Source organism: Ceratotherium simum, chromosome 16, assembly GCF_057802395.1.
Source record: "Ceratotherium simum simum isolate JZ-2026a chromosome 16, ASM5780239v1, whole genome shotgun sequence".
In the NCBI taxonomy this organism is placed as follows: Eukaryota; Metazoa; Chordata; class Mammalia; order Perissodactyla; family Rhinocerotidae; genus Ceratotherium; species Ceratotherium simum.
In genome coordinates, this window is record NC_141915.1 from 37,431,584 (window position 1) to 37,568,387 (window position 136,804).

Below are 136,804 nucleotides of genomic sequence, written 5' to 3' on the forward strand. Positions count from 1 at the left end.
CTTCTCCCCCTCGTCTCCCCACCAAGAGCGAGGGCATTTGCGAAGGGAAAACGGATCCTGAAACTTTTGGTTCTTTTCTGGTATGGACCAACTCAGGGCAAGGCAGCAAATGGCTGGAGAAGATCCAGGCTCCAGTGGAGAAAAGCTCTGTATCATTTTGATTAGAGACACAGAGACCTTGCACACTCCTTCTCTATGCGGGCAAGGGTGCAGGAGGTCGGCATTGGGCGTCCTTGTCTCAGTCCTGAACCCGTGAGCAGGTGCCTATTGTTGGGGGGAAGGCCGGGCCACAGTATCCAGCCACCCTGTGATACACACAACTGTTTGTCCTCTTTTAATTTGTCTTGTCAGGTCCTGGGTCTATTTCACTGCCTCCGTCTGCATCACATTTGGGGTATTTATACGTGAATGGTGGATGAAAGGTTCTTAATATTTTTTGTGTCACTCACTGATACTTTAAAATCTGATGAAAGCTATTGATTCTGTCCTCCCCAGAAAAAAATGCATTTATGTAGTACTCACCAAATCCCACAATTTCAGAGGGCTTTGGACCCCTTGGACCCAGGTTAAGAACTCTTATTTGGATTGATCAAAGGAGCTGGTGTTTGGAAAATGGTCAGTAAATGTAGGTCTTGACTGTTTTTCCTGTGGCTGATATCCGGTGTTTGCCAGGTCAACTTTCACCTTTAACAACATCCATGCGGCAGAGTTCCTCTCCCCATCACTCCAGCGGGGTCTGGGTTCCTAGTGGGAGTCAGTCTTTCCTCCATCCCAAGGACCAGGGGGCTGCAGAAAGGGGAAGAGCTTTGCTGGGGAAAGCTGATCTTGGAAGGGCCAGGGGTGGGACCAGCTGCTGGAGGGAAGTTGGGCTTGGGCAGCCCCCCAGGGAATAAAAAACCTACTGGAACTCCTAGGAAGGGAAGGCTGTCCAGCAACACCCCCTTAGATAATGCTGTCTGTGAGCCAAGCAAATGGGGATCAGGCAATAGAAAGTTCTTTTGTGTCTCTTATTGATCTACCTATTCAGTTTCCTCGGAGACTCCAACTCTTTGTGGGGCTGAGGGTTTAACCAAGGTTAGAGGCTGGGAAATAATGAACTCTGGGCTAGAAGGGGAAGGATTTGCTCCCAAACATTTTTGTGATCTTAGTAGGAGCCAAACAGCAGGTGGCCCCTAACAAGCCTGGGGGACCTCCTGGTTTCACCCAGTCTCATGTGTGGCTTGTTTAGACTTAACTCTTCCTCCACAGCCTTCTCCCCACTCCTGTGTATTGACCAAGCTGGGTGTCCCAGGAGAAAAGTCAGGTTTCTTTGGGGTCCAGGAAGTGAACAAACTTTATTCTTTTAGTACTATGTTCAGACAAATTAGGAAAACTGTAAATTATCTGGCTTATTGCACCCTCCTCCTGCACACACACACACTTCAAACCCAACCCCTCCTGGCTGGTCTTCAGTTGCCTACACATTCCAAGCAAATGTGACTTGGGGAAGGAAAGACCCCAACCCATTCCTGGCTGCTCATCTCTGAGCTGGGACAACCACCACCTACTAGCCCCAGCAGTTCTGGGCTGGAACAAGAAGCCAATGGTTGTCTAATGGTATTCAGACCCCTGCCTGAAAAGAAAAAGAAGAAAAATAAACAGTTTTCTGCTTGGGACAACTTAAACTGAATAATTCTGGCTGTGAACACCTGACCTAAATGCTTTTAATCAGAGCAGAAGAAATATATGCCCATTTCTTCCCTACTTTACTAATTAAAAAAGCTAATTGGTGTTCTCAGGAACTTCCGACTGAGGGTCAGGAGCCTCTAGTCATCTCTTCGCCCCTCCTCGCTCCGCTAAGCTCCACCCCTCCCCCCACAAAGGCGTCTCCACCGTGGAGTTGGCCTCTTTCTGACAGACAATGGGAGGGGGGTGCCCTCAGACCATCTGGCTCCACCCCTGCACCAGGACTTTGGCCCTGAAAAGGCAATGCTGCCATTGGCCAGAAGTTCTTGCCCAGCAGGGTCCTCCCTCTTTCCAGGTTTGTGGACTGGTTTCTGGGAGCAGAGACCTCTCACTGGCTGCAAGTCAGGGCCGCTAACTGCGAGGACGCAGCTCTGCTGGAGCCCCAGAGCTCAGCCCAGTGCTGGGCACACAGTAGGCGCTCAGGAAATGTTTGTTGAAGGTAGAATGAAAGTTCCCACCAGGGAAGGTCTGCGACTTGTTCCGGGGAGTCTCTGAGGCCGGTGCATGTGGAGTTCCAAGGCCTCCTGGCTGCCCAGGAAATGAGCAAGACCTGGTTTTCCCAAGCATTTCTCAGATGTTCTGTTTTAATTTCAGCTTTCTGGGCCCCCTATTTCTATTATACCCATTCTCTAAGGCGGGACCTTGCTCACTCCAGTGAAGGGAAAAGGCTCATTGAGAAGCCAAATGAGAATCTGCCACCACTCCCCAGACCTTTCCCCCACCAGATCCAGATACTTCAGGCTAAAGAGAGTTTGAACCTGAAATGAGCCAGATAATTGCCCCAATTCTCTGTTCCTTATTGAAGAGGTAGTTAAAAGCTAAGGGGTTCAAGAGGCCTCACTTTTATGGACATTGCTCTAAGTCAAAAGAATATATTATACATATGCACGCTGAGACACACACCCTCCAACCTAGACTGGTTCTCTGAGAACAAAGCAGGCTCCCTCCTCCTCCTCCTCCACTTCCTCCTCCTCCCCCTCTCCCTCCTCCTTCTCCTCCTTATTAATAGTTACTATTTACTAAATGCTCCCTGTTCACCAGGCATTGTGCTAAACCCTAGACCTGTTTTACCTTAATTAATCCTTACAACAACCCTAAGAGATAAGACATCCAGATTCTGCAGATGTAGAAACTAAGTTACTTTCCGGGGCACGAAGCCTCTGTGTGTGTCTGTGTGTGTGTGATAATGTTGATGTGATACTGGCAGATCTGAATGCTCAAGTGGTATAACAGGGATGGAAATAAAGAAAATTGACAATGAAAAGATCTTAAAGTTTTTGAAATATGGAATGCTTTAATAGAACGAGGATAGTTTCTCCTGCCCTGAAGTGAACAAAGAAGTGAGGCAATTAACCGGCTAATTCCGAGCCCCAAATGCTTTCCCTGGAAATGGGCGGATAATGAGGCCGACAGTATGTTCGCAGTCGGATTCGCCTGATGTCGCTCCATTTTCCCCCTAACTTTTGCGAATCGATTGGGCAATCGCAGTGAGGCGCCCAGACGCCGCCCGGACGCGCACATATCCACACGCACACACTCGCGCACGCAGGAATGCTGACACACACAGACCCGACTTTATCCTGCCGCAAGAGTCTTTTATGACTCAGCCTCGGGAATGAAAATAGGGTTTGGAGCGGAATAATGTGCCCGAGGCCGGGTTGCGCGCAGCTGCTGCAGATGCGCGCTTGGCAATTAGGAGTCCGCGCGAGCCCCTGCCCGCTGGGAAAGGCGCGTCTCCAGGGGCTCAGATCTGGGCGGTTCCTGCGCCCCAGTCTCTCCCAAGGTAGGCGCGTGCCCTCTGCTGCCCCGGCCCTAGTGGCCCCCTCGCCCCTCTTCTTCCCTTCGCCGCAGGAGATTCTCCCAGACCTCTGTCCTAAGAATAACTTGGGAGAAATGTCTTGCAGAGGGCTCCGCAGTATAAAATGGCGTCTCTGCCTTGGGGGGAGGGGAAGAGGGACCCCAGTTTCCCCTACCCCATGCCTCTCAGCTTCTGGAAGTCTTTGAGGACAGATTCAGAGCGGCTGGGTCCCGAACAAGGCTTCTTTTTCCTTACCCTATCCTATAACTCAGCAGGCCGCATTTGGGGCCGAGGACTGCCTGCCCTAACCGGCCCTCTTTTGGGTATAAGGAACAGTCGTGTATTTGACACCTCTCAGTCATCAGGGCCTCTTTTACCAAGTATTCAAACCTCACAACATACCCGTCCAGTAGGCCATTTTCGTCGGAGCCTTTGAGGGCCTAAGGCACTTGCCCACGAACACAGCTAGGACGTATCCTGAAGGGAGGGGGCCGGACTCGGCCCTAATCCTAGATGAGCTACTCCTATATCCGCCTCCAATTCCTTCGTGTGCTCCCCCAAATCTTAAATCCTGAAACAGCCAAACTTCCAACATAGACAACTCCCAACGGCTGCCTTTTGGGAAATGAATTTTGCTTACAAGAAAGACGCTTTTGCTGGCGTGGATGGTGGTCGTAATTTGGAGTAAAAACATTCCATTCTGAATAGAGAACACGTCCCCCTGTCCTACTTCACCACTTTTAATAGGTACTCTGATCGTGGGCTAACCACTTAATTTCTTCGGGCCTCAGTGTCTTCTTTTGCAAGTTGGGGGTGGGGGTTAGAGATTCTGGCGCTGCCCTTGAGCAGGCTTCTGGGGGAGCTCAAAGGAAATTCGGGCTGTGGAAGGCTCCCTAGAGTCAGGGTGGGGGTAGGGGGTGGGGAGCGGATGGAGCCGTGATTAGCTGTCTGTCCTTTCCCAGCCCTCACTCGTTTAATCGTGTTTCTCTCGCTTGGCAGAGGACGCCAAAGGCGACGCGCCGGCGGCCGGCTCCAGGCCAAGCCCTGTGCGTCTGAAGGAACCCGGCCCCTCCACCGGCGCGAGAGACAGAGCTGCAAGAGGATCTTGTTCAGCGCGGACTCAACGCCAGGGCGCCGCCTAGAGGCCGGCCGCGGCCTCAGCCTCACACGCCGGCGACCACGAGCTGCTTCCCCAGCAGGGGCCAGAAATTGCAAAAAAAAAAAAAAAAAATCCAGCTCCGGTCTCTGGGACGCGGCTTCTGGCACCTCTGACGTCTCTGAGATCCCCCCCCCACCCAATAATGAACCCTAGGAAAGGAGATGCGCCAGGAAGGCTCAGAAATATTTATTCTTGTGACTCTTACTAGATGAAAGGGGGTCTCAATTTCAGGGTTTTTTGAGGATCCTGTGTTCTCCATCTGTGTCTACATTGCCTCCTCTCACTATCCAAATTGTCCAGCCCCCTCCAATTATGCTAGAACTCTGCCTTATCTTCAAGGAGGGAGGGGAGTAGGGAAAAGTTGCCCCTACATCTTACAGCTTGGTCATCTACATTTTCAATTTTCTCAATCATTTGGAGATCGACGTGCTTTTGGAAACGTATCCGGAAAACTTTTGAGCGTGTAAAGAAACGTTACCTAAATGGCTTTTACTCACTGAGTGATCATCAGCTCAACTAGTGTTTGAGTGACTTTCAGGAGGGTGCTTGTTGGCACCAGTGCCCCTGTCGGTGGGTGTCTGCGCTGAGCATTTGAAAGTTGACTCCTCTGGGGCCAGGCGACCTCAGAATGAGAAGGCTGGCTGGCATCTATGGGAATGGGTTTGAGGTGTTTGGCCCCATGAAGATAGTTTTATTTTTTAAACTAGGATCCATGGCCTGGGTTCTGGGGATGTGGGCAAAGGGAAGCCACAAAGTCCTTGAAAAGTGTATGCAAAACTTGTGTGTGCACAGGTACGTCATTCTAAGGCTGTGGCCTCTTCAGATTTTTCAGAATCTAAAACTCTAAAACGGTTCAATCCCCTTTCCTCTGTCCAGGGAGCCTCGGAGACCTGGGTCAGCAATGGGCAGGGAGCCAGCACACTGACCTGCCCCCACTGCAGGCCCCAGGGTGGGGCAGGGGGTAGGTAATAACAGTCTTGAATGGTGTGGAAACTGTTGGCCTCTCAGTCCTGCCCTCCACCCATGGCAAACAGCTCCCAGAGGCAAATCCTGATAGGAGGGGTGATGGCTGGTGGCTGCCATCACAGTTTTTTTTTAATAAAAGTATAGCATGATAAAGAGTGAAATGAGGGAGTTTGGGGCACATAATGAGGAGGAAAGCTGGAGGGGCCTCCCCATGCATATCCTGGAATACAAGTGTTGGATGGAATGATGGAAATAAGCTGCTTCCTGTCCTCCAGCTGTTAATGAGCTCCCCCTTCCTCCTTCTAGGTGCAAGGAAGGGGCCAGAGGTGCCCCCACCCCAATCGGCTGGGGCACAGTGGGACTGCCTGCAGCAGAGTTAGCCTTTCAGAAAATTCGGGAACTGTAGATCACAGCCTAGTGTTTTCCCCCACCATTCCATTTTTTATCCATTTAAAAACATCCCAGGCAGAGCTTTGGCACCGTTTCTTCGACGAGGGGGTGGAGTTGGCCAGTTACAGAGAGCCGCACCTGTGTGTGTCTGTGGGAGGAAGGTGCCCTCAGTGCACCAAATGCCCACCTGGGTCTGCAGCTGGGCCTCAACCCTGTGCCCAGACCAGCCTGAGCTGGAGCCCATCTTGGCCTCCAGTGCCTCTTAGACCTGAATCTTTGGTATTTCGGGGTGCGTAACTGTGAGGCACGATCGAATTCCTTTGCTCTCCCACCAAGAAGCACACCTAAACCAGGCCCCTCCAGCAAGTTCACTCCCAGTTATCTGGAGCCCCAGGAGAAAAGGGATTTTTCTTACCTTTGGTTCACAATGACCTAATTGCGATTTCAAATCCGGATTCCACAAAGTTTTGTTAAAAACCAAAGAGCAGAAAAGAACTATGGAGAGGGTAGTGGAGTTCAGGTGTAGTGGTTGTTTTTGTTTGATTTAGAGGCGTTTGAAGAGCCGGAGAGGAGACGGCGGCAGAGCTCTCGGCAGAGGCCAGTGTGGACACCACCCAGGGCCGGCCGTCACCGTCACTTCCACTCCGGGGAAGACCGGCCGCTCGGTTTCTCCTGCGGGAGCCTCGGCCCCGCACAACTCGCTCAGGCCTTCTGATCCCCTCTCCCTTTCCAGCAAGTGCCTGGCAATAAACGGGCGGGGCAGAGCAAAGGTCTGGCTGCTGGAGAAGAAAAAGAAAAAAAAAAAAACCCGCTTTGTGCGGAAAGATGCAAAGCACGGAGGCCACAGGGCGTGGCTGGCAGAGCCGGGGCTTTAGCAAGCAGGGAGCAGGGCCCTAACTCTGCTTCGGCGAAGAGCTGGGAGCCTGGCCCGGGTGAGCTGAGCCCGAGGACGCGCGGGGCCCGGGAGTTCTCCGTGGGGGCGGTGACTCCCGTCCCGGCCGAGGCCGCTTCTCTGCACGCGGGCCCCGGCGCCGCGCCGGCGAAGAAAGGGGCCGAGGCGGGGGCTGCCGCGGCTCGTAAATTTGTTTCCCCTGCCTTTTAACCCGCCCCCCCCATCCCCGGCCGTCTTTCTTTTCAGGACATGAGGGGATGTAAACCGTTTGAAGTTCATCAACACGGTGAAGTTTTATTGTATTTCCGGTCCCCAAGATTTATACCCGGGAGGGGGCGCGGGCGGCCGGGCAGACTCCTTCGCTCCCTCGGACTTCCCCGCGGGACACGTGGCCACTCGGACCGCCGCCGCCGGGGCGAGGGCGAGGGAGCCGGCCGGCCGGACGGGAGGGCTCGCTCCGCACCTTCCGACGGCCGCTCCAGCCCGGCCCGGCGCCGCCGCCGCCCAGGTAAGTCCGCCGCCGGGTGCCGGTGTGCCCGTGAGCACCTGTGGGGCTGCGGCTGTGGGAGGTGGCAGTGGGGGACATGAGTGCGGGGCGGGGAGCGAAGGGCCCAGGCTGAAGGTCAGGAAAGAGGAAGCAAATTTGTTCTCAGCCTCCCGGTTTCAATGGTGAATTCAGAATGGATTGTCTTACCTGGGACCGCTCAGCCTCTGCGGAGCCGGGTCCCGGACATTTCGGGCGGAGGGACTTCACAGCGACTGTTCAGGTCAACCCACTTTCCTTCCAATCATGTTCTTCCGTTTGCTCCCTAGTCTTCCTGATACTTTCTCACATTGTCTGTTTCTCCGACTGTCACCTTCTCGGCCCTCCTCTCCTCTCTCCTGTCTGTATCCTGGCCTCAAAGCCGGGGTGGTGTAGGGCTTGAAGATGTGGCCTCTCAGAGCTACCCTGGGTGACCCTGGACTATAGGCACTAAACAGAAGTGAGTGTAGACCACCTTGATAACAGTCTGAAGTGAAGAAGTCTTTTTATCTGTGGAGACCTCCAGCTGCAGAGACAGCAGCTGAGAGGAGGTGACCAAGCAGGTATATCCACAAGGCCCTGCCCAGACCCGCAGGATCCCCTCCAGCCAGGGCTTCTGGAAGAGAGCAAAAGTTTTTGGGATCAGAGCTGCCAGGACCAGTTCCAGAATGGTTTTGCCTGGAGTCCTGCCTCCAGTTCTTCGGATATGTTGTTGGCTAGCAACTGGGTTCTGTTGGGGAAGAGGTGGAGGAAAATGAAGTTAGCTGGCCAGCCGTTTTGGCCCACAAAATGGCTGCAGGGGCCTGCCCTCAGTGAACCCTTGACCTGGAGCGTGAACTGGAACTGCTGAGTGAATTAGGTAGTTTCATGTTGTTGGGCCTGGATTTCTGAACACAACGACATTAAACCACCCGACTCACGGCAGTTACTGCTCCTCGCTTAGCTGGAGGAGTGGGGGGGGGGTAGTGAAGCAGAGTCACGACTAGTGTATCACCCTTGCAAAATGGTGAAGAGATTGGAGGTCCCTCGCCCAGGAGCAGTAAGGATGTTCCCCAGAGAAGAGATCTGGGAAGTTCTTGGTGTCTTCCCACTTCTGTTTTTTTTAGTGTGTGTTGGGAGGGAAAGGGGGAAAGGGGGGCATTCCACTCTCCAAAGGCACCTTGCTGGGCTGTTCTGCGCAGCCAACGGATGGTAGTTGGGGCTTCAAGCTTCCTGCACTGGGGTCTTGGGCCCCTGTCTACATTCAGACTTTCCAAAGAAAGTCTCCTCAACTTGGCAAATGCTCGATTTCAAGAGACAGGGGATCCTTGAGGTCTTTGTAACCCTTTGGGGGACAGGGCTCCACCTCAATGGGAAGCTTCAGGTCCTTGAAGAGGGCTCAGTACATCCCATTCTGAAAGAGAAACATCAGGATCCCTTGAAGTCTCAGCCTACAGGCCCCCAGGGTCCTTTCTGGGGCCCCCTAGTGGGATAGAGGTGAGTCAAAAAAAGTCCTCCTTTTCCCAGTCCCTCAGTTGGCTCCTTCCCCACCGAGTGGCCAAGGCTTCCCCATAGACCCTTGGGCTGGGCTGCAGGTTTACACAGGTCTTCCAGGGCCATCCCCTGGGAGAAGGGCCTGACTTGCAGGCTAGTGGGGAGCCCAGGCTGTTGGGCAGCTCAGTCCAGACTGATGGAGTGAAAGGAGATGAATCTGGGGGGTGGGGCAGGGGCAAAGCTGTGATACCCTCTTTGACCCCAGCCCTCTCCAGGCTGCTGGCTCTCTGCCCAGGAAAGGAATAACTAGAAGTGCTGGCGGAAGGAGGGGGACGTCCAAAGCATAAGCTAACTTTTGTTCCCAAACTTTTTCCCCCTGCTTGAGGCAGAGGAAATATGGAAAGGGGCCGGGGAAAGAGGCCTGACCAGATGGGGCTCCGGCGCCAGGCTGACTTGGAGGGTGAGGGGGCTCTCTGAACAAGGGGCCTCTACTAGGGTGGAGGGGCCCTTGGGAGACCCACCCCCCAACGCAGAGGAAATGCAGCCTTCAACCCACTGTCCTGGTGAGCAAAGGCCACAACAGCTGCCCCTTGACATTTTCTTGTCCTCTGGTCTGGGTGAAGATGGCCTGGAGTATCCTGCTGCCTTACCTTACTTCTCCCCGGGCCTCTCACAAACCTGCCCAGCCACTTGGAGCCTGCCTGTGCCTTGGCCACCCCCTCCCAGGAACAGTGCTGTAAAAAGAAAAAAGGGGGATGTTAGAAAGGAGGAAATAAAGTCTTTGGAAAACAGAGAGTTTTACAACAGCCACAGTTTTATGGAAGCAATTCCGCAATAACCTTCTACCTGCTTAGCTCCTTTCCGCCCCGCCTGCTGCCCACCCCGTTTGGCCTCCTGGATGCCCCCTCCCAAAGAGTCAGCCGCCCCCTCCGTCTTCCGTATCCCTGATGGCTGAGAGCTGGTAAGAAGATTCCCGGGGTCTGCTTGGGCCGCTGACCTCTCCGTCCTTCCTTTCACCTCTGACATCCTGGGAGGGAGGTTTGGCAGAAGATTTCGTTACTTTGTAATTAAAATCCCCACATGGAGGGTGTGGAAGCGCTCAGGTTTGAACCCATGTGTGCAGATTCGATGTGATGCATTTTGGAGGCCATTTTGCATAAAGGGTGAAGGTTCTGGGGACCTTGATTTCTTCCCCTCTGGAACAAGTGTCCCCATGCCTCATTCTTTCCCAGAGTGGGTCTGGACTCTGATCCTGGGTCAGAAGAAATGGCTCTGGGTGCTTGATGACATAGACTTGGGGACTTCGCTAATTTCGTTGTATGCAGCTGTGTGTTTGTGTGACCTCCAGAGTTACCTGAGGGCTTGCGCATTCAACTCATCTCTGTCCACTGGTCAGATTCACACTTGCGTGGGGCACACTTGTGCACATGTACGCACTTGTGCACTCCCACGACATAAGCATCGTAAGATGCACACTGTCTCTGCAGTTTTGGGTAAGACACACAGGAAAGGATTTCATGATCCGACAAAAAAGTCACAAAATTTCATGACCTTCATGGGCCAATTTGAGACATTTCCTTCACCTTCCAGAGAAATATTTTAGAAGGAAATTGTAAAAGAATCCAGATTTAAGTCACATGCGTTCGTTTGAGGTTTCGGTGTATATTTTGCTTGAATATCAAGTCAACAGGCAGATTTTTAAGTGAAGCTTCCGAATCAGCTGATGTTTTATAGCCACAATTCAAGTACACAAATACTTAAGTTTTTGCCCTTTCCATAGGTATGTGATGGTTATAAAAATGTACACACAAGCTTTTGGGTCATACGTCTTCTTATATGAGCAGAATTGTAAACCCACATCACTCACAGCGGTTATACACGCATCTACGTATGCACCATTAAAGATCTTATATATGAACGCCCAAGTACATCAGTATTATAGCTGGGCAGATTTTTTTATTACATATTCTATACACAGCATAGAGCGCAGCCCATTTGCACAGTGGGCTCCCCATAAAGAAATATTGATTTGAAATATCCATATAGGATACACACATCTATTCAAATACACCATGAGTAAATTTCAGCTTAGCTTATCAATTAAAAACAAACTTTTTCCCTTTTCCCATTTATTGTTTTTCTTTTTTTTCTTCTCTCTTTCATTTCCTTCCCTCCATCTAGATTTTCTTTCTTTTCTTAACAGGACCCTTCCAAAAGCCATTCCTTCCCTCCATCTAGATTTTCTTTCTTTTCTTAACAGGACCCTTCCAAAAGCCACCCCTGAAGCACAGGGACTCACCGGCTGGTCCTGGCCAGGGTCGGCCTCTGCTCTCCCCACCTCGGCCTCATTCTTGGCTGCTCTGGGGCCCAGTGTGGCCAGGGGCTGCAGTTCTTCCCTGCTTTCCCTTCCCCGAGCTACCAGCTCCCCGCCCCAGCTGTGTTCAGGCTGGGCTCCTGTGCAGGGAATAGGAAGAAGCTGCGAGGGAAGGCAGGGTTTGTCCTTCTTTCTCTTTAGGATTGGGGGTGGGGTGGGGAGCAGTTTTGCTTTTTCAGGACAAAGTGACCCCCACTGAAAGAAGCCCTCTATTAAGTATCTCTAGAAGCTGGGCTCCAGGGTTCGACATGCTGTTTGCCTCTCTCTGTTGTGGTGGGTACCATTGTCGAGGAGAGAAAACAAGGATTTTGGAGGGTCCATAGGCCCTCAGAGCACCCAAACAAGGGGCTCTCTCTCTCTCAGTCGACCCTTTAATCATTTGCCTGAGCTGGAGTTGAGCTCCAATTTGGGGCAGCAATGCTTTCTAGAAAGCCTAGTTGTGGTGGCACTCATTGCTTGGTGCATCCACGTCCCCACCTGGAGGGAGATAGGCTGGGGTGCAGACTCCAGGGCTAGGGGGCTAGTTCATTCTCTTCCCTTCAGAGTCACCTCTTCTGAGAAGACTGAGACCTCTAAAACCTGGCATGTTGAAATTGTTCCCACCCTACAGCTTCCTTCTGAGCAAAGGCTGAGCTCTGCTCTCAGAAAAGAGGCTTGAGTCCCTGCCTCACCCAGCACCCAGGAGCCACCAGAGGCAACTCAGACAGACAGATAGCAACTCACAAACCTGAACCCTGTTTGCTGGGTGTCTGCTGTTATAGGGCACAAGCCATGAACCCAAATAAATGTTCTTCCTCCTCTAACTTCTTCCCTCAACTAAGTGGCCCTCCTGACTTCTCTCTTGTTGCAAAGAGAAGCAGCCGCAAAGCCAGGGCCAGGAGTGGGAACCAGAAGGGCTACAGTCAGAGCCCAGCACCCGCACAGCCTGGGTCTTAAGAACAGCCCAGCACTGTGACTTTTTTATAAATAAAAAAGTCCCTGCCCACAGTCCCCATGTCCTTTTGAGCCCTAATTTATATACTACAGAAAGTCATATGCTCAGCGCGCCATGCTTCATAACACCATTATTTATGGCAGGAGAGGTTTTTTTTTCCTGAACGATATATTTATTATAGGTAAAGCCAACAGCAGACTCCATGCGTCTGGCAAATCAAGAACAGGTGCCTTGCCTTAACTGTGATTCATTCGCTCTGCGCCCAGCTTTCTCGCTGGCGAGTCCGGGGAGCTCCCTCGATTTTCCCAAGCGTCCAACTGCTACTTAGAAGAATTTGCATCAGACTTTTGTTTCTCTACTTGGGTCCCAGGGAAAAAGCAGATCTTCACGCTGTTTGGTTCCGGATCTGCCGGGCTGTCGCCCTCGGAGAGCTGGGATGGAAGAGGAGGGGGCCGGCTGGGCGCCGGCATTGATCTTTAAAAAATCATTTTGAAATCGCCATAATGTGAAGAAATATGGCGCATCGCCCTCGTATTTCACACGTAATGACATGAGATGGCTTCATTTGGGAAGAAAAGCGGGCGGGAGTGTGTCTGTGCGTGTGCGGAGGTGATCCGCAGCCTTCTGCACGGCAGAGGGGTACATGGCCCAAAAGATAAAACCCCTAAATAGAATGGCCCCGCTTTTGTTAAAAGGACCAGGCTGGGGGCAGCCTATCTTATCAGGGCTCAGAGTCGGAGAATGCCGAGAAAATGCGCCCCATCCTGCCCCTAAACCCAACCCAAGGAGAATCGGGTCTGTGCAGAGGCCGCGCCTCCGTGAGCGCCCACAACACGCAAAGCCGCTGCACCCAGGACAGGAGCTGGAGGAGCCGCGGCTGGGAGATGAGCCAGGAAGCCAGCCGGTGGTCCCGGGGGAGTCCCAGCAGGGCCGAGTAGTAGATACTAATAAAACCGGCTATTTGGAAGCTCCAAGGAGAGAGTCTGCAGGAGGAGAGGCGGCAGGAGGCCAGGAGACTGACCCCGCAGGCTCTCCATCTGCGCTGGTGCCCAATACCGGTATTTGGAAATCTTTCTGAACGGCAATGCCGGGTGATAGGAGCCGGACAGGAGAGGCGAAATCTCGGACGTGGCTCCTTCCTCACTGGGTGGAAGGGAGATAACTCGGGGCCTCCTCTCTGCTGACACCTCAGGGAAGTTCCCTTAACCTTTTCCCACGTTCAGCTCCCCGATCTGGGCACTTTTAAGGGCCTGGCCTGTTATTCAATGGAGGAAAGGAGAAATGGCTGTGCCCCTCGCCCCATACTTCCTCTGGCCAGGACCAGAGAGAGGCCCAAGAAATTTAAAGGAGCTTTGGCTAGTCGTACTAAACTCAGAGGCTCGGCTTTCCAGGGCCTGCTGAATCTCTTTAATCTCATGCAGGCTCCAATTCTGGGACAGCTAAATTTTAGGATAGGATCCCTGGACACTCACTCCCTTTTATCCTGTTCTCTCTTCCCTCAGCTGCTGAGGTATCAGGAGAAGCTCTCATGCCTGTAAACCACCCCAAATAGTTACAGAGAGCCCCCTCCAAAGGGATAACGTCCTATAAAACCTCCACTTCTCCCCCATCGCCTTTACTTCATCTCCAGTGGATTGCTGCTGCCCTGTTGTTTAATAAACATCTTGTGTCAAGGGGACAGAGAAGAGGAAACCAGGGCCTACAGGGTGGAGCGGAGGTGTTTGTGGGGGGGACAGGACCACCTCCTCTTTAATTATGCTGTGGGCCTCTCTGGCTGCTACCCAGACTGGGCTCTCTCCCTCCCTCTGCCCTGCTCTCCCTTTCTCCCTCCCGGACCTGCCTGGGGAGAGGGCTCCACAGCCTGCGTCCCTCCCGAGGCAGCCCGCTGCTTTCCCTCCGCCTCTCCTCCGCCCCCGCCGCCCCATGTCGAGAACTCCCCCCCTTCCTGCAAAAGAGGCGGGGGACCGGGCGGTCGGCAGCTCAGGCTGAGGTTACGTGGCCACCGGAGCCCTGACGTGATAGCACATTGCATCAGCATAAAACAATCCATCCTCGATATGGAATGCGGTGCGGACGGATGACAGCGAGAGCGCAGCCCCCTCGCCCGATTGATTTATGTCGGAGCTGACGCTTTATCAGGCAGTCGGAAAAACTTTGACCAATCATTTTGCAAGGAGCGTTGAGCCGGGCTGCTCCACTGTACTTTGTTGGCTGAGAAGTTGAGCAGGGGGTGGGGGTGGGAGGGTGGGGGGCTGGGGGGGTCGCGTCCGAAAGCCCTCACACGGGTCTGGGTGCCACCTCTCCCTGCTTGGGCGCCGCCGCGCGAGAGCTTCCCTTCCCCCTGCGAGCGCCCGGATAATGTCTGAGAATGTCCATTTCTGGGACGCTTAGCAGCTATTATGTCGACTCGATCATAAGTCACGAGAGTGAGGACGCGCCTCCAGCCAAGTTTCCTTCCGGCCAGTACGCGAGCCCCCGGCAGCCGGGCCACGCGGAGCACCTGGAGTTCCCCTCGTGCAGCTTCCAGCCCAAAGCGCCGGTGTTCGGCGCCTCCTGGGCGCCGCTGAGCCCGCACGCGTCCGGAAGCCTGCCGTCCGTCTACCACCCCTACATCCAGCCCCAGGGCGTCCCGCCGGCCGAGAGCAGGTACCTCCGCACCTGGCTGGAGCCGGCGCCGCGCGGCGAAGCTGCTCCGGGGCAGGGCCAGGCGGCGGTGAAGGCGGAGCCGCTGCTGGGCGCGCCTGGGGAGCTGCTCAAGCAGGGCACGCCCGAGTACAGTTTGGAAACTTCGGCGGGCAGGGAGGCCGTCCTGTCTAATCAAAGACCCGGCTACGGGGACAATAAAATTTGCGAAGGAAGCGAGGACAAAGAGAGGCCGGATCAAAGTAAGTTATAAAAAGTGAGGAAATACCCAGGCCGAAGGCCAGGCGAGGGGGAGGGGAGAGGAGAGGCAATAAACTGCGGACAATGTGAAGGGAAACCGCGGCGGTGGCCGGAGAGCGAGCGGGGGAGGAGGGAAGAGGAGGAAGGAAGGGAGGACGCTGGGTGTCTCAGAAGGGGAGACTGATGCCACTGGAGGAGCGCCGCCCCCACTACCAGTCCAGGGGGGAATTGGGGCGCAGGGACCAACGCGCTGCTCTCTCGGCCTCCCTTGCCCCGCTCTCCCGGAGGCCAGGGCTGAAAGCCCGGAGAGGGGCTGACGATGGCCGGCCGGGAGAGGACTGGCGGGGTCGGGGCAGGCTGCCAGGGAGGCCGAGAGTCTGCGCGGGCAACGGCGGAAGCGCACGGGGCTGCCCGGGACCGCGCGGCTGGCAGAGCTCCCCGCGCCACGCGCAGACCGTAAAAGCCGGCCAAGGGGAAGTGGGAGGGGGCTCATTAGGATTTTATTTGCGATGCAACAGCTTGGCGGAGGATCCTTCCTAGCAGATCTCGCGCAGTAGCCGCTCAGGGTCCGCAACCGGCGCCGGGAGGGGCGGGGGAAGCCCAAGACCCGGTGCCTGAGCCCCCTCCCCGGATGCGCCAGCCCCTCCCCGGGAGTCTTCCCTCCGGCCGCCCCCTCCCCTCCCTGGCATCCTCGCCCGGGTTGCCGCTAGCTCTTCTGCGGCCCCTCGCTGCTCGCCGCGGGGCTCCTTAGCCCCAGCCAGAGCAGTCCGCCTCGCGGGGAGTCGGGGAATCGCTTCCGAACTTTCGGGCCGACCGCCGGGGTGGAAAAGGAGAGATCCCGAAGGGACCCTGGGGAGAGGAAGAGTGGGAGAAGAGAGGCTGCTGAGAGGCGGAGAACTTTACCCTCCGACCACAGTTTCTCATCACCTCCACTCCTCCAAAAGCACCCCCGCCAGGAGCCCAAGTCTGGCTAATTTCCAGGAGGTGCTGCTCACTGGGGGAGTGGTCTCATATTTTTCGTTTTTAAGGTTGAGAAGGGCAAATTGGTTGGGGGCTCTTAGCCCCAAACAATAACTCTCTGGCTCGAGGAGACAAATCCTCACTTCTTACTCTTTTGGGGGAGTGAAGTTCTGATTTTTCAGTCTCTGCCTGCCCTGCCAGATTTCCCACCAACAGAGTGGCCCACAGTCCCTGTGGGGTGTCCTTGCCTGCCAGAGGCTAGAGAGCTGCCCCACTCCCCAGAGGTCCCTGCAGGGTCCCACCACCTCCAGCCTACCAGGTTGAATCACAAGAGCTGGGTTTGGGTAACAGGGGCTCTTCCAAACCCTCCCTGCTCACACCCAAACAGACTCCCCACCCCAAACCCCCAAACTCTGCCTGGAAAGCCCATTATTGCCAGGCAGCGGTTTGGCTAGGATCAATTATTAACAGATTTTTTCCTCTTTCATATTTAATGCGGCTGCGGGTCCCATCCCAAGCAATCACATTCAGGAAATAGCGCTCCAAGTTGGTAAGGCACAGTACTTAGTGTAGGATGAACCAGATTATTTAAAAAAAAAAATGTTCAGTGCTTTTCATCTGATGAGAAAGAATCTAGCAGAAGATGGCTATTATTTTTAATTGGCTCTGCTTTATTTGGCAACTTTTCTGAGTTCCAGGGTAGGGAGAGAGATGGTAAGGAGAAGAGAAGCCTGTATGCATTTTTGTTTCCTCTTTTTTTCTCCCCTTCCACTCAATTACCCCTTTCTCTGTTCCCCCTCACCACATGGAGCCAGTTGGAGTTCTGGCTGTGTTGTGAAGGGCTTTCCCCCCACATCATCCGTGGCTCCCCACCTTGGGACTGGAGCAATCTTGCTTCCCAATTTCCCTGAACTTGCTTTAACAAAACTGCGAGCTGAGCAGGAGCGGAAAAGAAGAGACTATTGCAACCATAAGTTATCTGTGAGCCCCCGGCGCTCTCTTGTCCACGGGCTGGAGTTGACAAATGGTTGCAATTGGGTTGCATGTGAATTGGAGTGTGCTGGATGTTTGCGTCTCTAAGTGCAGACCCATATTTGCGGTGTTTGTGTGGGGGGGCGAGATATCTACACAGACACACATGCCTGGTGCCATGTGGCCAAGAGACACAAGTTTGTGGTCAAGGCAGGGTGTACTCGGACTGGACTGGAGGGCCAGGAGGTCTCTTGGCTGTGGCTGATCGGAAGCCGCTCTCCCCCAGCCCAACCCTTCTCTCAGCTCCCAGAGCTAGAGCCTGGACCGGTCAGGTCAGCCACCCCTCATCAGTCTGGTGGTGCTGGTGGGGGGGGGTGCTTTAGCCATGCTGGGCTCTGACCTGAGTCCTAATCAGTTTGGACCCAAGTGGAGAAAATGAATGAGAGGAGCCCTGAGGCAGGCAAAGCCCTGGAAGTGCTGAGAAGCATGGGATGTGCTTGACTCCATCCTGTCCAAATAGCCTCTCACCTGGAGGTGTCTTTAGCAACTCCTGGCCCATTTCTGGGACCCTTTCTGGGAACTTGAAGGCCCAGGTGCCCCTTTCTCCAATGCAAGATGGGGAGTGGAGACCAGGGATGTGCCCTCTTGGAAGGAGAACACAGGGGCCTCCATCCCCCCTTCCCTTCTTTGATTCTATGCTGCTTCTCTTTCAGCCAACCCCTCCGCCAACTGGCTGCACGCTCGTTCTTCCCGGAAAAAGCGCTGTCCCTACACCAAATACCAGACGCTGGAGCTAGAGAAGGAGTTTCTGTTCAATATGTACCTCACCAGGGACCGTAGGCACGAAGTGGCCAGACTCCTCAATCTGAGTGAGAGACAAGTCAAAATCTGGTTTCAGAACCGGCGGATGAAAATGAAGAAAATGAATAAGGAACAGGGCAAAGAGTGAAGATTCCCCCCAGCCCTCCCCCCTTCCCCATCTCACACTTATTTATCAGTGATGGCTGCAGAGCCAGTGCTGTCTGGGATGGATTCAAGTGAATGGGGAAGGGGGTCTTTCTCTTCCAGGTCCTTTTCTGCACCTAGAGCTGCTCCTTCCCTCTGCCCTTACCTGCCCTTCTCTTCACCCTGGGCCTCAGGAGGAAGTTTTGTTGATTTAGAAGGTAGACGTAGTTGGTTCTAAGAAGGTGATGGGCCACAAGGAAAGAGAGACCCTAGTTGAGCCCCTAGCAACCCCTCTAATTTTTCTGGGAAGCCCCAGCCCCTTACTTCCAGCCTGCCTGTTCCTTCCCCTACGTCTATCCCAGAGTCATCCCGGGATGCCCCAACTGCACACAGCCCAGCAGACGCCGCATGCATAGAGCCTGGAGCCCACAGTAATAATGGGGAAAGCTCACAGCCAACACTCAAATGAGGTGACACCCCAAATGCAGACCATAGCACCCCAAATCTGGCAGAACAGCCCACCATCAGGCAAGCCCAGGTTCTACACCTGATGCAAATACATGGCAAGAAGATGTCTAGAGACACACTCCTGAATGAGGCGCTGAGCCCAAGGGGCTCAGCATCACAGTACTATCCCCATGAGTCCCCAACTATCAGGGGGCAGGGACTCAGGGGAAAGTGGGGTACACTCAGCCCCAAGCTGGTGGGTAGAGAGGGCAAGGAAAGGCAGCGGTGGTCCTCTGATGGTATCTTAGGATTTATGAAGGTATTCCACATACACATTTTGTTGCAGGAAATATTTAATTCTGCATGTTGTTTTCCTCTCCTTCCAACAAAAGGAGGTCAAATCGTGGGTCGTAAGCTCTGATCATGTCCTCCTCCGGCTCATCTGTGTCCCCCTTGACAGAGACTGTAGCTTCTCCTGCTCTACACTGGCCCTGCATTCTTCCGCATCCTCCCCAGCTCTGAAATCAACTCAGTTCAGCCAAATCCACCTTGCACCAGCGAGTCAAGCCGCCCCTCGTAGAAAAACCCCTCCACCCTCCATCCCCTGCTAGTTCAACCCGACTACAGGCAAGAAAGCCAGGTCAGGAGAGTCCGATTGAGAGTTTATTGTGAATTGATTCCGAGCTCCCTTCCGGGGTAAGTTGTGGAAGACAGGGAGGAGCAAAGGCTCTAGCGCGCCGCGCTTGGCGCCTTCCGCCCTATCCTGCCCAGTCCCGACCCAGGCGGAGGAGCCCCCGGCTCGGCGGCTGCCCGCCCCAGCGCAGAACCAGACCGGCCCCAGCGCCCGGCCTTGCCTCCCGCGACTCGGGCCTGGATGGCGATATGCGCGGCTGCTGCGCGCACGCTTCTGGGGAACAGTCCCGCGTGCAAAGGAAAGACTGGAGAAATCGCACCTAAGCATCGGTCCGCAGCTTACTCTCTGCTTGCCTTCCTCCCTCTGCTCCCCTACCTCTCCAGTCCCCTTCAATCCCAAGGACTCTTGCTCCTGCTTCTCCTGACCCTGCAAGGGGGCATTCCATTAGAACTTTTTTGCTTTGTCGGTGGCTGTCGTGAAATTGTGCTGTGTTTTGTGATTTCTTTTGGGGTGATTGTCTCGCCTGTTTTCAGTTGTCGCTTCTATGGGAGGGCAGTGGGTGGGAGTAGGGAGGGCAAGGGACCTAGAGCTCTGATTGTTTTGGAAGAAAAAAACAAGAAAAAGAACAAAAAATATATATCACTCTAGAAAATAAATCTCTTTTTGTGTCTTATTCTGTGTTGACTCTTCTCACCTGGCCAGAGGTAGAGATCCTAGTTCCAAGAGGGCGGCTTGGGAAAAAGAGAGACTTCTGTGCCCAGGAGTTTTCTCCTCAGACCTTGCAGAGCAGGCTTCCTGGTGGAGCTGAGAGCTGGTTGGGACCCAAGGTCCCAAGACCACTGCTTAAACGGAGCAAAACCCTCCAGCCGGAGAGCTGGGCCACTGGAGAGGGAGGAAGGGAAAGATGAGCGGTTTGGAGAGGGGTCTGGGTTTGCAGGGAGCAATGAGATTTCCCTCCAAATAAAGTTGCCCTGGAGACTTCCTCACCAACTGCAGAGCCGGAGGGAAGGCAGGGCCTGTCCAGCAGCTCCTGGGAGCAGTTTCTCTCTTAGAGGGCTAAGAACATCACCTTGGTTTGGCCACTTTAAAATATCATGCAAGCGAGGAAGGCAGTCACTTCCTTTCGCTATTCCCTGCAGCAGGACGACTGGGTGGTAGACCAGGGCCTGGGAAGGCCAGGCTCTCCTTTCTTCCACTCAAAGGAGCGAATCCATTAGGGTTCTTGGTCCCCATCTGGAATTTGAGGCTTTGATTTGAGCCACAGTGTAGCAGCCTTGATGGGAGGTGGAAGGCAGGTGGAGTTTGGTGAGGGTGGAGGCCTGGGGAGGCAGCTCCCAAAGGCCAGGAGAGGGGATTGACTGTGGAACGTTTCAGGAGAAAAACAATCCCCTTCCCAATCGGACCCCAGAACTAAATTTGGCTTGGAGAGGCACCTTTCTGTCTCTTTCAGGCTGGAGTGTCCCGGCCAGAGCCTCTTATGAGGACCGTTGCTCTCGGCAGCCCTGCCTTTCTCACCGAGGCTTTGGGATTCTGCTTGTGCCTGGCTGGCGCTTGGGAACCAGCCTCTCGCCGGAGCCTCCCACCCGGCCACCCCAGCAGCGCTGCAGCCCCCGGAGACCCTGAGGGTTGTGATAGAGGTGGGGACAAAGCAGGGCCTGAGTGAAAGGAGCCTAGAAATGAAAAGGCCGGGCCTACCCCTCTCCGGCGAAGGAAAGGATGAACTAATCGGAGAGAGAACAGGAGGCAGGAGAAAGCCAAGCTCCTGGGTATGGCAGGGCCCAGAACCCGCACCCTCCAAGGAGGGTTCCATTCGGCATATAAAATTAATCTGTCTTTAGAGCTTGTGTAGACTAGGCTCCCTCCTCGTCCTGGGCTCCCTCGATTCCGGAGTCCGCTAAGAGGAAAAGCAAAAAGCGAGGCTGGAACCGGACGAGTGCGGCGGAGCAGGGGGCGATGGCGCCCGGGGAAGCCTCCGGCGGCGTCTGCATCCAGAGTCCGGGTGGCTTTTTAAAGACAAACAAAGGCGAAGATGCGGAGGCTCGGAAGCCGGAGATGGGGAAATCTGTTGCCATAAAAGAGAGAGAGATTCAGAGAGGGAGACCGCGAGAGTGCGAGACAGAGAGAAGCCGGGAGAAGAATTCAATGCCGTGTGCGCAGCAATAAAAGAATATGACCGCTATAAAAGTTTATAGCGTATAAATTTCTGAAGGTTAAGAAACTAAACAGCAGCAAAGCAAACAGTGAGGGGAAACTTTCCGGAGCTGAGAGAGCCGCAGCTGGGCCTGGGCTCCGGGCCTGGCGGGGCGAATGGGTGGGCCTGGCTCCGGCAGCCCCCACCCTCACCGGGCCAGGACTCGGGGCCTGGGGTTTCCGGGGCCCCAGGGGGCAAAGAGGGGCGAAGAGGGAAGGGGGGAGGGAAGAACACTTTGTTGTCACAAATGCTTCAGAGAATGCAATTCGGACTTTAGTCTTTGTTCCTCACACCCCCTCCAGAATGGGGCGTCATAAGAGAGAGAAGCCTCCTGCACACACGCGCGCGCGCGCGCGCACACACACACACACACACACACAGGTCCAGCCGGGCCAGACGTCTGGGCGCGGGCAGCCTCTTGATCCTTTTACAGTCCCATCCCACCCTCTCAGGCCTCCTCTCCCCCCACATAAAGCCTAATTGTTTCTCCTCAGAATTCGAAGCAATCGTGTTGGGTTTGAAAAGTGCTCGGCTCCCCCTTTTACTGGCGATAAACGGCGCAGTACTTGGCGGTCTCAGCCAGAAATTAGGGGCTTGAGGTGGGGGGGCGGGTGTAAGTAGGAGACAAAAAAGCTTACGGCTTATTTTTTTCCTTCCCCCCTTATCCCCCCCCCTTTTTTTTAAGCTTATCTGCACAATTTCATGAACCATTTCCCGATTTCCGATGCTTTTCCTCTCGTCCGCTCTCGTTTCCCTGCCCCTCTTTTGCTAATAATGAAAGTTTCTCCTGCTTGTCGCCTCGGTGGCTGGCTCTGCGAGAAACTGGCCGAGCTGGTGGCGGCGGCGCCTTTCTCAGAATGGCCGCTAGATGGCACCCTTGCTCCACGTGAAAATCCCCGGTGGGGCGGCTGCGGACGCTGGCGGCTGTATATCGCACCTTGATCCGCCCTGAATTTACGAACTGAGTGCTACCAAAAGTCATGAATAATTTCCCGTAATAAAAATATAGGGTTCCTTATGGCCGTTCCCCCCATTTTATAGATTCCAGATATAATGGTGCTGCCCCCCTCTCCTCAAATGGTCAATTTCCTGAATTTCCCCCAGGAGGAGAGCTCAGTGCTTCTCACCCAGTTTCTATGTTCGGTGGGGTAACTAATGCATGAAAACGGGGAATAATAATAATAATAGAAATAATGGGTCAAAATAAAAGAGAACTGATTCTGAAAAATGGGATTTTCCGGGGAGGGGGGCAAGAGAAACGTCTGCGGATGCGGTGAGTAGGTCAGGGGAGAGGGGCGCGCGGGCAGAAGGTCGGATGGAGAGGAAGCTGCCCGAAAGCTGCTACCGGGACCGGCAGGAGAGGGAAGGGGGTGAGCTAACCCGGAGGTGGGGGGTTGGGGGGACAACCCGGGGGGGAATGGATCCGTGGCTTTGGTGGGGACTGGAGGTGCGCACAGCCGGCGGGGCGGCTAGGCTCCAGAGCCTTTGTGCGTGTCCGGGTGTGGGCTGGACGCGCTCCGGGCCAGCCAGGCGCCGGACAGCGGCTCCCCAGAACGGCGAGGTGCGCGAAGACTCAGATGTTTCCTCGGGTTGCTCCGCACGCCCCAAGTTGGGCCGCCAAAAATACGCGCGTTTTCCAGATGGCTGTGGGGGCAGGCAGGGCGGCCGGGCGCAGGAACTCGTTTCTCTCCGCATTCCGCGGCTTCCAGGTGAGAGCTGCGGCTCCCTACGCCGCGGGCCCGGCCCCAGGCAAATCTGGGGGACACGGGTCCTTTTGTAATTTAGCAACTGGAGGCCTAGACTCCAGGCATTTTTCGTTCGAGACCCGCGCGCCGTCTGCCCGTAACCCCTGCCATTCCAAATCTCCACTTTCCTCCTGGCCCAGCCCGATCCGTATCCCCCATCCAGACAAACCTGCGCGAGAAATAGATACTCCCTCTTTAAAATTAGCCCCTCCGCAGCCTCTCCTCTCTCCACCCAGGGCCGGGTGCGAAGAGGCAAGCGGAGTTTCTCCTCAACTGGAGTTTCTCTAATAAATCTGCGCTCCGTTGGGTGTTTATAAATTATCTCCTCGCTCTTTCTTGTTTTTTCTTATAATAGAAACATTTTCCTTCCATCAGGAATTTCTGGCACGGTGTAGGGATGATTTAGAACAAGCCATTGAATTTCTACCTCACCGGTGAGTCCTCAAATCATGACCATAAAATCCCCCGCACTTGATAAAAATGTTTGCTTCGGCAACAACTTGTCCGCCTTCCGCCGCCTCGCCGCCCCCTCAGCCTCGCGCTGAAAATTCAAGACCTGTTCTCTCCTTTTCCCTTTTCTCCTATCTCTCCCCCTCCCTTTCAGCCCCTCTCCCATTCTCCGGATTCACTTTTGAAGGATCAGGTGGCCCCACTGGTAACTTTCCCTTGGAAAGGGTGATGGTTTCATTTTTACAAAGGTTGGGGTGAATGGGATCCCCAAAAGTACCCTTCCCAAAGCAAACCACTCTGCGGCGAATAAGCAACGGACTGAGTATTTGTAAAGCCTCCACCTTTGTTGCCAGAAATTTCCTTTCTCTTTCCCTTCTTTCCTTTCCTTGGCCAGTGAACTGCTTCAGGAGGCCATTGGTTCCGACCCTCAGACTGGGGCCTTCTAATGCCTGGCCACCATGGTCACTAGGCCTGAAAGGCTGGAAAAGGCAACCGGCAAGAGTGTGGCATCGGGTCAGCTGGGTCCTGCAGCCTCTGTTTCAAGTCCCAGGTCCTCAGGACTGCAGGGAGAGCCGGGTTTAACTAGAGGCTCCCCAAGGGGAGAAGGGATAAAATGGGGACTCAGCGGCCTTGCTGCATCCCAATCCCCTTTACCCCAAGGTCAGTTCAGGTAATGACAGTGGCTCAAAGGACGCTGAAAGCGAAAAGGTGCCCCACCCCCAAACATACACTTTGCAACCATTGCCTAGGGCAGAGGAGGGCACAGGACAGGGGGCACTAAGGCCAGGTGCCTGGGCCTCCATGCCCTTCCCTCCCTTTGATGTGCTGGTGGGTTTGGCGGTGCCCACTCACCCAAGGGTGCTGCCGAAGGTGTGGAGGACTGGCCTGGGAAGGCTGGGAGCCAAATTGGGCTTGGTTACTGGGTCCCGAGGCCTGGGTGCAGGCTTGGGGCAGCCCAACTGAGTGTCAGACTGCTGGTCGCATCAGACCCCTGTCCCCCTCACACAAAGTTGGTTCCCAGAAGCGCTGACTGGGCCCTAGTGCCTTCTGGAGACACCCGCTCCCACCCAGCACTCCCCCCAGACAAGAGAGGTTGTGCAAAACTGCAGAATCGGCAGTCGCACGATGAACTTTGCTCCCTGCCTCGCCACTGCCCATTAACCAGAAAGTTCCTTCTCCTGCCTGGTCCCTCCTCACGCCCTCCCGGACCCCTTCTCCACAAAAAAATCCTTGCTTGTTTGTTTAATGAGGGAAAGTTGGTGAGTGGCTGGGGTGGAGCAGAGAGGGGGCGGTTTGGGGGCTCCGGAGAGGGGGTGGGGGCAGGTGCTCGCGACTGCTGAAGGAGACGAAAATCTCGGAAAAGTCACCGTTTGCGCCGAAAAAACCCATAATCGTTCTCATTTCAGCTTCGTCACCCCCACCGTGCTGCAGTCGGGCGGCGGGGGCGATCGAAGCTGCAGTTTTATAGCTGTAGAGGAAAGAACTCGTAAAATGCTAACAGCTTTTATGCGCTGCGGCATAAACAACAACAGACTCCGGCTTTATTGCGTTTTATAGTTTGTTAAAGAGTTTACAGCCGTTTTTTGGGGGCCGGTTACCCAGCCAATTCCCTCCACACGATAGTTAAACCTTTATCAATAATAAGGAAATTGATCATTAAAGCTTTAAATATGACTACCTCGTTTGTTTGAAAATATGTTTAGGAGAAGAAGCTGTATGATTTGATAACTTGTATTAAAATACCAATTACATTTATAGGACCTTTTAAAACTCGGCGCAATTAAACCGTGTTCTTTTACATTTTTCCGAAGCGACCCTGACATTTAAAAAGACTCCAACTGCCTCGTTAAAATCGCGAAATTAACAGCGTGCCTACGCCTGGCGCGTTGTGTATGCGTGTGTGCGTGTTTGTATCCGAGACTCCCCCACATCAGTCTTTGGGGGTGGTCTGCGAAGGTATTTGATTTGTTGTGAGGCGAGAGATATCTCATTAATGTAGGTAGTTAAACAGATTTAATCCGTATTCATTCTCTCTCTCACCCCCTCTCCCTCTCCCCCCCCTCCCCCCCTCTCTCTCCCTGGGTGTTTTTTTTCTTCCCCTCCTTTTTTTTTTTTTTTTTTTTCCGCTCTCTCCTCACTCCCTGGCGCTCGCTCGCTCTAGCTCTCTCGCTCGCTCGCTCGCTCGCTCTCGCTCTCACCCTCGCTCTGCGTTCTGTCCGGGAGGAGTACGGAGAAGCCAATAGGATGCGGGGTCTCTAATGGATGCAAATGATCATGAAAAGACAGTGCAAAATATGAAACAACTCATTTGCAGGGAAGTAAATCACCGAAAACTGTTTATGAACTGGCATCCCTTCTTCGAAATGTAAAGCAAGGACCTCTCTAAGTGGCGGTATATTTTTGGGTGGGGGGTGGGGGGTGGGGGGAGGGCGAGCGAGCCGCGGCTGCCGTGCAAGCTTAGACTTTCGGAGGCTTCTCTGTCCTTTTCTGTTCCTGGAAATCACAAAAAGTGTGGTGGCTTCGAGATCTTCGCCTTTTCTTTCTTTTCCTTTTTTTCCTCCTCCCTTTCCCTCTCCTTTCCTGGCGAGGGTAACTAGGAGCCGGCGAATCCGCGTTTTTTTTCTCTCTCTCTCTCCCTCCCTTTCCCCCTCCCCACCCCCTCCCCAACAGCCCCCAACTACAGCCGCCGCCGCCGCCGCCGCCTCAAAATTCAATAAAATGAGCTCTTATTTCGTCAACTCACTGTTCTCCAAATACAAAACCGGGGAGTCCCTGCGCCCCAATTATTATGACTGCGGCTTCGCCCAGGACCTGGGCGGCCGACCCACCGTGGTGTACGGTCCCAGCAGCGGCGGCAGCTTCCAGCACCCGTCGCAAATCCAGGAGTTCTACCACGGGCCGTCGTCTCTGCCCACCGCTCCCTACCAGCAGAACCCGTGCGCCGTGGCGTGCCACGGGGACCCGGGCAACTTCTACGGCTACGACCCGCTGCAGCGGCAGAGCCTGTTCGGTGCGCAGGATCCAGACCTGGTGCAGTACGCCGACTGCAAGCTCGCCGCCGCCAGCGGCCTGGGCGAGGAGGCCGAGGGCTCAGAGCAGAGCCCGTCGCCCACCCAGCTCTTCCCCTGGATGCGCCCGCAAGGTGAGCTCGCGTCGGGGCCGGCCGGGGCGGAAGGGAGAGCGGAGGGCCCGAGGCCGGGCAGGCCAGGGCGCATTTCCTCCAGCTCCTGGAAGACGTGCCTGCTCCGCTCAGGTCGCCTCCCACTTCTTTCCTTCCTTCCTTCTTTCTTTCCCTTCTTCCTTCCTTCCTTTCTTTTTTTCTCTTTCTCTCTTTTTTGTTTCCCTTGAAGGGGGGTCGCTAAGCGACATTTCCTGAATCCATAAACCCCTCACCCTGCCTTACTCTATTCTCTTCCCCTCCTTTTTTTTTTAATTCCTTTTACTGTTTTATGGGGGGTAGTAGAGAGAGAGTGGTGGGAATGGGGGCGCTCAACTTTTGCACTTCTCAATTGCTTTATAGTTTAATTACCCTGAAGAAACTTTTCTTCTGGGGCAGAGGCTGTGGGGGCTTTTCAAGGTGGGTCCATTCGTCCCCATCCCGGCTTTTTTATTCTTATTTTTACCCCTCCTTCACATCCTTCCTTCTAAAGTTTATGGCACTTTTAATAGATTTGAACCACCCCCACCCAACTCTCTGGTGCTGGTTACCAGGGGAGGGGGCTCCCCCTCTCTGGCTCCCTTAGATTCAGTGGTGTCTGATCCCCTCCCCCCCTCTGCTGACCGCGGCCTCCCAGCGCCCCCGCCCCCGCGCGGGGTAGAAGGTCCCCTGCCCTTATTATACTGGTCTCCTAGGCTGGTTCACGAATCTTCCAACCTTCTCCGTCTCTGCCCCCTCCCCCACCCCCCCCTCCCCTCTGTCTCGCCCTTTCCCCCATTCCCAGCAGCCGCCGGACGCAGGCGAGGCCGACAGACCTACAGCCGCTACCAGACCCTGGAGCTGGAGAAGGAGTTCCTATTTAATCCCTATCTGACTCGAAAGCGGCGGATCGAGGTATCGCATGCGCTGGGACTGACAGAAAGACAGGTCAAAATCTGGTTCCAGAACCGGAGGATGAAGTGGAAAAAAGAGAACAACAAAGACAAGTTCCCCAGCAGCAAATGCGAGCAGGAGGAGCTGGAGAAACAGAAGCTGGAGCGGGCCCCGGAGGCGGCGGACGAGGGCGACGCGCAGAAGGGCGACAAGAAGTAGGCTCCAGCTGGGACTGCCAGGGCCGCGGCCGCCCTCCGTCCGCGGGTCCCCTACCGCGCCGCCGTCGCCTGCCCCCGCCCGAGAGAGCTCTGGCCCCGCGAGCGGGGCCGGGAGCCTGGCCTCCCGCCGCAGCGTCCCCCGCCGCGCCAGTCCCTGCTAGTGGTAGTATCTCGTAATAGCTTCTGTGTGTGAGCTACCGTGGATCTCCTTCCCTTCTCCTGGGGGCCGGGGGAAAGAAAAGGATTTTAAGCAAGGACTCCCTCGCCCAGCGAGGGTGAGCGGCCGCGGCCTGGCTGAGCACCCCCGCCCATGCCCCCGCCCCGTGTAAAAAGCCTCCTTGTGCAATGGTCTTTTTTCCTTTGAACGTGCTTCTTTGTAACGACCGAGGTACCAATTTCTGCTAAGTTCTCCCAACAACATGAAACTGCCTATTCACGCCGTAATTCTTTCTGTCTCCCTCTCCTCTCTCTCTCTCTCTCTCTCTCTCTCTCTCGCCGCGTCCTCATTTCCCCCTCCCAAACCCTCTCTCCCCGCTGCCCTCCCTAGCTCGCTGGCTTTCTCTCTTGCTTCTCTCTTTTCCTCCAACCCCCACCCCCTTTGGTTTGACAATTTCGTCTTAAGTGTTTCTCAAAAGAGGTTACTTTAGTTAGCATGCGCGCTGTGGGCAATTGTTAAAAGTGTTCTTAGGTTTACTGTGAAGAGAATGTATCCTGTATCCGTGAATTGCTTTATTGGGGGGAGGGAGGGCTAATTATATATTTTGTTGTTCCTCTATACTTTGTTCTGTTGTCTGCGCCTGAAAAGGGCGGAAGAGTTACAATAAAGTTTACAAGCGAGAACCCGAGACTGGCCAGGCCCGCGCTCCTCATTTGCTCCTGGCGGCTTGCAGAGCTGGGGGAGCCGGTCACCGGGCTCCTGCGCCCGCCAGGCCAGGCCGCGGAGAGGAGGGGGCGGGGGCTGGAGGCAGGTGGTGCGAGTCCCTTGGCCCAGGGGCGCAGGGGGTGAGGGAGGCGGCTGCGCGTGATTGGAGGAGAGAGGAACGAGGGAGGGGAGCCAAGAGAAACCCCCCCCCCTTCGCGTTCCTAGGCTCTCGGGCCCCGGAGACCCGGGCGCCCAGGCCACGCTGCAGTGATGCGCCTGGGCTGGTGTCTCTATCCCCCGCTTTGTTTCTGTGTGCCCTCTTCTGTGTGTGTGTGGGGGGGGCGGGTAAAGGTGGAGTGCAGGGCTGCTGAACAAGCTTATATTTTTATTTTTCCCCGGACTCTGGTGGGGGGAGAAAGAGGAGAAGGGAGATGCTCTTCCCAGCCTCTCCCTCTCTGGGACTTGGCCACCTTCACCCAGCGCCCAGCTCCGAGGTCGTGGCTCCCAGCCTCCCTTCCTTGGCTTGCTCTGCTGCTCCGCAGCCAAGCTTGACTGAGGCATCCGCCTCCCGGAACCAGGAGAGCAGCTTACCCGGGCCGCCCTCCTCCCTTCCTTTCTCTTCCCACCCACCACACCCCTTTCCTTTTTTTTTTTATTTTCAAACCTTTTTTTTAGCCGCCAGAAGCCGCAGCATCCAACGCCCCGGGGCTAGACCCCACGCCTCTAGGAGCACCCACGCAGCCTGGCTCCATCCCTGCCCGTATGCCTGGGGCACCAGGAGAGAGCTGTGAGGCCAGGCTCACCTTGTTCCTCACCTCGGGAGAACCCGACCAAGTTCACCCAAAGGCCCAGCCAAGCTGAACTGGTCCGGATTAATAAAGACCTGACCCCCCCACCCCCAGCTGCGTGCAATCCCTGCGTTTGTTTCTCGCTGGGTAACGGGCTGGGGAGGCTGGCTGGGGGGGTGACAACACAGATCGCTCGGAGGTTATTTATTTTCCCTTCTACTCAATCCCTTCCTCCCCAAATCTCGCCTGCAAGCTGCCTCCAGCCCACGGGGGTCGACAGCAGCCCTTGAGCCCCCAGACCCAATCCACGGGGCTTGGCTTTCCCATTCATTATTGATCATATTTTATAAATCCAACGCCACACAATTTTTTCCACATTACCGGGAGCCGTGGGGAGGCTGCCCGGCCATTGGCGGAGGGGACGTCACGTGGGCGGGGTCACGTGGTCCGGAGAGGAAAAAGGGGGTCCTTTTTGGTGTAAATCTGGACTCTAATTCTGTAATATATCAAGGAATCTCGTAAAACCGACACTAAAACGTCCCTGCCTACAAATCATCCGGCCAAATTATGAGTTCATTGTATTATGCGAATGCTTTATTTTCTAAATATCCAGCCGCAAGTTCGGTTTTCGCTACCGGAGCCTTCCCCGAACAAACTTCTTGTGCGTTTGCTTCCAACCCCCAGCGCCCGGGCTATGGAGCGGGTTCGGGTGCTTCCTTCGCCGCCTCGATGCAGGGCTTGTACCCCGGCGGGGGGGGCATGGCGGGCCAGAGTGCAGCCGGCGTCTACGCGGCCGGCTACGGGCTCGAGCCGAGTTCCTTCAACATGCACTGCGCGCCCTTTGAGCAGAACCTCTCCGGGGTGTGTCCCGGCGACTCCGCCAAGGCGGCGGGCGCCAAGGAGCAGAGGGATTCGGACTTGGCGGCCGAGAGTAACTTCCGGATCTACCCCTGGATGCGAAGCTCAGGTAACGCCGCGCACCCAACCGTCCCGAGCCGCAGTGGCCCGGGCACATTTCCCGAAATACGCCCCCTTCCTGGCCAAGTGCCCCTTTCCGCGTCCAGAGTGCTCCCGGCAGGAGGTCGGCCCTGGGGACGCGGCACCCCCTGGGCCGCGACCCGGCGCGCCGCCCCCACCCCCATTTTTGCTTGGTGCTCTCAGGCTCCCTCTGCCTCCCTGGCGGATCTCTCTCCGCCGACGCCGTGGCGATCCGAGCCCCCAGCCCGCCCCCTACCCTTCCTCCCGGCCTTTTAGCTTTAAATATTTATCAGCCGCGCCGGCACGGGCTGGAGACGAGGCCGTTTGTCTTGCGGAGGAAGGCTGGGGTTTGCAGAGAATAGCCATTAGGGTCTCCCCCCTCCCTTCTCCCTTCCCCCGCCGGGGATCTCAGCTCTGGGTGTGTCCCCCAGCCCTAGCTTGGAGAAGGTCTGGGGGAGGGGGCCGCGGCGCTGAGCAATTCTCCCCTCCCCTTCCTTCCCAGCCAACCCAGCTCCCCCATTATTCCCTTTTGGACAATTAGAGGTGGGCTCTAGAGGCCTGGCGGGAGGAGGGGGTATGAAAGGAGATGAAGATCCAGCCAGGGACACAGAGGCAGGTGGAGAGAGGGGGGCTGAGGCCAAGAGAGATGAGGCTCCTGACCCCCCAGTGAACTTGGGAAGCAGGAGGCAGGAGAAGTAGAGAAAGGGGCAAAGGCCTCACGGGAGTACAGCTGCCTTCTTTGGGTGCCCTTCCTAGGGCTCCTAAGTGTCCCTGGAGAACTGGCCAACAAGTTTGCAGGTATCATTCCAGAAGGGTGAATGTCCTCCTTGGGGAGGGACTAGGGCTCCATGGAGCCAAATCAAGAGTTAGCGCAGGCCATGGAGCCAGCTACTGCAGGAAACCCAAGAGACCAGGGGCTCCATGGGGTCTCCTGACAAGCTTGTCCCAGACATCCTTCTTAATGCTGCCTTGGACCCGGGGCCAGCCCCAAGGTCCAGAAGGCCCAAGACTTGTGGTCAGAGTCTCCCAGTCCAGCCAGGGTTGAGAGCCAGGAGAAGCCTAGCTCTTACACCATCAGCATTGATGGTCATGGTCCCCATTACCTGCTCCATAATTCAACTGCCTTTCCAGTTGATTTATCAAAGCCCAAATTCTTCTGCTCCTAAACATTTCAGCTTGGCTTTTATCTGACTTGAAATTAGGGCCACTAGCCCCTCCTCCCACTGTCTCCTTCCCAGGAGGGCTGGCACCAGCACCTCCCCCAGCACAACCTCCCCCAAGCCTCCTTAGTGTTCTGGGCCCAACCTGGGAAGCTCTCCTCTACCCTTCAGCGCCCACCACCCAGATCCTTCATGTTCCACCCCAACCCAGGCTGCTGTCTCTCCTCTCTCCCTGTGCCTTCCTGGAGACCCAAAGATTTCTGTGGAGAGCTGGGCTGTCTGGGCAGGTGGGCAGGCAGGGCAGCCTGGCCCTGTCTGAACCTCAGCCACTCACTGGAAAATAGTCATCAGAGGGCAGCTGCTCTCAGACCAACTCCAGGCTCCAAGGAAATCTGCAAATTCTCACCTCCTCCTCATTCCACGGTGGTGGTGGGGTGGTGGTGGTGACAACTGGACATGTGAGGATCCTTTGTCTCCTGTTCTTTTTGGGAAAAGCACTCCGGCCAGGCCTAGAGCCCCACCCCAGGGTCACTTGCATGGTTTCCAGTACTCCAAAGACCCATCAGAGTCAGCATCCAAAATGAGAGGCTGGGGGTCCCTGGTGCCCAGGGTAATGGGAAGATTAACCTCCCTTCGTTCCACACCCTCCCCTTAGGTGTAGGGCCTTCAAGAGCCCTGTGCTGGAAGACTTCCTGGATGGAAAACGGGAATGTTTGCCTCATGAGGCCTGTAGGAAGGTCTGCCCATTGAGGGAAGAGGGCAGGCATAGGCTGGGGTATGGAAAGTGAGAATTTGGTTTAATGGGAAAATGGGCTCTTCTAACCACCGACTCTAAATCACACACAGGATCTAAGAGGGAGGTGGGCACTCTAACGGCTTTTTCTGCACGCACTGATTTTTCTTCCCTAAATTCTGTGCGCAGGGACTGACCGCAAGCGAGGCCGCCAGACCTACACCCGCTACCAGACCCTGGAGCTGGAGAAGGAGTTTCACTACAATCGCTACCTGACGCGGCGGCGACGCATCGAGATCGCGCACGCGCTCTGCCTCACCGAAAGACAGATCAAGATCTGGTTCCAGAACCGGCGCATGAAGTGGAAAAAAGAAAACAAGACCGCGGGCCCCGGAGCCACCGGCCAGGACAAGGCCGAGGCGGAGGAGGACGAGGAAGAGTGAAGGACGGAAAAAGGGCAGAGGAAGAGAGAGAAGAGAGAGGGAGAAGCGCAGCTCTGGGAACTGAACCAGAAAACAAATCCAACAGGGGGGAAAAAACTATTTAAATGGAAAGCAGTTAAATTTTTAAGGAGAGAAGGTGAAATTTTGGTTTCTTAACACTGAAAAAAAAATACTACCTATAGGAAAGTCCGTCGGCTTTGTTTTGTACAATATGGGAAGGACGTCTTCTACCTGTTCTGTAGCTTTCTGGAATTTGCCTGCCCTTTTCTATGTTGCTGTTGTAAGGCCTTTGTAAAATCTTGCTGTTTTGTAAGCCCCCTTCTTTGAGGCTGTCTTTGTGGTCTGTGGGTCTGGATAACGTGTGTGGTTCCCCACCCTCCTGAGTCCCTGACTCCCCAGTAGCAGCACTGAAGGGCCTTAGGGAGCCCCAGGGACCCACCGACTAGCTTGAGTGTCCGCTCTGTGCACCTGGCCTGCCCAATGCTCCTTTTGCGTCTGCCAGCCCCTGTGATCCTGTTTACATTCTATGTGTATTTGAAGGATGAAGAAATAAAACACAATTAAAAAATAAACAGATGTGCTATTTTCTGTGTCTCCGTAAGGCTGGGAGGGCGTCAGAGTTAGGGGTGCAGCCGGGTGCCCCTCTGCTCCAATGCTGCTGGCCCATTTCTTCCTGTGCTGGGGTCTGCTCTTTTTCCTGGTGCCCCCCTGCTCTGGAGGCTGCCAACTAGTGAACCCTGATATCACACGACATGCATTCCCTTTACACTGTTTTACACCCATTGACATACACAAATGCATACAATCACACATATTTACAAGCTGACATCACACATAAACATATGCACTGTCACATACAGTCACAAATAAACACCCATATTCATGTATTCACAAATAAACATACAGGCATTCACACATCCCAACTCCACACCCAGAACACATGCACCTTCACACACACTCACAAGTAAGCATGCATTCACACTCACTCACAGACATTTATACATACCAATGCACATTCACACATTGGCTTATAAACACACAGATTCATATCTGCCCCCATGTAAACATATCCATGAGCCCACATGCTCAGTCACACACATTCGCAAAACAAAACAAAACAAAAACAGGCACAGTTCCCTATACTCGTCTTCATCCAGGCCTTCCCACCCAGCTGCAGCGGGGCAGGGCTGCTGGGGCACAAATGCAGAGCTGAGATCCAACATGCTAGGCCGCATACGAAGGAAGAGGGGAAGGAAAGGGAAGTTGACCACCCGGATCCACTCCTGCTTCTTGGGCGGCATCAGGCAGAGGCCAGGTGGGTGAGCAGAGGCCTCATGTCGGCTCAGAGAGGCCTCCGACGCCAGGGCGCTCCCGGCGTCCCGCTCACTCGGCAAACGTTTTCTGCAAGAGCTATTCGGTTGTTTTACTGCAATTTATTTTACTTTCATCTATTTTAATTTATCTCGTTCTAAATTAACACAGCGACCCAAATAAAACTTAAAAATGGGGCGAGGGGAAAATGAGCCTGGAGATCGAGAGCCTGAGCGGCGAGTTTACCGGCTGCTGTGGCCGCATCCCGGCTGCTCTGCGCCTGCCGCCCGCCAGCCCGGGCTCCGCCGGCTCTTCCGCGCCTTTCTGCCCGCTCTTCGCGCTGCCCGCAACCTGGAATCTTCTCCGGAGTAAGAGAAAGAGAGAAAAAAAGAAAAACATTTTGGGGGGAGGTTATTTCGTTTCCTGCATTTGGGCACTGGTAGCTCCATTCAAAATACGGGAGTATTTCAGGGGACCTGGGAAACACGGGGTGAATTTTGTTGTTTGTTGTTTTTGCTCCAAAACACCCCCTGATCAGGGGATAAAAACCTGGAGGAGGCGTCTACGTAGCTAGACCTACAGAGCTGGGTTTTAGTACTTATTCGATTATGAGCCCTGGATTATTTAAATTTAAGGCATCCGACCAGAAAGGGGTAGAGGGTTGGAAGGGAAGCGCGTTCTAGGAGAATCTGTTGAATTTGAATTTGTAAGTAAAAGGCCCCTAAACCTACAATTTCCCCCATTAATGACCGCAGAACCCCCCGGAGAGCACATGGAGTTGTCACAGGGAACCCAGGCATTCGGGCATTTGGGCGGGAGAGGCCAGGATCCGGCTTTACCCTCCTCCAAATTCTGGGGTGCAGAGGTGAGAATCCGGTTGCTAGACTGTTCGCCTTGGCCTCCATCCGGGCCACCGTTCCTCCCCAGGGGCGAAAACTAGGCCCCAGGGGATCTAGGGCCCCCTCACCCGCAATGCTACACGCCTCACGGGTAGGGGTCCCACCATCCATAGGGCTGGGAACGGAAGGAGGCGTTCAGAGGGGGAGAGGGGGCACTGAACCTTTCCTTTTGCCCGGATGCAAGTGGCAACTCTGGACACCGCGTGCTGCTTCCCACTCACCCCCACATTGCCTTAGAATGGTCCCTGTGTGGAGGATTTGGGGTGAATTTTTACTAGAAGAGCGGGGAGAGCTCCTTCGAGAACAGGGAGGTTCCGAAAAGAACCCCTTTCCCAGCTGAACCCTTGTGGCTCCTCCGCCTGATTGCCTGCACCCCAAATCGCACCCCTTCTCAGACTGGGGTTTCCCCAAAAAGCGAGAAGGAGAAGAAAAGAAGATGGCGACTGAGAAAAGGGTTGCTGGTGGAGCAGCCATGAAGAAATGCAATAAATTCCTTGTTGTTTTATGAAAATTTACAACTTTGTGATAGAAGTTTATGAGTGGTTGAATCCAGCGATTGGCCGGCGCCGGTCATGTGGCCTGGTGATCGTGAACATGAACTTTTTATCATTTCCCTGGTGGTTATAATGCAGCATTCTTTTGGACACCACACCTAGGTCGGAGCACTGTCGTCCTTCAGGGCTCCAGCCTCTTGATATTTTTATACTTCAGTATCAGCTCGATAAAGCAAAAGAGAGAGAGGGGGAGAGGAAAAAAGAGAGAGAGAAAGAGAGGAGGGAAGGAGGGGTGAGAATTACACAAAAGAGAGAACCAAAAATAATTTTAATTTCTAAGTTAATTTGCTTGCTGATCTGGGATTTTAGTCATCATGGAGGGTAAATGGACAATCTGCCCAGGACCGCAGCCTGATACCATTTTTCAAAGCCAGAACTTACTCCATTTTCTATTCAAATATCAGAAAATCGAAACACCCTTTCTCCCAAGTCAGAGAAGGGGAAGCGACGGCTCTCAGGTTGGGACAATATTATCTGGAAGATGAAGCCGAAACCGAACGCTCTTTTTTTTTTCCCCCCTTCCTCCCCACTCCTTTCAACCGGAGGAAAAAAATCCCAAGGTCTGCAAAGGTAAGGGAGATTCTACAATTCTTTTCTTATTCTTTTGCATCGATTTTGTAGGGGGTGGGGCTTGGGTTTGTCTCCCTCCTCCCCGCCTCCAAGACGGGGCTGAACCCCACCTCTGGGCGCTGCAGGGAGAGGCTTCCCAGGAAATTCGGTGACTGAAAAAGGGTGGCTGCTTCCTGGAAGGGGAGCCAAGGCAGGGAAGACGGGAGTAGGAACCGAAAGGGGCCACAGTGGCGAGCTCTAAGTCGCCTTTTTAAGCTGGGAGGAGAGGCTCAAGCTAGGGGGCTATGAAAGAGAGGATGGGGGTGTCTGGGCTTCAGGGCGCCCCGCAGAAGCCGGTTGCTATGGCCTCTGTGGTTTGCGCCCCCTCCCCCCATTCCTCCCTTATCCCGGCCGCCCCCAGTTGCCCCGCGCAGTTCTCTTGCCGGGTGAGGGTATCGGCGATTTCCCGGCAGCACTGGCACGAGGGGCGGTGGCGCTGAGGGAGTCCTGGTCTCTGGAGGGCCTAGAATCTCTGCAGAGGCTGGTGAGGGCGAGGAGGCAGCTAGAGAGACACAGAAACAACAATTCACAGAGAAATGCTCATTATCTCCCTTCGGAGGAGACATTTCTGAAATTAAAGGGCTGTGGGTGGAGGCACCCAAATCGAGGAAGACCCCCCGGGAAGCCTGCCTGAGAATGCTCAGGTCTCTCACCACTTGCGCCTGAGGAAGCTCCGCTCTGCAGGGAGACAATTTTGTGGTTTTAACGCGGTAGGTTACAACGTGTTGGTTTCTGTGCAATATTGATTGTTACTTGCGTTTTATTGGTATGGGGTGTGTGGATTTCGGTGGAGGAGAAAATGCCGTGTGTGTGTCTGATGTGAAATCGTTTCAAACTTTCCTGGATCCAAATGTGGTGATTGTGAAGAAGCTGTTTAGAATGTTGTTGTTTTAGGCTTGTAAACAAAAACAAAAACAAAAAGAAATTTTAAAAAACCCAGTTAAGGGACCTGATGGTGTCCGGACTGGAAAGCTGCCTGGCGCTGGGCTCAGACAGCTAGTCCTGTCCCTCCGGCGCCTGATTTCATTCCCCAGCCAGACCTCCTGGGGGGGAGGAGGAGAAGAACCGTTTTGGGAGGGAGACAGATTCCTAAAGTAACTGATGGGGTGGAAGGAGGCGCAAGCCGCTAGGTGAAGACTTAAAAATAGAGTGAGAGGGCTTCTGGGGAAGCTTCCAGCCGAGAAATCAGCGACCTTGGGCGCGGAGGGCAGGAGAGACTGATTTAGTTTGGGTTAGGCCAATAGATGATTGCTTTTCTCTTTTTGAAGACCGGATGTAGAGCATTCAGCCTCGGGCTTCTGGTTGCCCAGGGATTGCGGGGTCTGGGGTGTGTTTGGGGATGTTGGCTCTCTCAGTCCTGAGCTGGGAAGAGAGGGACGCAGCCACTTGTGGCGCGGGAGGGGGCTCTTGGAGGCACAGGTAGATGCCCTCCAAGCAGGCCCGAACTGGGTGCCTGGAGGGACCCCTTGGCTGCGTAGCAAGAGAACTTCTCGGCCAGCACCCACGGCACTCGGAGCCTATTCTCAAAGGGAAAATTCCCCAAACCCACCCAGACTAAAGGTCTTTTTCTCCTGTAGTCTTGGCGGGGTATAAATCATCCCTTAGTTTGCTCTGACCCAAATTATGCGGTTTGCTGCCATCTACCGTCCGTTCGGAGACATGCGGCTTCGGCGCCGCGAGCCCCACGACGCTGCCCGAACCGTGCCCGACGCCTGGCGCCCGGGCCGGTCAGGTTTGGCCGGCTATTCTAGGGATTTCAGGCCCAGATGGTCGCTTTCCGCTGGATCTTGGTTCCCGACCGCCCGTGTGTGGATTAGAGAACAAGTGTCCCCTCTCCCTCGGCCTCCTCATCCCTGCTCCCAACCTGGCGGCTGGCTGAGGAAGCGGCTTTTTCCAGGGCGTATTTAAAGAGGACTAAGACTGCATCCCGCGGGCAGGGGGCCCTGAATCAAAGGGATGGGGGATCAGAGCCGTGAGCCCTTCCTCCCCCGCACCCCAGGCGCGAGAGAGGATCATCCGGGCCGCTGGGGAGATCCGAGGCCAAGGCTGTTCAAGGTTTATTTGGTTTTCTTCTCGGCCATGGGAGGGGGCCAGTAGGGGAGGCGCCGGCCTCAGCAGTTCCACTCGGTTGTCAAAAGACAAACCGGGTCTGTGTTCTCCGGGTTGGCTGGTGGGTCTTGCCAGTTCCTTGGCCGGTGAGTCCGCGATGAAGGAATCGAGCCGAGCTTTCTGGAAACTGTGGGTGTCTGCAAGTGAGTGTGGATCCCATCCCCCATTCCCGATCGTTTCAAGCAAAATCGACACAAATATGCTTTGGGAAAAAATTGGGAGTAGGAGTGGAGATCAATCATTAGGAAACCAAACCATTGTTATTTCAGTTCCTGCCGGACCCCTCACACCAGCTTAACCCGACCGCTTTCCCAGAAGGGGGTGGCGAGGGCGGGGTGCGCGCCTCTGCCGCCGCGTTTGAATATTGGCCCCTGTCTCACGGGTTACTGATTAGCTCGGGCTTTCAAGCCACAGGAGGAAGCTCTGGCCGCTCCTTTCAAGGTGCTGTGGCCCCGGTTCCTGGGCGGGGGCTCCAGGAAATTGCCTGCGGTGCCAGGCAAGCCGAGGTGTTACTAGGATCTGGCCCGGAGCTGGAGGAGCTGCGGAGGTCGAGGGGCCCGGCGGTGCTGGGGGCAAATGCGGCGGCGTCTGCCCCCGCGCCTTCGGCGCCTCCTGAGTCTGGGCCGCAGAAGCAGCCCTTTCAGCTTTTCGGCAGCGAGTGACTTTCTGGCGGCTTGAAAGCCCGGCCCAGTGCGGGAGGTCCCCAGGGAGCGCGCCCCGAAAGTCTTGGGCCCCTCGGAGATTTTTTTCTTGTGGTCAATCCGAAGGACAGGTAGGGAGGGGAAGGCGGCTGGTAGAAAGGGTTGAAATACTTCAGGGCGCTTAGGGTGCCCGTGGACCTGGGGGAGGGAACCGGGAGAGGAAGCCGCGCCACCGGCCACTCCCCCCTCAAGATCAGAGACTATGCCATTCATTTGCATAATGGAAATGAGGTCTTTGTGAGGAGCTTTGGACCGGACAATTTCAAGCCAATGTCCCACCTAAACAGCTCCCAAAGGTTGGGAGCGGCCACACTGCTCCCTCTGGGAATATTATGTTCCCCAAACCCAGAGAATCACAGAGTCCAGGGGAAGAATTAGGTTGAGATGTTTTAATTTGCCCCACCCCAGTCAGAGTTGGGAGTGAGGAAGGGGAAGTTGCCCTTAACCCAAAGAGCTGGGGGTGGGGGGAGCTTTGTAGCTGGGAGGAAATGGGATGCCTGGAAAATGTCTCAATCCCTCTCCCCTCCATAAACATACAGGGAGAGATCCCTCCTTGAGGTTAGCCGCACAGGAAAGTTCTACTCCTGAGCTGATACAACTTGGACATTTCCCTGGGAGCTGGGATGTGTGTACATCACAGGACCGCAGACCCGAAGTACAGAAAATTACAATTATAAATCCTGCCTGTGGGGTTTCTGTACAATCCTTCTCTTGTGTACTCAAGACTCAGCACACATTTATATCCACCTCTCCATACACACTTCCTCATTGAGGCAGGGAGAGAGCCCCCAGACCGACAGACGGCTGTGCCTGCTGTGTATTTACATATTCCCCCCTGGAGACAGACAGACGGCAGTGGACGGAACCACAGACAGATTCGTAGAGATCTGGCTCCAGAAACCAGGCGGCCTCTGTCCGGGCCCCGCCTGCCTGCTCTTTCTCCCAAACAAACGGATCAGACGAATAAACGCTCATAAATACCTCTGGGCTTAGATAAGAGCGATGAGGCGCTATTTCCTTTCATGCCGGACTCCAGGCGCCCAGGCCCTGCCTTTTTGGCTCTGTCTTAAGACAGGCAACCTGCAGAGGTGAGGTTAATTTGGTGTGGTGACTCTAAGGATAAGGTGAGTATTTTTGTCCTTCTATCACAGAGGAAGGCTCCCTCCCTCACCGCATCTTACTTCATCTAGACTCCACAGCAAAGCCCACATGGTCCAGTCCTAGGATGGGGACACTGTGGCCAGGGAGGAGGCAAGGAGGGCTGAGGCCCGAGGCTCATCCTCAGTGGCAGAGAGAAGGGAGGTGCACATAGGCACTCTCCCCACCTTACTCCCCTGCCCAAATATTCCCCATTCCTCTATAGGAGTGAGCCCAATCTGTTAGATTGGAGCATTCATGATTTTCCATCATTAGGAGTCTCGAGGTTTATTTTCCTAAATCTTGATTAAAACCCCCCATAGAATCAGGCTAGGAAGTGGTCGATGGGATATCCAGGGATCGCCACCTGGCCATGAAGTTGCAGCCTAGAAGTTGTCCTGAGTTCAGCGAGCCTTGTAGGCCACTTTGCAAGTTTCCACCCTTGGTCACCAGTCTCAGCCCTCCACCACTTTCCCTAGTGTCTTGTGCTGTGTTCAGTGGACAGAGGTGGCCCACAAAAAGGAGCCCAAAGACAGAGAGTCAGCCTAACCCTTTCATCATCAGACTTTGTCCCACACCCTGGACCATTCCTGGCTCCAAGTCCGAAGGTTGTCACTCTTTACTGCCTGGCCTCAACGTGCATATGAGAATGTTGAATACACATTGTGGGTCAGTCTTCCAGCCGGGCTTCAATACTCGATTTCCTTAGATGAGAGAGAGTCAGTGCTGGAGAGAGAGCTCCAGAGACATACACTCTCACACCCAAGCTTGTACCGAAGCAAAGCTGGTGATACAAACAAGGGGTGTGGGAGGGATTGTAGAGATGCTGAGAGACAGCCAGAAGGGTGGTGAGCATCTGGAGAGGGGATGCAGGCTGATAGGGGATGCTGCCTGCTGAGTCCCCAGGAGGACCCAAACATCCCTCCCTCCTTATAAGACTAAACCAACATCAAATCGTGGAAAATTAATTCTAAAAACTGCCAGCTTCTGGAGAGACCTGGAAAAGGAGTGCGAACACCTCTCTTTTCGGTGGTCTCTCATTGCCTCAAATATCAGGAGGGTTTGAGGACCCCAAATTGGAGGAACAATTTCTTCCCTGGACCCACTTACTGAGACAACCTTGATTTCTGTGAATCTGTAGCCCAGGATACTCATGTCTTTTGGGGTAGGAGGCGGGGGGTCGAGTGGGGGTTGCAGACAGGATAGGGATGAGACAAACCTAGGCTGGGGGATGCCCCTCACTCCTCCTTTCCATATCCCCCAGTGAGGAGACAGTTAGTCCCTTTCCCCAGTGCCCCTTCCCGTGCCAGAAGCAAGCGGTACATACTAGAGCCAGGCAGGGTGTCTCGGGCAGCGGCAGCCTTAGTCTTCCAGGAAGCTCCTAGCCTAGCTGCAGAGCCAGAGGGAGAAGCTGGGGCTCAGACCTTCTTTTCATTTCCGGGCCTTGGGTCCTCTGGGCAGCAGGCTCTGGCCTGCCCCTCAGACCCTAAGAGTTGTGGAGAAGCAGGAATAATAAACCCCAGCTTGGAGGAGACAGAGCAGGTCTGACAATCAAGAAAAACGGTTTTCAAAACCTGAGAAAGAGTGTTTCTTCTTTGGCTTTCTCTTTCTGAAAACGATGCCAATTAGCGGAGAACTCTTCTTCCCTCTACCAACACAAAACCGGAGAAATAAACCTTCTCCTTTAGTCCTCTCTTAATGAGACTGAGATTCGAGATTCGGTGACATTTACTCACCCTTCCTTTGAGGGAATGGGGCTCAAGCAACGCAGGGGTTAACTTTTCTGAAAACACAATTAACTTTTTCCTATCCTGCGTGGGGAGGGGAGGGATATATTTATTTAATCACTGGGGGATGGGGTGGTCTCCATCCAAATGCTTCCTCCTCCCTCAAAGGCACAGACGCCTCTTTCGCAGATCCTACGTAGGTGGAACAGGAAGCGTCGTGTTGTTGGGGAGAAAGAGAAAGGAGAAGGAGAAGAAGGAGGAAAAAAAAGGTTGATAGGTTTGTGCGCGGGTCCCTCGTGCGGGCTGCGCTCCTCCTGGGTGCTATTTGACAATTCCTGCCTCTGCCATTGGTCAGTGTTGGATCAGATGGTTGTATTTCCTTCTGGCCCTCACTGGCACCTCGCCATCCCCCCTCAGCTAAAACCCAATCTCAGATATACTACTAATAGGCGCGGCGCTCGGACTATAAAACACAACAAATCATAAACCCGGCGGAGCAGCAGCGGCCGTGCGCGCCTCCCCTCCCAATGAGTTCCTATTTCGTGAACTCCACCTTCCCCGTCACTCTGGCCAGCGGGCAGGAGTCCTTCCTGGGCCAGCTACCGCTCTACTCGTCGGGCTATGCGGACCCGCTGAGGCACTACCCCGCGCCCTACGGGCCCGGGCCCGGCCAGGACAAGGGCTTTGCCGCTTCCTCCTATTACCCGCCGGCTGGCGGCGGCTACGGCCGAGCGGCGCCCTGCGACTACGGGCCGGCGCCGGCCTTCTACCGCGAGAAGGAGTCGGCCTGCGCGCTCTCGGGCGCCGACGAGCCGCCCCCGTTCCACCCCGAGCCGCGGAAGTCCGACTGTGCGCAGGACAAGAGCGTGTTCGGCGAGACCGAGGAGCAGAAGTGCTCCACTCCGGTCTACCCGTGGATGCAGCGGATGAATTCGTGCAACAGTGAGTGAGACTTCCCGCCGTCGCCCAGACCCCCGCGGGTCTCCACCTCCGGGAGACAGGGCTAGGGATGTCCCTCGCCCCGCCTTCTCCCCCAGGGTGCTGGGTGGGCATCTCAGTTAGGAGCCAAGCGAAGACTGGGTGCCTGCACAGGGTCTCCTGCTCTGTCCTCTCGCCTTCAGGAGTTACAAAGTTTGCAAAGTCCTAGCTGCACTCGGAGCCAGGGGGAGCGAGTGGGCTCTCTGGGAGCGTCAGACCAGAGCGGGATTCCGGGTCAGGGAAGGGGGCAGGGGCTGCCGTCACGGGCTTGGCTTTCCCTTGCGCCCCCAGCCCTAGTCGGGTCCCCCACCCAAAGACTGTTCCATTAAAACCGGAGTGCGTCATGGGAAGGGGGCGGCGTGACGCTGGCGAGGGAGAGTTGAGTCTGTCCCGGACTGTGTTTCCCTGGGGGTCGGGGGCTGGGGAAAGATGAGGCACCAGGAAAAGGGTGGTAGTCAGAGGAGGGAGGCAGAATAAGGGGAAGAAAGAGAGAGGGAGCAGGCGGAGGGGGAGAGAGGAAGCAGCAGGCGCCTGAGTCTCAAGTTGGATTATTTGTCGGCCTGAAGTCCCAAATTGATGTCCATTAGAGGGACACCAAAGTGAAGAGCCGTTAATGCCGACTACGGATCGATCCACGTCATTACGGATTAAGGGCCGGAATCTATCACAGGGTAGTGGGGGAGCCAGATGGATGGAAAAAAAGGATGCGGCTGGGAAGAGACACACCTGGCCAGTACTTCCCCAGCCCCTCCCCCAGGCTCAGGTGGGATTTTAAACTGCTCCTCCCATCCCCCCATCGAGAGCCTAGACTGGATGCGCAGGCCTAGGAGACCCGGAGGGAATCTGGAGGGGGCGCTGGAGGAGTGAGGACGGGGGGCAGGGAACCAGACAGTGGAGGGCATCCCGAGACAGGCTAGCGTCCGTGTTTGAGGGTTGAGTGCGGGTGGGGGGCTCTGGCCCTGGTGACCCCAGGCCTCAGCATCTCCTCTCTGCGTAACAGGTTCCTCCTTTGGGCCCAGCGGCCGGCGTGGCCGCCAGACCTACACGCGCTACCAGACGCTGGAGCTGGAGAAAGAGTTTCACTACAATCGCTACCTGACGCGGCGGCGGCGCATCGAGATCGCGCACGCCCTGTGCCTGACTGAGCGGCAGATCAAGATCTGGTTCCAGAACCGGCGCATGAAGTGGAAAAAGGAGAGCAAACTGCTCAGCGCATCTCAGCTCAGTGCCGAGGAGGAGGAAGAAAAACCAGCCGAGTGAAGGCGCTGGAAAGGGAGGGGGGACGCGAAAGGGAGAGGCCTGTGGGGAGCCGAGGGCATCGGAGAGCCCGGAGAAGGCTCTGCGGGTGGGGGAGCCCGGGGACCTGCTCTCCAGCGCATGTCAGGCGGGGCCCAGCGCTCTCCTGGACGCCCCCGCCCGCAGAGCTCTCGCTGGGGGCTGGGAGGCGGTGCGCCTGAGCCCACCCAGCACCCGGCTCACCCCCTCCATCCCCGCGGAACCCGCCTCCGCCCGATCAGACTCCCCGTGAGAACTGAGGACCGAACTCACTTGATGTTTCCTGGAAGCAGAGCAAAATACTCTTGTCCGTGTCGCGTCTCATTTCGTCCATGTACCCCGTGCACGGTTCAATGGTAGATTCACAGTCCCCTCAGCGGGGGCCTCGAAGACTCCCTGACCCCAGACCTCTCTCCCACCCCCTCCCCAAAGCCACTGGAAGGAGCACATACTACCTAGAAGTAAGAAGAGGAGCCTCAGAAGAAAACAAAGTTCTATTTTATTAATTTTCTATGTGTTGTGTTTGTAGTCTTGTCTTAGCTCTGGACGTGAAATACTTCGGTAATAATATTAATATTATTAATAATGATAATAATAATAAAGACGTAAAAACTCGCGGCTCAGTCACCTCTGCTCCTCCCCCACCACTCCCCCGCCCCCACACCACCCCATCGTCCCCGTGCCGGAAACTCTGCAGCAAAGGCAGGAGCCCTGGTCGGCCCAGCGGTCCCGACACGACTCGGAAGCTACAGTTGAGATAAAGGCTGGAGCGGTCCGGCCAGGGCCCCAGCGCCGCGCCTCGCCCCGGTGCTTCGGCTCAGACTGGCCTCTCCTGGTGCAGACTTGGGGGACGGAGAAGGGCCATTCCCTCTTATTCTCTAGCTTTTCCTCGTTTGTCCGTGGCACGAGGGCCACCACCTAGGCCCCCTAGCCCGGAGCCCCTGCAGAGACTGAGCCAGGCGGGTATTCGCCTCAGCAGCGCTTTTCTGTCCTCATGCTCACCAAGGCCCACGGCCTTTGGCCTGCTCACATGGCCTCATCTCCGCCGGCCGTGGCCCTCGGCTCCGGGCCTGTGGCTCCGGAGACTCAAGTGGGGCCACCGGGTATCTCTTTGCCTGCAGCTGGAGGCTCCAGGCGCCCCTTCCCGCCTCTAGCAGGAGCTCAGCGACAAGTAGGGGAATGCGAAGCCTCCGGCGGGCGCAGGGCGAAGGGCACGACTTTCTCCTGCTCCTTGGAGACCTGAAGGCAGGAGGCCAGGTGATGAGGCGGTTTGGTCATCCCCTCAACCAAAAACGACCCATTCTCTCCCCACCCCCACCCTCACGCAGGCGGCGTGCTGCGGACACTGTTTTCCTTTCTTCCTCCTCCCTCTCTCCCTTTTTTATTTTTAAAGAAAATAGCTGCCCGGCAGAAGGGGCCCAGCTGCAGCGGTCTCTGGCCGCCCAGCGCGCTCAGCAAGGCGCCGCCGGTCTTCGGAACCCCTTCCCTGGAAGGCGTGGGCCGCCGGGAAAATCCTGAAACTACCCAGCCGCCAGCGAGGGGTCTCGAGTGGGGCCTCCCAATGCAATAGAAGGCATCTGGCGAGGAGGGGAAAGGGTCCTGCCTTGATCTCAACCCTCAGAACCACGTTTCCATCCAAACCCCAGCCGCCGACGCGGTCGCCGCCGCCGTTTTTCCCTGAACTAGGCCGCTTAGCCGCAGCGCTGCTTATCCTCTGGGGTCCTTGTCCTGCTCTGTCATTCCCGGGGCCTGGCTAAGGACGGGGAGGAGGTCAGGAAGAGGATTCCAAACTTCTATGGGGCCCAGAAGTGAAAGCTTCTCCTTCCAACCTCGGCCCAGCCGTGCCAGCTCGGCCTGGACGCCGTGGATGGGCCACTGCAGCCCCGTCAGGAAGCCAGCCAGGCCAAGCTCGCGGGGGAACCCCGTTGCCATAATTGTTTTTCACACACATCTTCCAACCCTCCCCCTCATTTCCGCCCCCAACTCGGAGACTTACAAAGCCCGAGTAAGGGAAAAGCAACTCAATCTTTGATCATCTCATCCAGAGTTAAAATAATGACAAGGAGAAGGACACAAATAGACTAACTCCACTCCAAAGAAAGTGGGTAAAGGCTCAAGCGGGTCCCTCCTCTAAAAGGCTCAACCCTGCGTGTGAGCCTAGGCCGGGTTTCTTTCTCGCCCGGCGGTTGCAGAGAGCTAACAGGGAGGCAGCCGTCGCCGCCATGGCGGTCTGCGGCCCGCGCTCCCGCCAATCGCCGGGAGGTGGCGCGCTCTGCTCAGAGGCCGCCGCCAACCTTCTCCCTGTTTCTCCCCCTTCTCCTTTTTTCCCCCTCTCTCGGAGGCTCGCATTGAATCGGCCCTAACGATTCTCGGATCGTCATTATTTGTAACCATAGAGCATGAATTACCTCTTGAGGTCATCAGCGAGAATTTACGACTGGTCAACAAAAGCACGTGATTCCCTAACGCCCCCCCACCCCCCTTCCAACACCCCCCCCATATTTGGCCGCATACATAGCAAAACGAAGTACAGTGCATCGCTATAATTCATTAATACATCATAAATCGTGAAGCACAGGGTTATAACGACCACGATCCACAAATCAAGCCCTCCAAAATCACCCAAATGAGCTCGTACTTTGTAAACTCCTTCTCGGGGCGTTATCCAAATGGCCCGGACTATCAGTTGCTAAATTATGGCAGTGGCAGCTCTCTGAGCGGCTCTTACAGGGATCCCGCTGCCATGCACACCGGCTCTTACGGCTACAATTACAATGGGATGGACCTCAGCGTCAACCGCTCCTCGGCCTCTTCCAGCCACTTTGGGGCGGTGGGCGAGAGCTCGCGCGCCTTCCCCGCGCCTGCCCAGGAGCCCCGCTTCAGGCAAGCGGCGTCGAGCTGCTCCCTGTCCTCGCCCGAGTCCTTGCCCTGCACCAACGGCGACAGCCACGGCGCCAAACCCTCTGCTTCGTCCCCCTCCGACCAGGCGACCCCGGCCAGCTCCAGCGCCAATTTCACCGAAATAGACGAGGCCAGCGCGTCCTCGGAGCCTGAGGAAGCGGCGAGCCAGCTAAGCAGCCCGAGCCTAGCTCGGGCACAGCCAGAGCCCATGGCCACCTCCACAGCCGCGCCCGAGGGGCAGACTCCGCAGATATTCCCCTGGATGAGGAAGCTTCACATCAGCCATGGTAATTCTCGCCTCTGGCTCCCTTTTTTTGTCTTCTGGGCTTGCCTTCTCTGCGTTTGGGGTGGGGGGGTGGGGGGGGCGAGGAGAGTTTGGCTTTTCCTCAAATACAGATTTATTTTTTCCAGAGAGGGAGAAGTCTCTAAGAGGGTCCTCACAGCCCGGGGGACAGAGCCAGAGGTCTTTAGCTGGGGGGTTGGGGAGGAGTATTTTCAATAATTTTTTCCCAGATTCCGCTTAGCTTTTATTCGCCCAGCTGTCCTAGCTTTAGGATGAAGGATGGGGTTTATGTAACGTGGGGAAGGTTCCTGCTTACCCCCGAAATTTTTAGACTGCCGGTAGCAAAAGGAGGAGCGAGCAGTAAAACGAGCTTTCCAGGGCAAAAGTGCAGCCACTCTCCTCCCTCTCGGGGCGAGCGGCCGCCTGAGCCCAGCGAAGGGTGAGGCACAGGGAGGGCGCACGAGACAAAGCCGGGCGCATTCGCTGCCGGCAGAAGTGGGGGCTGCAGGAGAAGGGGGTGCAGAAAGCGAGCTTGAATGCGGGCGTCTGGAGTGGGGAGGATTGGAGCTGCGGTGAGCTGGGTGCTGGGGACGCCTGGGTCCTGCTCCACGCCCCCCTCCCACCCAGTGCCCCCTCCCTTAACCGAAATAACGTTGCCTCGCGGCTCTGCTCTGTCTGCTCCAGATATGACCGGGCCCGATGGGAAAAGGGCCCGGACCGCGTACACCCGCTACCAGACCCTGGAGCTGGAGAAGGAGTTCCACTTCAACCGCTACCTGACGCGGCGGCGGCGCATCGAGATCGCCCACGCGCTCTGCCTGTCCGAGCGCCAGATCAAGATCTGGTTCCAGAACCGGCGCATGAAGTGGAAGAAAGACAACAAACTGAAAAGTATGAGCCTGGCTACAGCCGGCAGCGCCTTCCAGCCATGAGCCTGCCGGGAGGAGCCCTGGGCGGCCCAAGAGCCCGTGCCGCCCCCCAGCCCGGCCCCTCCAATCCTCCCTGCGCTGCCGCTGCCCGCTGGGGACCGGTTCCCACGAGCCTGCCTCACCCCGGCCTTGTGTTAAGATTTTTCGTTTGGTCTTAGGTCCTCCTGTGGCTCCCTCTCTCCTGGACTGGTTAATCTTGTTATTATTGTTAATAATAATGATAATTATTTTCCCTCCATGCTCCCCACTCCCCTCCGCTCACCCCAAATCCGCCAGTGTTTCTGAATGTGCGTGTCTGTGGTTGCACTCCTTCCCCCAGGAAAAAAAGAAACTCGCATGTTTAATGTGAACTTCCTCCTCCCCATCTGTGTTCTAACTTATTTATAAAAGGATGATCGCTGTATTTTGAGTTTCAGCTCGAAACTTCTCTAAGGGGCCGCAATTGAGGCGGGGTAGTACCGCAGAGCCGGGGCCAGCTGAGCTGGCCTCGGAGGTGGAGTCCATGACTGTGTCTCTTTCCACCCTCCTCTTCCTCCTCCCTCCATGCTCTCCAGGCCCAAGTCTCCCGGTGGCTTGGTTCCGGAGTGGAAAGGGGCCAGGGAGGACCAAAGGAGTGATGCTGAGAAGAGGGAAGGTAAAATAGTGAGATTTAAGTTCCTGCTGCCTGGGTAGGCCCCACAAGGCCTGGTCTGGGAGTGTACGGAAACAAAAATAATCCTCAGTGTAAAATGTCTTGTGTATTTCTCTGTGAATCCATGGGTCTGGCGTAGAGGGCCCAAAGCTTGTACATATGGGGATGGTCTGGGTCAGACCCATCCTCTCCCCCCTACCCATTTCGCTTCCAAGACCATTTGTAGTGAGCGAGTGGATGCTGTGCTCCGTGTGAAATCTGTCTTTGCCGGGCCTGTCTCAGTGATTCGCTTTTGGTATTTGTTTGTAGCTTTCCTTGAAGTCAAATAAATGTCTCCCCTACTCCACTGCCCTTCCACTCGTCTTTTCTCTGGGGGCCTGCCTCTCCCATCACCGGGCACACCCTAGACCATTCTTGATAGATCTGGGGTGTAGGGAAGGGAAAGCAGGATGCTCACCAGCAGCCCCTCTCAGCCACCCAAGTCCCCACTTGGTCAGCGGTGCTTGGGCCAGGGGACAGGCTTTGATGCCTGGGGGACTGAGAGACCCAGAAACCCCATGTGGGGCTGGGGCTGGGGCCAGGGAAAGGTTGAGCTGGATGCCACCCTGGCCTTCCACCAGCCAGCCAGAAAAGCCTCTGGAAACCTCTTTAGGGAAAGTAATTTGGGCCTAAGTCCTGAGTGGGAGGCCCTGGCCTTTTGCGAGTGGTATAGGCCTGCCCAGCCCCGCTGTCCCATGCTCCAAATCCCAATTCAGCTCTGCCACCCACTAAGGCCAACAAATAAAAAAAATCAACTCAATTTCAAAGGTTTCCTCTCATATTTAGTCTTCTCTACACTTATCAGGGGCTCCCTCTCTCCAGGGGCCCAACTGACCTTCCCTCTTAATAAGGAATTGTGGTCCCTCCTAGAAGACCCCTGGTTCTCCCTCCAGCCAGACTGGCCCAGGGCCAGGGCCCAGTCCTTCTCCATCCAAGTCAGCCTCCACCCTGAGCGCAAGAGTCAAGTCTGGACACTTACCCGGTCAATTCCTTCCAGCTTGGCCCAACTTCTTACAGGACTTGGGGGGAGGGGGAGCTGGTGAGGAGGCAGCCGAGGGTCTTGGAGGTTCTACTGGGCCCTACCCCTTGACTTTGTCCCCCTTTGTCCATAGCAAACTATCCCAAAAGTCGCTATGACATTTAGATGTCAAATGGATAGGGGTTTTATCTCGAAGTTAGATCGTAAAAATCGCCGAGAAGTCAGACAGATACCCCTCACTGGCTCGAGAAAGTCACGTGAGGTCCATAAAGTTAGTTTTATGGTTTTGGGGAGTTGACACCGCGCAGTATATTTCACATTCTCCAGAATGTTAAGTGACACTTTAACTGCTCGCTGTGGTGGGGAAGGGGGCAGAGGTAGGTGAGCGCTCTCCCAGCCCAGAAGGCGGTGGCGGCAGCCCAGGCCCAGCACGCCCGCAGTAAGTCGCTTCCAGCTTTCTCGCTTTTTCCCCTTGCAATTTTGGGGCTTGGAACTGGGGAAGGAAATCTTGCCTCCGGCAGGGCTGTAGGGTAATAAGTGGGGGAAATTCAGTCTGTTTTTGGAACCAAGTTCTGACAAGCTGGGTGTCTGAAGAGGGGGCACTCAGTTTGATAAGGCCTTAGCGGTTAGGGTGCCTGGTTTTTATTTGCAGGAGCGTCTGATTCTTTGTGGGGAAAAGGGCTTGTGTGGGTTCCTTCAGCGCCCTTGGAAATTTAGGGGGCAAGAAGGAGGGGCGTGTACTGCTGAAAGAAGGGCCCATTGTGGGGGGCCACTTCACTGCTGGATATCTTCAGACGGACATCTCCCACCCCCAGGAAAGAAACTTTATGACATTCATTTGTCAGGGCTGTGTGGGGGCATGCCGCCGGGCACTTTTATCTGGATACATCTGAGCTGAGAAAAAGCACCGGGAAGGCTAAGGCAGCTGCTGGGCGTCGCCTCGCACTGGGGCACTCTCTGGCTTTCAGATCTTTGGACCTCATGAAAGGGGGTACCTCCAATTCTCCATGGCCTCATCATGGTTATCCAGGGTGGGGAGTGCGGCGCCTCTGCACCCAGCTTCAGCCTGTCGGTCCCAAGCCAACTCCTCTGCTTGGCTCTAAGCAGGGTCCTGAGGTCAGAGTGGGTTGCCGAGAGAGGGGGGCAGCCCCCTCAAATCCAAAACCTAATCCCTGGCCATGAGTAGGGGGAAGAGGAGAACTTCTTCCCTTGTCTAGAGGAGTTAGGTGTTTAGGTAGATCCCTGGCAATCCCTTCATAAATAAAACTTGCTCAGGAACACAGACTCCCAACTGTTGGGAGGGAAAAAAAGGGACTCAGGAGCTGGGAGAGAAAATTAGGAAGGTGCTCTCTTTCTTCTCCTCTCCTTTCCTCTTCTTCTCTCCCCACCAGACCCTTAAAAGCCCCTTTGTTGTGTGGTGCTACAAACCAGAGGGATTTCATTATTTGACCCCCAGGGGGCCTCTTATTTTCTAAGGATGTCACCCTTCTTCTAAAAACCAGAGGCCTCTTCTCCACCAAATTGACCCCCCAGTCTTAAGACCCACGGGGTCAACCGCTCTGTCACTCCTGCGTTTGCCAGCTCACGGTCTCTTGATTCAGCTTACCAACTCCTGTGGATAGTCCCTGGGATTGGACATGTGGCACCTTAAGGGGCTTCTGATCTTGGAACAAGGAGAGAGTCACAAGATTCCCTCCATTTCCCACTAAAGGACTTCTCAGCACTCTCTCCTGGAGCTGCTCTCTGTTCCCTGAGCTCTTCAAACCCTGCCCAGGCCTGACCTACAGGAGGCCCTTCACAGGCTTTGAGAGCAAAGAGGAGAGAAAGCTTGCCATCCTCACCCTGGATTTGAAGACACATCTCCTGAAGAATGATAGGGCATTTGTATCCCTTGGAAAGGAGACTCTGGTCAGATCCCAAAGGATTCCCAGCACCATTTGAGATACTAATAAATTTTGGAGGCATAGCTTCCACAGGCTTCCACTCTGGACAAGGCAAACGAGTTGAGTGAAGTGCAGAGGAAGAGTGCCCCAGCGGCAGAATCGGGAGCTGAGACCTCCTGGGAAACCCCATTCCTATTGTGACCCTGGCTTCCCTCTCTCAGAAACCCCAGACTGCCAGGCCCGCCCTTGAAGATTTTTTTGCCCCCTCTCATGTCAATTCTGCAAACTCTGATAGTGTGTGGGGCCGGCGACCCAGGGACATCTGCTGGACATACCTAGACAGATTTTCCGGAATGGTGAAGGGCAGCCCCGGATGGGGGTGCCCACTTCCGCCGCGGAGGCCAAAACCCTTGCAGGGTCTCCTCCTGCTCTAAGTGGATCCCGGAGAAGACGCCCTAGCTGGGCTTTCATCTTCACTTCTGTTTCTCTGGGTGAAGGTCTCCCTTGAACCCCAACAAGGACGCATTAGGTGAGGGGATGAGAGGTGCGAAGGGGTTTCTGGTGCAAAGGAACTCTCTCCTCTGCCCCAGACCCGTGCTCTCCCCTCCCGTCTCCCTTAAGACTTTCTCTCAGACTCCAGGCTGGGTCCAGGCCTCGGTCCTCTGAGCGACAGGTGAGCACCCTGGGGCCAGATCACTACGCCCATCCACCCATCCTGGCACCCTCAACCCTGGGCAGGGACAAGGAGGCAGGCAGCAGCTGGAGATTCAGGCTGCCCTTTCCCTTTTCCCTCTGAGGCCAGCCTGACCACCACTCAGTGGACAATTTGATTTTGATTTTTTAATTTTATTTGGTTATTTTTTGTTGTGTTTTGTTTTGTTTCTGCGCGGCGGGGTGGGAGGAAGTATAAAGAAGTGTAAACAGGAAAGCCAGCCGGGCCTGGAGTTCCGAGCGTCCATATTTCATCGGCTTCCTCTCCATAACTGCAGCGGGGACACTTAACCCTTCCCTGGCTGTGAGAATGTATTCACTGGGGGCTATCGGGCAGGCTGTGGGGGCAGGATGCAAGTGGAAGCTCCTTTCCAGGCCTGGTTCCTTTATCCCTGGGGTCTGGATGCTGGGGCAGGAGCCAAGGATTCAGAGGAAGGGAGAAGACAGACCAGTCCGCTCAGCACAATCCCCTAAACTCAGTCCCTTCCAGGACAGAGAGGAGAAAGCTCTTGCCTGCATGGGCTTCCCAGCTTGGGGACCAAGCCAGCCAGCCAAGGAGGAGAGGGCTAGCAGGAACTCCTCCCCTCTTTCAGGGAGAGCCCACTGACCACTCTCTCCATTTTTGGAGTTTCTCAGAGTAATCGGATTTCGAGGCTGGGATCTGCCCACAGCGGGATTTATCGATTGCTGCAGCGCTGTTACACATCCATATTAATTAACCCAGACACCGCCTGGAAACTGAGCTGTTTGGGGTAGGGGAGGGGAGAAATGGGGGGCCCCTTAAGGAAAATGGACATTTCTCCCTAAGCGCCCCAGGGGTGCAGGTTGGAGAGTTGCTCCCCAGAAGAATCATGTAGCCCTCCCCAGCTCGAAGTCCCTCGATTGCTCAGCAGGGATAAGCATGACTTACTCTCCACAGTGGGACTGCACTCATGTCTCCTAGGAGGTGGAATTAAACACCTCCAGGACCGACTCTTCCTTGTCAGAGTTAGGTTACCCCAGCCCTTCGATGGATGGATCCTCTGGTGGGTGTTCCCAGCACGACCTTTCCAGAGGGGTTAACGCCTCCTCCCCACCTTCCTTTCAACTTCCCCAAGGTGGATTTTCGGGCTTGTTTTGTTTTAGCGTTTGTTGGTGGTTGTAGTGATGGCCTTCCTCTTTCTTCTACCCCTCCCTTGAAAAAGTGATTAAAATCTGTTAAAGGATTTAATTAAGAGAGTTAAATGAAAAGGAAGGAGGCACAAATGAGTTGGGGGAAAAAACCCACACCAAAGCTATTCTCAACGATTAAATCGCCATTTTAACAATATAATGGAGTTTGCATCCTGAAAGGGGAAATCAACGCTCATATCTCATCAATAATTCATAGAGTCCGGGATCACACAGAGGTCAGCAGACTGGGGCCTGAGCGTCGGCCTGGTTGGGGCTCCAAGCCGCTGCCGCATACATTACTCGCCTCCGGCCGCGCGCCTCCACCTTCGCCGCTCCCGGCCAGGGCCCGGGGCAGGCCGACAGGTTTAGGCGGATTTTTCGTTCTTGGGAGAATTTACTGAGACCCAGTTTGCGGGCTCCAAGAGGAAGTGGGGGATTTAGGAGACTGGAGAGGATTGGACTTCAGGCAATTCGAGACCTGTCGGACCTGAATATCATCACCTTCCCAAGTTTCAATCTCTCTCCCCTTTCTTTCTTTTCTTTATGTTTTAGGCATCTTCTGTTCTCTTTTCTCCCTAAATTTCCTCTTGGAGAGGAAAATGCCCTCTCTGAAGCATCCTTTAGCTTCTCCTCCCTGGAAAAGGCTCCCAGGCTGCCCAGCCGCCCTCTGGCCTTGCTCTCCGAGTGGATTCGGGCTGAGCCCCCATAGCTGCGGCCTCAGCGCGGCGTCTGGCTTTGGTTGCAAGGATCCCTGACCTCGTAGCCCTGTGGAGTAGGGATAAATGCATCTAGGGAGGAAAGGGACCTCGCAGGCCACAGTCCTGCTTGCCTAGCCGAGAGATGACCCGGGCCAGGTGGAAAGGAGGGGATTCAGCCTGGAAAGCAGCATTTAGGGGAACAGTGGAGGGAAAGTCCCAGCATGTGGGAACGTCTCGGCTTCTAGGTTTGGAGGCACAATAAAGGATAATCCCTACAGATCGGAGCTTCTGCGGGCTTGTTCCATTCTCTGTGTGTGTCTCTCTAATTCGCTCTGTTTTCTGCTTTCCGACTCCCAAGGGCCCCTAGGAGAGAAGAACGAAACCCTTCCCTGTGAGAGGTGGGGGCCTAGGAAGCGATATTTGGGCGCAGGGGAAACCGAAAGAGCGCAGGTCTCCAGCGCGGCCGCTGCGCTGGCCGAGCGGCAGAGGCTGTAACATCCCGGAGCTGCCAGTAGAGTCCGCCTTAGACCAAGTTCACAGCCAGGCTGGGGCCTCCGAGGCGCCAGCGAGCGGCCGCGCAAGGTGGCCCCGGGTCCGCTGGGCCACGCATGGTCTGGACACTGAGCGCTCTCCCCAGCCTTAGGGGGTCTGTGGCCCCCTCCGCTCCCAAGGGACCCTTGCTCCAAGCTCTCTCCACTCCTCACCACAGAAACACCCTTCTCCAGAGCAGCCCATTCTACCGCTCCCCATACGTCCCCTCGCCCAGCAACCGCGGCCCCACTCTGGGGGACAAGAATGGAGAGGAGAGGGCGGTCAAAAGCTCTTCCAGGCATCCTAACATGACAAACTGGTGAAAATGCGGGAAGTGGGGTCCATGCAAGAAGTGGGGTTGGCTTCTTTTTCCAAGGAGTGATTTAATAATCAAAAGACCCCTCTTCCCCAGGTCTAAGGCCCTTAGTTGGGGGAGAGGGGACGGTTTGAGGGGGGAGGGGCAGGGAAGGCGTTTTGCGCTTGGGTTTCTGCAGCCGGCGCAGCGGAATGAGACTCTGGGCGGTAAGGCCAGTGTTATTGCCGGAGGGGTCGCAAAGTTGGAGGGTCAAAAGTTTACAGCGTGCGTGAGCGTCTAGCGGTAGGGGCGGGGTGGCAGAGAGGAGGAGGCTGTGTGCGCGATGAGAGGAGAGCCAGCAAGGGATGCTCGAGGTAAGGAAGACTTGTGGGCTGGGGGAGTGAGGGAGCAGAACTGGGGCGAGGGAGAGGCAGATATCTGGGGAAGGAGAAACTGAGGGAGAAAGAAACCTTTCTCCAAAAAACAGCGCTGGTGGGGTGGGGAGCTGCACAAAAGAGAGCGCTCCGGGCATGGCGAATCTTCTGCGCAATTTTCTCTCCCAAAGATACCCTTTGAGTCACCACATAAAATTTAATTAAAACCTACCCAGCCGCACACATTTGAAAATTCCAATTACCCACACGTCCTTGCAGGACGTTTGGTGGGGCCAAAGAAGGCTTCCAAGGTGAAGGCCTGATTCTCACCAACGTCAGCCCCACCCTGCTTCCCCTAAGGGGGCCAAACTGCTGGATCCCCCATCCCCCCTTCCCCCAGGCAGGGCTGTTTTTCAGGGATTCCTAACCCCCAGGCTGGATCCAGGCAGCTGGAGTCCATGACCATGGGCCCAGACTGGAGGGTTTCTAAACTTCCAGCCCTCTTTCCAAATTGCTTGGGTTTAAGAACTTGGATATTGAAAGAAGGTAGGTTTGTTCATTCTCTCACTCTTTCCCAAACCTCCACTTATATGTTCATCCAGAATCCCTCTGTTCCTGTTAGAGGAGGGATGGGAAATGAGAAGGAAAAATACGGAATGGCCCTCATAGAGATCTTTTTAACTGGAGTTGAAACAGGCAACCTGAAATGAACCTTGAATCCATGCATTGAGCTTGGCTCTTAAGTAAAATGCTTAGAGACTCTGTAATTATAACACCAGGGCATATGCTTATTTTGGGTCTTTAAATGACTGTTGCATTATGAGATGTCATCATATTCTCTTCCAAGCACTTAATAAAGAGGTGTGCTGTGGGTGTTTGTCCTGCTGGAATAGAGATAACCTGAGAGTTTTCATAAAGATGTCTTTTGAAATATGGCCAGAAGAGACAATGGTTTAATGTCAAATTTCAAATCAATATGACCCCAGTTTTTGACTAAACCAGCTGGATGTAGGTCCCCATTTCCACTCAACCTTCAGGCAAATTTCTCTGGAGAGTCAGGCAAGGAAGGAATTCCTGGGGTCCAGAGGAGGTAGAAGTGAAAGCCTGAACTGGAGAAATCTGTCTCCTTCTGTTCCCCTCAGTCTCTTTTTCCTCCATTCCAGGACGGAATGTTAGCAAATTTACGGTTCTGTGGGATAGACTGGAGCAGCCCAAGGTCCTGGGCTGGAGAGGCCTCAGGATGAGGAAGGAGAGCCCTCTCCGGACACTCTCTCCCCACCTCTCTGTGCTAGGGGAATACCACCCTGCTGACACTCCCCCTAGACTTGAACTGGGTGGCAGAGGAGTCACCTACCCTACTCTGCTGGTCCCTTGGAGGCTGGAGAAAGGGGGAAATGTGTTGTTGGTAGTCTACCAGATTCTAATCCTGCAGGGACAAACCAAAAAAAAATCTCTGAGTATTTTCAACATCTCCCTGATTTGCTCCTGAACCTCCTTGTGGTGGTGATAGGGGTAGGAAGATAAGTTACGGTATAGATGAGAAGTGGTTTTAAACAAAAATTGGGGGGAGCATATTGTTTTGTTTTTAAAGGAGAATTAGAGCCTTTGAAAGCCACGTCCCCAGCTTTGACCAGAGCAGCCCAGCCCCTCTCTCAGGGTTTTCTATGTCTTCCCCAAATACTGGCCTATGGACCAAATCTCAGCAGGGAGGTGGAGAGGTCATTCTTGGGGCTCTGGAGCCTCCAAAGTTTTCGCAGAAATGGGGGTGTCTCTGGCACTGGGGAGGGAATAAAGCAGATGGAGTGTGAAATGGGGTCAGGATACAGGCCCTGCAAATGCGCCCATTTATAGGGAAGGCAGGAGGGAAGGGGTTTCTGGCTCAGGCCTGCTCTCTGGGACCCAGATACCCAAGGCCACATTGCCACTTCTCCAGGTGCCAGCTTCCTTCACAGGCCGAAAAGGGAACCCCCGTGGAATCCTACCCTCTCCCTCTTTGCCTGGGAACCAGAGCTGACAAAAAGATAGGAATGATGGAATATCAAAGGAGAGGTGGGGTGGGCTGAGTCCTATCCGAATGGAATTTTGGGGGGATTGGAGTTGGGTGAAGGGAAGAGAAGGTTCTGGCAAAAAGTCAAGCTGGAGAGGATGAGCTGAATCAAATTCCTGCTCTGTCGTTTTTCTCCCAAGTAATGACCTGCGCAAAATTCAATATGACCGAGCGAACTGCGCGAGCGTATTATAGTAACTGCCTGCTCGTGGGGGAGGCCCGAAGAGGGGTGAACCACAGGTCACGGCGTCTAAAAATTATTAAAATGTTCGAGAGCCTCGTGACGCGCCTAGCTGTTTAACAAAGACTGCCAAAGTATGAGATTAATACGAAAACTTGCGCTTCAAAAACAAAAACACATCGAAAAAAAAAAGTCTTGTTCCGGCTTCCAAGGGGGCCCGTAGCTCCTCTGCCCGCAGCTGCGGTTCGGTTTTCCGGACACACAATAGTGGACAAGAGGGAACTCATCTGTTGCCCAGCGGGTCCGCGGGCGGGTCGGCGGCCGGGAGGGCGCGGGGAGCGACCGGGTGAGTACTCTCGCCGGCTCCCCCTCTGGGCCTTCCACTCCTCCGAGCGGCTGCCAGGGCGCCGGCCGCTCGCCTCCTCGGCCGGCCGTTCGGTGTCCCTCCCTACCCGCCCACAAAAGGTATATGATTCCCCAGGGGCTGGGCACGCCTGGGATGGCGGAGGGGGGCTGAGCAGCGAGAGGTCACGCTAGCAACCTGTGGCTGCCGGAGAAGGCGGCTGGCGAGCCAGCGAACGATCCGGAGCGCAGAGGAGGTGGCTCCGGCGCGCGCGGAGCCCTTGCTCTTTATTTTTATTATGCATATTGATGTTAGTATTCTTCTGGGCGTGAAAGTGAGAAGCAGCCTCCTGCTCTGGTGAAACCCGTCTTAGGAGTCCCTGATAAACCTTGTCCTCCACCCATCTCGGCTGGGGTGGGGGTGCGGTGCCTCGGTGGGATGGGCAGGTGGCGGCTCCCAGCGCGCAGAGGAGAAAATCTCCGTGCTCTGTCCCTAGGATCAGCCATACCCAGCCCCGCAGTGGCTCTGCCTCCCATCTCTCTCTGTCTCTCTCTCCCCCCCCCCAATCTCGGGGTGCTCGGGGCAGCTGGGCCACATCCCTTGTGAAGTGTAGAGCAGCAGAGAGGCCCGGTGGCCACCCCAGCGGCCCTCCCAAAATTCTGAAAAGCCGACGAGTTGGACGGGTTTCAAAGAGCGGGCAAGTTGAGAAGGACAGGAGGTGGACGGTGGGGGAGGGGGCCTAGCCTGTTGGAATGGGTCGTGGAGCTCCTGACTAAGTGGCCTTTGACAAGACTGGGAAAGGTCCCTGCTTGACGCTTCGGGGCTGGTGGGGGTCCTACCCACACATTTTGTCTATGAGCCCAGGGCCAGACTCCAGTCTCCCTGGGTGCCCAGATGGAGGTCTGAGATTACCTATTGGACTCTCTCTTGGCAAAGATAACAGCAAAATAATTGTGTTTGTGTGTGTGTGATTTTTGAAATATTTGTGAGTCCAGCCTGGCTGGGAGAGTGGTGGTGTTAGAAATCATGCCTGGAGGCCCATATTGGCAGTCTAGAGACTTGGGATAGACCGTCTCTGGACCTAGTTGCTGGCAGGTGGGAGTTCTCCTGTGCACCTGCAAGGGTCCCAGGACTGGGGATGGGCAGAGATTTCTGGAGTGTAGTGGTTAGAGGGTTGTTTTTTTGTGTTGTTGCTGTATTTGTTAATGAAATTGTTATTCTTCTGACTTGCTCACTAGGGATGCAAGTATTTCTCGGACCTAGAGAGATGGGTAGGGAGTCGGGTGGGGAGGAGGCCTCTTCTGTGCACATTTCCCCTCACCCTGTGAAGGCCCTCAGCCTTCACATTCTAGGACTCAGTTCCCTCCAGCCCAGTCCTCTCTCCCAGCTTAGTAAATTGGGTGGCTACTGGGAGCCTCAGGAAGTTCGTTAGGAACCCCTAGATCTCCCAGATTTCCCAGATCCCCATTTTGGTCCCACTGCTAGCAACCCTCGAAGGTGGCCAGGTGAGAAACTTCAGACAGAAAGAACCTGCCTGGGGCTAGGGAGGTGGGGAAAACAGGGTTCCTCCCCACAATTTGGGGATTATCCCCCTTTTCTGGCCCCAGGAGGTATGGGAGGTTGGGAGGGGCCGAAATATCATCTGGCTGCATCTTTTATGGTTCCTCATCGCCCTTCATTCGGAAATGAATCGCCTTTGATCTTTCTTTTTCTCAGGTTGTAAACGGAATTGCCCATCATTAAATATCCGGGGCCCCATCTGCTTGGTCTCCTAGCATTTTTCTTTACAGCTGTTTCTCTCTTTTTACCATTGAATTTTTCCAAAAGGACTTTTATGACACCCCCTTCACACTCAGCTGCCTCTCCCTCCTCCCTTTGCTGAGAGGCGCCTTGGAAAATATCTAGATATTCGTTTGATCGCAAACTAAAGCCTGCGAGAGGCACGGAGGAGCAGATTGGGGTTTTGTTTTTCTTTAAAAAAAAATAAAAGTCCTGGGGTGGAGGGGAGGGGCGCGAGGGCACCCAGAAGGGCCTGATTCTGACTTCGCGGCAGCCTCAGGATGACCCTTCCTCCTTTTGTGCTTAGCTAATGTTTACATCTCATAATTCATGCGCCGCCGAGAGTTTCGCGGCGGCCGCGAGGTTCGCCTCCTTTGCGGACTGCTTGCTTCTATTTCTCTTTAATAGAAGAGAAAGAGAGTTGAAAACCTTGTAATCCCAAGAATGGACCCGCAGTGTCTTTTCCTGTTCCCAGAGCTCAAAACTAGAACAAAACGAAATAAATTCCAAGCACTCAAACCACACCCCAAACGAAGAACGCGCAGAAAGTAGGAGAACTGGAAAATTTCTGGGCCAAGAAGATCTGTCTGTCTTCTGTATATACCCTGTAGATCCGAATTTGTGTAAGGAATTTTGTGGTCACAAATTCGTATCTAGGGGAATATGTAGTTGACATAAACACTCCGCTCATTTTTTTTCCCCGAAGAAAATTTTTTTTTCTAAATGAGGACCATCCGGTGACTGACCACGCGAAGACTCCTTCCTCTTTCTTTCTTCCTCTTTCTTTTCCTCCTTCAACTGGTTAGAGATGGAGGAATCATCTACCTGAAATCTCCCCACGCCTGCACCCTGGAAGCCTTAATCCTTTTTCACTTCTCTTAATAGGTTAATGTTGTTGATGTTTTCATTTTATCCTCTCTCTCAAGCCTACCTATTCTCTGTTCTGGGCTCAGGGAGGTTTTACTGAAAATTCGGAAAAAAATGACTGTTGTCTTCAGTGTGCGAAGGCAAAGGAAATTCGCTTTTCAAACGGATGCTGAGGTTGCCTTTCCGTTTGGGTTCAGAACAAGACGCCCTGGAAATACGCGATTACCAAGGGGTGTTATTGTGTGTGTGGGGGGGTCACCTCTAGGGCTCCTATCCCCAGCGTCACAAGGATGTGAGATTTCTCTTTGCTGCGCAGGCGGCTGCATTAGCGGCAATTAGAACGTCTGGACGCGGTGGTTAGTATTGCTCCGGTGGTTCTGGAATTAGCAAATTGCTATTCAATGCGCTCTCAAAAGTTGCAGATTTTTTACTCCAGCGCTCATGTTCAGTGTGGGAAACCAAGTCGTTTCTCCAGGTTGGGCCGCGTGGGGTAAGAGGAGGAATGGATAGGAGAGGGGAACGGACGGACTGACTGACACAGCCAAACTAATAGCGCAGCTAAATGCGATTTGGAAGGCGAGGTCTCCCCGAATTAGTGCATGAATTTCCTATCGATCCGCCCGCGGTTCCATTCATCTCTGACAAGTCCCTCCGTGCACCCGCCTGCTTGCGCCCGACGCCTCCTCTCTCACTCCCTACCCCTCCCCATGCGACTGCAGAGAAAAGCCCCGTGTTCAGTGCCTCTCGCCCCCATGTGGGTTCCCCTGTATAGGCGGAGCCCCCAGTCCGCCCCTCACTTAACTCCCCACAAAGACGCCGCGTCCATGGGCTCCCTCCCGTTGTGAGGAGGGGATGGGGGCCTATGGAAGGCCGAGAATGCTGAGCGGAGGTGAGACAGGGCAGGAGGGGCTATGCCGGGAGCCCCAACTTCTGAGGGGATCCAGGGATTGCGCTCTGCCCAGCGCCCCAGCAGGCCCTCCGGTGACAACCTGATCGCTCGCTCTTGCTCTCTCTCTCTCTCCCTCTCCCTGATTCCGGAGAGAGGCAGGCGAGGAGGCGGTCGCCCCGCAGGAGCCCTATGTAAATCCTGGTGCTGGGTGGGTGGGGAGGGGGGGAGAGAAGAAGGGGAAATAAACCTCTTTGGCTGGAGTAGGGTCTGGGTGAGCAGATTTCCTTATCCGGGAATCGCAGGCGGGGCGGCCATTGGCTCCGAGGATCACGTGGGCCCCTAACTTTGTTCACTTGACAGTAAGTAGGAGGGCTTTCGGAAACAGGAAAACGAGTCAGGGGTCGGAATAAATTTTAGTATATTTTGTGGGCAATTCTCAGAAATTAATGGCTATGAGTTCTTTTTTGATCAACTCAAACTATGTCGACCCCAAGTTCCCTCCGTGCGAGGAATATTCACAGAGCGATTACCTACCCAGCGACCACTCGCCTGGGTACTACGCCGGCGGCCAGAGGCGAGAGAGCAGCTTCCAGCCGGAGGCGGGCTTCGGGCGGCGCGCGGCGTGCACTGTGCAGCGCTACGCGGCCTGCCGGGACCCCGGGCCCCCGCCGCCTCCGCCACCACCCCCGCCGCCCCCGCCACCGCCCGGGCTGTCCCCTCGGGCTCCTGCGCCGCCGCCCTCCGGGGCCCTCCTCCCGGAGCCCGGCCAGCGCTGCGAGGCGGTCAGCAGCAGCCCCCCGCCGCCTCCCTGCGCCCAGAACCCCCTGCACCCCAGCCCGTCCCACTCCGCGTGCAAAGAGCCCGTCGTCTACCCCTGGATGCGCAAAGTTCACGTGAGCACGGGTGAGTGCGTGGGCACCCCTTCCCCCTCCCGCCCTCGGCGCTTTACACCGAAGGGACCAGGAGGCATGGGGCGGGGGGTAAGCTGGGGGAAGCCAATTGTCCCCGCTATAAACTCGCCATTGCCGGAGATTTACGGTCGCCTGTTTTCAGAGCCACATAATTACATCCCCCATAAATTTTTATGGCCCGGTGGGCCCCGCGCCTTTGAAGTCGGTTCCCCATCCTCTTTGCCATTCTCACCAGCGACTTTTTCGTCAGGGAGATGCAGTCTCAGTGAAGTTGGAAGTTGGGGAGGGGTGTGGGAAGTGGGGGAGGAGAAGGAGGAGGAGGTAATCTGTATTTAAGCGGAGAGTTGAGTCAACTCCCAGTATTTATTTTTCCCTTTCTTTCCTCTAGTCTGGCTCTTTGGCTCGAGAAGTAGGCAAAAGTTTTTGCTGGGGGCAGGCACAGCTTTGGAATCTGAGCAGCGAGGGTGGGAACTAACGTAAGAAAGGTTTAGGGAAGCCCCCCTCCCTCTTTCACCCCTCATTCTCCCATCCAGGGCCCCAGGCCAAGGGGGGAGAGAGGAGTGATGAAAACCTTGTGAAGATTTCTCATTCCCCCCTAACTCCCCTCCAGACATCCAAACAACAACATTGAGACAACACGACCCCCCAAAACTTTGAGGTCTCTTTCTCTTCCTGGGGTCCCGTTTTCTTCCCCTTTCGTCCCCACCCCCCTCTGGAAGAAGAAGAGGTGGCGGGAGTGGGAGGGAGGGAGACACTGTGCTAGCTGGAAGAAAGAGCTCTCCCTCCTCCCTTTCGGGGCAATAAAACTTTCTCTTTCTCCTTCTCTCTGTGTGTGTCCAGTAAACCCCAATTACACCGGCGGGGAGCCCAAGCGCTCTCGGACCGCCTACACTCGCCAGCAGGTCTTGGAGCTGGAGAAGGAATTTCACTACAACCGCTACCTGACGCGGCGCCGGAGGGTGGAGATCGCCCACGCGCTCTGCCTCTCTGAGCGCCAGATCAAGATTTGGTTCCAGAACCGGCGCATGAAATGGAAAAAAGACCACAAGTTGCCCAACACCAAGATCCGCTCGGGTGGCACCGCAGGCGCAGCCGGAGGGCCCCCCAGCCGGCCCAGCGGAGGCACCCCGGCGCTCTAGTGCCCCCCGCGCCGGAACCGCGAACCTCGGGGCGGGGGTGGGTTGCAAGTGCTGGGGGTTTGGGGGGCAGATGCGGGAGGGGACCCTGGGGCCTGGGCCCGGAAAAGCCTACCTACCCTCCCCCCCACTTTATCTATTTACAAGAATAAACGCAGAGGAGGGGGAGGGGAAGCTTTATTTATAAAAATGACAATAGGGAACCTGGCGTGGCCCCCCAGAAGCAAGGTTCAAGTCTCTTGCTTTCTTCCTTAAAAAAAAAAAAAAAAGAAGAAGGAGGAAGAAAGAAAAAGACAGAAAGAGAAATAGGAGGAGGCTGCACTCCTCATTTTCAGCTTTGGCGAAGATGGATCCACGTTTCATCTTTAATCACGCCAGGCCCAGGCCCATCTGTCTTGTTTACTCTGCCGAGGAGAGGACGGGCCTCGGTGGCGACCATTACCTCGACACCCGGCTAACAAATGAGGCCCGGCTCGGCCGCCGCTGCCTCTGCTACTGCCGCTGCGGGAAGACAGCCTGGATTTTCTTTCTTTGTCCCCCATTCCTGACACCCAGCGAAACCACCCTCTGACTGCCAGATAGCGCAGTGTTTTGGCCACGGTAACACACACACAACCTCCTCCTCCTCCTCCTTGCCCCTTCTTGGGAACACTGACTGCTCACCCTCTTCCATCGCGGGGCCGGGGTGGGGGGTCAGCAGGAAGGGGGTACGGGGAGGTGGGGGCAGCCTTGGCAACGCAGGAGAGGGCAGGGAAATTGAATCCAAGAAAGAAAGAGAGGCCCGGAGACCCAGGAGGGCCTTCCTCTGCAAGGTGAAGCCATCCTGGCAGGGTTAGGGGCCAGTTGAGTTCTGATAGCTGGGCACAGTCCTCTGGCCCATCTAGAGTTGTACAGCGGGGGCCTTCTTTCCTAGACTGAAAATGAATGTGAAATTAAGAAATAAAAGGTCACGCCCCTCCTGGTCTGGGAAATGATGTTACAGAGACCTCTCCCATAGTTAATCATTGTTGCATTGATTATTATTATTATTAATTATTATTATTATTTTATGTCATGTGCGTCCTCTCTCCTGTTCTCTTTCTGACATTCCAAACCAGGCTCCTTCCTAGTAGTGGGGCTGCCTGAGTCTAGAACCCTTTGTTGGCGTGAAAATTTGTGTCCTGTACAGAGTGACTATAGAAATAAATGTTTGGTTTCTTGTGACCAGCACGGCGTGTTTTTGTTGAAACCTTGCTGTAAAGATACAGAAGAATGCCACCCAGCGTATATCTTAAGCACCCCAGTCCATTCAGCCTCACATTGTATGTGGTTGAGGATTTTTTTCAAAGGGTCTGATGGGAATTTCTGTCTCAGAGGACTCCAAATTGTGGTAGCTGGTTTGTTTTCCTTTTGGGGTGGGTGTGTTTTGTTTGGGGCTTTTAATTTTTTCCTTCCAGTCCAAAAATGGATTGAGAGGGCTGACTCCAATCCCTAATGGGGAGAAAATGTTTCATTGTAGGACACAAGAGGCTTAAGTATGGCAAAGCCTTTCATATTGTGATTTATTTGTCATAAGCAAATAAAATGCGGTTAAGCTGTCTCCTTCTAGACAGACGGCTCTTTGCTTATTAAAGTTCGAGAGAGAGAATTCCGCGAGGCCGGCCTCTTTCCTCCCGCGGAAGAAGGTACCGTTTCCTCTGAGGTGTTTAAGGCTTTAATGAGTCTAATTTTTTGCACAGATGTTTCTGGGTGTTTGCAGGTTTTCAGAGTATTTTTATATTACAAAGGAGCTAGCTGATGCTATAGCTCAAACTCTGACAAGCAAACAGATAATCAAGAAGACAAATGGCCTCTTTTGTGAAGCCCTGCTCCTGTATTAATTTTCATTTTCTTTCTCATAGAAAGTATCGAAAATACGACTGGGGACCAAATAGCTTTCTGTCTCTGAGGTCCCAGTCACCCCTAGAATGGAATGGGGGAAGGGAAGGGAGTGCGGGTGACCCTCAGAAGCTCTGTCAGGCTTGGGCCGCTTGTGTGCAGTGCCCAAGAGAAGTTCTAAGGTCTGGGGGCTCCAGCCGCGGGGGCTCTGGCCCTGTGGTGGTCCAGGGTACAGCCACCCCGCCTCCAAAAAGCTGGGAGCTCTGGAGAGCATATGTGATTAAAAGTCGTTTTTCGGTCCCATCTCCCTTCAGAGAATAAAAATAGCCAATTCCCTCTGCACATTTTATTGTTATTTCTTTTGTGTTCCTCTGGTTTGCAGCGCCTGGGAGTTTGAGGCTGGGTAGGGCCCAGGGACAGACGGGGCCCGGTGTCCACGGCTCGGGAAAGGGCAGCTGAACCGCCCGTTTAAATGCTGCCGGGAGACTCATAAAAAATCGCCCCGGACCTGGAGGATGGAGCGGCAGCTTTGTTTCGGTGGAATCGCGGTGTGATGTTTAGCTGCCAGGGGATGCGGCCGCTCTTAGGAGAGGGGGGAAAATGTTCTTAAAAAGCATATGCCCCCCAAGGAATGCCTCTATAGAACCAAATCAAAGCTGCTCCTTGGAAGGTATGAATAGAATAAAAAAGATTTCTATGGACCTTAAAGTTCACAGCCATTCTGTGTAGACAAGAGCTAAGAAAAATGTGAGAATTATACAGAAAACCATTAATCACTTCTTTTCTTTAAATACGTATCCTCTCTCCTTTGTTATTATTCAACAGCAAATCTCCGCAGACCGGCTGTTGGGGGAAAAAAGTGTTAGCCGTCTCTCCCGGATCTTCGAGGGGGAAAAAATTTGGAACCATAAAGTTGAAAACTTTTTTCTCTCAGTTTGGAAGAAGCCCTTCGTCATGAATGGGACCCGTGGAGTTCGGGCAAGAGGAGGGGAGAGGCGCAAAGGTAACAAAGCCCCTGCCTGGGCTGGCATTTTTTTTTTTTTAATCGTTTTATGAGCTCTTTTTACAAGGGAAAGAAGAAACTCCTCCTTTTTCTTTTTCAACTATCTTCACGGAGGTTTTTATGGTGGATGCTTGGTCAGGTTTGCTGCCTTTTATGATGACTGATGCTTGGGTCAGAGGGAGAGAGAGGGGCCTGACACCTGGATAGTGTTTGAACTGGTTGGGATGGAGGTGTCAGGGCCCCTGAAAAATCCCAGAGAAGGTTGTTCGTGAGGCAGCTCAAAAGTGCTTTTCTGGTTTTGGAAAATGCAGGCAGGCCTGAGAAGCCCAGCATGTGTATGTGAGTGTATATAGCAATGTGCACATGTGGCCGGTATGTTCCGTGACTCTGCTTGTCTGCACTGGGGGCTGTGTCTCATATGTCTGTTTACCGGTGAGATGTTGTCACTGCCGCCTCCTGGAAAAATGGAATGCAGTTCTTGGATGGAATGCCCCAGCCTTGGAGCAGGGTATAGGTGGATGTCTTCGTTTTGTTTTTTCTTTTTGTATCTAGCTTGGGATTCTATACAAATATTTGCAACTCTCTGGAGCAGGAAACTGCTCTGTTCACAGGCAAGGTTCGTTGACCGGAATCTTCCTCCTTGACTCTTTCCCCCTCCCTTCTTCCTGGAGGCTCAGTTTGGTTTTGCTCTCTTGGTTTGGGAGCTGTTCCCCTCTCTGGGGCCCTGCTTCTGAGGGTGAGGGAGCGAGGGGGCTCTGCCTCAGACCTGAATGTGCTGGCCCTTTTTCCCCCAGGGCTCACTGAGGGTTTGGAGGCAGGAGGCTGGCAGGAGAGAGAGTTCATGGAGAGGCCACGTTTTCTAGGCGATTAGCTCAGTATTAGAACCACAAAATGACCTCGGAAGCCCCTTGACCTCTCTGAGACTGGACATTGTGCTGGCTTTTGCCTCCTGCCCAGGACGGAAAGTCACACCTCCACAGGGAGGGGTCCTTGGGCTGTTGTGTGTCCCATCTTCTCCAGCCCCCTCTAGCCCCCAACCCCTTCTTTGCTAGCTGGAATTTCTGAGTTGTTTTTCTATTACTGTCCATTGAGGAGAAAAGGAGCAAAAATTTTAGCCGAGGGGTACAGCTGGGGAAGGGAAGTAGGGTGCTGGTCTGTCTCTGTGCAGAGCTCCTTCTCTCCCTCTGCCAGGCTCCAACCACCCGCCCCGTGTCCAGTTCATCCCTCCTTCTTTCCTGTTTCTCTTGGAGGGGGCTGAGGGAAGAAAGACAAAGGGAGGCAGTATGAGAGGTCCACAGGGCTTCAGAAGGGTAGGGGAACAAGCCCCTGGGTCCTAAGGAGAGAGAGGGCCCCCCCTAAGAACAGTCCCTTGGAGGCTACTATCTCTCAAGGTCTGATACCCGAATCCACAGCCTCTCAGCCCATTTTTCTGAAGTTCCTTTGTTTGGGAAGCTAGTCCTATAATCACTCTTGCCCCCTTCCTATAATCCCCAATCCCACCCCAGCTTCTCACAGAGCCAAGGGAGTACTGCCCCGCCAGAGGAGCAAGAGAAAGGTGAGAGGGGGCAGTGCAGGCTGTTTTGATCATTTCTGGGGGACAGTCTGCCACATTAACCGAAGTTTCCAGCAACTTTTAATTTAAGAGATGGGTGGAGGTTTTGCTAAGAAGTGAACTCCGAACATAGAGCCTTTCCAAATCTGTACTCTACTGGCTGTATCTTAAAAGTCCACACCAGCAGCCATCCTCTTAAGAGGAGATAGAGACAAAGAGACAGAGACAGACAGACAGACAGACTCCAGCTGGGAAGAGGAAATGCTTCCTTCTGGTTAAGACTAGGAGAGACAGAACCTTGCTGGGATGTGTGTGGGGTATTGGTTTGCAATTTGTAAATTGTCTCCCGTAACTTGGGGACTCTGTCTGAGACAAGAAATAACTGGCATTTGTTGGTATCCTCTCCTTTGTCCCTGGGTGGCATATCAATGCGGGGGGTGGGGGGTGGGGGTGAGGGGCAGCGGCGGCCGCAGGCCTCAGGAAGGGAAGGGAGTGAGGAGAAAGGTGAGCTGGGCTTCTCCTGCACTGAAAATATTTGGGGCTCAGAGGAGATGTGCACCTATTATTTATAAGGGCAGATAACCAGTTGTGGGCCCTCTATAGGCCCAGGTGACAAAGATTTAGTTATGTGAGACTTCACAGGCTGCTGCCTGCAACGTGAAGATTAGGGGGCCAGAAAAAGGAAAGAGGAGAGAAACAATGGAAAGGGAATGTTGGGGTTCATTCAAGGGGTTCAGCCCCCTAGGTGGGAATTGCGAGATCCCCCCTTTCTCTCACTCCCAGACTCCAACCTTTGCAAAGCCGAGCGCTGCCCGAAGGCTCATCAGCTCGTCAGCACGTTGGGTTCACCTCCTACAATTCCAGCGGCCACCCCAAGTCCTCCTAATCTTTTGACCTCTTTCCCCTCCAGGTTCCTCAGCAGACCTCCCCACTCTCCCTCCTACTTCCACTTGCCTGGGCAGCCCAGGGCTGCCCTGTCCTGCCGGAGCCGAGAGGCAGCCCCAGCGCCCGTCTGCCCGCCTGTGGCGGGTCTCCCTGGGAAGCGGCAGCTGGGAGGGGGGTCTGGTTGGAAAACGGAGTTGGGAAGTTTCCCAGCGTGAGTTGAGCGCTGACGGATTTGTGATCAGCCATAAAACCAGCGCGTTTAGATTCGTAAATCAATCTCGCCTTTCTCACAGTATAAACGTTCGCTTTATCGGCAGCAAGAAAGCGCTCAGCTCGCGCTCGGGCACTTGTTTATTTGAACATGGACATTCCCAAGATCCAGAGAGAGTGTGGGCATTTTAACAGAACCTGCCCGGAGTGCCTTCGTGTCATTTTGCAGTTCATTTTCTTATCCTTAAAAATAATTTCTCGGTTTCAGAGATTGCTGTCTTCCCATGCTGCAGCAGATTATGTCCTCTCTCTTTGGCTCATATTTTTCTTTTAGACTTCAGTGGAGTGTTTTTCTTTGGGGGACTTTTTTAATGGATTTGTGGCCAGGACCTTGCAGGGAGCTGCCCTCACTGGAGCAGGCTGAATTCAATACCAGTCTGTGTTTTGTAACTGGACAATCAAAGCGGACCACCCCCCTACAGAGTCTGGGCCCGCCTGCGCTCCGCCCGTATGCCGGGAGCGGGATTCCGAGGAGGCCAGGCGAGCCCAGTGCCTTGGGCAGGGGCCGTGCTGCCACCACAGCTGAACCGTCCTGGGGCGGATACCAGAGGGGTGGCTGCTTCTTCCAGGGTTGTTAAGGCAACTAGGTCCTCAACCTTCTCCCCATTGAGTTGCTTCTGGTTCCGACCCCTCCAAGCAAACCAAGGGCGGCCCCGAAGCCCCATGCTCCCCTAAACCCCATTTGTTCTTCCCGGGTCCCGCCTGCCCTCGTGGTGTGGCCAGGCTGCCTGCCGGATTGCTGCTGAAGATAAGGCTGGGAATGTGCGTGAGGGACTTCTTCAGGAATGTCTTTTCTGCTCCCCTTTGCAACTCCCCACACACACCGTGGCCAAGGACTCCACTTCTGGTTGTAACTGATCTGCTCATTCTGGAGCCAAGCTGTTCATGAAGGTTTGGGGATGTTTTGTTTTGTTTTGTTTATATCTGAGAAGAAGGAGTCTGTGTACGTTTCTCTCTCTAGGCCCGGGGAATGGATTTCTCCTATCAGCCCCGTGTTTAACCCTTTCATGTACAGCCCCCCCCCCCCGCCATGTTTTTCCCATTGATCAGTCTCCATTGCCTGCCAATTGGAAGCTCAGGGTACTAACACCTGGGAAATAGGGCCCCGGGGCTGCCAGGCCACTTCAAAGCCCCTTTCTTCCCTCTCCCTCTCTGTCCCTCCAGTGCAGATTTCCAGCTGTCTTCACTGGGGTGTTGGGGGTGGAGGAGACTGAGACAGGGTGTGACATAGGTAGAGACACTGAGTGTCCACTCCTTTTGTGTGGAAACCTTAGTCGGGGTCTTTGTCTCCAGAGTGTATTCTCAGTCGGTCAGTAGAATTTGGCCCCCTAGAACAGTAACAGCACAACGAGAAACAGTCCCCCTTGCGGTTATTCTCAACTCTGGGAGCTCCAGAGTCATCTCTTCACCCTGTCTCTTTTTTGCCCCTTCAAAAGTACCACAAAAGATCAAAAGGAGAATTAAAGCCAGAAACCCCATTCTTTACACACATATAACATGGACTTATGAAGTATTTCTTTCCAAGCTGGTCCTTTTAGAAATTGTGTCGATTATTTGGGAAAGGAGGAGTGGGTCCCACCAAAATATCCTAGGAGTGAGGGAGAGAATGGAGTTGGGGGGAATCTTAATCTTAAAGGATGCTGAGAGAAGAACTGGCAGCTGAGAAATCCAGGGGCTTGAAGGGCTCCTCGCCCACCCCACCCCCACCCCTCAGACGCCCCTGCAGACTATTTCTGCACCTCCATGAACTAAGCAGAAGCAGGAGGAGAAAGGAGAGAGGAGAGGTGGGCTGTGGGTAAGTGTGTGTCTGGGGTGGTGTTAGTAGCTGTAGATATAGTAGGTATAGATGTGAATGTAGGAGAGAGAAGAGCTCACTACTATTCCATTGGTGGGTTGGGGGGAACCTATTTTGCAGGAAAATTTCTCCTCCTGAAGGGGAAGGTCATAGTGGTCCTTTGAGCCTGAAATTGAAAGACCCCCTTCCCCCTCCCGGTCACGTGATTCATTAAATAATTAATGCCGAGGTTGCAGAATAGATATGTATTCGTCAGGAAAATCGCAGGCTCGGTCTCCCCGTTTCTGACGTGCAATTCAACTGTCCTTTGAAAAACAAGCCTGTACCCCGAGAAAAAAAAAAAGAGAGGGGGAGAGAGAGGGAGAGAGAGAAAAAGAGAGGGAGACAGCAATAAAACAGCCCCGAAGCCGGAGCCACACCGCGGGCTGGGGTATTGTAAGTAGAAGGGATTTCTCACTACCTACTGCGTCTTATATGTCCATGTAAATTTATTGTTTGTTATTAATGTTATTGTCGTAAAATGTGACAAATAGCCATCTTCATTTCCTGCCATTTCTCTTCACACGGTGCTCTGTGTGTTTATACCCATTGAGGCATTGCATAGAGATTTTAGGAATATTCCTCTTCTCTCTCGTGCTCTCCCTCTCTCTCCCTCTCCTCCAACCTTTTTCTTGATTTATAGCAATATGGGTGTCAGCTTCTCGGCCGGCATGCCAACCATTGTGTGTGTGTGTGTGTGTGTGTGTGTGTGGGCGCACGCGTCTGCGTGTGTTTGTGAGCAAGTTGTGTTGTTTATGGCCATGTCTTCGATAAATCATTTCTCACGGAAAATGATGTGGAAGCTGGGCTATTTCTGCGGCCGGGAGAGAGTCGCTCTCAGAGGCACTTCCTCCCTCTCTGCTCTGCTCCCAGGAGTTGGTTATTTCAGACGATTTACAGTAATATATCAGCAGTTAATATGAAAGCTCTATAGCTGGAGGTCTTAAATTACAGCATCTGTGATTATCAATTAAGGCGAGATTTGTATAAATTTGGTAAACCAGAAATGCCTCATTGGCATATAAACCCAGTCAAAGACCACGATCTAATATAAAAATTATATTTGCGAGCCTGATAGAGCCAACATTCCTGCGGCAGCAGACAGAGCTTCATTTTTCAGTGGTTCACCCCCAGGAGTTTGGCTGTTCCGACTCCAGCCGGGGGTAAAGAACCAACTCTGAAGGCAGAAGGAGCCTGAGGGCAAGAGAGGTGGAGGTGGAGGAAGAAATTACTGGAGTTGAAGGCAAAGATTTTTGTAATCGATGGAGACCCAATCGAAGCTGTCTGCAATTGGAAGAGGGCTGGAGGGATTCGGTTTTAGTATTGAAGCTCAATCTATAGGAGTGATGTGTGTGGCAGGGTGTTGAGGGTGGAGAAGGAGCTACCAGAATTGGGGGAGACAATGGAGGCAGAGGGTGAAGGACAGGGAGAGAAGCTGCAAGCCTTGGCTCCCCACCCTCCTGGCTAACAAAACAAGGAAATGAATTCACACCCCAGTAGCCTTTCTTCGACCTCCTGAAACAAAGCAAGTTTCCTCAGCAGTGAGGGACTATGTGTGTTTGGGGCTAAAGCAGGGAGAAGTTCTCTAAGTTTTTCTAGCAAAGAAATGTTCCAGGAATCAGGTGGTCCCAGAAAGTTTGAGAGTGTTCCAAGACATGGAGTGTGTTCCCCTTCCTAAGTCCCCACCCAAAGAGGGAGAAAACAGGGTGCAGATTGAGAAGGGAGAGTTGGTAACTTTCCCCTCGAGTTTCATGTGGGAGTGTTGTCCGTCCCCTTTAGGCTAAAGTCTGCTGGTCAAGAGCAAAGCCAGAGGTGGCTTCTGGGGACGTTCTGCGCTGCACCCCAAAGTTCTGATGGATGAGGGGCAGAGGGCCAGAGCCTTTGCCAAGACTGGTCCAGGCTGCTGGCTTTTCCTTCTCTGGCTGGAGCCCAGCCAACTGACTTTATAGCCACTGTTATCTGTGATATTTAACTCTGCCTGCTAGTGTAAACCTTTGAGCAGGAAAATTAGAGTGACGCCTTGCCCAGGTGTTAATTATTCATGGCATCAGCCTCGTGGAGTGGAGTGGCTGCTCAGGCCCTAGTCCTGGAGCATCCAGGAGCTTGCTCCCACACTCTGCTCCAAGTGGGCGCCGAGCCCCATCCTTGTTAACAGGCAGATTTGCGGGTGGTGGTGGGTGAAGCCTCCCAGTTTGAGAGTCTGGGTTGAAGAGTTTAGGGAGAGAGAAGGAGAAGGCCAAGACCCTAGGCTGGGATGGGTGGGGCATTGCCTGGCCTGGATAAAAGGGACTGGGGAGAGTCTGGACTCAGGGGCAGCTGTGATGGGGCTGGAGATCATGGGGAGGGGGGAGGGCTGGGGAGGCAGCAAAGAGACCTGAGGGATAGGTGTCTCCAAACCCTTCAGGCCCCCCCCATCCTTGAGTGTTGGAGAATCCCTCACACACACTGAGTGTGGGAGTTGAGTAGTTTCTTCTCCCTCACCTGGGAAGTGACAGGGTGTAAATGTGGAGAGGGTGAGTTCACCTCCAAACCAGTGCTCCAGAGTTTAGGCCAGAGTCTTTGAATTCCTGAGAGGGGGGGGAAGGATTACTTATTTGGAGAAGAGGAGAGACACGGAGAAGGAAGAGGGTAGAGTTGTGTTTCTAAGCTTCCGAATTCAGCCTGTTTTGGAGGATGCGGAACAAAAGGGGGAGGCTGAAGGATTTGCTCTTTGGGACAGGCCATAGCTCGTGGGGAGAGCTGGGAGCCAGTCCTGCAGGCCCCTACCCCTGTGTTTCCAACTCCTCCCCGCTTCTCCCTCTCCCCTCCCCCTGCTGCCTTTGCCTATGACGTGGAGGTCTGATCCCCCCTCTTTTCCTCTCCATTCTCTCAGCCCCCTTCGGGTCTTTGTCTCTTCTGGCCCTGGGGATACCCCCTCCCCTTCCCTTTCCCCAACTCACACACAGACTCTTCCCCAGGAGACAAAAGCAAGGAGACTGGCCCTCTCCTCCATTATCTTTTAGTTGCTGGCCCCTCGCTAAGTCTTCCTATGTGAGGCCTAATGCCTTCCATCCAGGCATATAGGCCTACCCCCCAAATCAGGAAGTCTGAAAAGACTTTGTTATTTAAAAAAATATATATATATTTGGTTCATTTAGCCATGAAGCACCCTGCCCCTTACCAGTTCTGCACGCACACCCCCTTTGCTTTTGTGCTGTTCAGGGGATGGGGGAGAAGGCATTTGATGCAAGGGGCTTCAGGAAAGCTGCTAACTCTGTCTTCTCCCCAGACTCTGCTGGTGTCCACTTTATATAATTATAGTCTTTATTCCAGTGCCTTTAAGAAGCTGGGCTGCCAATGCTTTCATGACCAGAGGAATTGGATAGAAAGGTGGGGAGAGAGAGGATGAAGGAAAGAGAGAGGGCCCCAGAGAGAGAGCGCAAACAGCAGGGTCCCTTTTGTGAAGTGGGAAGTCAAGGCAGAGCCCAAGGAGAGGATGACAGGGAGAGTGGGGACAAAGGCCAGTCAGAGGGGCAGGGAGGTGATTCTAGAAGAAGGAGCCCCACAGCTTGCTTGCGTACACACACATACACACAGAGTTAAGTGAGAAGAAGGGAAGTGGAAAGGAAACCACACACTTTGCCCCCTTCTCTGTAGAAGAGAATGTCTCCAAGACAGAAGGGTGGATTTTCCCTGCAGAGGAAAGGGCCCTGAGGCCAAGGGCTCCATGTTGCCCCAAGGAGAGGGGCAGCCTAGTAATCGAGCCCAGGAGTGATTTCTGGAGACACTCCTAAGTCCTTTGCAAGGCTCAATTCAAATTCACTTGAGACACAGAGAGAGGCAGAGTGTGAGAAGACAAAGGGGCTGTGAGAAAGAGACAGAAACGACAGGGATGGTTAGAAAAGGCAGAGAGAGAGAAATAGGGGCAGAACGCGGAAAAAGAGCCCAACCCTCTTGGGGGGGGGGTTGGCTTGCACAGAGGGGAGAGAGCTGCAGGGTCTGGAAGCTCCTCCAGACTGTGCTTTCTTTATAGACAGCTGCCCAAAGGGGAGGCCATCCCAGAAGCAACTGCCTCTAGAGGAGGCCCTTGAGGGTGCTAAATCAGGTGTGAGGCAGCTGGGGTAGGAGCTGAAGTGTCAGGGAATGGCCGAGATGTCTTGGGCGCTTCAATCCCCTCTTCCACCACTACCACCAGTAACTTAATGGTTAGAATCTCCCAAAACAAAATTCCGCCATGAAGGAGGGGTGCTTGGGGTCAGTCCCTCACACCTGGACCCTAGGATCTTTCCTTGGCCTTTCTTCCCCTTCGTAGTTTTGTCTCCTCCTTCCCTCTTCAGGGAGGGGAAAAGTTGATTTCCAGCCGCCTAAGAACTTTCCCTTTCGTCTTCAATCCACATCTCCTCCCTTGAACCTCCAGCCTGAACAAACGGATGCTACCCTCACTAATCTCCTCCTCCCCATCTTTCAGGAAAGAAAAGGAAAAAAGGGAAAGAAAGTTCCTACCAGCCTAAGCATGGGAAAATGGAAAATGCAAACCTTTCTCGCCCTCCAATCTCTCCCTCCCATTACCCCCTCCCCACTGCTCCCTCCATTGCGCACCCTCCCTCCCCCCTCCCCCGTCCTGTCCTGCCCAGAACTCTATCCCTTCCCCTCCCTTCTCTGCCGGGCTGGACATATGGAACCCATTTCGCTGGTGACATTGAAGAGCCGCCCGTGCGCCCGCCTTCCGCCATGGCGCCCCCGGCGCTCTCCGCGCCTCGCCGTGCCCCCTGTCAGTCGCCGCTCCTCTCGCCTGGCAACTTGGCTCACTCTCAAAGCCCCGACTGCAGCTCGGTGCCACGGTGCCAGGCCCGCCCAGCTTCTCGCAGCCCCAAGCGGGCCCTCGCGGAGGGGGAAGCCCCCGCTTCTCCGGAAAGGGGCGCCGGCCGCGCCCCGAGCGCAGCACCCGCGCGCCGCTCGCCGGCCCGCGGCCCCGAAGGCCGAACAAAGCCGGGGCCGGGGGCGGGGGCGAGCGCTTCCGGGCCTCTCCCCTCGCTAGGCGGGCCGCTCCGGGGCTGCGGGGTCTGAATGACCGGGATGCCGCCGGCCACGGCGCCCCTGGTGGGGCCGAGGGACCCGGGCCTGGCTGTCGGCTCCCGCGCGCGCCCCACTCCCGGCCGCCCGCTGCTGCCCGCACCCTAGCGGGAGAGCGCACAGGTAAGTGTGGGGAACTGAGCTGGGACGCCCAGGGCCTGGCTCCGGGTGCAGAGTAGTGGTGGCTGAGACCTCCGTCCCCAGGCCTCTCTCGGGTCAGGAAAGAGGCTGGATCCGAATTGTGGAAGACAAAGATGAGGGCAACTTATAGAGAGGCAGGTAGGGGCTGAAGGGGGAGAGGGGTCCTGGTGTGCAGGGCAGTGTGGAGGAAAGTGGGGCTGTCTGTGTGGGTGTGTGGACAGGAACCGGGTTAGGGGATGAGGAAGCTCTCCCGCTCAGGAAGGGTGTTGGAGGCTGTGGAGGGTTTTCCAGGGGAGTTGGAAGCTGTGGGTTGTGAGGGGCATCGCTGGGGTGGGGGGATGCTTGGGCCCTGCTCCCACAGTCCAGCTGCCACCATGGCAGAACCTTTTAGCGCCTAGCACGTTATCTGAAGCTGAAACTACAAGAGGTTGCGCTGAGGCCGGGTGTTAAACTGAGAAGTAGGAGAGGGGGTGATTTATGGCTTCAGAGAAGCTGTGTGTTTACTCCGTGCCTGCTCTGGAAACCAAAAACCAAACAGAGCAGAGGCGGGAGAAGCCCCTCTTCTTGGAGTGGGAGGCGATGCCAGGTTGATTCGCTGGGATTTATTTTCCCAGATGTGGGAGATGGTGGGAACCGTCCTTTGCAGGCACAGGATGTGATGGGTGTGTGTGAGGTGTAAGGACAGTGTGCAGGCATGCACACACGTAGGTGTGTTTGTGTATTGTGTGAGTGCATCTCACATTGGGGCGCATGTGTGCTGGGGTTGGGGTTTGTCGGGTGCACATTGCTCTGTGACTGGGCACGCAAGGAGCCAGGAGGGAGGCTCAGTGTATTCTGGTCTTGGTACTCTGGGATGGGGTAGCTCTGGACAGACTTTGCTGCCCAGTGCCCTCACCATGGATAGTGCTTGTTCCCACCTGTGCTTTCTTTCGTCCCACAGCCATATGCAGCAGAACCCACTTGGCCTGGCCCCTGGCCCCTCTGTGCCATCTGCCCACGCCACCTGATCTTCACTTTGAACCTTTAACTTTGCCATAGGAGACTGAAGAATTAGTGAGCATGGCTGAGTGGGGAGGAGAGGGACAAAGGAGAAAAAGGCCTGAGATGATAGGGGAGATGATGGTTTAAGGCCAGGCCTTGGCAGGCATGAGTTCCACCATCACTGCTCAGATTCCCCCCGCCCCGAAGTCTGTGCTTGGGAGGGGGCAAGTGAGCACAAAGGGGAACGGAGCGAGGGAGCCATGCAGGATGATGGGGGTGGGAGAAAAATATTTTGACCCTCAGATAGTTATTTCCGCAGGCCAACTGGTGGCTCTTGCATTTCTGTCCAGACGCCCAGCTTTGCCTGGAAATTGTTTTGCATTAAATTTTCTCAGCCGCAGAATTATCTTTCCTCGCCTCCAGCTAAACTTGCATTTTTCCACCAGACACTTGGGCCCCGCACCAATGAAATCTGAGAGGAAGCGGCTGGGCCCTAAGTGGCCGTAATTTAATTGATTTTATCATAAATCATCAACTTGATGAAGAACCCGAGGTTTCAGTGAAGTAAATTGATATTAATGGGAGTTTCTTGAAATGCAAACTCGTGGCATTGTTGGGGCATCTTGAGCTGGGGAGGTGGATTACATGCGTCCCAAGAGCAGAGAGCCTGGACCTGGAGCCCAGCACAGCTTTAGGGGGTAGTGAAAGCAAGCTGCGAGGGGCAGCTGCAGGCAGACTGATTTCTGTTGGGGAGCAAGGCAGAGAATGGAACTTTGTTGGGGAGGGAGCAGAGTCTGCTCCAGGAACCCTGCTGGCCATCTTGGGAAGGCCGGTCTCCAACTTGGGGGAGGCACTGGGGAAGCTGGTAGGTGTGTGGGCAGAGTTGGGGGTCGGGTGAGAAGGCCAGGCTGGTACAATGGGTGCATTGACTCCTGGTTAAAAATTGCCAGGTTGAAGCCTTCCTCCTCTAATTATACAAATTAATTATTTACTGCTCAGCTTGCTGTGTCCAAAAATAGCAGTTTTGATTTGGTGATAAAGGTAGAGAAAAACCACCCCCCACACAGAAGAGTAGTAAAAACCAGTGCAGGAGCCTCCATGGAGGCAAGGCAAGGAGGACCAGGAGTGGGGTTGGTACTCAGTAGCACGGGTGTAAGCATTTAAATCCAAGAGGAAATACTCTGCATTTGGCCTCGATGATGTCCATTATTGTCTGAATTCAGTTTATTACTGCTTATCGTCACTGGCTTTTACATCAGCACACAGAGAACCACAGACCGTCTGTCCAAAAAGGGACCTCAGAAGATCATCTAGCCCAACCCCTCCCCTATACACACACACACACACACACACACACACACGCACGCGCGCGCGTGAGCTCTGGCTTCACAGAAGGGGACACTGAAGCTCAGGGAGTTGTCTGCTTCAGATGACACAGCCAATCTGGACAGCATAGAATTCAAGCCTCCCGCCTCCCAAGCGTATCCCAAGTACATTAGACAAATCACTTCCTGGGGCTGGGCCTCAGTTTCCCTATCTGTAACAGTGGCAGGGTGGGACAGGACACTCTCTGAGTTCTCCCCAGCTCTGACCTTGAGTAACTTTCTATTGCTTCGGAGCAACTCCCTTGTGCGTCTTGGGGTTCTGTGGGCATCTGGATGTTACTGCATGCTTATTTGCAATATAAAGGGAGTTTGTATATGCCCAGATCAGTGGATGGTTACTCAAACTGGCTGTAGGAAATCTATTGGAATCAGGACCATTCCTCCTCCTGAAGGTGTACTTATTCTCAGCAGAGGAGAAGCCCAGGCCCAGAGCAATGGAGATAGAAGGCAGTGGAGGAGGCTGGCTAGCTGGGTTGGGCTGGGATTGGCATTTGGAGGGGGGCTAAGGAAGGGGGGCTCAGCCTCACAGAGCAAGGCACTTTCCCTGCCAGGCACTCTGCTGAGGCTGGGGTTTGTTCAGAATGCAGCTTTTGAAGTCCCTGCTACCCAGCCCAGGGACTGAATTGTGGTTTCAGAATTTAGATTCTGTGATAGCAGCCCCCCTGCCCTGCCCTCACCCTGAACCCTGGGCCTTTGGACCCTCTCTTTCTTGAGGGCTCCCACACTGGGTGCCACAGCACTATACCAGGTCCCCTCCTAGGGCAGCCAGGACAGGAGGCCTGCAAGGTGGCTAACCCCCGCCCACCCTATTCTTGCCCTTATTTCCCATCTTTTTCCCCCAACTGGGAGAGGATAAAATTCAAAAGGGATGGGGGTTTCTCAGAAGTTGCATGGTTGTGAGAAGGGATATTTCTTATAGGATCAGGGATATGAGGAGGCCAGCAGGGGAGGGGAGGTTTCCAGACTGCCTTGGGAAGTGTGGTCAGGGATATGAGTTCTGGGGGAGGAAGTGGGAAAAGATGGGAAACAACTTCATCTTTGGGGTTTTGGAAATCAGAGTCTCTGGCCAGGTTATCCATTTCCTAAAGCCTCACCCCAAACCCTATTTTGAGTGAGAGAGAGAAAAACAAAAGGGTTGGCAGGCCCAGACTCTGGCCCTACCCCGTTCTGACTTTGGAGTTTTATATTTGGAGGCAATTCGAAGGCCTTCTGCTGATTGGTCATTAATCCTGTGAGTTATTGTCTGCTAAACAGAGGTCACTGGGAGAGAGACATCCAATCTGTCAGGAGAGACCTGCGCAGTCACTCGCAGCGGGCTGGGCCCCTGTTCCTCTCTTGCCTGCCTATCCCTCCCTTCCCCAGCAACCCCACCCCCAAGCTGTTCAGGATTCCCCCCTCTCCCTCTTGCCTTCTCCACTCTGCCCACCTTTGTCCTAACATCCGCCGGACTGGGGTTTGCCAGGCCAGGACTGAGCTTCTAAATGAGGCGGTACCCCTGATTCAAAAGGGGCCCATACGCCCACAACGCGCCCGCCTCTCTGTGACTCGCAATTTGGCCCTGGGCACCGCCATCCGCTCATCAGCGCATTCGGGCGCGGCCTCCGTTGTCGCCGAGTGGACAGACTTTGCAAACCCTCATAGCTGCCCTGTTTTTTTCCTGCCTCCCTCTCGCGCCCCGATGCCTGGCATGGAGAGAGAATACAGCTTGGATTTTTCTTCTCCAACAGTAGCGGGCTTTTTCTTTCGATCCCCGCTTCTGCTGAGCTGGGTGTACACGGGCCTCTGCAGAGGCGCCGAATCTTCTCTTTCCTGCTGCTGCTTTGTTCCTTCCTGCTCCAGGCACGTTAGAGAGGTGGGGATTGAAGACCAAGAGCAGTCTTCAGCAGCAATTCCCAGTTTATGACCCCTGGCTTTGAAATCTTTATTAATATTTAAGAAGAGACGGAGGTTCGGGTGCGTGTGTGAACTTTCCACGACTCTGCCGCGGCCACAAAGTTGGGCATTGAAGCTGGAAAAGAGTGTGGGACCCAGAACCCAGGCAGGACCAGAAGGAAACAGATCGCTAAGCCTGGCCTGGGCTCCAGGTCCCAGCTTGTCAGGGTGCCCTGCAGGCCCTGCGAATTTGAGGCTTGCTGAGTGGAGGCAGGGTCCTTGGTGGTTCCAAGTTTGATATCAGAAATCGATTTTAAAGGAGTCAGCCAGTTTGTCCTTCTTGAGAGGAGAATTTTTGTTTGCTCTTTGATGGATTTTTTTTGGGGGGAGGGAAACAGACATGATCCCCTCAAGGTCTCGAAGGGTGGGTGGTCAGTGATCGCTCAAGGGGGTTGAAGGGCTCCATGTCCCCTGGTAGTGGGTATGGATTAGGAGTGGGGGAGGGGAGTCCCAGAGTGGGTGCTCTGGCTCTGTGGAAACTGAATCGGAGAGGAAAAAATGTCTATGAAGGGAAACATTTTCTCTAATTTTTACCTTTATTATTAATTTCTGCCTTTATTACATTACACTAAGGTCTCTGTCTTAATCTTTCTCTCAATTTTTCTTTTTCAATTTCTCTCTCTCTCACACACACATGCACACAGACACACACAAGTTTCCTTCCTTGAATCCAGAAAGAAATCGTCCCCTCTTCTCTTTCTAGTCTCCTCTAAATCATGACTTCAGTGTCAGGGGTGATAAACTCCTCTGCGTCCTCTTTTTTCCAGAGCCCGAAGTTTTCTCTCAGACTCCTCTGGTGTCTCCCACCCCAAGCTCCCCACTGCCCCGCCTTTGTCCCCTGAAGTTTGAAAGGTCCCTAACCTGAAATGAAATGTGTGCTCTCCAGCTGCCTGTTCTACCACCTACCCCCACCCTCCCAGCCCCAGTCAGGGACAATCCACCAGCCAGAAATTGCCGAGAAAGGAAGAAAAAAGGCAAAAAGGAAACCAAACTGGGATCTCATTGCCTCCCAAGCATTTCAAATGCGCTCTGCTCTCCAGAATTAAGAAGCCCCCACTCCATCTCCTACCACAATTGGGGGTGCATGTCCTCTGAAATTTTTCTCCAGGTTAGTTTTCTTACTCCCCAGTCCTCCTGTCTGCTCCCAGCCCACTGCGCCCCACCTTCTTGTGTAGCCACAAGGGACCACAAGGAGTCAAGGAGGCTTTGAAAGGGGAGGGGTCCATCTGGAAAACTCCTCCACCCTCACGCTCGGCTCAGCTCCAGGCCGGATCCTCCTGCAGCCCGGCCTCGCAGGCCCACAGCTGGCTGAGTGCCCTCTGGGCTCTTTTTTTATTCCTTGAGGCAAAGCTGTAAAGCCCCACAAGTGACTGGCTTCTTCTCTTCTCTGGATTTCACAATGACCTTGTCTAGACAGTGGTAGCAACAGCTAGGAGAGCTGGAGGGTCTGAGGTACATTCTTGACTTCATTTTGGGGAGTGAGAGAGAAAGCTCAAAGGTAATAGTTCCCTTCAGCCCCTGGAAGCCCTGGCCCAAGCCCCTGACACCCTACCAGGCCCAAAGCTAATTTGGGTCCAACCTTGTAGGTCTCTAACCAGGGTCCAGAGATCTCAGGACAGACTCCTTGCAGCCACATACTTAGGCAGCCCTAAGGGCTCTCTTTGAGGGTCCTGGCTTGAGCCCCAACACTGGGTCCAGCTTGGGCATTTTCTTTTCTTGATACTAGTAATAAACACAGAAAAATGGCTCCCACCCTCCATCCTCACCTTTCTTCCCCCTTTCCCTCAGCCACCAACTCTCTAGGCAGGTGATAGGATCCTCAGGACATCACGGTGGGAGGCTCTGCATGTGGTTCCTATTGCTGGAGGGTAGGGAGCCCATCGGTTTCCCACCCCCTGTTCAGCAGGGCCCCAGGAAACTGGCTGCCCCAGCCCAGGAAGACTGACTTTGTGGGCCTGGAAGAAGTGGGGGCTGGAGGAGGCTGGGAAACACTCCCTGTGAGACTAGGACCCTTTCTTAGCCCAAAGCAGAGCCTGTGAGTGGGGAGCGATAGGATCTCCTGGAGGGGAGACAATAGCTGGAAACCATCTCTCACCTTTGTTCTCCCAGTCCCATCTCTCCTGGTGCATCCAGATGGAGAAGGCAAAAGCCAAGTATTCTAACCAGGAGGTCACAGGGTAGTAGTGGCTGGCTCTGTCTACACGAAGTTAAGAGAAAAGTTTTCCAAGCTGCCTTTGTAGAAAAGAGAGACTGTCTGCCTTCTATTTTATCCCCAGGCCCCGAGTCAGCAGTTAGGCAGAGTTGCAAACACGCCTGCTTTTGGAAATGTCCTGGTGCTCTTTTTGTCTTTTTCCTCCACCGGGAATGGCTCTTCCCCACCCCCTCCCCAAATCTGCAGACACCTACATTCTTGGCTCCTGTCTTCCTCCTACAGGCCTCCTTGCCTTTTCCTGCCCTTCTCAAACACACCCTAAGAAAAGTTTAGCTTTTGTAGTCTTCCTCACTTGTGCCAAGAGTCATAAATTTTGTAGCGCTAAGAGAAACAAACAGGTTTGCTCTGAATAATAATAACTATCCTCCAGCTCTTCTGCCAGTGCATTTAAAATTAAGCCATTTTGCTAGTTCTTCTCATCTTCTTAGAAGTACAAATGTCCTTATCACCTCTTAGCCCCTTCTGCCTATCCGGAGGTGAGAATCTTAACAGAAACTTCTCCGTGAAGTTCTTATAGCCTCTCTATTGCTGGCCTCATCTGAAGCTCAAGCTAAACACAGGGTCCTCCTTTTGTCACCCTCTCCTCAACTCCCCTCCCCCTGCAAGATGGTCTGGATTTTTTAAATAATCACTCACCGCTTGTTGTCTGTTCTCAAAAAAAATAAAATAAAATAAAATAAAAGGGAGGGGTTTAAAAAAAAAGGTCTGGTCTTCCCCCCTACCAGTTGGAAACTGGGCCTGGAGATTTTCCGGAGAGAGGAAGAATAGAAAGGGTGTGGGGGAGAGAAGAAACAGACTGAGAGACTCAGAAGGAGGGAGCCAGAGCTAGAGGGCGGGAGACCAGCCACCAGTCCCAAGCAGTGAAACTACTTTAAAAAAAAAAGTCCTGGTGTTCCCACTGCGAATGAGTGCAGAGGGGCACCCAGCACCCCCACCCCCAGGCGAGCCGGTGCCTTTGACTGGGCCTCCCCACTCTACTTCTCAATTAGCATAATGGTTTACTAGTGGGGTTGGGAGAGCTGTGAACTGCACCGCCTTTGCCTTTCCTTTGCTCTCCTCTTCCTCCCGCGCCAAAATCTTAATTTCAAAATTTTCCTGTTCTTTAAAAACAAAAACAAAATAAAAACCTCTACCTTCTTCCCTTTCTCACTTTTCTTTGTGGGGGGCATTTAAAAATTTCCCCCCTCCCCCAACACCACCATCACCTTCCCTCCTTATCAGACATCTAAGCTCACTAAAGGGGGAGAGGTGGGGGTGTGTGTGAGCTGGTGTGTGTGTGAGTGAGTGTGTGTGTCTGTGTGGTTTTTTTCCCTGTGCAAAAGCAGAGGCCATTGTTACGGAGAGTAGGGCGTACCAGTCTTATAGGGCAACCACACTGTGGCGGCTTGGCCGTGCCGAGCCTGGAGCTGGATTCTCGGCGAGCTGAGCCGCCCGCCTGAGCACCTTTCGGTCTTCTATTTTTTTCCCGCTCCCCCACCCCCTCCCTCCTGCGCACCCCCGCTCCTAAGCCGAGAGAATTGAAGCGGACGCCGCGCGGCTCCTCCGGCCGGCCGGTCTGCCCCTCGGGCTCCCGAGTCGGGGTGGCTGTTGGGGGGGGGGCGACGCAGCTTTAAACAGTGGTCTTTTTTTCCTTTGCCTTCAAGGAGGGGAGATTTCTCGCCTGCCGCTCGCGCTGGGGCTCGATGTGAATATATATTATGTCTGCCTGTTCTCCCCTCGTCGGTGGCTAAGGTAAGCTGGACTGAAATAGGCTATCAGTTTGTGAATGGCGGAGAGTATGTCTCAATGATTTATGGCCCATATGACTCCAATCTCGGTTCAAGAAGAGTTCACAAGCTTTAAGCTTCCTTCCACGCAGCGACTCTCTCTCTCTCTCCCTCCCTCCCTCCCTCTCTTCCCTCTCCCTCTCTCTTCCTGCTTCTCTCCTTTTCTCCCCTTTTCTTTCAACAGCCAGATCCAGGGCTGAATTTTCTCCCGGCTGCTAAGAAGAGCCTAATATTTCTCTCTCTTCCTTTCTTGTTCTCTTATTTTTCTTCCTCCCATTAATTTTTTTTTAAGTCCTGGAAGGTGGCCTATCCCCTCTCCCGGGGCTTCCCCAGCTATTGTTACTCTCCCCTGCTCTTCCGGGGGTGTGCCTGGAGAGGTGGGGTTCTTGGGGTGGCTCACCGCCCTTCTCCAGCGAGACCCTGGGGGGAAGCCGGGAGCCACGGTTCTCCCTCCCTCCCTCTCTCCCAAGAAGCCATATGGAGCCTGGGTTTTTCCAACATGGAGGCAAGGGAAATAGACGTGTTTGGCTTGGCAGAGCTGCTCCCCACCCCCTCTTCTCCTGGATCCCCAGATCTCGGATCCCCAGGGCACCTTTCCCCCTTCTCACTGTCCTGTCAGCCAGGCCTCTGCGCCCTCCAGCCGAGCCGGCCCGGCAAAGTCCCGTAGCGGAGTTGCTAAGGCGCCTTTTAATTCGGTTACCTCCAGCGCCCAAACTTGCTGCCGCCCTTAGGGCTCGGCCCTCGTCCGGTGTTTTGGAACCTGCCGCTGCTAACCTTTTTGGCATCCTGTACGCCTTCTCTTCGTCTCCTTGGGCCAGCATAGCTAGTCGCCAGCCACCGCGGCAGCAGCGGCCGAGACAGCCCGGCGGCGGCAGCCAGGGGCTCAACCGGTCCGCAAACCTTCCCGGCCCTTTCTCGCCGCCGGCGGAGTCTCCATTCTTTCCTATCGCGTCTCTGGCTTCTCCGCTTCCCACACTTGCCTGGCCTCGGTCCTGCGATGGTTTGCGGGTTTATTGCAGGGGGAACGACAGGAATTTCGGCCCCAGGCGTCTAGTCAAATTATTGTTTTATCATCATCATCATCATCATCATCATCATTACTGCTGTAACAATCATTTAGACTAAATAAAGCCAGGGCCCAGCCAGCCAACCCCCTCCAACGTTTTTATTTCATTCTCTTATCTATTAATAACAAACTCAACTGATGCCTGTTAATTAATTCCCCCTTCAGCCAGGGCTGCTCGGAAGCTAATTTTGGTTAAATCATCAGAGGGTAATGGTAATAATAATAAAGGGATTGGGTCAGCCTGGTCAATTGAACTCCAGTTCTCCTCTCTGGAAGGACCTGCTGCTTTGCAGACCCATGTGTATTTCTCAGAAACAAATTCTTCCCAGAAACCAATCGGAGCTCAGGGCTACCCCCACTCCCTTTTGAGCATAAATCTGTGCCATTAAAAAGGGGATTTATGTGTAGGAGGGACTTCCTTCACCCATACTCCTTTTATTTTATTTTCCTATTTTTAGTTTTCTTTGGAGTTAACCAGCTGGGCTGAATGAGATTTACATAGTCCAAACTCACATGTTCAGAAGAGAGGGTCAGTCTGGAAGTTTTATGAAAAGTGATGGTGACAGGTTGGGGAAGACAGATGGAGGAGGGGGGGAAAATGCAGTCAGAAATTTCAGAAGAAATACACAAAATCCTAAGACAGCTTGAAGTTTTATTTTTCTGGCACACTTTTAAAAGCCTGCATTAAAATAATGAATTTTTTTTTTTTGCCTCGGAGAACTTCAGTAAACAGGTAAACAGGGGTACCCCATTTTCAACCCAGAGAATACTGTTGGTTAGATTGTTTTGTTGACTTTATTCCTAGGGAAAATTTTTCTCTTTTAGAAAGCACTTTCCCATGTCTTGGTAGAAAAGTCCAGCAGTTATCCAATTTCTTTCTTCTTTTCTTCTTTTGGAGAAATCAAAGGAAACAGACTGTCAAGAAAAGGGTGGGAAAAAATTGTCTGATGAAGAAGGGGAGGGGACCTGGGCCAAATGGTCACAGCACCACCCAGCCTGGCCAGGGAAATCGAAACAGGCCTGCTCCATTTGGGGCCCCCGTGGGGGCCGCTCGCTGCAGGCTCCCAGACTTGGCTGAGCACAGACTCAGACTGGAGGCAGTGGTACCTGCAGCAGGCCATGGAGGAGGCGCAGTTCCATTGGCTCTGGAGGTTAAAAATCTTCAAGATGTTTCTAGGTCAGGCTGCTGTTGTCTTCATGAGGTGGGAGGGGACGGACAGGATCCCTCACATGAGAAGATTCCCTGCTCAACTGGCTTCTCGCTCCTGTCTCTTTCGGACATCCTGTGTTTTCTCTAGGCTAGACTCTGCTTGGGTAAAGGAGACCTAGATGGACAAGGAAAGAGGCAAAGGCAGGAGGCAGGAGGCCCCTTAGCTCAGAGGAGGGTGTTGATGACACTTTTATTTTGGAGTCTTCTAGTCTCCCCTCCTTCTTGAGCCACCATATCCCAGAGTTGGGGGGGTGGTGATAGAGAGAGGGAGGAGGAGAGGTCAGGAGCTAGCATGCAGGCAGGAGAGAAGCAATGGCCCTTGCAGTAGTAAGATTCTATACTAGGCAGTCCCCAAACGAGTGGAGTCCTTATTTTTTTAAGTGGCAATGAAAACTGGTGGGCTTTTTCTTTAAAATTAAAGCGTTGAAATAAGAAAAATTTCAGGTCAGGGAGGTGGCCTCAGCATCTGCTGTGAAGATGTTGGGGTGGGAGAGAAGAAAAAACTATTGATGTCAGTTCCCTTTTCAGTTTCTAAGATGGATTCGAGCCCCAGTCCTCTTCTCCCCCTTGTGTCTCTTCTCTCACCCCGCAGGTCAGCCGCTACAAACAGACACGGGAGGAGGGGGGCAGAAAGGGGAGGGGGGGGTCCGGTGCGCCACGTGACCCCCGCGGGTGCCAATGTCCGGTCGTGAGGGTATCAGGCTCTTGCAAGTTGCCACCCACTGCCCGGGCCTCGCCCAGCGATGCAGAAAGCCACCTACTACGACAACGCCGCGGCTGCACTCTTCGGAGGCTTCTCCTCGTACCCTGGCAGCAATGGATTCGGCTACGACGGTCCCCCCCAACCCCCCTTCCAGGCCGCCACGCACCTGGAGAGCGACTACCAGCGCTCAGCGTGCTCGCTGCAGTCCCTGGGCAACGCCGCCCCGCATGCCAAGAGCAAGGAGCTCAACGGCAGCTGCATGAGGCCCGGCCTGGCCCCGGAGCCCCTGCCCGCCCCGCCCGGCTCGCCCCCGCCCAGCGCCGCACCTACCAGTGCCACTAGCAACAGCAGTAACGGGGGCGGGCCCAGCAAAAGCGGCCCCCCCAAGTGCGGTCCCGGCTCCAACTCCACCCTCACCAAACAGATATTCCCCTGGATGAAAGAGTCGAGGCAAACGTCCAAGCTGAAAAACAGCTCCCCCGGCACAGGTACCAGCTCTCTGCCTTCCTCGTCGTCAGCTTTTGTCCGGGCCAGGAATGTCACTGTTATTCTAGCACCCAGCCCCTAGGCGCCCAGGCGGCGGCCTGGGAACAATATCAGGCGGCGGCGCCCCCCCCCCCCCCCCCCCGCCACCTGATGGCCCTTGACCCCGCCAACACCCTCTCCCTCCAGCCGCCTCCACCTGAGTTTCTGAGAGCTCCAGAAGGCCAGGCGCTCGGCCTCAGCCCTTCCAAGGCTGTGGAGCCAGGAGACGCTGCCAGGAGACGCAGAGTCGTCAACGATTGATTATTATTAAGTATGATTACTGTGGGTATTAATCACAATTGCTCGGGCGGCCCAGAGTCCCGGCCTCCAGGCATGGCAGTCTCTTCGCGCCACATTTCCGGGCCGTGCTCACGAATGTCCAAATTCCCCCTAGGGTTCTCCTCAGCCACCCACCCTAGCCACAGGATGGGGCGAGGTGGGGGGGGGAGTGTCTTCCCAGACCTGGAACTGGGGATGGGGGGGAGAAAGCGGGCGCGAGACAACCCAGGCCTAAATAAATGGCCATGCGGCTCTGTCTGCGTGACATGATCAAATTTTCATAAGCTGGGGCAGCGAGAGGAGAACAGGTCTCTTAATAAATGCCACTATTATAGAGTGTCCGCTAATGCGACGGGCGTGGGGGGGGGAGAGTGAGGAGGAGGCGGGGACGGGAAGGGGAGGGCGGCGGGGGCTCCGAGTCCAGGCCTGGATTTATTAAGAAACGATGCATTCAATTTCGGCGTGTTCAGTAATTATCTTTTATTTCATTTTCTCCCCTTCCCACCCCTCCCCCGCGGATCCAGCGGAGGTCTGCGGCGGTGGCGGCGGCGGCGGAGTCAGCGGCGGCGGGGGCGGGGGCGGGGGCGGCGGGGGAGGGGACAAGAGCCCCCCGGGCTCGGCGGCGTCCAAGCGGGCGCGGACGGCGTACACGAGCGCGCAGCTGGTGGAGCTGGAGAAGGAGTTCCACTTCAACCGCTACCTGTGCCGGCCGCGTCGCGTGGAGATGGCCAACCTGCTGAACCTCAGCGAGCGACAGATCAAGATCTGGTTCCAGAACCGGCGCATGAAGTACAAGAAGGACCAGAAGGCTAAGGGCCTGGCCTCGTCGTCGGGGGGCCCCTCCCCCGCCGGCAGCCCCCCGCAGCCCATGCAGTCGACAGCCGGCTTCATGAACGCCTTACACTCCATGACCCCGAGCTACGAAAGCCCGTCCCCGCCCGCCTTCGGCAAAGCCCACCAGAATGCCTACGCGCTGCCCTCCAACTACCAGCCCCCTCTCAAAGGCTGCGGCGCCCCGCAAAAGTACCCCCCGACCCCGGCGCCCGATTACGAGCCCCACGTCCTCCAAGCCAACGGGGGCGCCTACGGGACGCCCACGATGCAGGGCAGCCCGGTGTACGTGGGCGGGGGCGGCTACGCGGATCCGCTGCCGCCCCCTGCCGGTCCCTCCCTCTATGGCCTCAACCACCTTTCCCACCACCCTTCGGGGAACCTGGACTACAACGGGGCGCCCCCTATGGCCTCCAGCCAGCACCACGGACCCTGCGACCCCCACCCCACCTACACAGACCTCTCCTCTCACCATGCGCCTCCTCCTCAGGGTAGAATCCAAGAAGCGCCCAAATTAACACACCTGTGATGGGAGAGGGAGGGCGGAGGGGCGAGGTCATAGGGTGAGCGAGAGCCAGGAGAGGTAGGGGCTGTGGAGCTCTGGGGGGCAGCCTGGAGGTCTGAAAGAGGAGGCAAGGAGGTGGTAGCCAGGCTTCCTGGCCAGAACAGGCCTGGAGCTCCTTCCCCTCCCTTGGCCTGAGAAGTTGCTTTTTTAAGTCCTCCAGCCCTTGTTCCATCTGCCTGCCAACCCATCGGAAAGGAATCCACAGCAGATTGGAGATGACCCTATCAAGCCTAGGGCTCCAGCAATAGCCAGCTGGAATTCCACGCTTGCTCGAGAGAAGGAGGAGATAGAGAAACAAGGCAGAGAAGCACATTTTAAAAAACAGACAGGATGGCTAGGCCATCACCAACCGACTTACCTTCCATCTCTGTGGGTAGTTGCCCCAAATCTTGATATTTTTTCCTCCCAATTCCCCTTTAAAAAAAAAAAACACACACATTGCAAATCCAAGGGCACAAAACACCACCCCCTCCCACTTCCCTGAAGCCTCAAATTTCCTCCCATCTATTTGAGGTTTACTCAGCACTCCCTGCATTTCCAGCCCCATATTTTTCTGCTCTAGGACATTCATATCTCTATGCCACCCCCATCAATTATGGTTTCAGAGGGCTCAGGGATGGTGAGAGATCCTGAAAGTCAGAGCTGTCTATATTATAAATACATATTTTTTTTTCTTTTATGGAAAAGCTGGGAGGTGAGGGCAGGCAAGTCGTTAGGACTTAAGGTTTGTCCAATCTGCTGCCTCCCATCTCAGCTCCAGGTCCATCCCCCTCTCTCCACAGAAAGCAATCGGTGACACGAGGTTCTACAATTTTATTTTCTTCTGTTGCTCTCTTGACTTAACGTGAAAACAGGGTATATTTTAACAAACTGTCTGTCCCAGGCAGGGGCTGCAGCTGGGCCTGTGTGCCTTGCTCAACCTCCTGACAGGACACTTTTGTTGCACTTAGAGTTTACATTTTAATGGATATAAAAACAACTGTGAGAGATGCCTGGGCCTGTAGGAGTCCAGCATCGCTCAAAAAGCGTGTGTTCTAGTGAACATTTTCATATATATTTATTGGTTATAGCCTGTTAAAATATTTTCTTTTTTGTATTATTTATCCCCCTACATTATGTATTTATATGAGGGAAAAAATTGTACTTTTTTTAAGTATTTACTTGTTATAAAGGACGTTGTGTTTCCTGTCATGTAAAAACAGCTATTTTAGTTATTATTGTACTCTAGAAAAGAGCTGTAGATTTATGTTAAATTCGTACTTATGAGCAATTGTAATTAGTTCTAAAAGGCATGAACTCAGCTCCTAATTGTCACTGTATAGTCCTGAATTTGTAGAATTAGAGTTAATTCCCTCTTGGAACTTTCTTTGTTGTTCCGTAGTTACTTTTTTCCTTACTTAAAAGGGTTGTCTGTCAAACAATTCTTGAATAAACTTTCTGTTAACAATTTTATCTTGTCCTGGTAGTCCAATTTAGATAGCAGAGGGAGGCTGCTGACTGCTCAATTTCCCCCAAGGGAAGAAGGACACTGAAGACCCTCTTCTGGCCTTTTTGTTCACTGCCCAGACCCCTGCCTCCCCCTCGCTGTCTCAGGTTTATATAGTTTTTGTCACTCACAGGAGCCTGGAACATGCTGCCAACTTCTTTAGCTAAGATTTAAGTAACAAGTTGTGGGGGAAAGGACTCTTGGGTGCTCTCTCTAGGTCTTTTTGTTTGGCTTCTTTGCCTCTCAATTTTTCTCCTTCATTGACCTTTTGTCTCCTCACTCCTTGGCCACAACCTCCTCGCCACCCCCCCCAACACACTCCCCCAGCAACAAAAAAATCTGGCGTATTAGTGCTTCTTCCATGCAAGCTAAACTTCACAGTTCTCTTCCGGAGCTACAAAGAAGTCGTCACATGACCCGAAGCCCAACCACCATTGGGTCTAAAATGAAAACAAAGGAAAATGATTAATCTAAAAAAAAATATATATATATATATATGAGGCCTAGGCTTCTCAGGTCAAACCTTAAAACTAAAGTGAAATTAAATCACTAAATAAAACTGGGGGCGGAGGGAGAGGAAGCGCCTTCTACTTCCCCCGCCAGGGAAAGGAGAGAGGAGGAGGGTGGGAGAAGCTGCTGGATCCAAGCGTAAATAAAATGGTCCCTAGGCTAATGTGAGGCTCTGTTTCCACCATCCTTGGGAAAACTTCATTTCTTAGCCAGGGTTCCATAAAAGTTTTATCACATTGGAACGAGGATAGAGAGGGTCTGTCAAAGATGAAATGTCACCGCCGCGTCGCTGGAACCGATAAGAGCGAGGAGACAGGGCGGCTGAAATATGGAGCTAATTCGTTGAAAGAGAAGCGATGGCTGCTTGCTGAAGAGTTGCATAATTCTAATTGTAAGCGATGCACCCGCATTGCTTAATTAGGAGCATATATTTGGCGGTAGTGATGTGGTGGTTGAAGGGGGGAGGGGGGAGTGTGGGTGAGAATCATTCCAGGCCCTCAGCCTTAAAGCGAGGGCTGATTTTCATTTTTATGTTGCTTCCTGGCAGTCCAAGGTTAGTAATTACAGTCTTTATGCAACAATAAATAACAATAAAAAAGCAACCTGAATTCTACACCCCCCCCCACCACCACCAAGTAGGATTTTAACTGGACTGGGCTCATTCAAGCAGCAAGCAATTTAGCATTGGGTCAGGCCATAATTTAAAGGCATAAGAGCGTGCAAAGTTTGACTGGGATCAAATAACGCTCAGCGGTTTTTCTTTCTGTCTGTCTTTCTCTCTCTTCCTCTTCCCTGAATATCATTTTCTGAATGATGTAACTAGATGAAGCGCCATGTTTGGCTCTGGGGGTGGAGTGGATTATGTATCTAGCAGGAGAGAGGCAGGCCAAGAGAGAGAATTTAGCTCCAGTTTGAAAAACAGAGTTTTGGCTTGAAGCTGGAATTGCAAACAAGAAAAATAAGGGCTGACTGGGCTTGGTGTCCCCTGCCCTTCTCTCTGCGAGATTCCAGGCACTAGCTAAGCAGCCAAAGTCATGGGGAAAATATCTGTTCTGTAAGATTCACAGCACAACAGAGGGGCGGGGAAGCGGTGTCTCTGGGAAGGAGGGTTCTCTTGGCCCTTTTTAACACCCAAGTTTTCTGCTGTTCTCTAATCTGGCTGTAAAATCTGTCAGCAGGGTTAGAGAAAGCCGTATTTCCTGCAGGGACAGTCTCTGCCAGAGTTGTTTCTGAGAGGAGCGTTCTGGGCTCTGCAGCCAGCTGAAGAGGCTGTGAAAAAACTTCCAGGGCTTCTCAACCGGGTGGCCAGAGGGAGAATCCTCTCTCAGGCCTCAATGCACAACTTCCAGACAACTACTTGGATTCTTCTGTGTCCACCCCCACCCACAACCCCATCCCCACCTACATCCCCATTTCCACCCCCAAATGGCAAAAATTGCTAGCTTTGGAGCTGGACACAACTGTCTCTGGCCAGTTTGTCCAGTTCAGAGCAGCTCTCTCTGTTCTGAGCCCTCCAGCGCCTGCCACCCCTGGCCCTGCAGCCCCTACCTCCAGCTCCTCTTCCTCCATCCTGGCTCTCCTCCACCCCCACCCTTCCCCTCAGACTTCTCTGTCGTTGTTAAATACTCACCACCACCCACGGACTGTTACATTAACAGAAAGTTTCCAGTTCCAGCTCAGGGCTGCGTTGCCATTTCTCTGCTAACCAGCCTTCTCTTCCTTGCTGGGCAGGAGAGAGCGAGGAGGGGGAGGGGAGGCCAGAGCCGTGGGAGTTCTCCAGACAAACTTTCCACCCAACTCAGCGCCCTTCCTTCTGTTCCCATTTCCCATCTGTTTCCCGCTCTCCCGGAATCACCTTTCTCTTTTGCTAACACCCCCCACCCCCAGGCCTTTTAAAGGGATGTGGAATTTCTGCTGTTCCCTCTGCTTTCCCAAACAGCCAAATTCTTTGATGCCATCGGAGGGAGCTGTCAGGGGGCTAAGATTGATCGCCTCATCTCCTCTCCATCCCTCTGACCCACTTATTTAAAAATCTTCCCCCAGATCGACTTTTCATTTTCTGCTTTGAGATCTAGTTTCCCACCGATCGCTTGGGGCCCTGAGTCTTGTGCCCCCTCCCTCCAGTAAATTATAGCACTCTCTGAAGTTCAGACTATCTTGATCCCCTCAAATTAAAAAAAAAAAATTTCTTTCCCAAGGGGCCAGAAATGGAATATCATCTCAGTGGTCATTATTTCCATCCCCTCCGTGTTCAAGGAATTCTTTCCTGCCAAGGATTTTTTTTTTTTTTACTAGCACAATGGCAAAAATGGGAGGAGGAGTCTCTTTGTCCTAGGGGGGAAGTCCTCCCCCCATACATTGACCTGAGCTTGGAGAGTGCTCTAAGTTCAATTGGTGGCTACCTTCATTCTTGTTCATGTCCCTGGATATAAATGCAGATACAGGCTTGAGGTTTGAATGGGTGCATACACATCTTAGACCCTGCCTGTTGCGGGGGGGATCATAGACGATGGCAGATGCCTCCAGGTGAGGAGGGCAGGTGGACCCAGGGGCAGGGGCAGTACTGCAAACACAGAGAAGGGCAGAGAAGGGAACTGACACCACACAGCCACAGAGGCCAGAGATCCAAAAGGACCCCTCACCATCTATCTCACTCCTCTGTGTCAGCCTGGGAGTGCCTGTCATTTTCCAAGATTTATCTGTTGCTTTTGGGTGGGATGGGGATAGTGGTACTGATGATTGTAAATCTCCTCTCTTCCTAGTGTATTACACGTTAACACTGACCTTTCCCAAAGGGTGGAAGCCTCTTCCTACTACCTTGTCCTTCCACATGGAGATCCTCCCTCAGCTTTCTTTTTGTGTGTTGGGGGTGAGGGTGAGGGTGAGGGGGGAGAGTATGTAAAGAAAGCATTAATTTACTGTATTAAAAAATATTTGGCAAAAAGGAAGATTTCTCCCTTAGATTCTCCTGTTTTCCAGGCTTCCATAACCTCCCATCCTCTGAAGGGCACGAGACAAAGGTTCCTCTAGCTTTTCGGGAGAAAGGGAGGCATTGGAGAGATGGCGTGTAGGACTGGGGGGCTCATGGTGTCCAGGTCGTGGTCCTCTAGAGTTTTTGAATCAATTAAAGCAAATAATGCTCTCTGTTTTCCACCAGGCCCAGACGAGCCATTGGCCAAAGCCAGTCCCGTGACCACGAATTCCCTGCAATTTCACCCGAGTCCTGAGTTTAATAGAGAGAGTCCCCATACGCTTGTATTTATCAGCAATATACAATTATAAAGGCCCAAAATTAAAAAAAAAAAAAGGAGAGAGAGAGAGCAAAATCTCCCCCTCCCCATATCGCTCCATCACATAAACCTGGGGGGGCAGGAGGGGGGGTACCTTCCGATCCTCCCTCCTGACGCCCCCCCCAGCAGGCCCCCTCCCCCACCATTGAAAGCCATGAATTTTGAATTTGAGAGGGAGATTGGGTTTATAAACAGCCAGCCATCGCTCGCCGAGTGTCTGACTTCCTTCCCCGCTGTCTTGGAGACATTTCAAACTTCATCAATCAAGGAGTCGACATTAATTCCTCCTCCTCCTCCTTTCGAGCAAACCTTCCCCAGCCTCCAGCCCGGCGCCTCCACCCTTCAGAGACCCGGGAGCCAAAAGCAAGCCGAAGATGGGCCCGCTCTACCGCCGCCGCAGCTCCCCGCCGCCCCCTTGGCCCCCGAGTTCCCTTGGATGAAAGAGAAGAAATCCGCCAAGAAACCCAGCCAATCCGCCCTGTCTCCTCCGGCCGCCTCTTCCGTCCCTGCCTCCGGGGTCGGATCGCCAGCAGGTCGGTAAGAGGGGTAGGGGTGGGGTGAGGGGCAGGTAGAAGAGAGGGAGAGAAAGATCGATGGGGGAGGTAGAAAAGGTGGCTAGCTTGCTGGGGTTCCTTGCCCCCGTCGATTCCAGGGACGAGGAAGCAGAATATACCGCTGAGGTTCAGGCCTGGTCGCTGCTAGCAATTTTTTTTTTTTTTTTTTTTTTTTTGTCCTTACAGTAGCTTTTGGAAGCTGGTTGGGGAAGAGCTTTTTCTATGCTAGAAGAAAAGGATTCGATTGAGGTTTTCACCTTTATCTGTGTGCAGGAGTGAATGTGTTGTTGCTGGGGTTGAATCTGGGGGCAGGAAAAGATTCAGTCCCATCTTCTCCAGATCGAAGAGAAGAGGGGGAATTTGAGAGCTAGGAGGAAAAGGGGTGGGAAACCATCTTTCTTTACGAACCCTCTCTCCGGGCTGAGTCGGAAAGTGCCGAATAGAGAGGTCCACTCGGAGGACTTGGGAGGGGGGCTCTGAGGTTCTGGGGACGAAGAGGAGCCGCTCCCTACCCCCTGCGTGGGCCGTGGGCGGCTCTTTGAATGCTTTGCCCTGACCTGGGCTGGGTCTGCCCGCGAGAGAGACGGGAAAGAACGGAGAAGCAGTGAGAGCGAGCTGCCTAGGTAGGCGGGAAGGAGGGGGGTTGCTACTGATATTGTTTTTGGCAGATGGGGTAAGTCTTTACTTCAGCTGATCTAAGGTTGGGCTGAGGACGCGGTCCGCTTTGACGCCGAGCCTGCTTTCCCTGCAGATGGCCCGGGACTGCAGGAGGCTGCGGGCGGCGGGGCGCGCAGGCTGCGCACGGCTTACACCAACACGCAGCTGCTGGAGTTGGAGAAGGAATTCCACTTTAACAAGTACTTGTGCCGGCCGCGCCGCGTTGAGATCGCGGCCTTGCTGGACCTCACCGAGAGGCAGGTCAAAGTCTGGTTCCAGAACCGGCGCATGAAGCACAAGCGGCAGACGCAGCACCGAGAGCCGCTCGACGGGGAGCCAGCCTGCCCGGGAGCCCTGGAGGACACCGGAGAGCCCGCCGAGGAGCCCGTGGCCAGCCCCGGCTGCCACTCTGCCTCGCGGGCGGTGCGGGACGCCTGCTCTTACCCGCCCGAGGTCGCTCCGGGGCCACCGGGCGCCCCGGGCCGCCAGCCTTTGGCCACTCGCGTGGAGGACTCGGGTGCGCCGAGCCCCGGCTGCGCCCTGCGCGGGGCCGGCGGGCTGGAGCCGGAGCCCTTGCCAGAAGACGCCTTCCCGGAGCGGCAGGATTCGCCTTTCCTGCCCGACCTCAACTTCTTCGCTGCCGATTCCTGTCTCCAGCTGTCCGGAGGCTTCTCCCCCAGCCTACAAGGCTCGCTCGACAGCCTGGTTCCCTTTTCCGAGGAAGAGCTGGACTTCTTCACCAGCACCCTCTGTGCCATCGACCTGCAGTTCCCCTGACCCGTTTCCTCCTCCCGGCCCTTTCGACCCCCGCCCCCCTCGGCTGTCTGCTGGAAAACCCGAGGACGCTCCTCCCCAAGTCCTTTAGACTTCTTTATGTGTTTTGCTACAATTCAGGTATTATTGAATTAGCGTTTAATCCACTTCGTTTCTTCTCCCTCTAAAATATTGGGCATTCGGGCGTCTTTTTAAAATCAAAACGGAAAAATTCCGTTTGGTAGACTCCTTCCAACGAAATCTCAGGAATAATTAAACTCCGGGAGGGGGGGCTTTCTTAAAAAACAACTAGAGGAACCTATTCCCCCCCTTTTTTTAAGTTTTAGACCTTAGATTATTTATTAAAATTCTTTAATAATAGGAAAAGGGAAAAGTATTTATTGTACATTATTTTCATAGATTAAATAAATGTCTTTATAATACAAAAACGAGTGTTTGTGTTGGGACCCACCCCGCATCCCCTCAGGACCTGCGCGAGGTTTGTCTGGCCTTGGGCCGGCTGAGTCCGGGTGGTACAAAAGTGCCCCTACTTGGCCGCCGCTTCTCCGCCCGCAGCTCCGGAGAAAGTCTGGAGTTTGCTAGAAGCTCCAACACCTCGCCTCCGCCTAACAGACGGCCTTTGGCCCTGCGCGGGTGTTCCCAGGCCTCTGCTTAGACATAAAGGTGGGCGAGTGGAGGGAGAGGCTGTGTTGCCAACAGAAGAGGGTGCAAAAAGAGGAGGCCTGGGGACTGGCTTGGGAGTCGTGGCGCGGGGCGCAGAGGTTCAGCTGAATTGGGGGGAGCCTAGGGTTCCCCAGGCTTCTCGCCTCAGTGCCCAAAGCGGGGTGGAGGGGCTTTTTTACCCCCACAGGCAGGAAGCCTGGGGACGCGAGGCCTGGGGACATGGGCCGGGCCAAGGAGTGGAGTAGGAGTCGGGGGTTTTCTCGGGAAGGAAGGCCCCGTGCCCAGGACGGTAACTGGCCTCCAAGTGGGCAAGGAAGGAGATCAGGTGAAAATGTAGCAGGGCCGGACATCAATGTTCTGTGGTCCCCGCAGTCACCCTAGGACTCCTGGGGTTGGGAGAGCGGCCGAGGAGTGGCGGGGCGACAAGCCCAGGGAGGCCCGGGCAGCTTCGGGAGGCGCTTGGCCTGCGGGGAGGGAAGGAGGAGCGAGGAGACTCTCGGGAGGGAGACAGGAAAGCAAGGAAGATGCTCAAAATGGCGCTGGGGCCGGGCGGCAGGGAGGGCGAGGGAAGAGATTGTGGCGGCCATGACAGCCGCTTCTAGATGCGCGGGGTCCAGCCCAGGGGATCCGTCCCCGCACCCGCCTTCTCCTTTCCGGATCTTCCGGACGACAGTGAAGAAAGGGAACCAGGGAGCCTCCTTTTGGTGTTTGTTTTATTTTAAAAACGAGCCCAACGGATGCTGAGGCCGAGAGATGGACGGAAAGTCCGCGTGGGGGTGGGAAGGGGAGGAGGCGAGCGGCGGGCGGCGGGTCTGCAGGCCCGGGTCTGCCTCGCCGAGCCTGACTTTTGATCCTTCGCTCTGGGATTTGAAGTCCTGCCAGAGCTTTCTCCAAATGCAAACCTACCTGTCTTTGCCAACAACTTCATTTGCCACCTCAACACTCCCTCCTATCCCCCCACCGCACCCTGCCCGGCTACATGCAAACCTGGTAAGCGGGAAGAAAGGATCCATCTCCCCCATCTGCCTCCTGGTTTGTTCTGGGGAACGTGGAGATTTAAAGGGCCCTGGAAAGCCATCCATCCTGCTTAGGTTTATTTAATATTTCTCGGGCTCAGAAACAGACACCACAGGGCTACCTCCCTAGCAGATGCTGCGGTTCTCTAAAAGCAGTTTATTTCCTGGGCCTCCCAGTCTTTCCCCTGGACCAGCAGGACGGGAATTTGGAGTACCAGGCACGGAGAGGCAACAACTGTCAGGAAAAGCCAACATAGGTCATGACATATAGGGCTAGACAGGCCCTCGCGTGTTTTTTTAACTGGTGCCTCAGTGTGGAAAGTACACACATCTTATTCAGCTGGAATTTAATCCCTTAAACTGTCTTAATATAGAATTCATCTCCTGCATTAAATAATCTTATGTCGTGTTAAATTGCACTCATTTCTTTCATAAATAAATTAATATAGAACAATTAGATGTGTTATTATAATAATATCGTGTATCTTATTAGTTTATTTTCCCTCATAAAATATATAGGTATGAAACAAATTCAATATATTAAAGTAATAATACACAGCTTATTGGCTTGTGTGTTTATTTTCCCCATAAATAAGTGAATATACAATATATTAAAACCACACTATACATCTCATTGGGCTGTGTGTTTATTTCTCCATAAAATATGCCCATAGGCAATGTTTAACATCTTAAAAATCACAGCACATAGCCATCTCTACACTAAAAAAATGAAATAGACATTTCAGCTGGGGCTTTGATTTCCGTGGACAGCCAAACCAGATAATTTGGTCTAATTAAAAATGCTCTTTCAGCTGTAGCAGGTTGTTACAAAGATCAAGAATACCAGGAGGATCTTGCTAATTGCCCACCTTCCAACTTTCTTTGGTCAAAAGGAGAGCACCCTTCATCAATGCCAAAAATGCAGGATCTGCTCTGCTGGAGAGAATTCACATGCTGGGATCATGGCTTGGTCTGCAATACTCAGGGGCCTCTCAGGCTCCAGTTCTTCGAGAGCCTTCCTGCCCTGCGGACCAGTAGCATTAGCACTACCTATGAGCTAGTTAGAAATGCAGAATCTTAGCCTCCACTCCAAACCTACTGAATTAAAATCTCAATTTAGCAGATCTCCAAGTAATTTATATGCACATTAAAGTTTGAGAAGTACTGCCAGATACTGCAGTACCTTGCTTCCTGCCTTCCTCTCATGCTTAAGAATTTCTGACCCACTTTACCTGGCTACTGCCTTTCATTCCTTCCCAACCCAAACCAATGGCCCAAAGGACAAGAAAATCTCAGCTCCTGCCTGAGGCTGCATCAGTCCTGATTCTTTCCTGCCAAACCGAGTGGGGAGCCAGGAGGGTCCAGCCAAAGGCTCAATCTGCCTGTTTAGATCTAGGTACTTGTGTATCCTGGGGGTCAGAAGGAACCAATACAGAGAATCAGGAGGTCCAGCATTTCCTTTGGTTGATTATTGGAGAGGGGTTGGAACTCTTTTTACAGGCAACACACAAGGCTTTCTCTCTCTCTTCTTTCCCATAATCACAAAACTCCCCATCTCTGATGCTACTACAGCAGAACAAAGAGGCAATGCATTTCCAGAAGGACATGACTCCTGTTTTCAATCTCCCCGCCCAATTTCAAATTCAAAGGAATGCCTGGCAATTTGGGATTATAAAGGATTGGGATTCAGGATGCCTGTGTTCTAAATTAGCTCCTTTTCCTTGTTTCATCTCTGGGGTCATCCTCTTTGGACTGAGTTTTCCTGGCTGGCTATGGAGAGGGAAGGAGAAGAGGTGGAGTTCCCAGATAAGGCAGTAGGCCCCCCAGTGACGGCAGGTTAGAGGGCAGTGCCAGGCGGCTTGTGCTCACTTATCCCATCTTGATTGGGGTTGGGCTCCTCTTGGGTCAGGACCAACTGTGAGTGGTCTGTGGCACAGACTGGTTATAAATTGGCTGTGGTTGCAGTGGGAAGGTGTCAGTGCAGTCCCAAAGGCTGCTGGTCAGTCTGCCCTGCTCTTGGTGAGTCATTATTTTCAGAAAAATGGCTCATTAATACTACGGTGAAAGCAAAAGACCGTTAGATCGAGGAATTATTCACAATCATGATAAACTTGAGTCATTAAAAAAAATTTTTAACTCATGCCTGTGCAGGTCCCTTCCTCATTCCAGACCTCAGTTTCTCCATCTGTAAAACAAATGGAAGAACTAAATGCCTCTAATGTCCTCTGTTAACAATATATGCCAAAAGTATGTTCGTTAGTCTTCACAAAATGTATTAAATATTTATTATGTCTGGTGTCATGTGCGTTTAAATGGAGGTGGTGACTCTTGATGTTTGACAATTACCCACCTCCCAAGTATCTGGTAGAGCCATTTTAACACATTTTAGTTTGTATCTTTACACCAACAACCATGCTCCCGATCATTATTTAAACGAATAGGTCAAGAAATCTTTTCAACAAGCACGTAATTGGGTGCAGTGCTGTGTGCCAAGTGCCAGGTATTCAAAAAATATGAGTATTAAGAAGTGTCCTAGCCAAGTTTTCCTCTTGCTTTGTCCTCTGCCACCTTCCCCAACATTTGGTTATGTTTACTGTTGTTTGAAAAAGAGGAGGACATTTTATACAAAAAGAACCACCAAATTTCTTCTTTGACATGGTGTACTAGACTTTAAAAGTCCCCTTTAGTGAGGTTTTATTTGGTTGCTGGGGCATCAGAGCATAGGGTACAAATTCTGAGTCTCCCTAAACAGCCCTGTTAAATTCCCTACCCACTTTTCCACTTGTCTCTGACAAGCACTCGATGGCCGCACTGTACATCTTCCTGAAATGTGCACTGGTCAAATACATGTCCTCAGCTTGCAGAAGGTAGCCTCTAGGGCCCATATCATCCCCTCCACCTACTGTGGCTGGTGTGGCCCAAACCCTCCACTGACCTCTCCAGCCCAGCTCTGCCCTCCTGCCCCCTCCTCCTCCCATCCCTTTCTCCATGCTCAGTGGTAAGGCAGATATTTAGCCCCTGAAGAACGTCTAACAAACTGCTTCCTCCTCCATGGGGAGAGTCAACAGTGAAATAGCCCTCTTTAAACCTTCTCTAACTCCCGACCACCACAGAAAAATCATTCAGATACAAATTCAGCTTGATCAGTGTTTGATAAGGTTTCCAAAGTGAATATTTTGGCCCAAACTACCACACTTGGATAAATCCAATTAAGTAGAAAATTATTTCAATTCTTCATGTTGCTCTAATCTTTCCTTTTAGAAAAATCTCAACTCTCTGACTTAACCTTTCACTCCAGATGAAAATTTACATCCTGTTGCTCTGTCTAGATCACAGAAGTCAGGTTCACCCTTACCCCCGGGGAAGGACAGTTTCTAAGATAAATCCCTCAAGGAAAGAGAGACAACATCCTCCCTAGAAAACTTTTCCCAAATATTTGGAAGATCAGGAAGTTCTTGCTAATATCAAATCTCAAACCTTTCTGCTGCAATTTTCATCATTTGGATTCTTTATAAATACATAATATTAGGCTTTAGTTTTCAAAAAACTCTTCATCTTAGAAGAAAATCCTTTGCCCACACAGAGCCAACCTTCTCAATTCTCAATGAATTACATATTGTACATATTGTATAATATACGGCGATATGTTACATGAGAATATAGCACATATGCTATTTTCCTATGACATATTTCCATATTTTAATATGCTAGTTATTGAAAAACATAAGACTGACTCATACTATTTCAGAATGTGCACGTAATGTTAATATCATACATTTATAGAGTTCTCTATGGTTTGTATTTTCTTGTTTGCTTTAATCCTACTAACAATGCAGTCAAGTAAGTAGTATTAAACCCATTCTTCTTTTCTGAGGCTGAGACTCAGAGAAGCCAGGAAACTTGTCCAGGGTCAGAATGCTAAGAAATGGCCAAGCAAGGATTTGCACCCAAGTATTCTGGCCCCCAAACCTAGTAGTCTTCCTAAGATAATATGCATCTCCCACAGTCTACAGCTCTCAACCAGATTCATGACAGTTTAATCAGCTTGCGTTAAAAGAAGAATACCACTGAATTCAGATTCCATCCTCCTTGCAAACAGCAAGAAACATCTCTTAGAAAAAAAAATTAAACCCTTTTAATTTTTAAGTTCTAACCTTTGATCTCGGGTTTCGCCTCCAAGATCTGGGCTGGGGAGAGCAGGCAGAGAGACACTTAAGGGACTACTGAAGGAACTGTTCAGATTGCTTTTGCCAACCCCCAGCCAAAGCAGCTTCCTCCGCAGAAAAGGCCAGAATCAGGTGTCAACTTCTAACACATCCCCGTTCCAATTAGAATGGTTCCCCTGCCTGCATTCTCAGTGTGATAAGGACCAGCACCTCTCAAAGATAATTCAGTTTTAAACATGCCTATGTTCTCCATGCTCTCCTATATGTCTAAGAGGATTATATAAACGGGGGAATCAACTTTATTTCACTTTGGTGTTGGTCCACCCAGACCCTCTCTGGTGAATTTAATTTGCTCAATCAGGAGGTCCTGTCGCCCACAGGTTACTCCAGATATGGATTCCTTCTCTTGGTTTGTTTGTTTTGTTCTGCAGTCAGCTGTGGGCTTGGCAAGGAATCCAGGCACCAAAGACTTTCTCCTCAGGCCAGAGGCTAGTGAAGCTTCTTTTAAGGAGGAAGAGATTTGGGAAACTAGGCGGCCGAGTTTCTTTTTCTCCCAGTCCTTTCTGCTGGGGCTGGGAGCGCCAGCAGGAATTTTGGAACGTTTTAATCTTTCTGCTCCACAAGGGAAGGTAGCAAGACTCAGGGATGAGTTGGAGAGCATAGAGAATTTGGAGAGCTGAGTCTACAGCAACGACTGAGATTGACAGTATAACTCGAGGCCCTTTTGCCCCACCCCTTATCTTCTTGTCATTAATAACAGATGGGTGACTTCAGTTGTTACTAGGGAGACTGCATTTCCCCAACTCCCAGACAGATTTCTGCACTTTTATTAAACTGATCTGGAACTCACTTCTTCTTTAGACCTCCGATTGTTTCCTTAATTAGGAAGGCAAGGGAGGAGGTGAGCAGACTCTCCCTGGGGTGAGAGAAAGGTGGAAAGTGAAGAAGCCTCAAGTCTCTCAGAAGCAGGGCAGCCAGGTCAAATATAGGCCCAGCTCAGATTTGGGGCTAGAAGAGAAACCCCAGTTCCCTACACCCTTCCTCTCCAAAGGCCTCTGTGGAGAACATCTTAAAGTGAGAGGGAAAAGTTGGGAGAACCTACAAACCCAAAAAGGAGTAATAGAAGGAAATATGCTTGCTCTCACCTCAACACTTCTTTTCTCCTCAATCCCTCTGCAGGCCACCCCTGCCCCCATCTGAGTTCTCCTTCCCTTTGTCTGCCCGCATCCCTTTGGCAGTGAACATTCTCTCGCCCTCCCCCATTGTATCTCTCCTAAAGAAGTTACCAGCTGGTCCCCCTCCCCCCAGCTTGTCCTGGTCTGAAGCAGAGTACTTGTGAGGAGGGAAGGGGGCAGGGATCCTGTGAAATGCTTCCAGCTCTTTCATAGTTGGGGGCTAATGGAGGCTCCCAGTTATTAAGCAAAAAGAAAGGTAGTATGATTCTGGTGGTCAAGATAGGAAGCAGGAGAGGCGATTATGAAGGAGAGGCAAAATGAGGAGGAATGGGAAACAGAAAGATGGAGAGACACGGGGACTGAGAGAGACAACTTTGGGGTTCCTGGCAGAGGGATGAGTACTCACCCTGTTCTTTTTGAGGTGGGGAAACCTGAAAAGTTTTGAGGGTTCTCTCTCGACCTGTCCCACCTGCTTTCGCTTCTTCTGAGCTCAATTGTTTAGAGATCCCTCCCTGAACTCTTGCCCTCCTGGACTTGCCCTAGCCCCGGCCCCAGGCCTCCGGCCAGGCAGACACCCTGACAGGTTACAAATGAGCGTGGGTGTTGGATTGCGCCCAGCCCTTGTCCTGGGAGTCTGGAGGAGGAGAATCAATGGGCTCTACCTATGCGCTTCTCTTCCAGTCCCATCCCTGTCTGAAGAGAGTAAAGGAGGCACTTCCTGTTCCCTCCCCTCCCCCAACCCTAACCCAACAGACAGAGAGCAGAAAAAGGTGAGACTCCACTCCTGAGCCTCAGGACCCCCATGCTGATTCTCCCACTCTCTGAGGAAACTCCCTTGATCTATTCCAAAAAATTCCTTAAAAATTTGAGTAATCTCTAAGGTGTAATTGGTACTGAATTTATGAATTTGAGGCTTGGGATTTACGGGGGGGGGCGTGGAGAAAAGAAATGGAGGGTGGTGAAGGAGGAAGCAGAGGAGGGAACTAGAAAATGCAGGATCTACGCTAGTTTTAAACCCTTCAGAAAGAGAATAAAAATTCTCTCCTCTTCACCTGTAAACATCACCTCACTCTGTGCTCATTGTGGCTCTCTGGAGAGATACAGGGAGTTATTTGACTCTGAGTGAGCGAGCCAGCTACAGCTATGGATGGCTAGAGAGAGGATAAATACATCTGCAGAGATGAGTTGATGGATAGGTAGGGAACAAATATAAATATGGAGAGAGATGGACGAACGGAGAGATGGATTGAGACAGAGAGAATATAAAGAGAGGCTGAGGGAGAGAGATGGATGTGTGAATGAGGAGAGAGCGTTTATGCGGAGAGACGAGAGAGAAATGGGGCGTTTCTCATCTCCTCTCCACATTTCTGTTGTCCTGTCTTGCTCCCTGAAATGCCAGGTTCCCACTCCTCACTTAATGAATTTTTCCTCTAGATTCTAGACCGTGCCTCACACCCTTAGGTGCTTTTGCACCCTCTTCCTTCCCAGTCATCCGTTTGGCCCAAGATAACATACCTCACCCGGCTGTCCTAGCCCATCACCCTAAGACAAATAGGGAGAAAGAAACTCAGAGTGGGAGTTCTGGGTAAAGTAAGGAGGATGGATTCCTCACCTCCTGGTCTACAGACTTGAGGGAAAGGCTCCTTGGGGGAGGTGGGGGGAGAATGAAGGGCAGCTGGGTTGAATTTGTCCAAATCTAATAACCCAGGAGCCTGTTGAGGCCTTGGAGATTGGGAGGGGGGAAAGTCTTGAATATTCCTCTAACTTTTCCCCCCTCTCCCTCTGGTTCCTTCTTTCCAAAAGTCTTTGAAGAAAGATGTTTTTGACGCTTCCACGTCGCTCTCAGATGGATGGGCTGCGGGTGATTGAAGTGTCTTTGTCATGCTAATGCTTGGGGGGTGATGGATGGGCGCTGGGGCTGCCAAACTCTGGCCCGCAGCGCCCATTGGCCTGGGAGAGATCACATGCGCCCCTCCACCCCCACTCCCTACCCCCTTCCTGGGGAGCCCTGGCCCAGGCGAGCTGGGCCGGGCCATGGATGCAGGCTTCAGCGCTGTGAAATACTGCGGAAAGGTTGTAGGGCAAGAGGGTGTCTCCCCAAAAAGGGCCGACCCTCCTGAGGCCTCCACGCATGGACTATAATAGGATGAACTCCTTCTTAGAGTACCCACTCTGTAACCGGGGACCCAGCGCCTACAGCGCCCACAGCGCCCCTACCTCCTTCCCCCCCAGCTCGGCTCCGGCTGTTGACAGCTACGCAGGCGAGACTCGCTATGGCGGGGGGCTGCCCAGCCCCGCGCTCCAGCAGAACTCAGGCTATCTCGCCCAGCAGCCGCCTTCGGCTCTGGGGGTGCCCTTCCCTAGCTCCGCATCCTCGGGGTACGCGCCGGCCGCCTGCAGCCCCAGCTATGGGCCTTCTCAGTACTACCCTCTGGGCCAACCGGAAGGAGATGGAGGCTATTTTCATCCGTCGAGCTATGGGGCCCAGCTAGGGGGCTTGTCCGATGGCTACGGAACGGGCGGAGCCGGCCCAGGGCCATACCCTCCGCCGCAGGCCCCTTACGGGAACGAGCAGACGGCGAGTTTTACACCGGCATATGCTGATCTCCTCTCCGAGGACAAGGAATCTCCCTGCCCGTCAGAACCCAGCACCCCCACGGCCCGGACCTTCGACTGGATGAAGGTTAAGAGGAACCCTCCCAAGACAGGTAGGGCTCAGGCGTGGCCACCCTCTCTCCGGGGCCCAAAGCGGCCCTGCTGCCCCTGCACTGAGGTGTTCTGGGCCTGGGCTAGGTTCTCTCGGAGCTGCCCTGGAAGAGTCTGGTAAGAGCGCTCCGCCCGTCTGAGGTCAGGTGGGGTCTCCCCATTCAGTGAGTGCCCAGTTACCCTCAAGACTGTCTCCAGGCACACCCCAACTTCCTGATCTGTGGTCCCAGCACAGGCCCAGGACCCATGTGCGTCAGGGGCCTGGGGGATGGAAGCGTGGTGGAGCTTGCTCTAGATTTGGAGATCACCTTGTGGGGTGGTGCTTGGTGATCCATGGGAACTTTGAGAGCTGAACTTGGACAGAATGGTGAATGGGGGTGCAGAGCTGGCCTGGGAGGAGGAGGAGGGAGGAGAAAGAGGTGAGACAACTGACGTGGCCCTTCTCCTGCCCCGCCCCTAGCGAAGGTGTCGGAGCTGGGCCTGGGCGCGCCTGGCGGCCTCCGCACCAACTTCACCACGAGGCAGCTGACCGAGCTGGAGAAGGAGTTCCATTTCAACAAGTACCTGAGCCGGGCCCGGAGGGTGGAGATCGCCGCCACCCTGGAGCTCAACGAAACGCAGGTCAAGATTTGGTTCCAGAACCGGCGCATGAAGCAGAAGAAGCGCGAGCGGGAGGGAGGCCGGGTGCCCGCAGCGCCTCCAGGCTGTCCCAAGGAAGCGGCTGGAGACGCCTCCGACCAGTCGGCATGCACCTCCCCAGAAGCCTCGCCCAGCTCCGTCACCTCCTGAACTAAACCTCCCAACCCACGAGGCTCCCCCGCACCGGAGCGCCCCGGTCCTGCCCTCTCCTCCGCTCTCCCTAACCCAGGCCTCGGCTTTAGGGCGATCCTCACCAACGCAGGGGGCGCCAGTTTAGGGCTGCCTTTGGGGTGAATAGGGAAACACTTTTCTCCGGTCTAGGCGGGGTGCTGATGGCTGCGGATCCTACAGGACCAGAGGCATGGGAGACACTGAAACTGTCAAATGTGGAGAGAAGGGCTTCCTTCCACCTTTGATCTGGGCATCAGCACGTGGGTGGGGTGAGAGCAAGCAACATCCTCCAGGATTCTCCTTTCCCTTCCAACACCAGTTTATTCAGTTCAGTGCCTTTGAGCTGTGAGGACTCTCCCCATGCACTCCTATCCTAACTCCCCCTTCTAGGCTTGGAACAGAGAGAAGGCCTTGAAGTTTCCTGTGTGGGAAGTGTTTGGGGGCCGGCATATTACTAATGCTTAATCTCTTCCAGTCACCACAGACCTTACAATAGCACCAGCTGCCTTGTGACTGACCAAAACTCTCCCCAGTCTAACCCTATGAAACCCCTCCCTGCACATTTGTATTGCACTAAGGCAGCCTCCAGAGGTTGTTTTCTGAGACCTGCCTCCTCCCACCAGCGACCTCATCTCCAAGCCACCAAAGCGTTTTGGAACTTGGTACTCCAGAGACTTGTGGAACGTTGTGTGGGGCCTGCCCCTAGCACACCTCTACCAGGAAGGCGCAGGCATGCCCCCACTAGTTCCTCCCCTATTTATTGCCTCCTGGAGAACCCAGGACCCTCCTCCCCATCCCTAGCCCTACCCCTGGGGCAGCTCAGGGAGGCCCTGGTGCAGAGAGGGCTCCTAGCAGCAACAAGCATTTCTCTGAACCTTGGAGACAGTGGAGGCACCTCCTGAGTTTCTGGAAACCTGAGCCCCAAGCAAGCCGGGCTCTCTCTGTACCTCCAACTACCTCATTTCAATAAAGTCTGTGTTTCCCCCTCTTCCTGCCTGCTTCTGCTCCTCTGCCTCACTGTAGAGAAGGCTTCATACTCAGGAGCCCTGGGGAGAGGTGAGGAAAGACTTGGTGCAGGCTGGTTGGGCTGGAAAGAGCTGAGCTTTAAGATCTCATCTGGATAAAAAGAAGGGCTTACTGGGTGCCCATGAGAAGCATAACTGGGCCATAGGCCTCCAGGTCTGACAGCATTCAGTCCTCGGGTTAGTGGGGTCAGTGGAGGAACCAGGAAAGACCTGTAGGAAAAAGGTGGTGGGGAGGAAACAGTTCAGAGAGGGTCCTGAGAGGAAGGCAGGAAAGGAGAGAGACGGATCTGTTTGGAGACAACTGAAAAGGGTGTAAAAGGAGGAGGAAGTGCTGGGGAAGGCCCCCTTACTCCTTACCCCAACTCCCTCCGGCACGCCCAGAGCAAGGCCTGGCCTAGGGTGGCGCTCAGGAAATGTTCGCTGAAGGAGTGAAGCGGGGTGGGGGTGGGGAGGGGGCTGTGTAATTTCCCCACCCCCGGCCAGTTCTTGCTCAGAGAAGTCAGAGGATGGGTCGCTGACAAACTCCAGATTGGCACCTCCCCATTCCTGCCCACAACGGGGACTTTGGGACATCGGAAGCCTGAGCGGCTGGGAGACTCAGCCCTCGAAGTCCCATTCCCCCGGGCTCAAGGTGAACGGCCTGGGTCTCCCGGCGCAGGACCGCAGGAAGGGGCGAGTGGGGTGGGGTGGGGGTGGGGTGCGGGAGAAGGGGAAGGCAGCCCCAGGAGGGGTCAGGTTGGAGGACCTTGGTGGGGGGGGACGGGGAGGGGCGGGGGAGGAGGCCGAAGTAAATCCGAATCCCGCGCGCTGACCTTTTTACCTCGAAGTGCCCGTGGGCTTTCCAAACAAGCCAGCAGCGCGCCCGCGGGGGCACCTATTGTCTCGGGCGGGTCCCACTGACAAACCTTTGGTCCGCGGAGGCGGGGGGCCAGGGCTCAGGAAGCTCTGCGACGGCCCAAACCGCCATCGCTCACTGGCCCCGCAGTGCCGTCGAGATGACACGGGCCTGCGGTGTCCGGCCCGGGTTATTGATTCCAGTTACCCGCGGAGCCCAAAAGCCCCGGGGCCGGGACAGCCCCCCCCCGGGGGGGGTCAGCGGGACCAAGGAGCATTTATCCACCTCCTCATCTATTTAATTCTGCACCTTTCAAAGGAAGAGAGGCGGTGAAAAGGACCAGGAGTGTATGTAAGAAACGCTGAGCATTTACTTCCTAATGAAATCGGTACCGTTTTAAGGAGAGGCACCATTATCAATAATTGCACGGCCCAGCCGGAGAAGAAGAGAAGTGGGTTGCAAGAGGAAGCCTAGCTTTGCCAGAGGCTGCTGTCTTGCCCTCTGTCTTCAAAAAATCTAATAACTGCTTTTCTGCGTTTAATAGAAATTGCCACCAAGATTGGCTTCCCCAAAGGGGTCACGCTGAGAGAGGGGACAGAGCAAGTGTCTGTGAACAAGATTTCCCTTGCTTGGGGCCATTCAGTGTAAGCTGGTAGAGCCTTCTGGTTGGAGTATTCCCGGGTCCTGCAACCTTTGGACCAATGGGTAGGAAAGTGGGGGAGGAGGAAGGAGCAGTGGTTAGAGCAGGAGCATAAGGATGATGGAACTGGGCCTCACACTGGGGCTGACAGGTCCTGGGGGAAGCTGGCCCATTTGATTTTTGGTCATAAGTAGAAGGAACCATCAGATTCCCCCAGGGAGGGGCGGGTACAAATCAATTCTCTGTTAACAGAGGGGCGGGCTCTAAATAATCCACAATAAATCTGAGCCTCCCATCTCCTTAGATGCAAAAATCTTGATCCCTTTCCTGCTTGGCGCTTTCCTAAAACCGTACTTGGAATTTGAGGCCCCAGACTGGTCTACACAGAAGGCATTTATTTGGAGAAAGAAAAGATCACTGTGTATTTTCCTATCATGAAGGGCAAAGGAGAGGATGGTAAAACAAACAAAAACACATTTTGCTGCAATTGAATTAAGTTGGCAGCCTATATTGTTAAACTTTCCAGAATAGATGCCAAACTGCTTCAGTCATAGACTCCTCCATGCGTTTCAGATAGGTGGGTTTTTCACAGCCCTTGAGGGAGTGGGGGGGATTATATTTACCAGGAGATCTGAAAGTGCATTTTCAGCAAAATTTGAAAGCCCCCCGCTCCCACACCTCCAATTACCAGATCTCAAAAAAATCTCCTGTTTTGAGAGATTTTTTTTTCTTGATTATTCATGGGAGGGAGAATTCTTCTCAGGGCTGGTTGAAAGTTTGTCAAGGTTTCTGAGGAGCATCTCCCAGCCCCTCCCCCACCATCTGAGGGGGGCAGTTAAGCTTCCACTCCACTCAACCCTCTGCACCATCTGTTTCTCAGCCCCAAGTGTGAACTTTTCCTCTTTCATTTGCCTTTTTCTTCAGCGTTTGTTCTCCCAACGTGAGGCCCTTTGATCTCCTGAACAAGAGAGACAAAAAAAAAGAGATTTAAAAAACCCTGAAGTTCTTCTTACTTTTAATGTGGGTTGCTTTGTTATGAACATTGCTTGCACCAATACCACGGGGCTGCTGGAAGGGAGTTGGTGCGATGGGGAGTAGAAAAGGGTGTAGACGGGGAGGCTGGGGGCACCTCCAGATGACTGAGATAAAGGAGATCCAGATGAGCCTGAGAGGAAGGCCACGGAGTTGGGGAGATGTCCTGGGTCCATATCCTTCCAGCCCTGCCTCTCACAGCCTGTGGCCTCGGGCAGGTTGCCTAGTTCTCTGTGCCCAGTTTCATTATCTACAAAATGGGGATCATAGTAGTACCTACTTCGTAGGGTTGATGTTGGGATTAAATAAATTAATATGTGTAAATGCTTGGAACTGTCCCTGATAAATAAATGTGCGCTATGGTACTAATTACCATTATGAAAAGGGACATGTTCATTCCCCTTTCTATAGTCCCTAATCTATTCCCGGGCACGTCTTGACCCTGTGGGATGTGCACACACTCTCACTTCTCACACTCATATCTTGTTTGATCCCTGATAGGTGTATGGGCCTAGAGACAGGTTATGGGGCTAAGTACAGGTAGAAGGGGCTCCCTTCTTAGCAGCTGAGAACACCTCAAGTGGGTCTGGCTGAGACCTCTTCCTTCCCTTTAGGTCTCAGCCTACTCACCTGTGGAAGAGGAGAGTTATCCGGGCCTCTTTCCCTCCCTCCTTCATTGGGAGGATGGATGAGAAGTCTTGAACTTTGAGTTCCTGATTTAGAGCAGTGGAGGGCAAGGGTTCAGAAGTGTAACTTGGTTTTCAATGTAGTCTCCTCTTATTAGCTAGGTGAGCTTATGCCAGTTATTTAATTTCCCTGTGCTTGCATTTCATCAGATCTAAAATGAAGGACAGTGAAGAATAAATGAGATATATGAGACATGCTTAGAGACATGCTGGATGGAATCCTCCAGCCTTGGTCCTCCTGCCCTGCACCTGCAGGCCCACCTGGTACCATAGCCATCAGACTTGTTGCTAGGGAATAAAATACAACAATTATGAACAAAAGGGTTGGGGTAGTCCCACAGAATACAGGTTTACAGAAAGTACAGTGTCATAAGGAGACACGCTCTTGGCAGGACAGCCTCATTGCCTAACTCTGGAAGCACATTCTCACTGTAGTCCAGGAGACTGGCACCCCCAGCAGTTGTATCAGATTTTTTTTTGATGGTTTGGTCCTGGTTCTAAGGATTTCCTTCCATGACTTCCTTTCATGACTCAACCACAATATTCCAGATGCTATTTCCCTGGCTGTCTAAATACTTGATATAATCAGAGTGAGTCTTGGGTGGGACAGGAGTTGGAGATGCAAAATATTTACTGTCCTTTCCTGGGAGAACAGAAAGGCTCAAGCAGCTGCAGACTTCAGCTCAAAGATGGACTTCCTGGCCCTTGCCCACTGTCCTTCTCATCATTAGGAAATAAATGGATCAGATATTTCAGAGAAGAAAAAATTTGTAGGAAGTCAGGAGACCAGAGTTTCCTCTACTAGGGGCTTACTGGGTGTCCTCTGGTAAGTCACTTAACCTCTCTGGGCCTGCTTTCCCAGTCTTTAATATAAGTTGAATTATCCCACTGCATCTTGACTCATCCTTTCATCTGAGGATAGAAGAAGTGGGTAAGAAAGAATGTTAAACTTGGTGGGAGATATGGGGGTTGGGGGAAAAAGCATCCTGTTGGATACAGTCTACTGGCCTAGTTAGAGCTAATTAAAATCACTTTCTGCCCCCAACCCAGCCCATTTCCTTTAAGCTCTCAAAATCACTGGCCTGGGTCCAGACAATTCTGAGCCTTGCAGCCCTTTCTGCTTGGAGGGGAACCAAGGAGGGAGGGGGCCCCACAAAGCATGCGCCCTCTGCTCCTCAGAGGCCCGAAGCTCCCTTCAGTTTACTCTGGCCTGACAGCTCCATTTCAACCCCCACCTTGGAGATGAGGCAGCTCAATATTTACTCAGCCAGAGAGGTTTGCCCAGAAGCCTTGCCTCCCCAGCCTGCTCCTGCTGGTTCTGCTCTGCCACCCCCACCCCTTCCCTTCCTGGTTCATGGAGAGTTCAGCCCTGAAATGGCTTGCAGCCCCCCCAGCCCCCAGCCCTGGTGGAGCCGCCTGTCCAGGGGATTGCTGAGGCCAGAAGGGCGGGGGAAGGGCCCAGGTCGTGGGGTCATGCCCTGGTCTCTCCACTCTTGCTGGACCAGCAGCCTGGGCCTCCCAGAGGAGAGACGACTGAGCGAATGATTGTCTTTTTGGGGAAAGGGTATGCAGAGATTGGCTAAAATGGAACTGTCCGGTTGGGGAGATGATACAAGACTGCAAAGGGCCATGTATCTGCACGTTGTTAGTATCGTAGACTATGTTTAATGGTAGAAAAACTTGGTAAACTTGTAATAGTTTGGACTCTTTTCCCAAAGACACTAAAAGAGCGAATACAATACAGAAGTGACATATATGTTCCCAGCAACCATATATGAAAACAGTCTCTCACCTCCTAACATTCTAGAATGTGAGGTCCATGAAGGCTAAGGTTTTTGTTTTGTTCAGGGCTCCATTTCTAGTGCCTCAAACAATGCCTGGCATATAGTAGATGCTCAGTAAATATTTGTTATATATTTGGGGCCGGCCCAGTGGCATAGCAGTTAAGTTCGCATGCTCTGCTTCGGTGGCCTGGGGGTGCGGGTTCGGGCCCCGGGTGCAGACTGATGCACCACTTGTCAAGCCATGCTGTGGTGGCGTCCCATATAAAGTAGAGGAAGATGGGCATGGATGTTAGCCCAGGGCCAATATTCCTCAGCAAAAAGAGGAAGATTGGCAACAGATGTTAGCTCAGGGCTAATCTTCCTCACCAAAAAAAAAAAACACAAAAAACAAAACTTTGTTGTATATTTGAATAGTGAATATTGAAGCAAAATTCTCCTGTCTAGAAGGCAGGCACCCCAAAAATGGTGTTCTAAAATGATGTCAGTTTCAGATGTTTGATTAGTCCAAGAGTATTTTCATAATCAGTGTAATCATGTGAAGATAATGAAAGTAAGATTAAAGATGGAAGGACTTGGGAAGCGTTTTCTTTCTCTCCTACTTTCCATTGGTTAAAGGGTATCCATCTCAGCAAATGACCGAGTTCACTTTATAGCTTCGGGGAGAGTCTGTGCCCAGGGTTTGCCCACAGACTTTTTGTTTGTTTGTTTTGTTTGGGCTTCCTTTACTTTAGCAAGTGTAAACTCAAGGAAAGACTTTACTTTGGAAATGGAAAGGATTTGAAGGCCCAGCTGGATGTTTAGATTGGTAGAAATGTTGGTAGAAAAGGGACAGAGAAGCAGTCCGTCTGCAGGGAGATCCGGGCTAGGTGCTCTTGTCACAGACAAGCTACCTTTCTCCTCTTCAACCCCCAGCTCAGCCACACGGAGTCTAGTGTCCTTTATACACCAATGGACCAAGGTTTTCTTTTATCTTTTCTAAAAATGTTTGGGATGTCTTCCCCTTCTATGGCCAATGAAGTGCATTCACACAGGGCAGTGCATGAGTTTGTTTGGGTCTGAAAGGGGCAGCGAGGAGAAGCATTACTTTCAGTGCTTAATGGAACTGCAGGGCAAGGACAGCTACCTGGAAGTTTCACAGAGCCCGCAGGATGATCTCCCAGTCTAGGGTGGTCAGTTACCATCATTGAAAATTGTTGAGAGTTGATGACATCCTCTTGCTTACTCCTACCATAGATCTGCCCACATGGATCCTGATCAGAGAAACAGGAACCTGCCTGAAGGCAGGAAAAGGAAAGGGGAAGCTCTCAAGGAAGAAGAAAAGTCACCCGCCAGCCCTTGCTCCATCCTGGGGTTAGGTTTCCAGATCAGGGGCCCCCTAGGAAGAACGAAGTTGAGGGAGGGAATTTCTGCGACTGAAGGAATGCAAAGGTTCCAGCGTCCTGGGCACGGCTCTAACAATTTTGGCCAGAGTTCTCTGCTTCCCCGTTTCAGTCTAGCCCGCAGCCTCTCCCAGGAGCTGTTTTTTCTGGGGCTGGGGATTCTGAAGAGGCGAAATCTGGACAACAAGCTCTACAGCAGGAAAGCCTTCGAGGTGTATGTAAGGAAACACAGGCTGGCAGGAGGCGGGAAGAGCTATCCCACGTTCCTCTCCAGCCCTGAACTTCCATTCCCCTTCCACTGCCTCCAGGTCCTCCACTGTCTCTCCTACTTACACTCAGTCATTTTCCAGAGCTCAATTTTCAATCCCCACACTTGGGCTTGGCAGGAGAGACCCTACCCAGGGAGCTGAAGCTAGAAAGGGTCAGGGGAAGGCAGGAAGGCAACATCTTCCCTGGAGGATGAGTGGGGTTGGGTGGGGTGGGGTAGGGAGGTGTGGGGTGGAGCAAGTCCTGAATCTGGCATGGGGTCTCTATTCAGCAATTCAAATTCAGTAATTCAGGTGCCTTGGAAATGGGGAATTGCAAAGACGCCTTGAGAGGGTCTGCATGCTTGCAGGCTTCCGCCTACAGTGTGAACATTTCAAAACCCATTGAAATCCACACCTTGACACATTCCCACAGACACGCTGGCCCCCCTCACACATTCGCAGACCTTTCTGTAAATAAGCCTTGTTACTTGTGTCCCCACCCAGAAAACAAACTGATCTTCTACACAGCTTTGCAGACGTGGCTGCAACAACCAGAGACAGTGGGCTAGGGAGACAGATATTGTCACCTGCGTGGGGAAAGTTTCTCTCTCTCCTCCCCTCTTTGGAGTTTATATTTTGACTGTAAGTAGTGCAAAACGAAACTTCTGAGAAGTGAGTGGGAAAAAGCAGAGTTCTCGGCATAGAGGTGAAAAGGAAGAGGGCCTTTTGCTAAAAATCCCTCAGTCTGATCTATCTCTACGTGATTTCTAGAATGGAAATAAAAGGAAAGGAGGTAAGAAATTAGTCAGCTCTCCCTGTTCAGTGGTGTGTGGTTAAACTCAGGGGAAAGCAAAAATTAAGACAAAGCAAAACAACAAAAAAATCCCAAACATGACTAATCTCCTATGTTTTCTTCATAGAATACCAAAGATCTGGAAAGCTGATTTTTTTTCCTGGTTTTCATTTGGGTGTTGGGATCCAGAGTTTAACAGGCTTTATCTGAATCTTCCTGCCTTGAGTAAGAAAAAGAGCTGTGTTTATCCCTAGAATTTCATAGTGAAGAACCAAGGAACAGATATGAAAATAAAAGGAAAATAGCATCCAGTTAGAGCCGAATCCCAACCCTAATTTTGGGCTTTTCAACATTTTGAAAAAAATCAAACTTTCAAAAGTGTGTTAAAGAAATCCACCAAAAATAATCTGTCTTCCAAAATCTTCTCTTTGTGAAAACTCTATCTCACTAGAGAAAAATTTGTTTTTAAAAATTCCTCTTTTTGAATAAGAAAAAAGGGGTTTGTCTGCAATCAATATGGGTCTTCCTTCTGTCTCTATTTTTTCTAAGTCAAAGGGATATGAGAGACTGGAACAAATTCAAAGCAAATTTTGCTTTACTCTTTCTCTTCCTCCAGCTCTCTTGCACACAAATCTCCAGAAAAAAAAACAGAGTCTTAGTTTTGCATTTAGTTTCATCAGCACATGAACCTCTTGCTCTTACGTCTTCCGCGCTGGCCAGTGCTAGCTGCTCCCAATGTCAGACTCCTCCCTGGGAAAATAAGAAAAGACCCGATTCCCTCTCTCTCTTTTTTTTTTTTTTTCATCCCCAGAACTTTTAAGTTTAGTTTTCAGTTTTTATTTTATTTTTTTGGTGACAAGTGTAAATGTTTGCTCAGTTGCTGAGACATAACTCAGATTCTTCTTCGGGGCGGGGGAAGCCTGGAGGAGCCCCCTTCCATCCTCTCCTTTCCTCTGAGGCAGGGTTCAAGACCCAGCTTTCCTGCGGTCACAGAGGGCCTCACTCTCCACCCTAGAGCCCCTTCCCCCTGCAGCCCGGGACTGGGAGCGGTTTCCTGAGTCACTGGGTCCACTCTCCAGCGAGGTCTGAAGCCCTTGATTGGGAGAGGAGAGAGAAGAGCTCATAAGGGTCTCTGAAGGGTCTGATTAGCAAGTCTTTCTATACTAGGTGTGCCTGGGGAGAAAGGACTCTCCTCTCCTGCCAACACACACACACACACACACACACACACACACACACACCTGCAAGCTTAGTGGAGGAGTTTTTTTTTTTTTTGTGAGAAAGATCAGCACTGAGCTAACATCCATGCTAATCCTCCTCTTTTTGCCGAGGAAGACCGGCCTTGAGCTAACGTCTATTGCCAATCCTCCTCCTTTTTTTTCCCCCAAAGCCCCAGTAGATAGTTGTATGTCATAGTTGCACATCCTTCTAGTTGCTGTATGTGGGACGCGGCCTCAGCATGGCCGGAGAAGCGGTGCGTCAGTGCGCGCCTGGGATCCGAACCCGAGCCGCCAGTAGTGGAGTGTGTGCACTTAAGCCACGGGGCCGGCCCAGGAGTTTTGTTGCTGAAGGGAATGGAAACAGGGGAGGAAGTTACCTGCAAATCTGCTTCAGGCAACAGGGAGTGGTGTTTATCTCCTGACTTTTGGCAGATGTGGAGAGAAACTCCCACATTTGCCCCCAAATGAGATACTAATCCAGCTTGCAGATCAACATTGCTTTTGGATGTTTTAATGACCCTCTAGCTGCTTCTTAGCTCATCGAGAGAGCTGAGGAAACTACATTGCTGAACTCTCTTCTGTTCCTTTCTTTCTTTTGCCATGCACCCCCTCATCATAACCCAAGAGCCTTTTATTTCTCCTCCAGGTGAGTGAATTTCCCAAGACATATCAGGGCTGAAGTTGACAACTGCTGGGAATATCTTGCTTTTCTCAACCTCACTAATTCCTACCTGAGATGGACTTAGAGGATGAAGTTGAGGCAAATCAAAGTGAAAGAACAACTGAAAGTTTGGAGATGGAAAGAATGGAAAGACCCTGCCCTTTATACCCTCAGCCAATCTTCACTACAACGTCCTGGGCGTGGACACCTCTAGCAATGGAGGGATCATTATTTACAAGGAAGATTCTCCTAACGTCGGACTGCTCTAAATGATAGAAAATACTTCTTTATATGGAATACGGGTTTGCCTCCTTGGGATTTGCACCCACTGATCTTACTTTGCTGCCTTCTGGAGCCAACAGAATGACTCTTAATTCCTTTTCCACATGTTACTCCTCCAAATATTTGAAGACAGCTGTCATGTGCGTCCCTAGGTCTTTCCATCTCTAGAGTAGTACACATTCCTGATTCCTTCATTTGTTTCTCGTGTGACCTGATTTCCAGATCTTTCTTCATTCTGCTCCTCCTTCCATAGTTAATATTTTCTATAAAATGAAGTGTCTAGAACTGAACAGAAAATATAAAGTGTGATTGGATCAGTTCTAAGCAGAGGAGGAATATCATATCCCTTGATCTGGGCACTATATTTATGTTGATACAGGCAGGATACCTTGGGCAGGGAAGGACAATGGGGCAGGCTGGTGGCTGGTGAGAAATGGGAGGAATCCTTTATCTCTCACGAATTGTGTCCATCTACTTGACCTCTGGGGCTGCATCAGTCTGATACTATAATCCGTACAAATGCCCAGGCTCAAGGAGAGAGCTGCCAGATTGGTAACCATTTGTGGGGAACAAACATTTGCTGAGCAGGGTCTGTGTAATTTGTGAGAAGGGAAAGGAGCATTAGAGTAGAGAAACAATGTAGACAGGTGAGAAGGAGAGGCCCTGTTATCTCAAGGGAAGGAAGTGGAGTTGACCTAGGCTAAGGCAGCTACTCCAGTTTGATTCCTCCTTATCGTTGCTATCTAAGAAACTCCACTTCTTTCACAATGCTGTACCCTGACCTCCCTTCTTGGTGGCAGCTGTTATTATTTTTGTTATCATTGTTATTGTTATTGACATTTATCTACTACTTTACTGTTAACCCTGACTTCTCATCACATCTCTGGGAGGTTAGTATGATCATTATTCTCACATATGAGGAGCCTGAGGCTCAGAGAGAGTAAGTAATGTACCCAAGGTCACATATCTGAAAAGCAACATAGCATTTTCTTTTTTTTTTTTTTTTGTGAGGAAGATCAGCCCTGAGCTAACATCCGTGCTAATCCTCCTCTTTTTGCTGAGGAAGACCGGCTCTGAGCTAACATCTATTGCCAATCCTCCCCCTTTCCCCACCCCAAAGCCCCAGTAGATACTTGTATGTCATAGTTGCACATCCTTTTAGTTGCTATATGTGGGACGCGGCCTCAGCATGGCCAGAGAAGCGGTGCGTCAGTGCGCACCCGGGATCTGAACCCGGGCCGCCAGCAGCGAAGCATGAGCACTTAACCGCCAGGCCACCAGGCCGGCCCAACATAGCATTTTCTTTTTCTGCCTCTGGCCCTCAAGAATTTATATATAAGTCCACATATATGGAATATGCAATGATTTAGAATGTCGGCCTCTCTTCCACCTCATCCTACTCCCAACACCACTCCTAGCTGTCAGGTTTGGTTCAGGGTCTTAGGTCACTGCCTTTTTCCTTTTGGAGAAAAGAAATCGAGCAGACTACCCAAATATCCAAGATCACCAGGTTCAACTAGGGAATATCCTTCTCTGTATAACCTTTAAAGATTGAGAATTCCTGCAAATAGAGTCCAAGTCAGATATTGGTTGACTTGCAGATCCTGTGAAAACCTCTAGTGGTCCAGGGTTTGGCCATGATGGGAGGTTTTGCTTTAGGGATCTTCCACTAAGGATCTTCCACGAGGAAGGGTGTCTTCTCCATGTTTGGAAAGATGTAGACACTTTGAACATGACTGATCTTGAAGTTGAAGGGTTCAGGTTTGGTATATTACAGCAAGCCTGAGGACATGGGAAGGGAGCTATTAACACGAATTTGGGAAGAGTTCTCTTTGAGGACACATCTTTCTAAATTCATACGATGGGCATGTGGATGGTATGCTCACATGAATCAGCCTCCCTCCACGTCCCTCCCCTCCACCTTGTTGGAGATCCTGGTCATGGTAGACATATAGATCAGAGCTTTGAAGACTTTGAGGAATAAGCAGACCAAATTCCAAATCTCCACCCCTTCCACCTGTGAGCCTTCCAGCACTGGTCTGCAGAGCCAGGCACAAGGCAGAAGGAAGGCAGAAACCTAGAAGCCATGAGCAGCTTCCCATTCCATAACTCAGCCAGGGGCCCTGGGGACTATAGAGTGGTCCTGATAGTAGAATTGATATGACAGGGAGTCGGGGGGGAGAAAGGAAGAAGAGAGGGGAGGGACATAGAGCCAGATTAGGGGCAGTAGATCACTTGGGTCTGGCGTCTACTCTTCTGCTTTATGCAAATGTTGCTTTAGCCCCAAAGAAGCTGCATTCCAGGACTAGCTTGCTGTTTGTTTAAAAATACGCAGACTTTGCAACCCGTCTGGAAAGCTCTGAAGGGGCTCCTGATAAGGGCATCTCATCATATCCCAGCAGCAGGGCAGTAAATCGAGAACATGCAGAAACATCAAAAAAGCCCTTCTTTGATCAGATGTTGTAAAGAATTTGCCAAGTCTGCAGATAAGGAGATCACTAGAGAGAACGCCTGTGTGAGTCCCTGAGAGCAAGCCCATTTATTTTCTCCATTCTGTTACCTTCTGCTCTCTACATGAGCAGAGCATGCACAACAAGGGGGAGGTGGGTGAGCACTGGTCGTGAGGCCATGCAGCCCAAGTCACACAAGGCCTCCCCTCCCCAGATGCTCAGAGCAAGCAGCATGGGGGGATCTCGCCTTTCCTTATCAGTTTTGAAGTACAAGGCACAGAGACTCAGCGGCTGCCAAGGTAAAAGGCTATCACAGAGCAAATACCTGAATGGGAGAGACATATTTGAGAAAGAACAGATAACATTTTCAACATATTTAGTGATCCCAGCCCGCGTCCAGCTTCACTATCCCCTCACCTGGGCTTTTACCAGTAAAAAGTATCAAACAAGTTAAACAGTTTATGAGAAGGCAGGAGCCAGGCTTCTTACCAGTCCTTTTTTCATGCGTTGGAGCTGGCCTGAAGACAACCGTGCTGAAATAATTGGTCTTGGTAATTTCACAAGCTAAGGGACTGCAAGCACGCGATATTTCACTTACTTTGCAGATAGTCACTCAGCCCCCTGACCAAAGGGAATATCAGTTTTTGCTGAGAATCAGTAAAAATCATTTAACAGCAGTGAGTATGGGAGTGTGGTGGAGAATCTAGAGTTTTGTTTTGGTTTTTTTTGTGAGAAAGATTAGCCCTGAGCTAACATCCAATGCCAATCCTCCTCCTTTTGCTAAGGAAGATTGGCCCTGGGCTAACATCCATGCCCATCTTCCTCTACCTTATATGTGGGATGCTGCCACAGCATGGCTTGATAAGCGGTGTGTAGGTCCTCGCCTGGGATCAGAACTCACAAAACTGGGCTGCTGAAGTGGAGCTCACGACATTAACCACTACGCCACTGGGCCGGCCCCTAGAATTCTTTTTTATAAGGTCAAGTTAAGCCTTCGTGAGTCTCTTCCACTCTCACTTTCATCTCTCTCATCATCAGTCGGGCTTGTTAGCTAAAGAAATGGAGGACAGGGGAATTTCAGTTAATTGGAGGTGATAGTGGAGGAAGCTGAGAGCTCCCCACACACGACAACTTGCAGAGAGGGTCCTGATGCGATCCAAGACAAGCCCATCAAAAGGTAGAGTGAGCAGGTAGGGTGTATTTTGAGGGGTCAAAAATCTGAAATGTACAACCAGAAAGAGATCAATTCCAGGCTGCTAGATCTACAAACGCTCTTAAAATACCAGGATATCCAGGAGGAGAGAAAACACTGAAAACTTATAGTGTGAATGAAGTCACCAGCTTAAAGAATGAGAAGATATTAGGTTTTAGGGTGGGTGCTCTAAAAGTGGGAAGAAGAGAAGAAAGAGAAGTCTGGGTGCTTAAGTGATTCTTTCTCTCCTTTCAGATTTTTGACACATGTTCCTAACATTCTCGGCTTTTCCTGTTTCCTTGAGATCCAGTCTTACCTGGCTACTTGTCCCTCCAAAACATGGCACTCCTTCTATTTTAAGCTCTTCCATTTGCCTGAATGATTTTCTACCCATTCTACGTCTAGAAAATATTTATTTATCTTCCAAGATGCAGCTCAAGTGTCACTCTTCAAGGAAGACTTCCTGCCATCCCTAGACAGAGTGACTCTCTGTCCTTGTTTGCTCTGCCTGTGCCCCGTTAATCCCACTGATGGGCACTTATCACATTGCTCTTATCACTTGTTTACATGTCTATTCATTTTTGTATCCTTAGTACCTAGGAAAAAATATATCTTGTAAATACGTATGAAATATTGAAAAGATAAATGAATGACTATAGGAGTAAAGATGAGACAGATCCAACACTTGGCATAGATGATATAATAGTAATAGCGGATAGATACAGCAAATTTATTTAGTTTTGATTTTCTCTCTTCATGTAATATAAAGATTTTCAAGATTTAAATAACAATAACTATATTAAGGGAGGTGTTTGTCTCACTAACTCACATCTATAACATTGCATTCACTTCCAGGTGCCATATTTTAAGAGCATCTTAGACCTTCTGGGTTGGGAGGGGCCATAAAGATAATCTGACTCAATCTCCTTTTTATGACAAACAATGTTTTCATCAAGTGGTTGTCCAGCCTCTGATTACAACCCCCCCATCACCAGAGACAGGGAGCTCACAACTTCCTGAGACAGTCAATTTTCTCTTCAGACCACTCTGACATTTTCCCCTATTTAAGATGAGGTGTGTTTTATGGAAACTTTTACCTTTTGCTCCCAGGGCTGTTATTTCAGCTATCAGAAGACAGTCATGGTGCCTCGCCCACCCCAGTCTTTCCCACTCTTGGTGAAACAGCCCCCTTATCCTTCAGCAGCTCATTACATGACACGACTGTGAGTATCACCTAGTAGCCAGAGCAATATCTTCGGAGAATTCCCTGGAGCAGAGTATAAACTGTGCTACATGGTGTCACCAGCACAGAGTTGATTAGGACTACAACATCGTCCTCATTCTTCTAGTCCTACCAGCTACTTATGGGGAACTTATTGAATATTGGCTTTAGTTTCAAGCCCTTTACATACACTGTCTCATGTAATTCTTGCCATAACCTTAAGAGGCAAGATATTAACATAATCCCTATTTTGCACCTGATGGAACTGAGACTTACAGGGGGCAAATAATTTGTCCAGGGTCATACTACCAACACTATGTTTCTATTAATACAGGTTATGGCTATTTTTTTGTTTTGTTGGCTTTTTTGGCAGTCATACCCAGAGTTAACTGATATTGAAACATCTAATTATTTTTTCCATATATGGTGGCTTGGTCTTATTTTCTCCACCTGGGTTCATACAGTGATTTAAAATTTTTTCCCCAAATTTTTATTGTTAAAACTTTCAAACACTAAGGAAATGTTGAAGAATAGTACAGTGAACACTGTACATCCACCACTTGAATTCATTTGTTACCATTTTGCCAGGCTGGCTTGATGTAACTCTTTATTTATGCACCCATCCTTCCAGGCATGCATTTCAAAATAGTTGCACTTCACCCTTAAATTTTTCAGCATGCATCTCCTAAGAATAAGGACGTTGTCTTATATAACCACAGTACCATTATCACACCTAAAAAAATTAGCAATAATACCCAGTGCATATCGAATTTCTCTATTTCCAAAAATATCTTTCTTTAAATTGTGGTAAAATACACCTAACAAAATTTACCATCTTAATCATTTTTAAGTGTATAGTTCATTAATGTTAAGCACATTCATATTACTATCCAACCGACTCCAGAACTCTGTTCATTTTGAAAAACTGAAACTCTGTAACCACTAAACAATCACTCCCTATTCCCTCACCCCCAGCCTCTGGCAACCACCGTTCTGCTTTCTGTCTCCATGAATTTGACTACTCTGGGTACCTCATACAAGTGGACCCATACAGTATTTGTCTATTTTTTTTAAGTATTTGTCTATTTTTTAAAATTATTTGTCTTTTTATGACTGGCTGATTTCACTTAGCATAATGACTTTAAGATTTGTCCATGTGGTAGCATGGGAAATGTAGAATTTCCTTCCTTTTTAAGGCTGAGTAATATTCCATTGTTATGTATATACCACATTTTGTCTAGCCATTCATTTGTTGATGAACACCCGGGCTGCTTCCACTTTTAGGCTATTAAGTAGTGCTACTATGAACATGGGTGCACAAATATCTCTTCGAGATCCTGATTTCAATTCTTTTGTGTATATACCCAGAAGTAGAATTGCTGAATTATACGATAATTATATTTTTAATTTTTTGAGGAACCACCATACTGTTTTCCCATAGTGGCTATACCACCTTACATTCCCACCAACAGTGTACAAGGGTACCAATTTTTCCACATCCTCGCCAACACTTGTTATTTTCTGGGTTTTTTTATGGTAACCATCCTAATAGGTATGAGGTGGTATCTCATTGTGGTTTTAATTTACATTTCCGTAATGATTAGTGATGTTGAGCATCTTTTCATGTGTTTGTTGGCCATTTGTATATATTCTTTGGAGAAATGCCTATTCAAGTCCTTTGCCCATTTTTACTAGGGTTTTTTGTTGTCGTTGTTGTTGAGTTGTAAGGATTCTCTATATATTCTGGGTATTAACTCCTTATCAGATATATGATTTGCCAATATTTTCTCCCATTCATAGGTTGCCTTTTCATTCTTGTTGATTGTGTCCTTTGATGAAACAGTGCAACAGATTTTTTGAATTCAAAATAGCTTATATTTATCCCAGCTAAACTTCATGGCCTTCCATGTTTTCATCACTGCCTGGCATCCACCCTACCTTCCTCTGTTTGGATGACTCCTATGCATCCTCTAAGACTCAGCCCAGTTGTCACTTCCTCCACTCTGTCTGAGTTAGAAGCCCTTCCCCTGTATTCCTAGAGTATTCCATGCATGTGCCTCTCCTATGGCTTTTAGTCCAATGCATTATAATCCTCTGATTACCTTGAAGGCAGAGACCGTCTTGTTAGTCCTAGTTTTCCCAGTGCCTAGTACAGTGTTTGGCTCATAGATGTTTATTGAGCTAACAAATGTTATATTTAGCCGAACGTTCTGAACTAGAGAGATCCAGAGGAGGTGAACTAGGATGGAAGAGAGTGATGATGATAATTATAAAGCATGTGTATAATGTTTTATAATCATCAAATAATGTAGGCATATATTGTCTCATTCCCCACCCCCACCCCAGCTTTATTGAGGTATGATTGACAAATAAAAATTGTATGTATTCAGGTTGTACAACATGATTTTTTAAAAGGCACATGTGATGATTTAATAAATGTATACATCGTGAAATTATTATCACAATCGTTAATTAACACATCTATCACCTCACATAGTTTATGTGTGTGTGAGTGGTGAGAACACTTAAGACCTACCCTCTTAGAAATTTCAAGTATACAATATAGTATTGTTAACTATAATCACCATGCTGTACATTAGTTTCCCAGAACTTATTCATCTTATACCTGAAAGTTTGTACTCTTTGACCAACGTCTCTCCATTTCCCCTACTTCCCAGTGCCTGGCAACCACTGTTCTACTCTCTGGTTCTATTAATTTAACTTTTTTAGATTCCACATATAAATGAGAATGTACAATATTTGTCTTTCTGTGTCTGGCTTATTTCAGTTAGCATAGTGTCCTTTAGGTTCATTCATGTTGTTGTAAATGGCATGACTTCCTTCTTTTTTTATGGCGGAATAATATTCCATTGCATATATATACCACATTTTCTTTATCCATTCATTCATCAATGGACACTTAGGTTGTTTCCATATCTTGGCTACTGTGAATAATGCTGCAGTGAACATGGGAGTGCAGATATCTCTTTAAGATACTGAATTCATTTCCTTTGGATATCTATCCAGAAGTGGGATTGCTGGATCACAAGATAGTTCTCTATTTTTAATTTTTTGAGAAACCTCCAAACCGTTTTCCATCCTGGCTGTACCAATTTACCTTCGCACCAATAGTGCACAAGGTTCCCTTTTCTCCATACCCTCACCAACACTTGTTATCTCTTATCTTTTTGATAATAGCCATCCTAACAGGTATAAGGTGATATTTCATTTTGGTTTTGATTTGCATTTCCCTGATGATTAGTGATATTGAGCACCTTTTCATGTACTATTGGCCATTTGTATGTCTTCTTTGACAAAATGTCTATTCAATTCCTTTGTCCATTTTTTTTTTTTAAGGAAGATCGGCCTGGAGTTAACATCTGATGCCAATCCTCCTCTTTTTGCTGAGGAAGATTGACCCTGGGCTAACATCCATGCCCATCTTCCTCTGCTTTATACGGGACGCTGCCACAGCATGGCTTGACAAGCACTGCGTCGGTCTGCGCCCGGGATCCGAACCTGTGAACCCCCGGGCCACTGAAGCAGAGCGTGGGAACTTAGCCACTATGCTACCAGGCTGGCCTCCTTTTGTCCATTTTTTAATCCAGTTATTTTTATTTTTTTGCTATTGAGTTGTATGTGTTCTTTGCATAGTTTTGAATATTAACTCCTTATCAGATGGTTTGCAAATATTTTCTCCCATTTCATAAGTTGCCTTTTCATTTTGTTGATGGTTTCCTTTGCTGTACAGAAGCTTTTTAGTTTGATGTAGTCCCACTTGTTTAGTTCTGCTTTTGTTGCCTGTGCTTTTGGTGTCTTAGCCAAAAAAATCATTGCCAAGACCAATGTCAAGGCGATTTTCCCCTATGTGTTCTTCTAGGAATTATGTTTTCAGGTTTTACATTTAAATATTTAATCCATTTTGAGTTATTTTTTGTTTACAGTGTAAGATAGGGTCCAATTTCATTCTTTTGCATGTGGATATCTAATTTTCCCAACACTATTGATTGAAGAAACTATCCTTTCCCCATTGTGTATTCTTGATGCCCTTGTCAAAGATTAGTTGACCATATATGTGTGGGTTTATTTCTGGCCTTCTATTCTTTTCCATTTGTCTATGTGTCTTTTTATGACAGAACCATATTGTTTTGATTATTATAGCTTTATAATAGAGTTTGAAATCAGGAAGTGTGATGCCTATGGCTTTGTTCTTCTTTCTCAAGATTGCGTTGGCTATTCAGAGTCTTTCATGATTCCAGATAAATTTTAGGAGTGTTTTTTCTATTTCTGTGAAAAATGCCATTGGTATTTTGATAGAGATTGCATTGAATCTGTAGATCACTTTGGGTATCATGGACATTTTAACAATATCAATTCTTCTAATTCATGAACATGGGATATCTTTCCATTGATTTGTGTCTTCTTCAATTTCTTTCATCAATATCTTATAGTTTTCAGTGTACAGATCTTTCACCTCTTTGGTTAAATTTATTTGTAAGTATTTTATTCTTTTTAATGCTATTGTAAATGAGATTGTTTTCTTAACTTCTTTTTCAGATAGTTTGTTAGTTTGAAACTAATTTTTGTAGGGTTTTCTGTGTATAAAATCCTGTCACCTGCAAGTAGAGACAATTTACCTTCTTCCTTTCCAACTGGGATGTCCTTGATTTCTTTTTGTTGCCTAATTGCTCTGGCTAGGGCTTCCAGTACAATGTTGAATAGAAGTGGTGAGAGTGAGCATCCTTATGTTGTTCCTAATCTTAGAGGAAAAGTTTTCAGTTTTTCACCATTGAGTATAATGTTAGCCCTGGGTTTGTCATATATGGCCTTCATTATGTTGAGATACATTCCTCCTATACCTAATTTATTGAGAGTTTTTATTCATGAAGGACGTTGAATTTTGTCAAACACTTTTTCTGCACTATTGAGATGATCATATGGTGTTTTAATTTAATTTTTATTTTTTATATACATGTTGAAATAATTTCATCTGTTTCTAGTTTTTTATGTGGCTACTAGAAAATTTTAAATTACATATATGGCTCATGTTATATTTCTATTGAATAGCGTTGCTTTAGACTATAGAAAAATTGTCACAGGATTGTGAGGCTAGTGGTACAATTTGCTTAGATGTCAGTGCATATGTGAGCTTTTTTAATTCTATTAGCCCCAAACATTTCTTTTTTTTATTTTTATTTTTTTAATTGAGGTAACATTGGTTTATAACATTATATAAATTTCAAGTGTACATCATTATATTTCAATTTCTATGAAGACTACATCGTGTTCATTGGGAGAAGATATTTGCAAACCGTATATCTGATAAGGGGTTAATAACCAAAATATCTAAAGAACTCATACATCTCAACAAGAACAAAAACAAAAAAACTAACCACCCAATTAAAAAATGGGCAAAAGACCTGAACAGACATTTCTCTAAAGAAGATATACAGATGGCCAACAGGCACATGAAAACATGTTCAACATCATTAACTATCAGGGAAATGCAAATCAAAACTACAATGAGATATCACCTCACGCCCATCAGAATGGCTATAATTAACAACACAGGAAACAACAAGTGTTGGAGAGGATGTGGAGAGAGGGGAACTTTCATTCACTGCTGGTGGGAGTGCAAACTGGTGCAGCCACTATGGAAAACAATATGGAGATTCCTCAAAAAATTAAGAATAGAACTACCATATGATCCAGCTATTCCACTGCTGGGTGTTTATCCAAGGAACCTCAAAACATGAATGCATAAAGAGACATGCACCCCTGTGTTCATTGCAGCATTATGCACAATGGCCAAGACTTGGAAGCAACCTAAGTACCCATCAAGGGACGAATGGATAAAGAAGATGTGGTATATATACACAATGGAATACTAAGCCATAAGAAACAATGAAATCCAGCCATTTGCGACAACGTGGATGGACATTGAGGGTATTATGCTAAGTGAAATAAGTCAGAGGGAGAAGGACAAATACCGTATGATCTCGCTCATAAGTAGAAGATGAAAACAACAACAAACAAACACATAGAGACAGAAATTGGATTGGTGGTTTCCAGAGGGGAAGCGGAGAAGGAGGAGGGTGAAAGGGATGATTAGGCACATGTATGTTGTGATGGATTGTAATTAGTCTTTGGGTGGTGAACATAATGTAATCTATGCAGAAACAGAAGTATAACGATGTACACCTGAATTTTACACAATGTTATAAACCAATGTTACTACAAAAAACCACATCTATTACAGTAAAAAAAGAGAAAATTTACTATAAAAAAAGACTACATCGTGTTCACCACTCAAAGTCAAATTGCCATCTGTCACCACACTCGTGCCTTTTGACCCCTTTCACCCTCCCCGCTTCTCCTCCGGTAACCACCAATCTGTTCTCTGTGTCTATGTGTTTGTTTGTTGTTGTTATTGTTGCTTTTTAGCTTCCACATATGAATGAAATCTTACAGTATTTGGCTTTCTCTGTCTGATTTATTTTGCTTAGCATAATACCTTCAAGGTCGATCCATGTTGTCACTAATGGCAAGATTTAATCTTTTTTATGGCTGAGTAGTATTCCATTGTATCATATGGTTTTTAACTTTCTGTTAATGTGGTGTATCATAGTTATTAATTTGTGTATGTTGAATCATCCTTGCATCTCAGGGATAAAGCCTACTTGATCATGGTGTATGATATTTTTAATGTGCTATTGAATTTGTTTTGCTAGCATTTTGTTGAGGATTTTTGCGTCTATGTTCATCAGGGATTTCAACCTGTAATTTTCTTTTCTGGTAGTGTTCTTGTCTGGCTTTGGTATCAGAGTAATGCTGGCCTTGGAAAATGAGTTTGGAAGTTTTCCCCCCTTTTCAATGTTTTGGAAGAGTTTGAGAAGGATTGGCATTGGTTCCTTAAATGTTTGATAGAATTCACCAGTGAAGCCATCTGGTCCTGGGCTTTTCTTTGTTGGAAGATTTTTGATTACTGATTCAATCCCCTTACTTGTTATTGGTCTATTCATATTTTTATGTCTTCATGATTTGGTCTTGGTAGATTGTATGTTTCTAGGAATTTATCCATTTCTTCTAGGCTATCCAATTTGTTGGCATACAATTGTTCATAGTAATCTCTTATGATCCTTTGTATTTTTGTAGTATTATATTATATCATTTAATTCTCTCAACAGTAGGTATGAGATATGGGGTATGACTAGGCATGTAATCTCCATTTTACAGAGGAAGAAAGTGAACCGCAGAGAGGTTAAATGACTTTCCTAAGGTCACACAGCTGGTAACTGCCAGGACTTGAACCCAGGTCTTTTCACTCCCAGTCCATTGTTCTTTCCCTGTATAGGGTATTGTTGAAGTAACTGGAAATGCTTAGCTTGGAGTAGAAAAGACTTTGGGCAGACATTATAGATATTTTCAAAGATCTCAAGGAATGTCACATGGGGCTCTTGAAAGGGCTTCCATTCATCCTGTTTTGCTTCTGTGAGTGAAATTAGGAAGGGAATAGGAAGAACTTTATTGTTAACAATAAAAGCTGTCCAAAATTGAACTGGACTTCCTAATCAGCTCCCTATCACTTGAGGTGTTAAAGCATCAGTATATGACCATCTGTCAGGGATATTTTAGGGAAGATTCTTGGGTGGGACTTGGACCAGATGATCCTGAGATCTCTCAATGACTCTAAGATTCCTTTGGAGTCTTCCCCATATCTCGTCCTGTGGACTTTGCATGGCTGGCTTAACCACAACCACCACCAAAGATGGGCATCACCTCTTTGTAGAGGAGTGGATTACATCTTGCTCCTAAGTGCAAATAAAGAAAACAACTCTTAAGTGGAAGAAATAAAGACAGGTTCCCACCAGGAAACATTTTCCTTCCAATGATGCTTAGGATTAAAATGTGAAGAAAGCCCTCATTCCAATTGGAACCAGGAAATCAAGATCTCCAAAACTCAAAAGTGTGACCAAATGGGAATAAGCGGAATGGTTGCATTAAGGACAGGCCAGAGGGGACCACTGAGCAAGACTTCCCATCTATAGGCCACATCCATCTCTTGGAACCACTTTGAAAACTTGGCCCTGGATTCTTTCTGGGAAAAAGGAGAAGTCAGGAACCTGGAGAGTCAGAGTGAGAACAAAATTCTTAGGATATGACCCAATTGTCAAACGTCCTTCACACTCCTCTGACAGCATGAAGTCAAAGGCTTCCAGGAGATCAGGAGCCCTGACTGCTCAGTGCATCAGTGAGCTCCTGGGAGGAGTGGGTATTGGAAGAACATTGATGTCTGCACATTCGGGATTTAATAATCCAGACGCATATTATGCTCACCCTTCTGTGAACCCTGACCTTCCTTTCAAGTCCCTGGCCTCCATGTTCATTAAAAAATCTGATCACCAGTGACCTAGGCCTCAGTGTAGCTGACACTGTCTCGGTCCTTTCATTTCTGCTCTGGCCCTGATGTGCTCCAGGGATGCAAAACAGCTGGGGCTCAGTGGTGAGAAAATAACTTGCTGAAGAAATCTGTCTATAGCAAGGACTTCAGTGTGGAGCTAGGAGATGGGAAAAGGACAGCTGGAAATAAGAGGTTTTGCCCTGCTGAGCAGGAAAATAATGTTTTCATGGGCCACCAGGAGGCAGGGGTTGGGGAAATGATGAAATTCTGAAATTCTCTTCTCTCTAAGAGAAGAAAAACAAGACAGGAATAGCATCTCTCCTGCTACAGTAAAAATAGCTTTAGGGAGCCGGCCCTGTGGCTTAGCGGTTAAGTGCGTGTGCTCCGCTACTGGCGGCCTGGGTTCGGATCCCGGGCGCGCACCGACGCACCGCTTCTCCGGCCATGCTGAGGCCGCATCCCACATACAGCAACTAGAAGGATGTGCAACTACGACATACAACTATCTACTGGGGCTTTGGGGACAAAAAAGGAGGAGGATTGGCAATAGATGTTAGCTCAGAGCCGGTCTTCCTCAGCAAAAAGAGGAGGATTGGCATGGATGTTAGCTCAGGGCTGATCTCCCTCACACACACACACACACACACACACACACACACACACACACACAAATAGCTTTAGGGCCAACATTTGGGTCAGGCATCCCCCTCTGGTTTCCCCTCGAAGTTTTAAATTCTGGATCTAAGACCTGTCTCCAAATAATTTTTGAAAGGGTGATTTGGGTTATGTTCTTGATAAGCTTCATTATCAAAATGTAATTTTGAGGTCTTGCCCACTGTCTCTGTAATTCTCACTCTGAACCTTAACGGAGATACAGCACTGGAGACTTTTGACATGATTTGACATTTTCCAGGCCTTGACATTGAACAAGGACGTGTGGTATGAGAAGTGACTCTCTTGGTCTAACAGGATGTGCTTACCGAAGGGCTAGGTGGGGCTGGGACATGCTGAGTAATCCATTCTCTCCGGCCTACTTGCCTTAGTCACAACATTTCGAATGTGACCAGCTAGGCTGAGGGGTACAACCTAAGACTGAAGAGCAGGTTTTTCTTTGGCGTGACCTAGCAATTAACAACAACCTCAGTAAATGTTTGTTGAGCACATACTTGGTGTCACACACAGTGAGAAGTGGGGCAATAACAACCAATGTTTGCACAGCACTTCCTTTTACAAGGCCCTTCACAGATACCTCATTTCCTCTACACAAGAGCTTTGTGTAGTACATGTGGCAAGCATTATTATTATCAACTTCGTTTTATAGGTGAAGAAACTGAGAATCAAATGAATTAAGTGACCTGCCCAAGGTCATACACCTGATCAAGGGTAGAACGTGTTTTCAGACTCTAAATCCCGTGTTCCCTCTCCCATAAGAAAACAACCTACACCCGTGGCCAAAATAGTTAGCTTAAAGCAGACTATACCTGAGCCAGCCCTGATGGTCTAGTGGTTAAAGATCGGTTCTCTCACCACTTTGGTGGCCCGGGTTCGTTTCCTGGTCACAGAACCACACCACCCATCTGTCAGTTGCCATGCTGTGGCAGCAGCTCACATAGAAGAACTAGAAGGACTTACAACTAGGATATACAACAATGCACTGGGGCTTTGGGGAGAAGTAAAAAAAAAGGGGGAAGATGCTGCAACAGATGTTAGCTCAGGGCAAATCCTTCCTTGCAAAAAACAAAAACAAAAACAAAAACAGACTATACCCGTGTAGGGGAGTTTTGATGATATAAGATTGGGAGGTATGGATGATATAAGTTTGGCCTTGACTGATAGTTGTTGAAGCTGGTTATTGTCAGGTATATGGGAATCCATTATATTCTTTTATTTATGTATATGTTTGAATTTTTTATAATAAAAAGATTTAAAAAAAGAATAAACCTGTGTTCTGTGCTCAAATCCTGCCCCTTTGAAACTCTTCTTAGATAAATCTCATTTTCCTGTCTCCAAGTTGTCTTTTAATGGTTAAGATCTCATTACTAATAATGGCTCCTCTTTCTACTTTGAGTGTCTATTGTATGGGGCACTCTGATAAATCCTTTCTTTACATGTCTCACTGTTTAATCCTCACAACCACGCTACGACTAGAACCATTATTCCTGTTTTGCAGGTGAGGAAACTGAGGCTTCAAGAGGCCATGTAACTTGCTCAAGATCACAACTTTAGTAAATATCAGAGCTGAGACTTGAACTCAGGTCTGTCTGGCCTGAGAGCTCTATCTTTAACTCCTATTTCCTACCTTACAACCAGAGGCAGAACATCCTTCTCTTGGAAGCAATGCTATTTGAAATGTGCTTTCCTTCTCACCATCTTACAAGAAACTCTGAACATGGAATTGGAGACATTCGCATCTCCACTGCTGGAAAAATAGGACCTGTAAACAGAAAAGCTCTTTCATTTCGCCGGGCCTGTCTGTCCTCACCTCCCTGAGGGGATTCAAGCACTTAACTTTGTTTTGTAATCTCAGGTGGATGAAGCTGGCATCCATCTACCATCTGAATACAGGGGTCATGGTTATTGTTTCAGTACCTGCAAGTGAAACTTCTATGAAAGAAGTGGGGAGGCAGGTAGAGTGGGGTGGGGAGGGGAAAATTGCCTTCAAAAGAGATTTAGGTTCCATGTCTCTTCATGGATTCACAGAAGACCAACATTTGGCAGGCAATGTCTTTGTCCCTAATTGGATTGGCCAAGGTTAAAGGACACCAAAATCAGCATAGCTGAAATGCCCGCACCTCAAGTCCTGCATGATTTCAGCCAAATCCAGTGCTGGCTAGTTCTCTCTCCTCTCTAGCAGCCACCTTCTCACACTAGTGGGAAGAGCCTTGGGCTGTTATCTGGTGTGGTATCAAATATTTAGCTGGAGAACTTTCAGAGCGCTTCAGGGATGCAGGGAACTGTTTAGATATCAGATTCTCTCCTGCCAGGTCAAGCGAACCCCCTGTTGACGAATGGCTGTGTTTCCTCAAGCGTCTTTCCCAGCGGTGAGTTATCTGGTGCACCCTTTAACTCGCTGTCCAGCTGAGAGGCCCCAGGCCTGCAGAAGCTGTTCTAATCCCCATTTCAGGCTCACGCTGCTGCAGTGGGCGATGGAAGATTGTTTACAAAAGATGAAGGCTCACTGCCTTGCACCTGGTTTCTGTCTGGCCCACGCTGACGGGGATGAAGGATACTTCATTTATCTCAGCCTCTCTTCTCAGGCAGCTCCTGCTGTCATGGCAAGCTTGAGCCGGTGTTTCATTCCCTGATAAGCAGCTGTCTGAGGAGCTGGGGAGAGCCACTTACAGGCCTTCCATACCTCTTTCAAGGCCCCCACCCCAGTCCTGGGGCAGCAGGGATAGATGGGGCAGGGGCTGCTGAGGGTTTATATAGAAAGTCAAGTGGGCCTTGATTCCAGCTATGTGGTGGGCAGGGCATTTTGCTCTTTCTCTATTTACAGATTTTGGAAATAGGTAGCCTAACAACCCACCTGCCCTTTTTGCCTCCAGGGGAGTAAGGGAATAGGCATCCGTCCGGCAAAGGGCATCAAGGAAAACCTTGTTTTATGAAGGGCGGGGACAGACAAAGTAGAGAAGGGGACAGACATAGCATTCTAGAAGAACAGAGTTGGGTGTGGAGAGTGCAGGAAGTCCCCTCCCTAAAAGCCCTTAAAGATAAAGAGATGTTCATCATAATAACTAACATTTATGGGGTGCTTACCATGCACCCAAGCCCTGTGCTAAGCACTTGATCTCATTTAATCCCAAGAGGTAAATACTCTTATTACATCCATTTAACATATGAGGAAACAGAGGCTTAGAGAGATTAAGTATACAGCCAGTAAGAAGAGCTGAGATTTAAGTGTCAGATAGCTTGGCTCCAGGGACCCAAGCCCTTAACCACCATGCTGTAGACGAGAGACACATCGTGGGCAGCAGAGTCTAAGGGTACAGAGTTACCTGGCCACTGATGTGTGTTTAAGAATGTTGCTGCCTGGTTTTACTTGGTGACAACCCTGGTACTTGAACCTGGAATGAAGAAGCAAATCTAGGTGGCAGGTTAGGGGAAGCAGATAGCAAAGTGTAAGTGTGAACTGGCCCCTCAAGGAAGCTGAATTTGGAGAAGGGCAGGACCCTGGACAGCTTTGGGGTTTTAAAGAGGCAGAGTTCCAATAACACAACCACTTCCCTTTGACTTGGATAAATCCACTTGCTGCCTTCCACTTTCCTGGGAAAAGTCAATAACCCTTTGGAAATGAATTCCAACAGTAGATACAGAGGCAGTGCTCTTTGGATAGAGCAGAAAGTTAATCTCAGTTTTTGGAGTATACTCCAAGTAGTTGAATAATGCACTGACCCTCTAGAAAGGAGTCACCTCCCTCCTGGGACAGGTGTTTTGAGTTATTTGGACAAGTCACCACCCTTCCCCCGGAGGGACATCAGCCTGGCCAGAGAAAGGATGTTCTTCCTGTTCACAGACTGGGTCTTTAAGCCCTCACAGATGTACCTGTTGTGCTGATGATCCTGGAGAACCAGGCAAGAGAGGGTGGATGGCGCAGCCTGATACGTTCCTGGCTATCAGACAATCCTGTCAAGGGCTCTAGAGCATTTTTACTTTCAAAGCTGGTTGTACTATTGGCAGCTGAGTGGAGAAGAAGGACTGAGGCCCTTACCTCAGGGCTTCAGTCCCAGAAGAGCTGGTCAAGGACTCGGGAGGTGTGTGTTGCATTCTCGATTCCACCACTGAGTTGCTGTGGGACATTGAGAAAGAGGCTTAACAATCCCTGTGCCTCCCCTTCTGGAATAAGGAACTTCGTCCCATTTTCTCATCCTGAGAATAGGACAAGGACAAGGACGAGGACAAATGGAACCACTTAAAATAAGTGTCACCTACATTTAAGGCAAGGTGGCTTTGATAAAGGTAAGTTCATGTCTCTGTTCTCCCTCTACCTCCTTCCACTGAGCTCTGGGCTTCTTTATTGGAGCAGCCAAATCAACTCCCAGGACCTGACTGTCTGGGGGGGCAGAAGCATTGACAGAGGCCTTCAAGCTTTGTTCCTACAAGTGCAGCTCCTATCTGACCCCTTGAGGACAGACAGTTGGGAACAAGGGGATATTGAGGTCAGGGGGGAGGGGACACTCTGTTTCACACTCTTCCAACCTGACGCCGCCAGGACTGGGATGGTGACAGGCCCTGGACTCAGCGTTCGGAGCAGCTGAGTCTTGTGGACAAGAAGAAGATAAACTACACCAGGCCTCTTAATGAACCCAGCGCCAGCTTCAGATAAACTGTCGCCACTTACTCCTCCCGGCCCTCCCTTCTCCAGGAAAGACTCTCCACTTTGCATCCACAGCAGGCTTGGAGCAGCAGCTGGAGCCCCAGTGCCAGTTGCTCTCCAGGGAAGTTCTGGAGGGAGGGGAGACTCTCGGGAGCTCTGATTGGAACCTTGTTTGATTTCCCTTAGCTCCAGCTGAACCCAACTCTCCAGGCCCTAGAGAAGTAGGAAACCAGCAACTGTCAGAAAAATACA

At 51.8% G+C, this 136,804-nt stretch overlaps 9 protein-coding genes, 3 long non-coding RNA genes and 1 other non-coding gene across 14 annotated transcripts; 11 read left to right on the plus strand and 2 right to left on the minus strand.

Annotated features, from left to right (window-relative positions):
* The first annotated feature begins 14,497 nt into the window (after window positions 1-14,497).
* HOXB9 (homeobox B9) lies at window positions 14,498-19,748 on the plus strand. The gene is made up of 2 exons (XM_004434634.2): window positions 14,498-15,119; window positions 17,763-19,748. The coding sequence occupies exons 1-2, from the start codon at window positions 14,603-14,605 to the stop codon at window positions 17,996-17,998; spliced, it is 753 nt and encodes a 250-aa protein (XP_004434691.1). The 5' UTR covers window positions 14,498-14,602; the 3' UTR covers window positions 17,999-19,748.
* A 2,780-nt stretch (window positions 19,749-22,528) lies between these two features.
* LOC101397433 (uncharacterized) lies at window positions 22,529-25,848 on the plus strand. The gene is made up of 3 exons (XR_015554592.1): window positions 22,529-22,636; window positions 23,387-23,445; window positions 25,623-25,848. It is a non-coding gene; the product is annotated as an uncharacterized LOC101397433 (transcript).
* Window positions 25,849-25,897: 49 nt separating this feature from the next.
* Window positions 25,898-28,554, plus strand: HOXB8 (homeobox B8). 2 transcript variants are annotated; one of them, XM_004434633.3, is made up of 2 exons: window positions 25,898-26,603; window positions 27,403-28,554. In XM_004434633.3, exons 1-2 carry the CDS (start codon window positions 26,180-26,182, stop codon window positions 27,708-27,710), a joined length of 732 nt encoding a protein of 243 aa, XP_004434690.1. In that variant the 5' UTR covers window positions 25,898-26,179; the 3' UTR covers window positions 27,711-28,554. The 2 variants fall into 2 exon arrangements, with proteins under 2 accessions (XP_004434690.1, XP_087296332.1); XM_087440206.1 differs by having other exon boundaries at window positions 27,406-28,554.
* A 709-nt stretch (window positions 28,555-29,263) lies between these two features.
* HOXB7 (homeobox B7) lies at window positions 29,264-33,228 on the plus strand. Its single transcript, XM_004434632.3, has 2 exons — window positions 29,264-30,326; window positions 32,420-33,228. The coding sequence occupies exons 1-2, from the start codon at window positions 29,927-29,929 to the stop codon at window positions 32,671-32,673; spliced, it is 654 nt and encodes a 217-aa protein (XP_004434689.1). The 5' UTR covers window positions 29,264-29,926; the 3' UTR covers window positions 32,674-33,228.
* Window positions 33,229-34,091: 863 nt separating this feature from the next.
* LOC147915000 (uncharacterized) lies at window positions 34,092-49,883 on the minus strand. Its single transcript, XR_015554707.1, has 3 exons — window positions 49,736-49,883; window positions 36,430-36,548; window positions 34,092-34,342 (listed from the first exon to the last, which is right to left on the minus strand). It is a non-coding gene; the product is annotated as an uncharacterized LOC147915000 (long non-coding RNA).
* HOXB6 (homeobox B6) lies at window positions 41,844-44,588 on the plus strand. The gene is made up of 2 exons (XM_014790782.2): window positions 41,844-42,662; window positions 43,699-44,588. Exons 1-2 carry the CDS (start codon window positions 42,248-42,250, stop codon window positions 43,956-43,958), a joined length of 675 nt encoding a protein of 224 aa, XP_014646268.1. The 5' UTR covers window positions 41,844-42,247; the 3' UTR covers window positions 43,959-44,588.
* On the plus strand, window positions 46,494-48,489 carry HOXB5 (homeobox B5). The gene is made up of 2 exons (XM_004434630.3): window positions 46,494-47,161; window positions 47,842-48,489. The coding sequence occupies exons 1-2, from the start codon at window positions 46,600-46,602 to the stop codon at window positions 48,087-48,089; spliced, it is 810 nt and encodes a 269-aa protein (XP_004434687.1). The 5' UTR covers window positions 46,494-46,599; the 3' UTR covers window positions 48,090-48,489.
* An 11,844-nt stretch (window positions 49,884-61,727) lies between the features above and the next one.
* On the plus strand, window positions 61,728-87,319 carry HOXB4 (homeobox B4). The gene is made up of 6 exons (XM_087441030.1): window positions 61,728-62,388; window positions 63,237-64,132; window positions 65,772-66,059; window positions 66,215-66,392; window positions 84,280-84,367; window positions 87,271-87,319. The coding sequence occupies exons 1-2, from the start codon at window positions 61,932-61,934 to the stop codon at window positions 63,533-63,535; spliced, it is 756 nt and encodes a 251-aa protein (XP_087297156.1). The 5' UTR covers window positions 61,728-61,931; the 3' UTR covers window positions 63,536-64,132; window positions 65,772-66,059; window positions 66,215-66,392; window positions 84,280-84,367; window positions 87,271-87,319.
* HOXB3 (homeobox B3) lies at window positions 87,316-91,033 on the plus strand. The gene is made up of 2 exons (XM_014790781.2): window positions 87,316-87,869; window positions 88,710-91,033. The coding sequence occupies exons 1-2, from the start codon at window positions 87,422-87,424 to the stop codon at window positions 89,543-89,545; spliced, it is 1,284 nt and encodes a 427-aa protein (XP_014646267.1). The 5' UTR covers window positions 87,316-87,421; the 3' UTR covers window positions 89,546-91,033.
* On the minus strand, window positions 88,801-93,451 carry LOC106802540 (uncharacterized). The gene is made up of 4 exons (XR_015554708.1): window positions 93,208-93,451; window positions 89,940-89,995; window positions 89,489-89,539; window positions 88,801-88,950 (listed from the first exon to the last, which is right to left on the minus strand). It is a non-coding gene; the product is annotated as an uncharacterized LOC106802540 (long non-coding RNA).
* A 1,560-nt stretch (window positions 93,452-95,011) lies between these two features.
* On the plus strand, window positions 95,012-97,274 carry HOXB2 (homeobox B2). The gene is made up of 2 exons (XM_004434626.3): window positions 95,012-95,400; window positions 96,173-97,274. Exons 1-2 carry the CDS (start codon window positions 95,022-95,024, stop codon window positions 96,853-96,855), a joined length of 1,062 nt encoding a protein of 353 aa, XP_004434683.1. The 5' UTR covers window positions 95,012-95,021; the 3' UTR covers window positions 96,856-97,274.
* An 8,609-nt stretch (window positions 97,275-105,883) lies between these two features.
* On the plus strand, window positions 105,884-108,376 carry HOXB1 (homeobox B1). The gene is made up of 2 exons (XM_004434625.2): window positions 105,884-106,580; window positions 107,039-108,376. Exons 1-2 carry the CDS (start codon window positions 106,004-106,006, stop codon window positions 107,365-107,367), a joined length of 906 nt encoding a protein of 301 aa, XP_004434682.2. The 5' UTR covers window positions 105,884-106,003; the 3' UTR covers window positions 107,368-108,376.
* A 534-nt stretch (window positions 108,377-108,910) lies between these two features.
* On the plus strand, window positions 108,911-118,167 carry LOC147915001 (uncharacterized). Its single transcript, XR_015554593.1, has 2 exons — window positions 108,911-109,044; window positions 117,677-118,167. It is a non-coding gene; the product is annotated as an uncharacterized LOC147915001 (long non-coding RNA).
* The last annotated feature ends 18,637 nt before the right edge of the window (window positions 118,168-136,804 follow it).

Bases quoted from the DNA above. Each gene is read 5' to 3' on its own strand.
- HOXB9 (XM_004434634.2), top strand. From the start codon at position 14,603: ATGTCCATTTCTGGGACGCTTAGCAGCTATTATGTCGACTCGATCATA. The intron at 15,120-17,762 runs GTAAGTTATAAA...CTTCTCTTTCAG, and splicing joins CAAAGAGAGGCCGGATCAAA to CCAACCCCTCCGCCAACTGG.
- HOXB8 (XM_004434633.3), top strand. From the start codon at position 26,180: ATGAGCTCTTATTTCGTCAACTCACTGTTCTCCAAATACAAAACCGGG. The intron at 26,604-27,402 runs GTGAGCTCGCGT...CCCCATTCCCAG, and splicing joins CCCCTGGATGCGCCCGCAAG to CAGCCGCCGGACGCAGGCGA.
- HOXB7 (XM_004434632.3), top strand. From the start codon at position 29,927: ATGAGTTCATTGTATTATGCGAATGCTTTATTTTCTAAATATCCAGCC. The intron at 30,327-32,419 runs GTAACGCCGCGC...TTCTGTGCGCAG, and splicing joins CCCCTGGATGCGAAGCTCAG to GGACTGACCGCAAGCGAGGC.
- HOXB6 (XM_014790782.2), top strand. From the start codon at position 42,248: ATGAGTTCCTATTTCGTGAACTCCACCTTCCCCGTCACTCTGGCCAGC. The intron at 42,663-43,698 runs GTGAGTGAGACT...TCTGCGTAACAG, and splicing joins GCGGATGAATTCGTGCAACA to GTTCCTCCTTTGGGCCCAGC.
- HOXB5 (XM_004434630.3), top strand. From the start codon at position 46,600: ATGAGCTCGTACTTTGTAAACTCCTTCTCGGGGCGTTATCCAAATGGC. The intron at 47,162-47,841 runs GTAATTCTCGCC...TGTCTGCTCCAG, and splicing joins GAAGCTTCACATCAGCCATG to ATATGACCGGGCCCGATGGG.
- HOXB4 (XM_087441030.1), top strand. From the start codon at position 61,932: ATGGCTATGAGTTCTTTTTTGATCAACTCAAACTATGTCGACCCCAAG. The intron at 62,389-63,236 runs GTGAGTGCGTGG...GTGTGTGTCCAG, and splicing joins CAAAGTTCACGTGAGCACGG to TAAACCCCAATTACACCGGC.
- HOXB3 (XM_014790781.2), top strand. From the start codon at position 87,422: ATGCAGAAAGCCACCTACTACGACAACGCCGCGGCTGCACTCTTCGGA. The intron at 87,870-88,709 runs GTACCAGCTCTC...CCGCGGATCCAG, and splicing joins AAACAGCTCCCCCGGCACAG to CGGAGGTCTGCGGCGGTGGC.
- HOXB2 (XM_004434626.3), top strand. From the start codon at position 95,022: ATGAATTTTGAATTTGAGAGGGAGATTGGGTTTATAAACAGCCAGCCA. The intron at 95,401-96,172 runs GTCGGTAAGAGG...CTTTCCCTGCAG, and splicing joins CGGGGTCGGATCGCCAGCAG to ATGGCCCGGGACTGCAGGAG.
- HOXB1 (XM_004434625.2), top strand. From the start codon at position 106,004: ATGGACTATAATAGGATGAACTCCTTCTTAGAGTACCCACTCTGTAAC. The intron at 106,581-107,038 runs GTAGGGCTCAGG...CCCCGCCCCTAG, and splicing joins GAGGAACCCTCCCAAGACAG to CGAAGGTGTCGGAGCTGGGC.